Genomic DNA, 118,641 nt, shown 5'->3' with positions numbered 1-118,641 from the left:
AGGGGTGGATGGGGTGGGCGGGGTGAGCTGCTAGTGGGTAGGAGTGACCGGGTGACTGGGGGTGGGGCCAACCATAGGTGGTATTTGTCGGTTTGACAAACCAGTTCAAATTTCCGCTACCGGTTCATCCGAAGCGGTGCAAACCAGCTCTGTCCTGGCTGCTATTAGTCCAGGGAAGCAGCACAGTTCTGAGAGCAGCCACAGTTCAGAAAATTTGGTTCCAAGGAGTCCTTGTCATAGGAAGAGTTCATTGGGACTGCAGCACAACCTGGAGCAGAACTGTGTCACTGCAAACTCGCATATAGCCAGGCCAGGCAAGCAAGGCAAGCAGGGAAGGCAACCAGGGCAAGGCAAACAAAGTCTCCAGACATCAGTAACAGCACATGAGACTGGAAAAAGGCAACGCTTGTTCCTGACAAGCATCCTTCCCAGTGGTGTCTCTTTAAATCTCATTCCCAGGTGAGCCTTGTGAAGAGGCTCCAGCAAAAGTGAGGTGCCGGAGAATCAGCCCCAGCTACTTCTCCATCCCCCGCTGTCGCCCTTACCTTCTCAGGACAAGTGAGTAATGACTGGGAGGGGAAAGCAACGGGTGGGGCCAGTCAGTGATGGGACAGGGAGCCACAGCAGAGAGCCCAAAGAGCTGCATGCAGCTCTAAAGCTGCAGGTTGCCAACACCTGCCCTAGAGGATGGGACCCACAACATTCCCTTCCTCCCCACTCTGATGGGTCAGGTAGATGTGACAGCAAGAGACAGTCCCTCAGATAACCTGGTCCCAAGCCATAAAGGGCTTTAAAGGTGACAAGCAGCACCTTGAATTGCACCCAGAAGCAAATTGGAAGCCAATGCAGCTCCAACAGGAGAGGTGATACCAGGGTCTGCAGAAAATCATGCGGGCCTCTGCATTTTGCACCAACTGGAGCTTCCAGATGTACTTCAAGGGCAGCCCCATATAGAGTGTCCAACCTTGTCACTTTTGCATGATTAGAATGACAAAACTCATGATTAGAGGAGAAGTATAAAGGGCAAGAAAAGATTAAGTGAGGAAGAAACAGGGGTTTGAATATGGTAACAAAATGTAGAAAGGGAACGGACAAAGAATGAATGATTGTAATTTAGTACATTGTTATTTTCATATGCATAAATAAATATTAGAATCACCTGTATAGATAGTAAATAGAAAAAAGGAAGAAAAATGGATATATAAGAAATGAAAACTGATGTGGAAATGTTGAAAAGAAGAAAATTGTAAAAATTTCATTTTTTGTTTTAAAAAAACGGTTCAATAAAATTATTTTTTAAAAAAAAGAATGACAAAACTCAGAACTATAGACTCAGAATTTGAGAAATTAAAATCTGAAAACATTTACAGAATACCTAACTGAAAGACTTTTATGCATGAACACTTCTTTTGTAGCCCCAAGTAATATTCCTCTAATTTCTATGCCTGTTTCTTGAGACAAGTCATTTCAGACCCAATTGTCTTTTATTAGACCTGGAAAGATCCTGTTCATTTGTGATAAACAAATTGAGCATAAGGATTTCCCAAATGTAAAGTGGTTATTATGAGTTAATTACTAATTAATCCTGTTGCTTGTCAAATTCTCCTGTGCAATTTCATTATACCTTTAAAAAAAAGGATCGTGACATTTAGCAGAGCTAAAGATGTGAGACAAACAAAATTACTCTTCTGTGGTCTCAGATTTCCTACTGTATATATTCCAGTTAAATAGCTTGAAAAACTTGAGATGCCTATTCATAAAATTATTTTAATCATGATTTTAATTAAAGCACTGTAGTTTAAATAAGATTTGGATCTGATTTGGATTATTTGTACTCAAAATGACGGCACTATTGATGCTGCTACTTTCTCAAATAGCTTGCCATGCTCATGTATTCAGACATTATGTCCGTGATCCACAACCTCCAGTTCATAAGTATCATAAGCTTGGAGATTTCATCATTGGTGCTGTTGTTTCTCTAACTTTTATTGTTTCTGATCCTCTGACTTTTGATACAGAACCTCCACCAGTGGTATATCAGGATCTTAGGTAAGGAATTTCTCCTTTTCCTCCCTTAAATCTACAGTTTAAGATGGATATTTTCAATAGTCTCCCATCTGCTTACTAAGAAGTAAGTTGCTATGATATTGATTTGGCAATAAATCTATTGCTTGATTTTAAATACCTTTAAATGTTTGTTCCTTAGCAAATGCTCTGTCATTCCATTCCCTCTTCTCCTATGCCCTGACCTGTTTTATTTTCATTGCCATCAAATCACAGGTACATCTGTCCTAGGGATAATTATTTCCATTGCTTATCCCCATCAAACAATGTAGATTTCCATTGTACATGATCAGAAATAGAGATATTTCCAAGCCATCCAATCATTTTGTAATCATAATCAGCTGCTTCCAAGATCTCTTGTAAGGTAAAGGTAAAGGTTCCCCTCACACATATGTGCTAGTCGTTCCCAACTCTAGGGGATGGTGCTCATCTCCGTTTCAAAGCTGAAGAGCCAGCGCTGTCTGAAGACGTCTCCGTGGTCATGTGGCCAGCATGACTAAATGCCCAAAGTGCATGGAACGCTGTTACCTTCCACCAAAGGTGGTCCCTAATTTTTCTACTTGCATTTTTTATGTGCTTTCAAACTGTTAGGTTGGCAGAAGCTGGGACAAATAACAGGAGCTCACCCCATTATGCAGCACTAGGGATTCAAACCGCTGAACTGCCGACCTTTCGATTGACAAGCTCAGTGTCTTAGCCACTGAACCATCACGTCCCATATATCTCTTGTAAAGAAAGCATCAATTAGCAGTAATTTTGGTCTCTCCCTATCTATAACATTTTCCCCCTTCCATTCAATTCTGTCCAATCTTCAGAAACTGACTGGACATGTCCCCACAGTTTTCTTGGTAATTTTTTTCAGAAGTGGTTTGCCATTGTCTCCTTCCTGGGGATGATGACAGGGTATAATCCAAGGTTATCCAGCTGCTTTGTATCCAAGGCAGGACTAGAATTCACACACTAGAATTCATAGTCACTGTTTCTAGCCTGGTTAATCACTATAACAAACTGTCTTTCCAGCCAAAACTTACATGTTCTGGTTTTCCCACCTTTGAACAATACAGAGCAACACTTTAACTTCCTGGGGAGCATGACTTTCTCTGAAATGAATACCTAGATACAATGTGGGTCCTATGAACCTTCCTTTTTTAAAAGTAACGTATGTACAATACAATGCAATGCAATGCAATGCAATGCAATGCAATGCAATGCAATGCAATGCAATGCAATGCAATGCAATGCAATACAATGCAATGCAATGCAATACAATACAATACAATACAATACAATACAATACAATTCTTTATTGGCCAAGTGTGATTGGACACACAAGGAATTTGTCTTTGGTGCATATGCCCTCAGTGTACATAAAAAGAGAAGATACATTCATCAAGAATCATAAGGTACAACACTTAATGATAGTCATAGGGTACAAATAAGCAATCAAATCGTACTAGGAAACAATCAATATAAATTGTTAAGGTTATTGTTAGGCTAGTTAGGCTCAAACCATATCCTAACATAAATCGTAAGGATACAGCAACAAGTTACAGTCATACAGTCATAAGTGGGAGGAGATGGGTGATAGGAACAATGAGAAGATTAATAGTAATGCAGACTTAGTGAATAGTTTGACAGTGTTGAGGGAGTTATTTGTTTAGCAGAGTGATGGTGTTTGGGAAAAAAACTGTTCTTGTGTTTGGTTTTTCTGGTGTGCAGGGCTCTATAGTGTCGTTTTGAAGGTAGGAGTTGAAACAGTTTATGTCCAGGATGTGAGGGGTCTGTAAGTATTTTCACAGCCTTCTTTTTTACTTGTGCAGTATACAGGTCCTCAGTGGAAGGCAGGTTGGTAGTAATTGTTTTTTCTGCAGTTCTAATTATCCTCTGAAGTCTGTGTCTGTCTTGCTGGGTTGCAGAACCAAACCAGACAGTTATAGAGATGCAGATGACAGACTCAATAATTCCTCTATAGAACTGTATCAGCAGCTCCTTGGGCAATTTGAGCTTCCTTTGAGCGCAGAAAGAACATTCTTTGTTGTGCTTTTTTGATGATGTTTTTGATGTTAGCTGTCCATTCTACTATATTACTATTTGGTCAAAATCTGATAAGGCAACTGTATAGTATTTGCATTTCTGTTGAATGAACCCTGTATTTCTGGGCCCAATATCTTGGCCTGATATTATTACTACATAGGTATGTGATTCTCAATATGCATTTGAACTGGATAATTAAATCATTTTTATAAATAACCATCTAGAAAAAAACAATGAGCAATCATAGGAAGTACTTATAAAGTTAATAATTTACATTGGTAAAGTTTATCTTTTATCATTATGTAACTGCCAAAGTAAGGTTTGTTTCAATAATAATAATAACACAAATTTAATGTGAAATATTTAGAAATAAGTGGACTATAATCTATCCTGCTGATTTATAATTCAACTCTTATTCTAGCATCCTGACTAAGCATTATCAGCACATTCTGGCTTTGGCATTTGCGGTAAAGGAAATAAATAAAAATTCCCAGTTGCTACCTAATTTTTCCTTGGGTTTCCACATCTATGACAGCTATTTCAATGCAAAGAGAACATATCGTGCCACAACACAGCTGATATCTACATCAGATAGATTCATGCCCAATTATAAATGTGGTATCCAAAATAACTTAATAGCAGTCATTGGAGGACTTGATGCCCAAACTTCCCTTCATATGGCAAATATTTTGGATATCTATAAAATTCCACAGGTAAGGCAATGGCTTTTCTCTTATACTGTAACATTGGAATTAGGCTTCATTTTTGTTGTTAATTTACTATATTTTTATAGTATAAGGTGCACCGGAGTATAAGGTGCACCGGAGTATAAGACACACCTTAGTTTTTGGAGAGGAAAATAGGAAAAAAAACCCCATTCTGCCTACCAGGTATTCATCTGGCTAGTCCTTAGCCTGGTCAACTTCAGCACATTAGTTCCCTCGCTGGTTTTGAGGTTGGGGCTGGTTGGGGCTAAAAAACAGCTTCTAAAGCACAGCTGATCGTCGGAGGGAGCAGCAATTAGAAAAGCAGGCAAAGCTCGGAAAATATCAGCTTCTAAAGCACAGCTGATCATTGGAGAGAGCTCCAGTGACTAAAGCAGGCAAAGTGCAGAAGGGGTAAGAGAAGGCAGCAGCTGTTCTGGGTAGCCATTTTGGGCACCGTGCACGGGGTTACGTTCAGAGATGCACCAAAATTTTCAGCCTCTTTTAGGAGGGAAAAAAGTGCATCTTATACTCCAGAAAATACGCTTAATTTATATTAAGATTGTTTTTTCCTAAAATAAAAGACAAATCAAATGGAAGGAAGGAAGGAAATTACAATCTTATTGTCCCTCATCCCTCTTATATATTATACAATATCTTTAGCCCTTCATAGGTTTCATTTCATTCTTATCTTTCCTTATTGGATTTTTCTATTCAAGAACCTGAAATAAGTGGATCAGGAATACCATGGCAGGAATAACATAAATACACATTTAAAAATAAAACTACTTAAAGAACTATTCTAGCTTGAAAAAAAACATTGGTTGGAGGAAATTAGTATCAGACAGAAAGTATTTATTCCTCTGGAAATCCACATATCCTACTCAATTACTAGAAGAAAGATAACATCTCTTCCAGATCAACCTCAATTCCTGGTGACCTTATGAAATTTACCTGTGTAATTTTCATGGAAATTCAAATATAGAAATAGTTTGTTTTGCTTCTCTCTAATTGCTGCTCATTTCTCAGTTCTAGCACACAACCCTGGCAATCCTGATAGCTTTCATCACTGTATTAACCCAATTGATCTTTGCTTATGTTTTAGAGAATCCATTGACTTGGTGATCCAACGTACCTGGGCATTAGAGCTAATGATGTTGTTAGTTGCAAAGTCATGTCTGACCCATCGCAACCCCATGGACAATGTTCCTCCAGGCCTTCCTATCCTCTACCATTCTCTGGAATCCATTAAAGCTCATGCCTACTACTTCTGTTACTCCATCCAGCCACCTCATTCTCTGTTGTCCCTTTCTTCTTTTGCCCTCAATCTTTCCCAGCATAAGGCTCTTCTCCAGTGAGTTCTTCTGTCTCATTAGGTGGCCAAAGTATTTGAGTTTCATCTTCAGGATCTGGCTTTCTAAAGAAAGTCAGGGTTGATCTCCTCTAGAACTGACCAGTTTTATCATCTTGCAGTCCAAGGGACTCGCAGGAGTCTTCTCCAGCACCATAATTCAAAGACCTCAATTCTTTGGCGCTCAGCCTTTCTCATGGTCCAATTTTCACAGCCATTCATTGCAACTGGGAACACCATAGCCTTGACTATACGCACTTTTGTTGGCAGGGTGATGTCTCTGCTTTTTAGTATGTTGTCTTGATTTGCCATAGCTTTCCTCCCCAGGAGCAAGCATCTTTTAATTTCTTGGCTGCAGTCCCCATCTGCGGTGATCTTGGAGCCCCAGAAAATAAAATCTGTCACTATCTCCATTTCTTCCCTATCTATTTGCCAGGAATTGAGATGGATGTGATCTTAGTTTTCTTAATGTTGAGTTTCAAGCCAACTTTTGCACTGTCCTTCTTCACCTGCATCAAGAGGCTCTTTAGTTCCTCTTCACTTTCTGCCATTAGAGTGGTATCATCTGCATATCTGAGGTTGTTAATGTTTCTCCTGGCAATCTTAATTCCAACTTTTGATTCATCTAGCCCTGCCTTTCTCATGATGTGCTCTGCATATAAGTTATATAGGGAGGGCGATAGTATATTTATAAATATATAAATGTATATAAAAGTTTTATTTTATTTATAAAAGTATATTTATTAATTTAGATGTGGTGAGCTAACTAAGATTTTATAGTGCCAAATTTCTATCAGAAATTCTTCCAATAGAAAAATGAAAAATTGACAAGAAAGAAATGTGAATCATGTATTCTTCTGAAAATATTCCAATAAAGGCAATGAAACAATATATTAGGCTCATTTATCTTCTTTTTCTTTAGAATCAACATAAAGAGAAACATCTTTACCATCTTTCCTCTTATAAATATTAATTTTTAGGCAATTGCGTGAGTTAGTGTGTAATCACAAGATCTTAAAATCTTGAGATCATGGTCTGGCAGACAATTTAATGTTCACCTATCCTTTCATCATACAGAAATAACATGTTCAGCAAGGTATACTGTACAGATTCGATGGGGAACAATTACTAATTGGGAGAATATTGACGGTTGGTTGCATCTACTAAATTTCATTTTTTTCATGCCTTGATCCAAGATATTACATTTTTCTTTTTTAACAATGCTTCAAATGTCTCTTTCCTCTTAGAATCACTTGCAACCTGAAAATTATCCATTAAACATTATTTTTCTTGGCAGATATAAAAGTTCCCATAATCAATTTGATGGTGATTCAGACTGACATTGTGAGATGGGAGCTCTCTGGTTGGATAAATGAGCTCAAGAAAATTTACTCATGTTTTTAGACTAGGATGAGAAATAACAGAATAACAGAGTTGGAAAGGACCTTGGAGGTCTTCTAGTCCCACCCCCTGCTTAAGTAGAAGACTAATACTACTTCAGATAAGTGGTTGTACAATCTCTTCTTAAAAACCTCCACAGCACCCACAATTTCTAAAGCCAAGCTGTTCCACTGATTAATTGTGGAAAAATTCTCCTTATTTTCCTCAGGAAATTATTATTATTCACAAAAAAATTCTTCTTATTTCTAGGTTGGTTCTCTCCTTGTTTAGTTTCCATTCATTGCTTCTTGTTCTGCCTTCAGGTGCTTTGGAGAGTAGGTTTACCCAGAAGTGGGCTGCTGGGGGTTCGCAGGGGTTCAGGAGAACTTCTAGCTAAGATTCTGTGCAGTTCAGAGAACCCCCAAATCCCACTCCTGGCTGGCCCCACCTCGCCCACCCCTCCCAGGAGTCCCCATGTGGCCTGTTTTGGGTGCAGGTAAGTGCAGGGCGTGCACAGAGACTTGGGGAGGGCGAAAACAGGCTTATTGGAAGTTTGGGGAGGCCAGAGATGGGCCCGTTTCTGCCCTCCAAAGGGCCTCTGGAGCCTGGGGAAGCTATTTTCACCCTCCCAGAGGCTCGAGGAAAGCCTCTGGAGCCTGGGGAGGGCAAAAATGCCCCCCCTTCCATGGTTCATGCCCACCCATCAACTGGGCAGAGAACCCCTTGCTAAAAATTTTGAAGCCCACCCCTGGGTTGACCCCCCTCTTCTTTTGGAAGCCCCTTAGATATTGGAACATTGCTATTCAGAAAATTTCACAAGATCTTACAGTGAGGTGGGAGTTTATGGGATCAAAGAGGCAAACAGGATAAAGTTGACAGAGTGAATTCTGCAGCATATTAAGGAATGCACTCCAAAACAGTCGTTCCAATCTCCCTCCTTATATGCAAAATCAAAATTCTCAGAACTGTATTTTGAAATGTTGGAGATTGTTGAGCCCCAAAGACTTTAGTTTAATATCAGATTGGGACTGACTGCTATCATACACAAGTATATATGCATTTAGGGTTTGTGCCTGCACATGCGAACCAGTATGCCATGGATGTTGTCAAGTAGAGTGAATTATTTCATTTTGTTTCCCTTCTGTTCATTTAAGTATACTTAGGAGTGCAACTAATGTTTTGTAGAATGTTCTTTTACATGTAATCTTTCTGAATGTATATCATAACTTATTTCCTGAAGCTAGCAATACTATTATAAACTTTGTGCTCCTGTTTTAATAGAATCTACAGGATAGAGACAAATCCAGTTATTTTCTTAATTAATTTTTGTAATGCTTACACAGGTTATGGGTTTAAATCCTAGCTTCTATCCACTGCTGTTAAATTTCGGGAGGAGGCATTATTTTGTGAAATAAATGTCTGCCATAAGAATTTGTCTCCAGTAATATAAATTGACTGCTTTCTTTACCATTAAGTAAATTGATGGAAGAGACACTTTGGTGTAGTGGTTAAAGCATTCAGGTAGAAACTGGGAGACTGTGAATTCTAATCCTGCCTTAGGCACAAAGTTAGCTGGGTAACATTGGGCTAGTCACTTTCTCTCAGCCCTAGAAAGGAGGCAGGGGTGGGCTTCAAAAATTTTAGCAAGGGGTTCTCTGCCTGGTTGCTGGGTGGGTGTGGCCATGGTGGGTGTGGCCTAGTCAGGCTCCTGCACCATGGTGGGAGGACAAAAACATGATGTTTTTGTTCTCCCCGGGCTCTGGAGGCTTTCTTCGAGCCTCAGGGAGGGCAAAAACAGTTTCCCCGGGCTCTGGAGGCCCTCTGGAGGCTGGAAACAGGCCCATTTCTGGGCTGTTTCTGGCCTTCCCGAACTTCCAATAGGCCAGTTTTTCACCCACCTCAAGCCTCCGTGCATGCCCTGCACTTACTTGCATCCAAAATGGGCTGTGTGAGGACTCTTGGGAGGGGCGGAGTGGGCAGGGCCAGCAGGAGTAGGATTGTTAGCTAGAGGTTCTCCCGAACCCCTGCAATCCCCCAGCAGCCCACTTCTGGAAGGACGGGATGGCAAACTACTTCTAAAAAAGACACCAAGAAAACTACAGGCACTTGTCCAATCGGTCTCTGAGAATCAGACACAATAAATATAGAAGAAAAAAAAATCTCATAATCATTGCAAGTGTACTTGGAGAATTAATGTTATAATTCAGAGTGAAATGGTCATAGATCATGGACACATTTTTTTAAAAAAACATATCAGTATCTGGGATGATACTGGATCAAATTAATAGTGCCAATGTTGACAAGAAGTGAACTGAACTGTATTTTAAAATTGTCTGAAGACACTGAGGTTCTCCATCATCTTAAACCATCATACGTAGTATTTCTGTAAATCAGTGGTTGGTTGCTACTGGTTTGCCCCAGTTCAGGCGAACCGGTAGCGGCAGTGGCGGGAGGCTCCGTCCACCTGCCCGGATGTCATCAAAAATGCTCTGTGCATGCACAGAAGTGCCGCATACTTGCAAAGCGATCACGTGCACCTGCACGCTCCCAATAGCGAACCGGTAACAAAGAAAATTGAAACCCACTACTGCTGTAAATATGTATAAAGTCTAGTAGTTTTTGAATGTATAGCAATCCAGAATTTGCTATGAAAATGCTATTAGTAATCTGTTTCCTTCAATGAATTATATTCAGATCATTTATGGATCAGCTCCAGAGATAAATGATAAATCCCCAGGTCTCTCGTTCTACCAAATGGCCCCTAACGATGATCTTCAGCATGTTGGAATCCTCTCTCTGCTTGTCTATTTTTCATGGACATGGATTGGGATTCTTGCTATGGATGATGACAGAGGAGAAAGATTTGTGCGTGCTATTATTCCAGCATTTTCCAATCGAGGCATCTGTTTTGCCTTCATAGAAATCTTCCCTAAAATAAATTACTCCGCTGAACATGAAAATCAATTAAATCAAGCAGCAAAAATGTACGAAGTTGTCACAGCCAGCAATGCCAATATAGTGGTGTTCTATGGAGTATCTTATTCTGTTTTGTTTTTGTTATGGTTTCCCCACATTTCTGAATTTGGAGTGCAAAAATCATATATGAATCAATTAAAAGGTAAAGTATGGGTGATGACCACTCAGATGGAGCTCAGTGTTTTGAACTATCAAAGAAATTGGAATTTAACATTACTACATGGTGCTCTGTCCTTTACAACTCACACCCAAGAACTTCATGGGTTTCAAGATTTCATTCAGAGCCAGAAGCCATTAAGTAACCAAGAGGATGGCTTTTTGATGGACTTCTGGCAACACGTCTTTAATTGCGCATTTCCAAATAGAATTCAGGATCAAATTGTAGGAGTCATGTGCACAGGCAAGGAAAAGCTGCAGAATGTTCCTGGCCCCTTTTTTGAAATGAATATGATTGGCCATAGCTACAGTATATACAATGCTGTCTACAGCGTGGCCTATGCCTTACATGCCATGACTGCATCAAATCTCGGTCAAAAAGCAAGAATGGATCGATCCAAAACGATGCTCTCCTTGCAGGTAAAAAGCTTCAAATTCGCAGTACGGGAACTTGATTGAAATGTTATCCCTAGCTTCTCCATCTGTTCTCCATAAATTTGCAGATACATTGAACATGAACATTGAATTTTAGAGAAAGTTCATACTGAACATGAATATTTAATGCACAGCATGATATGGAATAAAATAAAATAAAATGTTGGAAAATTCACCACTATAAGTGCAGTGATGTGGTGGTGCCTTCCTTTGAATATAGGCACAATTTTATATTTTTATTTATTTATTTATTTATTTATTTATTTATTTATTTTATATCAAATTTATATACCGCCCTTCTCCCTAAGGACTCAGGGCGGTGTACAGCCAAAGTAAAAACATAACCTACAAACATTAAAATATAATTAAAAAGATATATATATATATTTGGCCCCATAATTAAAAGCAATGACAAAACAATTAAAAACATTTTTAAAAAGTGTTAGGCCAGCCCGGCTTGCTGAAAAAAGAAAGTTTTAAGGGCACAGCAGAAGGCACCGAGGTCTTCGATTCTCCTCATCTCTGGGGGCAGTTGGTTCCAGAGGGTAGGTGCCCCCACAAAGAAGGCCCTCCCCCTGGAGGTCACCAGCCTACATTGTTTGGCTGAAGGCACCCCAAGTTGGCCCTCTCTGTGGGAGCGCACAGCTTGATGGGAGGTCATTGGTAGCAGCAGGCAGTCTCGATGATATCTAGGTCCTATGCCATGGAGCGCTTTAAAGCTCTCTAAAGGTGATAACCAACACCTTGAAGCACACCTGGAAGACCACTGGGAGCAAGTGCAGCTCACGTGTTATATGGGAGCGCCATGCAGCTCCTGTAACTATCCGCGCGGCCGCATTCTGGACCAGTTGGAGCCTCCGGGTGCCCCTCAAGGGGAGCCCCATGTAGAGAGTGTTGCAGTAGTCCAGGTGAGAGGTGACGAGGGCATGAGTGACTGTGCACAGGGAACGTTCACAGTAGGGACGTGGTGGCTCAGTGGCTAAGACGCTGAGCTTGTCAACCGAAAGGTCGGAAGTTCAGCGGTTCGAATCCCTAGTGCTGCGTAACGGGGTGAGCTGCCTTTATTTGTCCCATCTTCTGCCAACCTATCAGCTCGAAAACATGTAAAAAAATGCAAGTAGAAAAATAGGGACCACCTATTGGTGGGAAGATAACAGCGTTCTGTGCACCTTTGGTGTTTAGTTATGTCAGCCACATGACAATGGAGGCGTCTTCAGACAGCACTGGCTCTTCAGCTTTGATCGGAGATGAGCACCCCCCATAGAGTCGGGAATGACTAGCACATATGTGCGAGGGGAACCTTTACCTTTTAATTTTATATTACAAATGTAGTGGACAGGAAAAATGTTAACCCTGTTTAAGTAAACTTAACACTTGACCAAGATATAAATGATTTCCTTTTTTTAAAAAAAAAAATATTCCCTCTAATCTGTGAGCAGAGAAACTGAGTGGTCAACATTTGCAAATATCTGTAAAGCAGGGGTGGAATCCAGCAGGTTCTGACAGGTTCTGGAGAACCAGTAGTGGAAATTTTGAGTAGTTCGGAGAACTGGTAGCGGAAATTTTGAGTAGTTCGGAGAACTGGCAAATACCACCTCTGGCTGGCCCCAGAGTGGGATGGGAATGGAGATTTTGCAGTATCCTTCCCCTGCTATGCCCACCAAGCCACGCGTATCAAGCCACACCATGCCCACCAAGCCACGCCCACAAAATCAGTATTAAAAAAATTTGGATTTCACCACTGCTGTAAAGCAATGATAAATTATTCAATAGGATTTCCCCTCATTAAGCAACACAAATGAAAAAGCCTGATAGAAAGTGTTCCCTCAGTATGGCTTCCATTAAGCTATAATATCATGGAAAAGGAAAGAAGGGAAAAGGAAGGGAAATCCTCACTTAAAATGAGCCGCGGTGGCACAATGGTTTGAGTGCAATACTGCAGGCTACTTCTGCTGATCACCGGCTGCCAGCAGTTTGGCAGTTCGAATCTCACCAGGCTCAAGGTTGACCCAGCCTTCCATCCTTCCGAAGTGGGTAAAATGAGGACCCAGATTGTTGGGGGCAACATGCTGACTCTGTAAACTGCTTAGAGAAGGCTGGAAAGCACTGTGAAGCAGTATATAAGTCTAAGTGCTAATGCTATTGCTAAATTGAATTTTCCTTTTCAAACCAGCTTCATCGTTTTCTCAGACGTGTCTCATTTAACAACAGTGGTGGAGACTATATCTCCTTTGATGAGAACAGGAGGTTATTAGTTGGAATGGACATTATCAACTGGATTACTTCTTCAAATCTATCTTTTCATAGAAAGAAAATTGGGAGAATGGCTCATGAAACATTTCTAGGAGAAAGATTGACCATCAGTAAAGATGCCATAGTATGGCACAGCTGGTTTAACCAAGTAAGTTTCATTGTCCTTCAGTTTAATGATTATTTCTAATAACATTTGATTGAAAAAAAAAGAATGAAAAAGTGCTACCCTGTTTCCCTGAAAATAAGACCCAACCGGAAAATAAGTCCTAGCCTGATTTTTAAAGGATGCTTGTAATATAAGCCCTACCCCCAAAATAAGCCCCAGTTAAGATTGTCAACCAGATGGGTGCATTTAGTACCATAAATACCCCAAAAATAAAACCTAACCAGAAAATAAGGTCTAATGCATCTTTTGGAGCAAACATTAATACAAGACCCAGTCTTATTTTCTGGAAAACACAGTATAAACTAACTAGTATAACAAATGAAGGTCTACTGAAATAATATCTGGGGCATGTCTTTAAATTGACTGAAAATGTGTTGATGGAAATGTAAATTCAGAATATACATCAAATTATTTTGAGAACGAAGTATTTTGCTCCAATTTTCAACCAAGCTACTAAGAACAATAGGCTCAAAAAGTTACATACAAATTTAGATCTTTCAAGGTGTGCATATTTAGTGAAAATAAACACATATGAATTTACATGTTGCTATATGTATAAGCGAAGGGATGTGGTGGCTCAGTGGCTAAGATGCTGACTTGTCGATCAAAAATGTTGGAAAATTCACCAGTATAAGTGCAGTGATGTGGTGGTGCGTTCCTTTGAATATAGGCACAATTTTATATTAACAGAGACGCAGTGGCTCGAGGCGCTGTGCTTGTCGATCGAAAGGTCGGAAGTTCAGTGGTTCAAATCCCTAGTGCCGTGTAATGGGGTGAGCTCCCATTACTTGTCCCAGCTTCTGCCAACCCCAGCAGTTCAAAAGCACATAAAAAATGCTTGGTGGGAAGGTAACAGCGTTCCGTGCGCCTTTGGCGTTTAGTCATGCTGGCCACATGACCACAGGAGGTGTCTTCGGACAGCGCTGGCTCTTTGGCTTTGAAACAGAGATGAGCTCCACCCCCTAGAGTCAGGAACAACTAGTACATGTGTGCGAGGGTAACCTTTATCTTTATCTTATATGTTTAAGCATGCTTTCCGGTCCTCACAAGCTTATTTGTCTTGAACTGCAGCATCGGACTTATCTTCTAACTTTTAATTTAATGCATTGTCATTCTTATTAAGAGTTTTTAATCAGAAAGGCTAAGAACAAAAATAAATAATTCCAAAGACAACTTATATTAAAATGTCAGGAGTTAGTCCAACAGCAATGGGATTTCTCCAAAGCATGCATCATGTATCCTTCAAGCTTTGCTTGTATTATTACTAAGAACTTATTTCACTCAAGTCTGTTGACTTGGATCTGCTGTTTTTCTTAAAGATTAACCCTAGTCATCCTACTGCATCTGGCTGGTTATTGGTATATCCAAGCACTTCCCTATGATTCTGCCTTCTTGCATGCCCTTAATAAATATAGGGATGTTTGTGGAATAGCTGGGTAAGTTTTAGAGTGGATTTGGTGGTGCTGGTTTCTGCTCTGGCTCCTTACTGGAAACAAAACTTACATTTCTATTTAGGTCCAGCCAATCTCGATATGTACTGAACATTGCCAACCAGGTACTAGCAAGAAAGTGAAGGAAGGGGAGCCATTCTGTTGCTATGATTGCATTCCATGTCCAGATGGAAAGATTTCAGAGAAGGAAGGTAACAATTAAGATAAATAAATGAACTGTTTTGCACAGAAAATGGGACGCAGTGGCTCAGTGGCTAAGATGCTGAGCATGTCAATCAAAAGGTCAGCAGTTCAGCGGTTCGAATCCCTAGTGTCGCATAAAGGGGTTAGCTCCCGTTACTTGTCCCAGCTTCTGCCAACCTAACAGTTTGAAAGCACATAAAAAATGCAAGTAGAAAAATAGGGACCACTTTTGGTGGGAAGGTAACAACATTCCTTGTGCCTTTGACGTTTAATCATGCTGGCCACATGACCACGGAGACCTCTTCGGACAGTGCTGGCTCTTCAATCATCATAAATATGAGTCAGTTGCCAAGTGTCTGAATTTTGATCATGTGATCATCAGGGTCACTGTAATGTAATGCTGTAATGGTCATAAGTGTGAAAAATGGTCATAAGTCACTTTTCAGTGCCATTGTAAATTTGAAAGGTCACTAAATAGACTGTTATAAGTCAAAAATTACTGTAGTCTCTCTCAAATAGACCCATCCATTGGGTCTCCATTGTTATGGAAGTAAAATGAGAGATGTACTGTATATCACCTTTAGCAGTTAAAGGAAAGATAGGATATAGAGAAAATGATAAATCAGTAATTTTCTGCTTTTGTCAGAGCTGAAAAATTCAGAGGAAAGTATAGAATAGAAAGAGGATGCTTAGGAAATGATAAATGATGCATGCATTTAGGTTAATGTTCTCCTTTGAAATGATAGAGAAGAAAAAATAGAGGGGAGAGAAAGTGGGAAAAAAAGATAGCTCTACAGATCCTTAGGCTATCGTCATTGTCATCATCATCATCATCGTTGTTGTCATCATCAGGAGAAGAAGATTCAGGTAGCAGATTTTTCAAAATTAATAATTGAATGGTTCTTCAATCAGAATTAATAACAGAGTCAATTATCACTTTTTGAAATAAAAAAGTGTTGAGAGAGAAAAAAAGGTTGATTGAACATCATCCACTTGGGACTTCCACTTGACATTGCAGCAGAATGGGTCTCCATGTTCTGTGTGCTGAATTTTCCCTATTTGTGGGCTCCAAGAGGAGCCAAAGCCGCCCTGTAGTGGCGATGAAGCAAAGAGGGATGCCCTGTGAGGTCAAGAAGACTAGCAGCTCTCCTGTCTGACCCGGGGGGGGGGTGTCCCCTCTCAGCCATGGCAAGAAGAAGAGGCAGCCTAAAGATGGCTGCCACAAAGCTGGGACAACCAAAGAATAACAACTAAGACTGGTGCTGGAGCGCAGTAGGTGAACAGTGACTGGAATTGGGGGGGAGAGGATTCCTTTTTGCCTTAACTTAACCCAAGGAATAATTTGGAACTATTTGCTCAGAACTATTTTTTTGTTGTTGTTGTTTAAGTGGAAGACACAAGAGAGAAAAATAATAAATTTTGAAAAGTACAAAAAATTGGACTCTTAAATTGGGAAGACGCTGTACTGGGAAGGCATTTTAAAATGTTGAAATTTTACCTATAAAACTTATTCCACTTTTATCATTGATTTATAACTAAAATTATAATTGCCAAGTGGTAATACTGAAATTTAAGTTGAGTGTGCCACCTGCTGACAAAAGGAAAAACTACAAGCCTGGAAATACTTATGAGAAGGACTGTGAAAATATCTATTGGATTATTGGATTATTCCCAACTACCCCAGGATTATTGGAGATTTAAATATGAAAATAAGCAAGCTACTTAATTAAAGGGATCCCTGAAAGACTTCTGATAACCCCTGGAACTATTCAGATGGAATTGAGTGTTTACCTTTGGGATATAAAGAACTGTGATCAGCTTACCTCTTGAAAGGCAACCTAAGGACTGAGTAAATAGTTCTTGGACTGTTGAACAAAAGTGGAATACTTTTTTAACAAACAAAATAAGATGCTTTATAAAGAAGAAACAAGTGAAACACCAAAGGAGATGGTGTTATTTTTTCAAAACACAAATGACATTATGGAGAAAGGATTTAAGGAGATTATGGAAAAAATGGAAAATGCTATACAGGGGATGATGAGCAAAGATCAAGATGCCCAGGAAAGGGAGGAGCTAACAGTAGAAATGGAGGAAAAGACTGAGATGAAGAATCAGAGAATAAAAGAAGAAAACAAAGAGGAGACAACAAAGAAAATAACAGTGATTGATGAATTAAACAAGGGGAAAAATATATTAAGAGAGTTGAAAAGAGAATTGGAGATATAGGAAGGTACCTTTGAAAGGGAGAGAGAAGCATGGGCAGAAATTTTGGAAACTAGGCAGTAGAGGAAGATAGAGGTGGGATTGAACAGCCAAGAAGCAGATGTAGAAAGAGATAAAGATTTTAGAGAGGAATATGGGAGACAAGTCAGAAGGAAAAAAAGCATAGCAACTAAAGTATTGAAGCGGGCAAGAAATGATGGATATATTATTTTTTTGTTTTTGGTGTTGTTTTGATTTGCTTTGCTTTTCCTTTCTCCTTTTGGTAGGTAAGTGACATGATTAGAAGTTAGGTAAGATAGAAAGAAAATGTTTTTTAACAAAGGATGGCATGATTAAAAGTTAGAATAAGAGATAGAAATAAGAGAAAAGGGAAATATTAGTGTATACACCTTTATATAATAAAATAAGAGTAATAATAAGAGAAAACATGGAATAAGTGAATAATGATAGATTGCAATTTTATATAAATATGTATCTCTTTTAAAAATTATTAAACTTTTTTAATATGAACAAACAAACAATAACAAAACACACAAACAACTAAACAAAGATCCATCTTTACATCTTCTTTTTAACATTTCGCATCAGTAATCTATATTTATATTTATACATTTTCTCTTTCTTATTTTAATATATCCCTTATACATATATCCCTAGTATATCATCTATATGTATTCTCTTAATCTAAATATTTAATTTTATATAAATATGTATTAATATTAGACATATATAAATTGGATTGAAAGTAATAATTATGACTAAAGCCATTAATTTTATTTGTATTAGAATGTATGACACCCAGGTGCCCCACTGTCACACTGTTCACACATTGATGTGTTTGTAAAAAATAATTTTAAAAAATAAAAAACTGGGGGGGGGGTGATAAAATGACCCACTTGGATCGTTGATTGGAACAAAGGGTATTTTCAAAAGGCTTCTAGAAGCTATTTGTGGTATCAATTTGGTTCATAGATTTGATTCAGGAATTGAAGCCATGTATTTTTCTTTTTCAGATATGAGAGATTGTTATAACTGCAGAAATGAATTCTATCCAAATAAAAACAAAAATTTCTGTCTGCCTAGATATGTGAGTTTCTTATCTTACGGAGAACCTCTTGGGATTAGTTTTTCTTTCTCTGCCCTTTTTTTTTCTTTGATTACAGCTCTGGTGCTGGGAATATTCCTAAAGCATCACAACAGTCCAATTGTTGTAGCCAATAATCGAAACCTCACTTACACACTTCTGGTGTCCCTCCTGCTCTGCTTCTTCAGTGTGTTCTTGTTCCTTGGCCGTCCTAAGAAGGTGACCTGTCTTATCCGACAGACTGCTTTTGGAATCATCTTCTCAGTGGTAGTTTCTTGTGTGCTGGCAAAGACTATCACAGTAGTTTTGGCATTCTTAGCCACCAAACCTGGATCCAAGATGAGAAGATGGGTGGGGACAAGACTGACCAACTCAGTACTCTTTTTCTGCTCCCTGATTCAGGCATGCATTTGTATTTCATGGATGTGGACTTCTCCCCCTTTTGTAGAGACTGATACTCATTCAGTGAGTGAAGAAATCATACTGCAGTGCAATGAAGGGTCGGTGATTATGTTTTATTCTGTCCTGGGTTACCTGGGCTTTCTGGCTATTATCAGCTTCTCTGTGGCTTTTCTTGCCAGGAAGTTACCTGACACTTTCAATGAAGCCAAATTCATCACATTCAGTATGTTGGTGTTTTGCAGTGTGTGGTTGTCTTTTGTTCCAACCTATTTGAGCACCAAAGGGAAGTACATGGTTGCTGTGGAGATCTTCTCCATCTTTGCTTCCAGTGCTGGTTTGCTGGGATTTATATTTTTCCCCAAAATGTATATTATTCTCTTGAGGCCAGAGCTAAACAAGAGAGAACAACTAATTAGAAGGAAGTGCTGAAGATGAATAGAAGAGAATAGAAGAGAATAGAATAGAGTAGAGTAGAGTAGAGTAGAGTAGAGTAGAGTAGAGTAGAGTAGAGTAGAGTAGAGTAGAATAGAGTAGAATAGAATAGAATAGAATAGAATAGAATAGAATAGAATAGAATAGAATAGAATAGAATAGAGCAGAGCAGAGCAGAGCAGAGCAGAGCAGAACAGAATAGAATTCTTTATTGGCCAAGTGTGATTGGACACATAAGGAATTTGTCTTGGTGCATACACTCTCGTTGTACATAAAAGAAAAGATACAGGCCTATTTTGCTGTTATATAGAACCTAGAGATGACACTTGTTCAGTCTGTCCTCTATAATGATACTACTGTGTTGTGGGCAGCCAGTACCAGTTATCCCATCACACTTCTTTGTATCTCCTTGAGATATATCCCCAGCCCTCAACCTCCCCCCCCCACACAATAATAATACACTCAATAATAACAATAATAATAATAATACAGTCAATAAGGAGCCTGGTTTAGCTCAACAGACAGAAGCATTGTAATTTAACACCAGCTGTCTGCAATTAAAGTAAGATCGAATCTCGCCAGCCTCAAGGTTGACTCAGCCTTCCATCCTTTCTAAGGTAGGTAAATTGAGGACCCAGTTTGTGGGGGCAATAAGATGACTTTGTATAAATATACAAAAGTCTGAAGGCTATTGCTTAATGCATTGTAAGCCACCCTGAGTCTCCGGAGAAGGGTGGCATATAAATCAAATTAAAAAAAAAAAAATACATGGGCAAACAATACATATAAGCTCAAGGTAAACTGCTCCAAACTCGACTGCAGAAAATACGACTTCAGCAACAGAGTGGTCAATACCTGGAATGCTCTACCTGATTTCATTGTTACATCCTCAAACCCTCACAGCTTCAACCTTAAACTGTATACCATGGACCTCACCCCATTCCTAAGAGGTCCGTATAGGGGGCATGCATAAGCACACCAGTGTGCCTACCGTCCCTGTCCTACTTTTATTTGTCCCCATTTATTTGTACTCATTTCCTGTGTTCATGTCCATGTTTATACTTATACCTGTTATCTTGTACATGGTTGACAAACTAAATAAATAAAATACATAAACAAGGGATAGGAAAATACTAGAATTGGTTAGCTTGACTTTTTCCATTTTTTTTTAAAAAAGCAAAATATAAAATTAAACAAATAATCATATTGCCTTTCTGTCAACAAATACATAAGTGATGTATTCTTTAAATTTTGAAACAGTTTATATGAGACTACTTTTCAATGTACTGGTATGGGAATTATATTAGTTATCTATTACTGACAAATTGAATTTACAGTAAAATATATGGTTTATCTTTTGAGTGTTTTCAATAACTATTTGGGTTTACCTGTGTCCCCCATTATGGCTAATTTTTACATAGGAGAGGTAGAAACCAAAGCCCTAAACTCCTTCACAGGAATTCCATCCACTTACTGCAGTGGTGAAATCCAATTTTTTTTACTACCGGTTCTGTGGGCATAGCTTGGTGGGTGTGGTGTTCTTGGTGGCATGGCCTGGTGGGCATAGCAGGGGAAGGATAGTGCAAAATCTCCATTCCCACCTCACTCTGGGGCCAACCAAAGGTGGTATTTGCCAGTTTTCCAAACTGCTCAAAATTTCAGCTACTGGTTCTCCAAAACCTGTCAGAACCTGCTGTGTTTCACCCCTGACTTACTGGTATAGGTATGTGGTTAATACTTGGGTCAAGATTAAAGCACAGGAAGTGAAAGCCTTCACCAAACACATCAAGTCTGTGGACAGATACATTAAGCCTCGGTGACACAGTGGTTAGAGTGCTGTAGTGCAGGCCACTTCTGCTGACTATTGGCTGCCTGTAATTTGGCAGTTCAAATCCCTCCAGGCTCAAGGTTGACTCAGTCTTCCATCCTTCTGAGGTCAGTAAAATGAGGACCCAGATTGTTGGGGGCAATATGCTGACTCTGTTAAACCACTTAGAGAGGGCTGTAAAGCACTATAAAGCAGTATACAAGCCTAAGTGCTATTGCTATTGCTACGTTCACAACAAGGGAAGATGTTAAGGAAAACTTTCTGGCTTTCCTGGACTGTCTTGTGCACCTTAAGGAAGACAGAAGCCTTAACACTGAATTTTACAGAAAACCAACACACACTGTTTAGTATTTGCATTATAATTCTTACCACTCACTAGAATACAAAATGGGAATGCTCAGAACTCTACACCACTGGGCTGATAGTTTGCCTGCCATTCCTGGTGGGAATCTTTCTATTCCCATCACTATGGCAACCAACTAATCTCCAGTATTTGAAGGGCTGCCACAAAGAAGAGGTCAACCTATTTTCCAAAGCACTAGAAGGCAAGTCAAGAAACATGGATAGAAACTAATCAAGGAGCAAAGCAGCCTAGAACTAGAGAGAAGCTTCCTAACAGTGAGAACAATTACCCAGTGGAAAAACTTGCCTCCAGAAGTTGTGGGTACTCCATCACTAGAGGCTTTTAAGAAGAGACTGGACAGCCACTTGTCTGAAATGGTATAGGATGCTTGAGCAGGGGGGTGGACTAGAAGACCTCCAAGGTCCCTTCCAAGTCTGTTACTCTGTTATTCTGGTTATAACTGAGTAATTCAGTTAACATTTGAGAGTTTACTGAAGACTTTGTTGAACTTTGGAGTCATTAGCCCAAGGCCCTATATTTATATTTAAAAAATCAACCTAAATATGAAAAAGGGTGCATTAAATTTACAGACTCCCAATCCAAGTGTCAGTTGTATTTGCGTGTCCAGGATCCACAAGGCAGGGAAGAGGGCAGGGATTCCCACAAAGTGTTCCTCAAAATAATTGCATCTTGGTTTGATGGTAAAACAAAATCAATTTTTGGTTTGGCTACTTTTGTCCATTGCCACTAAAGTCTCGTGTGGATCATGCAGTCTTTTTTAATAATGTGAGCTTGTTCCAAGCCTTACAAAACACTGAAACATTTGATTTGATTGGAAGCATCGCAGTGAGACAGTTGGGGAATTAGCAGGCTCTGATGAGCTCCGCGAAAACCCGGACTGACGAACCGCTGCCGAGGGGTCTTCGAATCAGAACCATCCTGTAGGGATGGGGAAGAAGGAGAGGCACCTCGGAAGATCAAGAGGAACAGGCAAGTTCCTTGAAGGTCAGAGGAAACTCTCTATGACTCAGTGGTGGGGGACGGTAGCCATTGCAGCTGTCACGAAGCTGAGGCAACCAGACTAAGCATTGAGCAGGAATGATGAATGGAACAGAGGTTTTTTGAAGCCGGGTAAGTGACAGCCAACCCATGGTTGAAACAACAATAAGGATTTTTTTTTAACTTTAGTACCCCTAGCGATAAAACAGTTGCTAATGAGCATGGGGGGATGAAAAGAAGATTTTGAAGCGTAATCTTAAAGGGACAAAAACCCAAGGGAAAATTGACTTTTGAACAAAATTATTTGGAAATAATTTGGAAAATTTTAAATAATAAGAGAACTAGCCCACCAATAAGAGTGTATGCAACATTGTGCTTGCGTCAGTTATTTGGTGTTTTCTGTAGCAGCATTTGAATTTGAGTTTCAGTCATTTTGAGCGCAGATCTTTGTTAACGTATTTTTTAAAAATAATGTTGGGGCCAAGTTTTCTGCCAAAAAAAGTGTGATTTGGTGACCCAAACTTCAAAGAAACTGTTCTAAAATGATATGGAGAAGCAGAGAGTGATCTGAGTGAAATGGAATCAGATTATTATGATATTTTTTTTAATGGACGACGAGGAACCTGCCACTGCCACCGTTTCTGATATCAGTGATGATGAAGCTCCCAATGAAATTGATGACCAGGTACAATCTATGTCGTGCAATAATTTATATAGCAAGAACAAATTCAAATGCATCTCTGCATCTTTTGGAAGCAATAGATCCAGAACAGAATAGTCACAACATTGTTGTGGAATTACCTGGACTATGGTCAGCAGCTAGAAATCTTAGAAATTCATCTACTCCCCTAGAGATTTGGAAATTATTATTTTTGTAAAGAAATTATTAGTGCCATCATTCAGTGGACCAATGTAAAAATTAGGGAAGAAAGATTGAAGTTCAAGAATGGAGAAACAAAAAGTGGCCTGTGTGATGGAGATTTGATAGAGATCAATACATTTTTTTTTTAGTTTACTGCTTTATACATCAATTTTTAGATCCAACCATGAAAACATTTAATGTCTTTTTGTTAGTGAGGTCATTATGACCTCATGTCTGTAATAGCGTAGCTGAAAGAGTACGTCTGTGATTTAGGTGGAGCTGATTGTTTGCCTATGCAGTCCCTCCTTGGAGGCAGACTTGACAAAATGCACTTTTATTTTGTTTTGTTACGTTGTTGTTGTTGTTGTTGTTGTTGTTGTTGTTGTTGTTGTTGTTATTTAAAGGACTTAGGCTACCTTAGGTGGCTCAAAACAATCCATAAAAACATGGATAAAAAGAAAAGTACACTTCTCCCCAGGAACCAGACCAATAAACCTTGCAGACCTATCCTACTTAATGCTTTGACATCATTGAATGCTAGATTTGATCACAAATGGTTTGGCCAAATATTTGTTTGTACTAAGACAATCATCTCACATAACATTGCCCAGATTCTAGAATAATTAGACTTTCATTCCATATATGGATTTTGCTGGAAGAGTGTTGAGTAGTGCTATTAGTTATACAATGTTGGCACAAATAACTAGTCAATTAATTTAACAGAATAACAAAGATAAAAGAGATCTTGGAGTCCAACATCCTGCTCAGGCAGGAAACCCTATACCATTTCAGACAAATGGCTGTCCAATTTCTTCTAAAAAACCTCCAGTGTTGGAGAGCACTCACAACTACTGGAGACAAGTCATTTCACTGATTAATTGTTCTAATTGTCAGGAAGTTTCTCTTTAGTTCTAAGTTGGTTCTCTTCTTGATTAGTTTCCATCCCTTGCAGAAGTGGTATTCAGCAGGTTCTGACCCATTCTGGAGAACTGGTAGTGGAAATTTTGAGTAGTTCAGAGAACCGGTAAATACCATCTCTGACTGGCCTCTCCCCCATCTATTCTCTGCCTCCCAAGTCCCAGCTAATCAGGAGGAAATTGGGATTTTGCAGTATCCTTCCCCTGGAGTGGGGTGGGAATGGAGATTTTACAGTATCCTTCCCCTTCCACGCCCACTAAAGCACACCCACCAAGCCATGCCCACAGAACTTGTAGTAAAAATTTTTGAATCCCACCACTGATCCATTGCTTCTTGTTCTGCCTTCAGGTCAGTGGTGGGTTGCTCCCAGTTCTGTCTGGTTCTATAGAACTGGTGGTAAAACCAGTGGGAGGCTCCGCCCACCCACCCAGATGTCATAATTGACAATCTGCACACGCGCAGAAGTGCGTGCGTGTGCTCCCATTGCAAACTGGTAGTAAAGGTAAGTAGAATCCACCCCTGCTTCAGGTGCTTTAGAGAATAGGTTGACCCCCTCTTCTTTGTGGCAGCCCCTCAATATCACCCCAGTCCTTCTTTTCATTAAGCTAGACATACCCAATTTAACCAACTCATCAAACTATCTTCCTACTACAGTATATAATATTCAGTCTTCAATGGGAAAATGCTACATAATCATAAGCATAGAAACAATGAAGGGAAATGAATTTGCCACCTTGGAGTCCATAGGAAAATAAGTGGTTGGGGATATTTTGTTTTATTTTAATAGTGCATTTATTACAGCCATCCAACTCCAGTGCTATGACTCTAGGAAATGTACAGCAGTGTTCTTCTTCTTGAAAACAATAATTATATAATAAAACTACATAAATATATCAAAGGAATTGATCAAAGACATCTTGGGATAGTTATCCACCTAAACTGAAAACCCATAATCTGCTGAAAGATAAAGATAAACTACAATCCAGTTTGCTAATCTGATAAGTAAATACAAGTAAATAAAATAAGATGTCAACTATAACAATAACTACTACAATAATAATAATAATGTTGATCTGACATACTGGTATAATATCTTCTATCCCACGCCAATAAAATGGCCAGCTTAGATAGTTAGCTTAGAACAGAAGATAGTTAGTTAACAGTTTATTAACATAACGTATTTACCCAATCTCACTATACTTCTTGATATAAAAAGGTCTTAAAATAATAATAATAAAAAATAATAACCATAATCCTAATCCAAACTCTAACCAATTGTAAAAAAATTCCATCCTTATTGTCACAATGCAAAACCACAAATATTTTCCCCATAAAATGTGACATCACTTCTTATGCTGGTAGCAGGCAGCTTGGTTCATCTTTTGGGGCTCTAACAGGCTAATACATTCTTTTGGATTAAGAAAATAACCAGGGGTGAAATTCAGCAGGTTCTGACAGGTTCTGAAGAACCAGTAGCGGAAATTTTGAGTAGTTCGGAGAACCGGCAAATACCACCTCTGGCTGACCCCAGAGTGGGATGGGAATAGAAATTTTGCAATATCCTTCCCCCAGGAGTGGGGAGGGAATGGGGATTTTCCAATATCCCTCCCCCAGGAGTGGAGTGGGAATGGAGATTTTTGCAATATCCTTCCCCCAGGAGTGGGGAGGGAATGGGGATTTTGCAATATCCTTCCCCTGCCATGCCCACCAAGCCATGCCCACAGACCCAGGAGCAAAAAAAATTGAATTTCATCCCTGAAAATAACAAATATAACGGTTAATGTTATCTTCTTCTTAGGTGCTTCCTGCTGTTCAGTTCAGGCCTCACTACAATTATATAGCATTTAGGGGAAAAGATGCAGAGCAATAAACCAGCACTGGAGGCCAAGATGGAAAAAATCTCCACAGCCACCATGTATTTGCCCTTTGTGCTTAAATAAGTTGGAACAAAGGACACCCAGACACTGCAGAAGACCAACATGCTGAAGGTGATAAACTTGGCTTCATTGAAACTGTCAGGCAAATTCCTGGCCAAGAAGGCCACTGTGAAGCTAATGATAGCTAGGAAGCCCAGAAAACCCAGGACAATATAAAACATGGTGACAGATCCTACATTACACTCCAGGATAATTTCTTTCATCAAGGAATGCATGTCAACATCTGGAAAGGGGGGTGCACTTACCAACCACCAACTGTAAATCAAGGCTTGAGTAAAACAACAGAAAAGAAGAATGCAGTTGGCCATGTGTTTCCTAGACCACCTTCTCATCCTACCTCCTGGTGTGGTGGCCATGAAAGCGAGAACCACAATGATGGTCTTGGCCAAAATAGAAGAAACCGCTATTGAGAAGATGATGCCAAAAGCTGTTTGTCTAATGAGGCACATTAGCTTCCTGGGTTGTCCAATGAAAAGCAAAGTGCTAAGGAATAAAAGCAAGAGGGAAATGAGGAGAACATAGCTGAGATTCCTGTTATTGGCCTTGACAATGGGAGTCTCCCTGTGCTTAATGAAGAGATGAAGCACCAAAGCTGTGAGAAAACAAAACAAAAGGGAAAGAATAGTGAGTGTAATTCCCAAAGGTTCTTCAAATGAGAGGAAGCTGATATTTTTTGGTAGGCAGAGATTCTGGTCTTTGTTGGGATATTGATCTTCTGGACATGGAAAACAGTCATCCAAGTCTATAAAAACAAACAAAGAAATATCCTATTTAATATATTAGAGTTGCATATATAAAATAATTAAAAAGCATGGAAAAGTATATTTTACGAAGTCTGAAAGGACTTTAAAAGGAGATGTTGGACCATTAGATAACTTTAAGATAAAGGTAAAGGTTCCCCTCACGTATACATGCTAGTCATTCCCGATTTTAGGGGATGGTGCTCATCTCCGTTTCTAAGCCGAAGAACCAGCATTGTCCGAAGAAGTCTCCGTGGTCATGTGGCCGGCATGAGTAAACATCAAAGGTTCACGGAACGCTGTTACCTTCCCACCAAAGGTGGTCCCTATTTTTCTATTTGCATTTTTTATGTGCTTTCGAACTGCTAGGTTGGCAGAAGCTGGGACAAGTAACAGGAGCTCACCCCATTACGCGGCACTAGGGATTCAATCCGCTGAACTGCCAACCTTTTGATTGACAAGCTCAGCATCTTAGCCACTGAACCACCGTGTAAAAATAACTTTAGGGGAACATAAAATGTAATACACAACAGATTAAATTTAATATAATATTCAGTACTCAGGTATGACAACCTAAATGCTCATTAAAACTAGTTTATGGCACAGGTTATCATCTGATGGATTTTAAGTGCTGCTGTGCAGAACCTGGCAATTTTATTTGTTGTAGTAGGGTTAGTATCTAAATGCAGCATGGAGGCATAGGTATTTATGTATCAATGGTGAAATGAGGCTCCTTTGAATGTCTTTATTGTACAAGCACTGAAGAAATACTGTTGTTTTTGTATATACAGAATCACAGGGGCATTGTCTCTTCAACCACTTCTTCTTGCTCGCTTCTTGTATCAGGACAGCATAGGAAATGGTATGACATTGTGCCACAGCAAAGATTTGATACTTTGAGTTTAGTTAAGTATGTTATACAGGAGGCAGACCATGTTTTATTGCCCTCACTGGCAATAAAAGTGGGACCTGAGTAAATCCAATTGGTACACTGTGTCTGTTAAGTAGTTTTTTAATGAGGGCTTTGGCCATACGGTATTGCATGCTGAGGAGAAGACATGGAGAGAAGCCCAAGGATGAGAGGTTTTTCCATTGTGGATTGAAGAATAATCCTTCATAGTTAAAGAGATATGACCAAGGAGAAAAAGGATCATTTGTGCCAGTATTTGAGTCTAGCTTCCTCTTCCATGAAGCCTGTCTCTAGTCAGAGGGTGGCCTTATGAGACATAAGGTTGTGGACACTAGGAGTCCCAAGCCTCCTTTTGTTCTACTGTGTTTTCTCCTGATTCTGCCTCAATTGAGAATGAATGAATGAATGAATGAATGAATGAATGAATGAATGAATGAAATCCATTCAATAAGGGATCATCAGCAGTCTGTTTCCTGGAGGAATATGACATCTGTTTCCTGGAGCAACATGTGAGAGATGAAATCAGTAAAACCAAGGTCTTTGATGGATGCAAACCACTCAGCCATATTCCTGATTAGAAGGTGAGCATACACTGGTAATTTCAATGTCAAGCAGAAGCTCTGTGAAATTGGTTGGTTAATATTTGCAAGGGGAATAACTTCCTTTTACTTTTTGGTTGAGATGGTTGTACTTGTATCTCCCTCTGTAGGGGGAAGGTAGAGTACCATCAAGCTCCTACTTTCCTTTCTCTTACTCTTTACATGAGATATCTTCCCCTCTGGGCATTGATGGCAATTGTGGCAGCAAAATGGTTTCCCTTCAATCTTTGTCCTACTGTATCCAGACTTGCAATGTTCATTACACATAGAAAGAGGTAGCACCTGTCAAGAAACACAAGAGGGGAATGTTTTATCATTCCTAAAACAGATAGGAATGTAAATAGATATTACAAGTATCTATTTCCAGGTTATATCCAGTATATAAGGTTGACTCAGCCTTCCATCCTTCCAAGGTAGGTAAATTGAGGACCCAGATTGTGGGGGCAATAAGCTGATTTTGTAGAAACACCGCTTATGGGGGGCCAAAAGCCCTAATAAGCAGGTATATACAAAAGAATGAAGGCTATTGCTATAAATGCATTGTAAGCCGCCCTGAGTCTTCGGAGGAGGGCGGCATATAAATTGAAGTAATAAATAAATAAATAAATAAATAAATAAATAAATAAATAAATAAATAAATAAATAAATAAATAAAATATTATTACAAACAATTTAATTGATGGTGATCTGGAATACAGCTGTGTAAACAAAGAATTTCAAAAGGGGATGAGCACAGGTGAGGGAACACATCAGAAGTGGGATTTACATACTGTAGCAACTGGTTTGCCCAGCACCGGAAATGTGAGGATGCACTGTCCGTGCATGCATGCAGCATCACAAAATATGGCAATTTGCTCACATGCGCCATGCATGCGACGTCAAACAATACAGCAATTTGCTTGTGCACACCATTCGCACACATGTGCGGCGTGAAAAACACAGCGATATTTTTTTTTATTATTATTATTTTTAACATTTTATATTTTAAATTACTAACATTACAAACAACATATACAATATTTCACCCTGTGCTATACATAAGAAAGGAAGATTCGGTTCTTCGTATATATCCTCATGATCGCCAAAATCCACGTTCTCGGGGTACAGGTACCGAAGCATCCAATTTTCCCAGCGCATAGTCCACAAATGGTTTCCAAATTTTCCAGAAAATGTCTTCTTTATAGTCACCATTTCTAATTTTAATATCACATGTCATTTTATCATTTAAAGCTAATTTCCACATTTCACAATACCATTCTTCTATTCTAAAATTCACATCTAATTTCCAATATCTGGCTATTATAATTCTACCCATTATAATCATAATTCTAATCAATTCTTTCTCATATTTTGTTGGTTCTATTTCCTTAATTATCAACAGTAATATAGTTTCTGGTCTCAATATTATTGCTTTCCCCATCATTTCAAATATCATTTCCTCCAATTGTTGCCAAAACTTTTTAACTTTATCACATTTGTACCACATATGTTCATAAGTCCCTAATTCCATATCACATCTCCAACATTGTTTACTAATTTTTTTATCCATCAATGACAATCTTAATAGAGTCAAATACCATTTCCAAACAACCTTATAATTATGCTCTTTAATCCTTACAAATAAAGTCTTCATAATTCTACTCTTCCAATTCACTTTCCAATCTAAATCTGATATTTTAATATTAAGTTCTTTTTCCCAATTCATCTTCATCACCCTTTGTGGTTTTCCATCAAAATTTATAATCTTATATATCTTACTAACGAGTCCCTTTAGCCCAATTTCATCTTTCATAATTTGGAATACTAAATATTCAAATTCAGTTTTACTTCTACTTATCGAACAATTGTCCCTTACCTTCTTAGTCCATTTTTCTATCTGTATTTTTTCAAACCAGCCTAAACCCAATTTTTCAATGATTTCTTTTTTTCTCCTTTCATTTTCTGAAGTTTTTAACCAATCTATTATAGTTTGTATATTTTCATCTTCCATTACCCTATCACGACTTATATTAGTTTTAATCGGCCAATTTTCAATTGTCTTCCCTAAGAAAATTATATCTGGAATTAAAATTTTAACAAATTTGTTCCAAATTTTACTCAGTCCCTTTAACCAATAGCTATTAATTACACATTTTGATTTTGCTTTATCTAAAAACCATGTTGAGCCAAATCTCTTGATGTCCTTTAATTCTAAATCTCTCCAATGACTATCTTCACCTTTAAATATTTTTACCACAGTCCGAATAGCATAAACCCAATAATAATTGAATAATTTAGGGATTCCTAATCCACCTTCCTTTTGATTTTGATACCACATTTTCTTCACTAATCTAGGTCTTTTCCCACCATTACAAAATTTATCCAATTTCTTCTGATATCCTTCAATATCTTTCTCTGTCAAGTTTAACGGTAACATCTCAAATAAAAAATTAAACTTTGGCAACAACATCATCTTACACATTGCAATTCTACCAAACCAAGACAACTTTATCATTTTATATTTATCTATCTTTTTCTCAATTTCATTCATCACCACATCATAATTTAATTTTTTCATTTCTTTAACTTTGAGTGAAAGTGTTATGCCCAAATATTTCAATGTTTTTTTAATCCTTATCCCAAGTTGTTCTTGCATATTCTCCCACTCCTTACCATTATTATTCATTAATAATTCCGATTTTGACCAATTTATTTTCAAACCTGTCATTTCCTCAAATTCTTCCAAATGCTTATGTATCCTTTTCAAATCTTTCTCACAGCGATATAGGCAGTGGTGAAATCCAAATTTTTTTACTACTACTTCGGTGGGCGTGGCTTGTTGGGCGTGGCTTGTTGGGCATGGCAGGGGAAGAATACTGCAAAATCTCCATTCCCACCCCACTCTGGGGCCAGCCAGAGGTAGTATTTCCCGGTTCTCCGAACTGCTCAAAATTTCCGCTACCGGTTCTCCAGAACCTGTTAGAACCTGCTAGATTTCACTCCTGGATATAGGATTCCGCCAGAGTGGGTGGGCAAGGTGGATCCATCCACAGATTGCCACTACCGGTTCTCTTGAATCAGTCCGAACCGGCTGAATACCACCTCTGGAACACATAACATTTGCCAGAAAAAGCCTTAACGAAACTAAATGTTCTCCAAAAAGAGATTCATTTGATTCAGCCAATTGCACAGAGCTGTGATTCCCTTCCCACATTCAAATCAGTATTTCAGCAGAGAAATGGGCAAATTTAAGTAGGCTGCAGGCAGATTGTGTAATTCAAAAATGAAATCAAGAACATGTAAAGAACATGTAAAAATAATTTTAAAATGGTCGAATGGAAAAAAATGGGAAACACGGGAAAACAATTGACATATCTTAGTATGAGTTTACCTGGTTGAAAGCCTTGGGCCATTGGATTGCATCTTCAGAAATAGTGAATACTTTGTCAGGGGCATTCGGTGGTGCTACTCTTCCAACTTTGACTCTAAGAAAGGACTGATTTGGAAATGTGATCCAATTAATAATATCAAATCCTGCTATTAGTTCCCCCCTGAAATTAAAGGAAAGCATTTCGCCAACACTGTTGTTAAATGAAACACTTCTCAAGTAGTGGTGAAGCTAGAGGGAGAGAGAAAGAGCACCAAATTATTCTCAGCATCATATTATTTGAACACAGTAACAGTCAAATTGAATTCTGTTTGTCAAAAAAAAAAATAGTCTGGTGAATGGATTTGTCCCCGATATTTGGAATAGCAGACTTTCCAGTTTTCTTTTTGGAGATTATATTGCTCTTGACATTAAGAAATCTCAAAATTCTTTGCAGTGCTGGTAATAATGGAACATATCAGAATATTTCTATTCTATGTTTCTTGATTTTAGTGAATGAAATTTACTAATCTGGCTAGAGAGATACCTATCGAATCCTTAAAGTATTTTTCTATTACTTTGTAAAAGAAATTTCTTTACAATAAATTAATTGTGACATAGAAGCCTAACAGTGGTGGGTTTTCAATATTCTTACCACTGGTTCGCTGCACATGTGCACACTCACTTCACATGCTTGCATGCCTTCTCCACATGTGCCCGGCCTTCTGTGCATGTGCTTTGCTCATGTGTGTGTCTTCTATGAATGCGCTCCACCTCAAAAACGTGGCCAAATAGGACGGCATTACACTGGGGCGGGTAGGCAGGGGGCAGGGGCCCACCCACAGTCGCCGCTACCAGTTCGCCTGAACCAGTACGAACCGGCTGAACACCATCTCTGAAGCCCAATTAGATTCACATCAAAGTTGATTACAGTCTTTTCCATCAGTTACATAGCAATAAATATTTCACAAATAAAATGAAAGGTATTAAAATCTAATTCATATCCCACCATTGTCTCAAGAAACCAACACTGTGTACAAGAGGATCCTCCTATATTATTGATCGAAGGAAACTACCTGCCAGGTTTGTTGATTGAGAAGCTGTCTCTGCTTATCTCGTCTGGCTCCTTTCTTTGCTGTAGATGAGAACATAGCATGCAAAGCTTCTGCCACTACATGGACAGCATTATAGATGCTATAGCTGTGACTGGTCATGCTCATTTCAAAAATTGACCCAGGAAGTTGACTCAGGTTCTCTTTTCCAGTGCAGATGTCTTCATTCATTGTTTCTTTGGGAATTCTGGAGAAAGAACACTGAAATGCCTCTTTCCAGAAATCTCTGAAAAAAATATCTTCTTTTTGAGATGCGAATTTCATGTGCCGAAGGAACTCGTGGAATCCCAGCACTTCCTCACTGTGGACTGCGAAAGAGAGTGCACCATGCATGAAGTCAATGGGCCAGCTTCGTTGAAAAGACAACGATGTGAAATCCATCTGGGCTACAAAAATCCATACTTTGGTTTTCATTGGGATCTCCTCAAATTCAGACATATGAAGCATTACTCTTATAACCGCCATTGTTTGTATTTCCCCATGCACAACTACCACATTAGAAGTTGCGCCCATAATGATTCTAGAAGTTTTCTCTCCATCTGAAACCATTTTGGTGATTTCGGTTGAAAACTTGAGTTGTGGAAATTTTTCTATGAAGTCAAAGCAGATACCTTCCTGGATAAACTTGGGCAGCTCATTTTCTATGAATCTCTCCCCATTCTCACCCTCAATGAACATCACCCCAATCCATTTCCACTGGAAATAAAGCAGTAGCTGTATAATCCCCTTATATTGCTGGTAGACATCTGGAAATATCTGGCGAAGGAAAACTCTTTGGGATATGTCATTCATCACTGGCGCGGACCCATATGCCAACTACAAAGTATAGCAAACAATTTAAAAGGAAAAATATCTGAGTTATTTTTCTTATTCCAATAAATTGGAATACTTTCACCATTTTGAAATTGCTTGGACCGAAGCATTAACTGTTTTTCAATATAAACATTATTTTTCTGTCTAGACAACATTCAAATTCCATAATAATTCTAGTTCAGCAAACCCCCAATTCAGAAAAAAAGGGGGGTTTGTGAATGTAATAGACATAGACTTACCTTCTCCAAAACAAATTAAAGAAACTTTTCTCAGTAGATTATCAGTAATAAAAACACCATGTAATCTCTTATTCATCATTAAGTGTAACACTAACATAGTTAAACATAGTTTTTAACCTAGTTAAAGAAGCTTTGGAATTCTCCACCATTCATGGGAGAGAATTGTATGCTAATTGAAAATTTTGAATTAACTTTTTTAGTGATCTCTATATAATCATGTATATATTTTGAAGATTGTACTGTCCGGTTTAGGTCCTTTGTAAATTAACATACCACTGAAGCTACAGTGAAATAAACCAACAGAATCCAGATTCACTACATAGAGCAGTATCAAACACCTATCTTTGGACAGAACCTGCATGCTCCTCTGTGTCAACTTTGGAAGCCATATTAGGCCGGAAGCTTCCATGCTGCCACCTTCTCATGTGTGGGAAAATAGAATGGGGGATTTAGTAGAGGGATTGTCTTTAGACATAATAGCATTCTTCCTGTCAGTCAAGGTTAGGCTGATCCTGCATCTGGAGAAGGAGTGGTCGGAGTGCTGTCTCGAGATGGGATGGATGGTGATTGGAGCATGTGATCGACTGAGGAGTGAGGGGATGGTTTTGAGGGTTTTGATTTACTGAGGGGAAACTTGGACCTCTCAGATCCAGGTTTTCCCAGATGTGCCAGTTTACCTATTCTAGTAAATAGAACTTTGAAAAATGCTTGCTTCAGAGTTTTACTTGGAGTTGGGTTTTTTTCTGGAACGCTGGCATTCTGATTTCTGGAAGGCACAGGGAATATTGCCAGAAATTTCTACTCTGTACTGCCTTGGAATTTTGATTACTGAAACATACTGTACCTAGGGCTACCCTTGAAGTGTATTTGGAAACTACAATTGATCCAGAATGAAGCAGTGCAAACAATTCTAGAAGCCTCTAGGGTACATGTAACACCACTTTTGTAATTGTTAAGCTTTTGTAATTTTAATTGGTTCTTATATTTATATTGGTTTTTACATATCTATTTATTATTACATTATAAGATACCCAGAGTCACCCCAAACAACAATATGGACAGTATGTAGATTTAATAAATAAATAAATGAATAAAATAATAAAATAAAATTGTATAGGTTTCCTTATTTTTTTACAATTGTTTAAAGGTTTGGAGTGTAAAGTCTCCTGTCAGCGTTCCAGAAAAACCTCTGCTCCAATTAAAAACTCTGAGGCAAGCATTTTCTCAAAGTTCCATTTATTAGAGTAGGTATACTGGCACATCTTGGGAAAACCCAAATCTGAGAGTTACAGGTTTTCCCTCAGTAAATCAAAACCCCCAAAACCATCCCCTCACTCATCGCTCCAATCACCATCTGTTCTATCTTTAGACAGTACTCCAACCACTCCTTCTCCAGATGCAGGCTCGTCCTGACCTTGACTGATTGGAAGAATGCTATTTTGTCTAATACAAATCTTCAAATAAATCCTCCCTCCTACTTTCCCAGACATGAGAAGGTGGCAGCTTGGAAGCTTCTGACCTAATATGGCTTCCAAAGCTGACATCTCCATGGCATCACATACTCAATTTGTTCTTCAAGGTAAGTTACATGAATAGGAAATGGGAGTTCTGTGGTATATGAAATATGGATTACTTAGCGCTTTGTCATACATCTATTGTATGAGAAGCATGCCTCATTGAATAATTATTTTGACTCTTAAGTCAATATCAGCAGTAAAGAGAGAGCTTTTCCTGAATAGGAATAGGACCTTTTAGGTCCATTCTACTTAAAGACATCAAGACAATGTCTTGATGAAGAGTATAGCTTGCTTAACTGTACTGAATTAGGGCAACTCACCTGTGGAATCTTATAGATGCACAAGATGGTTGCCATGAAGAGACACACATCAGCATTAGGTCCTCCAATAACCACTGCTATATTAGCCTGCACATCACACTTGTAGTTGGGGATAAACTTGCCTTGTGTAGAAAGAAGTTCCAGTGAGACACGGAAAGTCCAGTTGGGATGGAAATTGCTGTTCAACACATGGAATCCCAGTGTAACATTGTGTAAAATCCTTGGACTTTTATTAATTGTCTCTATAGCAAATTGCAAGGCTAGAATATGCTGGTAGTTCTGAGTTATTACTCTGCAGTGAGAAGATTGCCTTATTAATAATTAGATCTTGCAATCTAAACAAAAAAACTATCTCACCATGGAACATATTTTGGAACCCTAAATATAGACATTTAATAACAATGCAAGAGGGAAGGGATCTAGAAATATTTATTTATTTAAGCCATCTAGAAGATTCACCTCTTGTATAGTTGTAACCATTAATAGAATAACAGAATTGGAAGGGATTTTGGAGGTCTTCTACTCCAACCCTTGCTCAGGCAGAAAACCCTATACCATGTCAGACAAATGGTTGTCGAATCTCTTCTTAAGAATCTCCAGTTGGAGCACCCACAACTTCTGGAAGCAAGTCATGCCACTGGTTAATTTTTCTCACTGTCAGGAAATTTCTCCTTAGTTCTAGGTTGCTTCTTTCCTTGATTAGTTTCCATCCATTGCTCCTTGTCTTGACTTCAGGTGCTTTGGATAATAGCTTGACCCCCTGGAATAGTGCTATCGTATCATCCCTAGTCCTTCTTTTCTTTAGACAAGCCAATCCAAATCCTGCAACTGTTTTGGTCTCCAGGTCTCCCAAGCCTCAGTACTGTTCAATTAGAATTAATATCATCCTTACATTGGGCTTATAATAAAAAAATAATAATGTAATGATACCATAATGTAATGATAGGAGAGAGATGAGTGGAACTTGTGACTGTGTTATTTGTAACTCCTACAAAGAAGATAGGAACTTGCTTCATTAGATCTTTCTATTTTTTCTTCTTCTTTTTTTCCCTAAATCCTTGCAAAATCTTCTATTAATAAAAAAATATTTATTTTTTAAAAAAGAATTAGGGACTTTCCAGGAGATCCAGGAGACTTACATGATATTGTCAAACACATCGAAAGAGGGACTTCTTTCAAAAGTTGTTGGAGTAGAAAATACGTAGATTTGAGAGAGAATGCCGCCGATGATAAAGTCACCCGGATGGTAATGCTTGTGAAGAATAGAAAGCGGGAGGCTTATAGGGCATTTCACAGGAAGGCTGCTAAAGACTCCTTCAAACATTAGAACCACTAGTATTGATAACATACACAGCACCATCTTGAATGAAGACCTTACTTTCCTGTCATGTATTCCTATTTTGTTGAGTAAGATTCGTTGGCTTGAATAAACAGGTATTCAATGTCTGATCTTAATAATAAATATGATCAAACAGTTCAAATATCCTATCTTAGAATGTTTATTCATAGCAAGTAGTAATCTTGATTCAGTGTTTTGCTCTCAATTATTTTGATTCCCTCAGGACCTCTCCACCACCTAAACAGGCAGTTAGCAAGACTACCAAGGAATCTCCACCCTAAACAAGGGACAAATGTGATGGTAGAGTAAATTTATCCACTTTGGTAAACTAATTCCTTTTCCCTTTTGATTGAGTATGTAGCATTACATCATTCTTGACTCCTAGACATCGCAGAGATACTTCCCTTGAGAGATGAGTGACCCAACATATTTATCAGCCTGTGATAGTCCCGCAAAATGTTTTCTGAACAGGTGTTTAAATCTTAATTGTAATTCTTAATTACAAAATTAAAAAATTAATACTTTAATACTTTATTTTTCATTGCTTTACTTATTAATACATTTCTGTTAATAGCTATCTGAATATTCCAAATAGAGCAGCACATGATTTTCACGCTGGGAAGGTGAGTGAAGGGGTCAATGTAAAATAAAATATTCCAGTATTTAAAACAATGGATTTGGAAAAAAATGATAATAAAACTATTTTTAAAAAAGACGGCAAACTTTTGGAGGCTCTCTTTATAGCAGTTGTTGTTGCATCATTGCCATCTTGGTTTCTTCCCCACCTCCACCCGTCAATGTTCTGCAATTGTATCCTATTAACTTCTCAAAAATATTTGGAAGTCAAAGACTTGGCAAAATGGTTGAAGAGATTTGGGCTAAGAAAGACCTTCTTCAGGAGAACGTGTACCCTTCCTCTTTCAAAGCTGATAGGATCTCACTTTTCCTCAAAAGTTATTATCCATTTTCAGATCCACCTGTATAGACATACACCCAGTTCCCCCAAAATGCCAGGTTGGGCGGGAATCCAGAACTCAATCTGCAATGCTCCAAAGAATTTAAGCTCATATTAAAAAAAAAAAAATCTTCCTTGGTCACTATCCATGCCTCTTTGCCCTATTGGTATGTGTGATAGAATACACATATTCTATTACCTGTAGTACAGTGGCCTAAAGCACTGTTATTAACATCTGCTGCTTGCAATTACTGTAAGTTCAAATCTCACCAGGCTCAGACTTCCATCCTTTCAAAGGTAGGTAAAATGAGGACCCAGTTTGTGGGGGCAATAAGCTGACTTTGTATAAATATACAAAAGTATGAAGGCTATTGCTTAACGCATTGTAAGCCGCCCTGAGTCTCCGGAGAAGGGCGGCATATAAATTAAAGCAAAAAAAAATAATAATACATAGAAACAATTGTATATATATTAAGGAATTCACAGAAAACTTGATTTATTTGGTCTTCTCTCTCCCCTAAGACAGGGGTGTCAAACTCAAGACCCAGGGGATGGATCCGGCCCGTGGGGTGCTTAGATCTGGCCCATGGGGCTTCCCTGGAAACAGTGAAGGACTGGCCTGGGGTGCTTTTGCAGTGAAAATGGAGCTGGGGGGGGGCATACGCAGCCCTCCCGAGCTCTGTTTTTCAGTGGCAGAGGGTTATAGGAGGCTGTCACAGCTGAAAACAGAACTCGGGAATCCATTTTCGCTGGCAGAGAGCTCGGGCCACCACCAAAAATGGTTTGCAACCATCAAAAATGCCTTCATCCTAAGGCAGTGATGGCTAACCTTTTTGTCATTGCGTGCTGAAAGCAAGTGCGCGTGCGACAGCTCGCACACGTGTGTGCTGGCACCCAGAATGCAATGTGCACGCAATGCACCCCTGCACGCCTCACCCCACATGCATGCGCATGTGGCCCCCCGCGCCCCATTTTAGGCCTAGTAGGCCTCCTTGCAGCCTACTGGGCCCATAAACAGGCCACGGGGGTGTACTCCACCCCCAGACTCCCCCAACCTCATGCATGCATGCACAACCCCAACGCACATGCAAGCATCTCCCGCATGCGCCCAACCCCCGTGCATGCATGGCAGAGACCCAAAAATCAGTTGGCCAGTGGGAGGCGCATGCACATTTGTGGTGCAGCTGAGCTTGCCGACGGCTTGCATGCCCTTAGAGAGGGCCCTGCATGCCACCTGTGGCACGCATGCCATAGGTTCACCATCATGGTCCTAAGGCAACACAAAGGACTTTTTTCTTGACCTCAGTGGCAGAAGATAGCATGCCTCTTTGACAAATGACTTTTGTGCATCATCCTCTTGATCAAAAGTATCACTCTTTTGCTAGATTTCATAACTACTTGGTTGGATTCCACAATAAGGAAATTGTTGGAAAATTCGTATTTTTTCCACTGTTCCACTGTTTTTGCTACTCTACTGTGCAGCTTTGTTTCTCATTCTCACATCCCAACATGCAATGGAATAACTCATATTATAACAAGACCGAGTGGCTGTGGCTGTGGCTGCCGGCGTCCCGATATAGTCAGCAGGTGCCATCGCTGTGGGGGTGAATCTTTGCCCCCCACAGAGAGGGCTCACAATCTGGGTGTCCTCCTGGACGCACGGCTGTCTTTAGAAGAGCACATGACGGCCGTGGCAGGGGGGCCTTTTATCAGGTTTGCCTGATCCGCCAGTTGCAGCCCTTTCCGGACCGGGACGCCTTGCACACGGTCACTCATGCCCTTGTCACCTCCTGGCTGGACTATTGTAATGCTCTCTACATGGGGCTCCCCTTGAAGAGCACTCAGAGGCTCCAGCTGGTCCAGAATGCGGCCGCGCGGGTGGTTATGGGCGCACCTCGTTGTGCCCGCGTGACACCCCTCCTGCACGAGTTGCACTGGCTCCCAGTGGTCTTCCGGGTGTGATTCAAGGTGTTGGTTACCACCTTTAAAGCGCTCCATGGCATAGGACCCAGGTACCTTTGAGACTGTCTTCTGCCACCAATAGCCTCCCACCGACCAGTCCACTCCCACAGAGAGGGTCTCCTCAGGGTGCCATCAGCCAAGTTATGTCGGCTGGTGACACCCAGGGGCAGGGCCTTCTCTGTGGGAGCCCCAGCCCTGTGGAATGAACTGCCCCTGGAAATACGTAAGATCTCCGACCTCCTGTGTTTCGTTGCACATTGAAGACCCTGTTGTTCCGCCAGGCCGGGCTATCAACATAATAATTTTAATTGGGGTATTTGAAATTTTTTGGGTTTTAATCCGGCCAAATTTATTTAATTATTTTAATTTTTAATCATTGTTGTGTCTTGTGTTTTTAAATTGGCTGTACACCACCCTGAGTCCTTCGGGAGAAGGGCAGTATAGAAATAAAATTATTTATTTATTTATTTATTTATTTATTTATTTATTTATTTATTTATATTGAAATGAATAAAGAATTTACTCTCATAAAAATAGTTATAGTTGGGGAATGTTAATTGTGGTATTGCGCATTTTAGAACTTTGAAATGTTCCTAATGGGCTTTTTGTAGTCTAGTTAAATATTTTAGATTTGATTTGGGTCTCAGGGATATTTTTGAGATTACCATAATTGTAAATTGTTTTGGGTGAATTGTATTTGGGAAGTATAGAAATCATTCCAATAAATAAATAGTCAATGTTTTATTTGGTCCTGAATTTTATGGACTTATGTACACTGACAGTCTCATTGTGATTTCCCCCCCCCCCCGGTCATGATGCATTCAGTTCATGTGTTTATTTTCCTAGTACCATCATCTAGATAGTTATTTCACTGCAAAAGTGTAGCGGACCATGTTTTCACCAGTGATGTTACAAAGAATTCCATTTCCATAGATGATTATTTCCCCTGTAATTATCAAATCAACCATGATTACTTCTAATCTTAAAAAAATGCCACAGATAAATAACAAGGTTAATATATCCCTAGATACAGGAATCCCTTCATCTGTCTATTTCACAATTGTCCAGAGAACTTTTCAAAAATAAGATAACTGAAGTCAATATGTCTGGTTTAAATATCCAAGTAAATTTACATGTTTTGGAATCTAAGTGGATGATGTAAATGCAAGATGATGGTGGTTGTGGCATTGGTTGTAGTAACATTGACATGTCGAATTGTTCAGAACAGGTCTTCTGTGAAATGTCCCATGAGCCATCCTCTTTCTATTCTTCACAAATACTACTATCCTGGTGACTTTACCATTGGTGGCATTCTTTCTCAGATTTATGTATTTTCCAATCTATTAAATTTTAAAGAAGATCCTTCTTCTGAAGTATTTGATTTTACCAAGTAAGGTAGACCACATTTTCTGTTGGTTTAGAACCACATTATATCCTTAGTGAACCAGCCTAATTAACACTGATATGAATTCTTAAGATAATTATTTGCAATTCTGTCTGTCTAAGAAACTCTTCACTTTTCCTTTCCACACTCATTATGTTAATGATACCAAAATGGGGATTTTCATGAAGGCGTCAATACATATAGGCTATTACTGGATATCATGTATGTTAATAATCTCCTATTTCATATAGCTGTTATGTCATTTAAAATGTTGCATTGACCAGCAACAATGGAGTATGTGTCCTTAGACTTCATGTATTGTTGAGAAGACATTCCACTGACTAGAGTGAGATTTAAGTATTTTCCAATCTATTAAACTTTGAAGAAAATCCTTCTTCTGTAGTATTTGATTTCATCAAGTAAGATAGACAAGCTTTTCCTTTGGTTTGAAACTACATTATATCCTTAGCGAGCCAGACTAACTAACATTGATATTAATCCCTCTGAACTCTTAGGAGATTTATTTGCTGCACTGTGTTTCTAAGAAACTCTTTGCTTTTCCTTTCATTATGTTTATGATATCAGAATGGGGATTTTCAAGAAGATATCAATACACATAGACTATTGGAGAAACAATGGAACATGTGCCCTTAGACCTTAATACGTTTTTGGGAAGAGACTCCACTGACAAGAATGAGCTTTCTATTCAGTGATACAAATTATGGAAATACATTACAAAGTTTGTTCAGAATATTTTAGGAAGAATTAAAGTGAATGTTTATAAAAGTATTTTGTCATCAATAATAAGACTTCTCTCCAAGGAAAAATATTGTTCTCATTTCTCATTTGATAATATTTTAGTTGATACTTTAGCTATTAATACAATTGTGTCTGCTTATATAACTTATAGCTTAATTTCCTTTACAAGGTACCCAGAATATTAGTTGGTTTGAATATAAATATGCTCTAGCTACTTAAGAGAACTTTTTAATTAATCCTTCCTTTCTGCTTCAAAATAATTTTCAAAATAGTTTTCCCTCTTCTGGAATCTGTAATTTTCAAGATTTAATTTTGAAGGTTCTGCACAAGCTTTGCTTGCATTCAGTAAAGGGAATTTTCTATCAGAAAACAAGTTTGAAATTTGGAAATCATTCTGGATTTATTGTTTGGCCCACCAAATCCAATTTGATCACTAAATTTATATCTAGAATAACATGAGCAGCAACCCAGACAACCAGCTCTATTGGTAATAGGAACATTAAAAAAATGCCTAGTGTAAACCAAGCGTAGATAACTATTTCTTGGTCTAATTATGCAGACATTGTTTCATTTAATTTGGATTGGTATAATTTTCCTTATATATTGTGCTTCTTTGGCATTAAATAAATGTCAATAAATTTAAAAAATGCTTATAAAAGTCTTTTAGAACAGTCTGCAAGCAAAGAAACTATAGACAGTTGTCTGCAAAATTGAATTTTGCATTAGAAATTATACTAAACTCATCCCTACCGAAAGCATTATCTTTCCATGATTCTCCTCAAAGTCCTTTACTCAAAGTCCTTGTACTGAAGGACAAGTTTTTGTCCTTCTGGAAAACCATAACACTGTGTCCAAACACCTTTTGGGGTCAGCCTATGCTAGCCATGGAGCTAGAGCTAAAGCCACAATTCTGCCACAGGTGTATGATATGGATCTCAAGTATTTCCACCAAAGTCTAGGTATTCGCAGGATAATAAAAGGATGCCTTCATGCCAGAAAATTACCCATCCAATATAACCTGTCCAACAGATTGTAGAAGTCCCTCTTTGATGAGATTTAGTATCTTCCCATTTCAAACATTTCTAAGAAAGTTTAACAATACAGCTTTTCCCGAGCAAACTTGCCCTTGTGATTGAAGGAACCTGATAACACGTCCCATATGTTTCTTCAATATCCTTTCTATAGCAAACTTCATGATTCCAATAACTAACTAACTAACATGAGGATGATCTTTTTTTTCTGTGTAGAACCTTAACTTCATTTAAAAAAAAAACTTGCCAAATTTCTTAAAGTAGTCTTTTTTTTCTTCAAGAAAGCACCAGGTTTTTAGGTTTGTAGCTACAGAAAAAAGTAATAATTTTGTTCTTCCGATACACATGAAGGATCACATTATACACTTCCTCAACAACCATTCAAGACATCTGAAAGTCAACATTCATGCAATTATAAATGTTTAGAATTGATTTGGATACTAACTGGGCCATTGTGCGATGGCCAAGATTTTTTTTTTCCACACAAAATGATAGGGCTGAGATTCAAACATTTAGAAATTCATAACAAGTTTTCTTTTCTCTTTTCCTTGTGGGCAAGGAAGTACAATCTAGCTAATAAAAAAATCATGTATTTTATTCATCTCCAGAGTTGAAATGTGGTTCCTGTGTTATATTTTAAAGAAGATGCATAGAAAGTCTTTTTAAATTTTTATTACAGTGTATTCACTCAGAATTACCAACACATTCTGGCTTTGCAATTTGCAGTCGAAAGAGTTAATGAAAATCCAAGGATTTTGCCTAATGTCACTTTGGGGTTCCATGTGTTGAACAGCAATTTTCGTGCCAGATGGACTTATCGGGCCTCACTGGATCTGCTCTCTACACGGGGCAGGTTTATCCCGAACTATAAGTGTGATGTCCAGACCAGTATAGCTGCTGTTATCTGTGGTCCTAACACTAATGTGTGCCATTTTATGACAAATATTTTATGCACCCACAAAATTCCACAGGTGAGAGTTTCCTTGATTCAAATAAAAATTGAAAAGAGTGGGGGTTCTTGTGCATTTTACACATGCTTTTGCCATTACTTAGAAGTTTTTTTCTGTTTTCTGAAGAAAAAAACATTTACATTTTCTTGTAATTCTGACTAATTACAAAAGTAACAAATGGGGTTTTTTATCTTTGAACTGATCAACAGCCACATGATACATTTTCATATACTGAGGTAAATTTCAGAATCTTAACACACATATTTTAAAACCAAAAACTTCCAATTATCCTCAATGAAAAAAATGGCACTTCTGTCCCTGCTTTCTGTCATTTGTGGCACTCAGAGACCACCTTAATGCTCTTCTAAATAACTGTGACCAGCATTTCTTCTACTCTTTATAAGCATATCCAAAGTTGCCTATTGACGAATGAAGTTAAGCTCTGTCACTTCAAGCAATCCTTTCTGACTGATTGATTGATTCATTGATTAAGTGCTATTAAGTTGGTGATGACTCATTAAGAGCACAAACAGACCTTTTCCAGGTTGATATGTCTCAACTTGGCCTACATGTCTTCCAAAACTGCATTAACCCAGTCTATCCACCTTGCTACTGATTGTTACTTCTTTTCTTTCCCTTACCTTTTCCATCATTATATAATTTATATGACAGTACCCTGTGTCCCAAATAAGATGATTTAATTCTTGAGATAGAAGTGTGATTGTTCAATGTTCTATTTTGGAGTAGGCTGGGGATGTAATCAGTGATATTCTCAGATGTTCTCTAGCACTGATGATGCTACCTAGTTTGAGTAATGAAACATCTGCAAGAAACTAACCAAATTCAGAAAGCATCAAGGACTTCTCATTTCAACCCTGAGCTGCAAATATTCTTCTTTATTGGCTTTTTACAGTACTTCTAAAAGTTAACTGGCTTCTATTTTTTTAATTTATTTTAATCCCCTGCTGCACTTTGTCTCTGTCTCTGTCTCTCTCTCTCTGTCTCTCTGTCTCTGTCTCTGTTTCTCTCTGTGTGTGTGTGTGTGTCTTTCTCTGCCTCTCTCTGCCTCTCCTTTGATCTACTTTGCTGCTTTGAATACATCTTGCTTTTCCTTAAGGAAGTCATGGCATGTTATTGGGCAATGACTTGATTTATATCTATATTGGACTTTCTCTATAGGAATTTTGCATTTTATTAATTTGCAAAAAGTTTGGAGCTTTTAATTTTGTATCAAAATATACCACCAAAAAATCCTTTTGGCTTCTCTATTCATTTTATTACTCTGAAGAATCTCAGTTCAAGATTCTTTGTATTCTGTCCTTGAAGATTTTTCTTATCTCCAATTGCTAAATTACAAGAAAAAAGAATATAATCAGCCCAGAGGAAAGTAACTGCAATTAAACTAGATTTAAAAAAAGGAACTTGGTTTGAAATTGGCAGATTCAGTGGAGAAGACTTAAGGAAATAAGGCCCTTAGAGACTTAGAACGAACTGAATAGATGAGTAATACATTGGTTTCCCTTAAGAAGATTGAAGAAGATTGGGGAACAGATGTATCAAATTCAACTGGAAAACAATTTCATCTGGACGAATTTGCGAAAATAAATTGCTTTTGAAGAATGAATTCAATATATTTAACCAAACAATAATTGATAAAAAATGTTATTAAGAAATTAGGATATTCAATCCAGGACAAATTAGAGTTAACTATTGGGATGATGTGGGATAGATAAGAAACCCTGTAAAATTTCTACAAATTGAATACAATAATAGCTTTTTAATATAAGTTTCTGAAATTTTAATCTTGTCTTTCTTGTTGCTGTTCTACCTGTTAACTGTTTTGTTATAAATATAATAGATAGTTTACCGGTTAATAATTTGTAAATAGAGTTAAAGGTTTAAACATTTTGGGGTGTGTTTCACAAGAAGAGGGAAACTAATAGTGTTGCAATATTTTTATCAGTATTCAACTAGGGAAAATAGTATGCATATATGTGTGTTTGGGTCCTTTTTTTTTTAATGCTGGAAGCATTAAAAAAAGTTTTAATGCTTACTGAAGTCTTGTTGGTTTTGGTTTGTTACTGTAATAATTCTTTTTTGAGGTTTATATCTTAATTTTTTTAAAATAAAAAACACACGTCATATTATTCATTATTATTAATAATATATTTTTAGTTTGCTTATGGTTCAGGTGCAATGATGAATGACAAATCCCAGGGAGTTTTCCTTCATCAGCTATTCCCAAATCTTGACCATCACTATAAGGGGATTCTCCAGTTATTGCTGCATTTCCAGTGGATATGGATTGGTGTTATATATATAGACGATGACATTGGAGAAAGCTATGTGGAAAGCATACTTTCCATTTTTGCTCAGGAAGCTATCTGCTTTGATTTTGTAGAAACATTTCCACAAATAAGTTTTTCTTCAGAAATCAACCCAATAGCATTGGAAGGACTGAAGACAATAAGCATTGTTATGGAAAGAACAGCCAATGTAGTTCTTGTACTGGGAGAAATTCAAAGTATTATGGTTTTAAGAATTATGCTTCAGTTCTCCAAATTTCATGACATACCAATGAAAGCCAAAGTATGGATTTTCACTGCCCAAACGGATTTCACATCCCTTCCGCTGCTACGGAGCTGGGACATGGACTTCATCCATGGGGCTCTATCCTTTGCAGTTCACACCAAAGACGTTTCCAGCTTCCATCAATTCCTTCAATTGAGAAAGCTTCCATCAGAAAAAGAAGATGGCTTCTTCCACAACTTCTGGGAAGAGGCATTCCAGTGCTCTTTCTCCCATTCCAATCTAGAAACAAAGCCAGGAGGACTCTGCACTGGAGAGGAGAAGTTAGAAACCCTTCCTGGCTCTGTTTTTGAAATGAGCATGACCAGCCACAGCTATAGCCTCTATAATGCTGTTCATGTAGTGGCAGAAGCTTTGCATGCCATGCATTCCAGGGCAGTGAACAAAAGAGCAATCCAGAGAAGAGGAAGAAGGGAACTTCTCAATCAACAACCATGGAAGGTAACTTCTTATGAATACTATTTCCTCTCCCACCCTAGCAATATTGCTCAGCTGAACCATAACATTCCAGATTGCTATCACAATGTAAAGCCTAGTAACCTCAGAATATTGATTATATTGCTCTCCACAGTGGTAGACAATATCTTCTAGGAGCTTCATATAAATTAGAAATAATAGGACAAAATGTTGGAGCACTCCACAAAATATGGAAATTAGTGTTCACCCTTTCTCCTTTTCATTAGAAAAGGAATCAATTCTCCATAAAAGAGTTTCTCCAACCTCCAGCTTTCATAGGCAGCTCTCAATGAGAAATGATCATTATTAGCATCAATCATCAAGACATCCATCAGAATCAGGAAGAGCTTGTTTTCTGTCGTGTATCTGGTATGAATTCTAAATATTTCATCAATCTCAGCAAGAATTTTTTCTTTGGTCACCTCTAGAGCCTCCGCCAACAGCTCTGCCAATATCTCTGCTAGATTTTCTCCCTTTTCTCCCTCAATATTCTGAAACCGCAAGTAATAATAAGCCCGGTCCATGTCAAGTGATATTATTGTTCTCTCTTTATTTTTATTTGCCAAAGTAAGTCTGTGATCAACTTCTTTCACTCTTTTTTCTTTTTGTTCAACTTTCTCTTCTACTTTCTGGATGTGTTGTTCACTTTTCGCCATTATTTGTTGAAAATTCTCTATTTTATACTCCACTTTCCCTATTCTTTCCTTCATATCATCATGTAGGGCTTGAATCATAACTTTCTGCCTACATCACATTTGCTTTCTCTTGCTGTAGCATGGCATACAATGACTTCTGGCCTGATGGACTAGATGTTGCTGATGATGGTGCTGAAGATGGTGCAGATGCTGTTTTCCTCATTTTGAAGTGTGTTGGTACTTGTAATCCACAAAACGTAAAGGATAAAGCTATTAGTTGTAATCCAAGGAAAAGGCAAAAGTATAAGTTATAATCCAAAGGTTATCAGACATACTTGTTATTGTTCTTCAGATTCTTCAAACCCTAATCCTTTCTTTTCATGAAAAAAAATATAAATTGGTAAATTGTAATCGGCATAGGCCCACGAAACCCCAAAATTCATCCACCAGTTATTATATCCACAGATAGGGAGGTCACAGAGCAACGTATAAAAAAAGGGAAATGTTTTACTGTTTTCAGCTTCTGCTTCACCTTATCTGTTTAGTTTCTGCTTGAGTTCCGAGACTGCACTGTTTAAAAATAGAAAATCTCAGTGTTTCACTCTCTATCTCAGCTATTCAGCATAAACAACTTATAGTGTGGAAATTATTTGTCTAGTAGTCAGTCTTTATCTTCAGCTTCTCAAGGTTATACTTTTTTCCCTTTTCTCCTTTACACCTCCCAGCTTTCACTTCTGCCTATAGGTGGCACTGTTCCTCTATGTCTCTCTCATTCTTCCTTCTTTTATAAAATATACTCTGATCCAAGTTTTATAAAAAGCAAACGTCTGTACAGTATGTCCAAATTTTATGGTATCCAAAAACTTCTAACTTAATCAATGTTATATTTGAGGTCCCCAGTCCAGCTTCCAAATTGCAAAGTTTATTTTCAACTTTTTTAAAAGTTCTTTGGCTTTACTTCCTGTTCTCAAAAATGGCTCTTATGCTTTACTCACCGCTTTTCTTGGGAGGTGGAGGAAAAACAGTTCCACCTCCTCCTTTTTAGGTCTCACTTTCACCAGCTGTTTCCAGGGGACTCTTTCTTCCATAAAAAAATTAAAAAGTAAGAGTCTCTCACCCAGATCGATCACACTGTTCTTCCATCTTCCGTGCTTTCTTTTCTGGTGGCTGTCACAGTGACTAAAGGCAAATCTCTTCAACAACCAAACTTTAACTCTAAAATAGAATGACAAATTTAGGATTTCAGCTATGACTTGACTGGAGGCATCTTTCATTAGTTCTAGCCTTGGCTTAGGTACAAAGCCAGTCTCTTGTGCCAGACACTCTTCCTCAGCCTTGGAAACCAGGCCTCCTCCTCCACCACCTCCTCCTCCTCCACTTCCTCCTCCACCTCCAATTCCACCTCCACCTCCACCTCCACTTCCACCTCCTCCTCTCTATTGAATTTACACATTGCAAGAACATTCCAAAACCCAACAAAAACCAAAGCAAAATGAATTAATTTAATTATTATTTTTTATCAAATTAATTTCAATTTTTCCCCTAAGTGTATCTTTAAAAAGCTTCAGGCACAAAGGAAAAGAAAAATAGCAATCAAACAAAACATCAATTTTAGGTGCATCAATATTATAAGTATTGTCCTTTGAGTTGATCTAATTTATTATTTTCTGAAGGATAAGATTTTTCCCCCCGGAGGATCTTATTGTGTTCTCAGTTCTTTTATTCTATCTGTGTTAAAAGGTACAGTTTCTCAGAGCCATTTATTTCAGCTAATGAAACAGAAGGTGTTGTATTTCATCCCTTAAAAATTCTCAAGGCACATCAGAGGTTAAAGAGACAGATACAAGAAAGAATAGAATAAATGTCTCTCATGAAAATAAGACCCTGTCTTATATTTTTTTGAACCCCGAAATAAGTGCTTGGCCTTATTGTCGGAGAGGGCTTATTTTGGGATGCGTGAAGAAAGACGGGGCTCCTCTTGCCATCTTACCTAATTTCCAGCTCTGTCTCCCTGACCCTAATCAGACCAGCTGCATATGCATTTAAATATTTTCAGGGAGGGCTTATTTTCGGGGAGGACTTATTTTTGGGGAGGGCTTATTTTCGAGGAAACACGGTATATGTAAAATAGTAGACTATTATTGAATTATTATTCCTGGCGTTCTTGTCCTTCTTGTAATTACTTTTCTTCCCATTCTAATTTAGCTTCACCATTATTTGAAAAGCAACTCATTTAACAATAGTGTTGGAGAAACCTTCACCTTTAGTTCACATGGGGAATTAATAGTTGGATTTGATCTTATAAATTGGGTCACATTTCCCAATCAATCCTTCCAGAGAGTAAAAGTTGGAGGAGTAGCACCACTGGGTTCTCCTGGGAAAGTATTCACCATCTCTGAAAATGCTATTATATGGCACAACAATTTCAAACAGGTGATGTTCAATACATTATTTAAAAAAAAAAAAATTCCTGAGGTTTTAAAATGATGAGAGAAAATTTACTTTAAGGTGAGGGGCGGGGAGGTAAAACAATATATTTTGGAATTTTATTTGTATTTTGGTGTAATTTTTTCAGCCATGTTTATAACTTGTGCCAAGTCCATAGGTGGTATTCAGCCGGTTTGGACCAGTTCACCTGAACCTGTAGTGGAAATTACAGGTGGGCCCGCCCACCTGCCCTGGCTCTATGTCATCCTATTTAGGCACATTTTTGAGGCCAGGCACATGCATAGAAGGAGCGTGCGCCAACAAAGCTCACATTTGCGCATTCACATTTGCAAACCGGTAGGGAAAGTAAGTGAATACCACCCCTGGCCAAGTCATTATCAATGTGTAACCTGTAATATTAGGAACAAGGCTAGAAATCAAGAGACTGTGAGTTCTAGTCCCACTTTAGGCACAAAACCAGCTGGATGACTTTGGACCAGTCCCTCTCTCTCAGCCTTGGGAAGGAAGCAATGGCAAACCACTTCTGAAATCTTGCCAAGAGAAGTGCACGGGAAGTCCAGGAAGTCACTATGTGATAAGACTGACTCAAAGAGACCAAAAACCAAAGCAAATAGGAAAAGAAAAAAGTTAGACACCCCCCCCCCCGAAAAAAATTATTAAATTAATTTTCTGAACAGTGACACATTTTCATCTCTTCCATTTCCACACAGATTCAACCTATTTCTCTGTGTAATGTCAACTGCCATTCTGGTTATAGTAAAACCAAGATTGAGGGGAAGCCATTTTGCTGCTATGATTGTCATTTATGTCCTGAAGGAAAGATTTCAAACCAAAACGGTAAGTGTTCCAATAGGAGAGTATTATTGCAGAACCTATTGCCTGAGAATAAAATATTCAATTCAGGGCTGCACAGGCATTCCATACCATCGATCTTTTTCTTAGCTCTTACCAGGAGTGAAATCCAGCAGGTTCTGAAAGATTCTGGAGAACTGGTAGCGGAAATTTTGAGTAGTTTGGAGAACTGGAAAATATCACCTCTGGCTGGCCCCAGAATGAGGTGGGAATGGAGATTTAGCAATATCCTTCCTCCAGGAGTGAGGAGGGAATGGGGATTTTGCAGTATCCTTTCCCTGGAGTGGAGTGGGAATGGAGATTTTGCAGTAACCTTATCCTGCCACGCCCACCAAGCCACACCATACTCACCAAGCCATGCCTACAGAACCGGTAGTAAAAAAATTGGATTTCACCACTGGCTCTTACTGATGCTAATTTATTTATAGAATATGTAAACTTTTGCAGTCTGATTTGCCACTGTAAAGATTGTTAAAAAAAAAAAAACAACCAACAGATTGTAAAGAAAGTTCAAGAGGTTGGAAATTACTCAATGGAAATGCATTACACAGCGATTAAATCCACATGCTTGGAATACAATTTTTCAGAGGGGAAAAAAAAAACAGATTTCAAAGATGAAATGACTAGAAATAATTTTTAGTGTTTCACATTGAAAATCCAGTACAAATATTGTGGTAATTGTTCGAGCTCTGGGGAAAATGGAGGGCATGGCAAAATTTTGTTGCTAATTTTTTTAAAGAAATAATTTCTTTATTTATGTTTTACTTTCTTTTTGTATCTTAATTTTTGTGTAATTTTTCTTTTTATAACCTGCCTAGTTTAATAGTGCAATACAAGAAAAGGGGTTTTTAGCAAGTATTTTTATCAACTTCTCAGGGACATTTTAATGTTTGCTAAAACTTGTCTGCTTTAACAAATCTATAAATGATGGCTATTCTTTAATGAAATTAGAGGAATGAAGATTGGTTGTGTTTCCTAACGCATGTTTCTTTCATAGATATGGAAGACTGTTTTCAATGTCCAGAAAATCAGTATCCCAATGTGGATCGGAATATGTGCCTTCCGAAAGGTATCAGCTTCCTCTCATTTGAAGAACCTTTGGGAATTACACTCACTCTTTTTGGCCTATTGTTTTCTTTCCTCACAGCTTTGGTGCTTTATATCTTCATTAAGTACCGGGAGACTCCCATTGTCAAAGCCAACAACCGGAACCTCAGCTACGTTCTTCTCATTTCTCTTTTGTTTTGTTTCCTTTGCACTTTGCTCTTCATTGGACAGCCCACAAAGCTTATGTGTCTCCTTCGACAAACAACCTTTGGCATCACCTTCTCAATAGCCATTTCTTCAGTTTTGGCCAAGACCATCATTGTGGTCCTGGCCTTCATGGCAACCACACCAGGTGGTGGGATGAGGAAATGGTCTGGAAAGCAAATGGCCAGCTCCATCGTCCTCTCCTGCTCTTTTATTCAAGCTTTGATTTTCACTGGGTGGTTGGTAACTACTCCTCCCTTTCCAGACATTGACATGCACTCCCTGATTGAAGAAATTATCCTGGAATGTAAAGAAGGCTCTATCACCATGTTTTACATTGTCTTGGGATTTCTGGGGTTCTTGGCTACCATCAGCTTCACGGTGGCCTTCTTGGCCAGGAACTTGCCTGACAGTTTCAATGAAGCCAAGTTTATCACCTTCAGCATGTTGGTCTTCTGCAGTGTCTGGGTGTCCTTTGTTCCAACTTATTTAAGCACAAAGGGCAAATACATGGTGGCCGTGGAGATTTTTTCCATCTTGGCCTCCAGTGCTGGTTTATTGCTCTGCATCTTCTCCCCTAAATGTTATATCATTATTGTGAGGCCTGAACTGAATAACAAGGAACAACTAAGAAGACGAAAGTCATAGTCAAAGAATAGCTTATTTATTATAATCATCAAAATTTTATATCTTGTCGCATGTAAAACTGAATTTATCGGCTCTTTACAGTGAAAAACAAGTTTCAGATTGCTATTAAAACAATTGTACTAAAAAATAAAACAATGAAAAATAAATTATGAACATTTTATAATTAATAATAAAATTTAAGATAGGAAACATTATTAAGGTGCATTGGAAGAGTCTTTTAACAATATAAGGAAAAAATTAACTTTCCAGTGAGTTTTTCAAAAGCTCATAGCAAATATGTATATATTTATCAGGTTATCTCAAAAAATGTTGAGGGACATATTCAAATATACATCCTACCAGCTTCCCTAAAATTTAAATGTGTGGGCTTTTCAGCTAGCATAATGTTTAGCTTAGATGTTATACATCCTCTTTCTATTTATTTATTTTAATACTTCTAAATCACTGAATGGCAATATTTAATATATTAAAGCTAAATAAAACATGAATTAATAAGGAGGACCACCAGAGTCAGAATGAGTCAGAAGGGTATAATCTCCCAAAATGTTCTCTCTCTTGTTACCATCAAAAATGTCTTCATCCTACATTGGTATAGTATTCTTGTTAAATAGCAATGGGAAAGCTTATAACTATTTGTAGGCCTATTATATAAAGGGGAGAATAATTTATGATTTTATTTCCAGCATCCAGCTGAGGTGGATTCTTTATGTTAAATGTTAAAAGTATTTAATATTTGGGTTATTATCATAGGATACTAAATAAGCAATCAATATAAGTCATACTAGGATTCAAAATGAAACAATTAATATAAATCATAAGATATAAGCAACAAAGTTATAGTCATAAAAGGATGAGGAAATAGGTAATAGGAAAGATGAGATGGATAATAGTAACACAGCCCTACTAGGTAGTTTGACAATATGGGGGGTGTTAGTTGTTTATCAGATTTATGGCATGGGGGGAAAAACAGTCCTTGTGTCTAGTTGTACTGGCGTGCATTGCCCTATAGCATGGGTGTCAAACTTGCCATGTCACATTGCTGTCACATGCATTTCACAGCATTTTCCCCATTCACGGAGCAGGGGTGGGCATGGCCTGCATATGATGTAACTGGCCCACAGGCCACCAGTTTGACACCCTTGCCCTATGGCATTGTCTAAAGGGAAGAAGTTGAAAAAGTTTATGTCCAGAATATGAGGGGCTGTAGATATTTTCCAGGTCCTCTTTTTATTGGATATATATTTTTTCTTTTTCTGTTTTGCATTTTATTTTTGTTGATAAAACAAAATAAATATATTTAAAAATTACCTTCATGCTAAACCAAAACAAAGGACTTGACCTCAATAACAGATATTGACCTCAAGTATATATATTATAGGCATTTTGGAAATATCTTGCTCTAAAGTCATTAAGTATAATAAATATCACCATTATTTGTTTGAGGCATGTTGCAAGTAACAGGACAACCCAGAATATGGAATGACTCTTTGACAAATCATTTTTGGACATCATCCTCTTGATCAAAACTATTACTGTTATTTCATTGCAAAAGTATACTGAACATAATTTTCACCAGTGATGTTACAAAGAAGTCAGTTTCACAGGTGATGATTTCCCCTGTAATTATCAAATCAACCATAATTTATTCTACTTAAGAAACACCACAGATAAATAACAAGGTTAATAGGTACCTAGACACAGGCATCACTTCACCTGTCTATTTCACAATTGTCCAGAGAACTCTTCAAAAATAAGTTAACTGAAGTCAGTGAGTCTGATTTAAATATCAAAGTAAATATATAAGTTTTGGAATCTAGATGGACAAATATAAATGCACGATGGTGGAGATAGAAGTATTGATTCTAGTAACATTGACATGTCAAATTGTTCAGATCAGGTCTTGTGTGAAATGTCCCATGAGCCATCCTCTTTCTATTCTTCACAAATACTATTATCCTGGTGACTTTACCATTGGTGGCATTCTTTCTCAGATTTATGTATTTTCCAATCTATTAAACTTTAAAGAAGATCCTTCTTCTGACGTATATGATTTCAACAAGTAAGGTAAACTATGTTCTCCATTGATCTGGAACCACATTATATCCTCAGTGAACCAGCCTAACTAAGACTGATTATTATTTTATTTGAATTCTTAGGATAGTTATTTGCAATTCTGTCTGTCTAAGAAACTCTTCACTTTTCCTTTCCACAGTCATTATATTTATGAAATCAAAATTGAGATTTTCATGAAGATATCAATATAGGCTATTGGTTGTGATCACATATGTTAATTATCTCCTATTTTATATAGCTGCTATGTCATGTAAAACATTGCATTGACCAGCAACAATGGAGCAGGTATCCTTAGGCTTCATGTATTGTGGAAGCGAAGAACTTCCACTGACTAGAGTGTGATTTAAGTATTTTCCAATCTATTAAAACTTTGAAGAAAATCCTTCTTCTGTATTATTTGATTTCATCAAGTAAGGTTTTCTTTGGTTTGAAACCACATTATATCCTTAGCGAGCCAGACTAACTAACACTGATATTAATCTCTCTGAACTCTTAGGAGATTTATTTGCTTCCCTGTTCCTCTAAGAAACTCTTTTCTTTTTGTTATGTTTATGATGTTATAATGGGGATTATCAAGAAGGTATCAGTACATATAGACTATTGGAGAAACAATGGAACATGTGCCCTTAGACCTTCATATGTTTTTGGGAAGAGACTCCACTGATTAGTGTGAGCTTTTCCTTGATACTAATCAAGGAATGGAAATACATTACAAAGTTCATTCAGAATATTTTAGGAAGAATTAGAGATTAATTAATTTGGATTGGTGTAATTTTCCCTATATATTATGCTGGTATTAAACTTCTTTGGCATTATATAAATGTCATTTGATTTTTAAAAATGATCATATAAAATGCTGCAAATAAAGCATCTTGAGGCAGTTCTCTATAGAATTGCTGCATTAAAAAGTGTATTAAAGTCATCCCCATTTAAAGCTTTACATTTCCAGTGATTCTTGTCCAAGTCCTTTCCGGTCAATTTTTTGTCTCTCTGGAAAACCATAACACAGAATTATCTCTATCAAGACAGATTTTGGGGTCAGACTTTCCTAGACATGGAATTAGAGGCAAAGCCACAATTCAGCAATAGGTGTATGATATGAGTCAAAAGTATTTCCCCACAGTCTAGGTGTTGGCAGGATAATAAAAAGATACCTTTATGTTGGAAAATTACCTGTCTAATGTAATCTGTCCAACTTGCCATATTTATTATCATAGTAATTTCTTTCCACAAGAAAGCATCATGCTTTTATATTCATAACTGTGGAAAAGAAATAATTTTGCCTTATATCCTTTTAATACATGTGACTGATCACAATAAAGTTCTAGGAAAAAATATGTACAGATTACACAAACAGCTTCAACAGTGATATTTGAAGATTTTTGAAAGCAACATCCCTACAATTATAAATGTTTAAAGTTGATTTGGATACTCAGCGATGACCAAGAATTCAAATATTTAGAAATTATGTCAAGTTTTTTTTTCTTTTTGCCCTTGTTGCATGGAAATGCAACGTAGCAAATAGCAATTCATGCATTTTATTCATTTCTTGAAATGTGGTTCCTGTGATATATTTTAAAGAAGATCCATGAAAAGATTTTATTTTTATTACAGCATCTTAACTCACAACTACCAACATATTCTGGCTTTGCAATTTGCAGTTGAAACAATTAATGAAAATCCAAGCATCTTGCCTAATGTCTCTTTGGGGTTCCATGTGTTGAACAGCAATTTTCATGCCAGATGGACTTATCGGGCCTCAGTGGAACTTCTCTCTACACGGGGCAGGTTTATCCCGAACTATAAGTGTGATGTCCAGACCAATATAGCCGCCATTATTTGTGGTCCTAACAGTAATGTTTGCCTTTTTATGGCAAGCATTCTATGCATCTACAAAATTCCACAGGTGAGTTGGCCTCATTCAAAGAACAATTGAAAGGAAAGGGGAGGTTGCATTTTATATATGTTTTTGCCATTATTTAGAAAATAAATGGGGTTTTTTTAGTAGAAGAAGAAGAGACGGGAGTGAAAACTTTTAAGCTTTGATACAGTTCTAATTTAATGAATGAAGCAGTGTTCCAATATTTTAGGGGTGTCACAAATTAGAGGGGGTCAGCCTATTTTTGTCAACTTGAAGGCAAGACAGGAATCAATGGATGGAAACTAATCAAGGAGAGAAGTAACCTGGAATTAAGAAGAAATTTCCTGACAATTAGAACAAAAAACCAGTGGAATGGTTTTCTTTTGGAAGTTGTGGGTTGGATTAGAAGACCTCCAAGGTCCCTTTGTTATTCTATATTCTGAATCTGTGATTCACTTACAGATTAAGATATTCATATCACATTAATCATACTAGAATAGAATAGAATTCTTTATTGGCAAAGTGTGATTGGACACACAAGGAATTTGTCTTGGTGCATACGCTCTCAGTGTACATAAAAGAAAAGATACATTCGTCAAGAATCATAAGGTACAAAAATTAATGATAAATTTCTGAGAGATGTAAAAAACCCATAAACTTTCACTGTATAGAGGAAACCGTATGAATACAAGCAATATTAAAAACACTAACTAATGAATGAACATCTTGACTTGTCCTCAAAGTATGACAAAAGTTGAGAAAAGAGGAAGCAAGGGAAGATTCTTCCATAGATTTCAGGGATTACCATGGGGAAATTTCTTCTCCTGTCTGAGATCAGAATATTTGGGGAAGAGAAGAATTTTTTCCCCTTGTAGGGTCAGCCATGATGGTTTATCCTAGTGGAAAAAGCTATCCCAGAGACCAAATCTTATAGGTTTATCCCAAAATATTAATACAACTTAAATGTATTCTACCCTGGAATTCCATAACTATAATTAGTAATATATTTTTTTAGTTTGCCTATGGTTCAGCTGCAATGATAAATGACAAATCCCAGGGAGTTTTCCTTCATCAGCTATTCCCAAATCTTGACCATCACTATAAGGGGATTCTCCAGCTATTGCTGCATTTCCAGTGGACATGGATTGGTTTTATATATATAGATGATGACACTGGGGAGAGTTTTGTGGAAAACACATTGCCCATTTTCACCCAGGAAGGTATTTGCTTTGATTTTGCAAAAACATTTCCACAAGTAAGTTTTTCCTCAGAAATCAACCCAATAGCATTGGAAGGAATGAAGATAATAAGGATTGTTATGGAAAAGACAGCCAATGTAGTTCTTGTACTGGGAGAAAATCAAAGTATTATGGTTTTAAGAATTATGCTTCAGTTCTCCAAATTCCATGACATACCAATGAAAGCCAAAGTATGGATTTTCACTGCCCAAATGGATTTCACATCCCTTCCGCTGCTACGGAGCTGGGACATGGACTTCATCCATGGGGCTCTCTCTTTTGCAGTTCACACCAAAGACGTTTCCAGCTTCCATCAATTCCTTCGACTGAGAAAGCTTCCATCAGAAAAAGAAGATAGTTTCTTCAGGGACTTCTGGGAAGAGGCATTCCAGTGCTCTTTCTCCCATTCCAATGTAGAAACAAAGCCAGGAGGACTCTGCACTGGAGAAGAGAAGTTAGAAACCCTTCCTGGCTCTGTTTTTGAAATGAGCATGACCAGCCACAGCTATAGCCTCTATAATGCTATTCATGCAGTGGCAGAAGCCTTGCATGCCATGCATTCCTGGAAAGGGAACAAAAGAGCAATCCAGAGAAGAGGAAGAAGGGAGCTTCTCAATCAACAGCCATGGAAGGTAACTTCTTATGAATACTAATGCTGGAAGTCCCATTTCATCTCCAGCCCTAGCAATACTGTCTAGGTGAACCATAACTGTCCAGGCTGCTATCACAATGTAAAGGAGTATCCTCAGGGTGTTGATAATATTGCTCTCCACAGTGGCAGACAATATCTTCTTGGAGCTTCATATAAATTTTAAAGACTAGAAATAAGATGACAAAACCTTGGAGCACTCCAAAAATGGGTCCATACACTTCCCCCTCTTCATTATTAAAGGAACCAATTCTCCATAAAAGAGTTCCTCCAATTCCCAGCTTTGATAGGATGATGGGGAAATGATATATGTTAGCATAGGCCACAAGACATCCAACAGAATCAGAAAGAGCTTCTTTCAGATTCAGACAGAACTTATAGACTACAATGGCTAATGCCAAATCTATTTATCATCTAGATTTTAAAATGGAATAATGGATTTGAGACTTCAGCTAATACTTGATGCATCTTTCATTAGTTAGTTAGTTAGTTAGTTAGTTAGTTAGTTAGTTAGTTAGTTTATTAAACTTCTATACTGCCCTTCTCCCGAAGGACTCAGGGCGGTGTACAGACATGTTAAAACACACATAAACTCACAAAATTTAAAAACACTTTAAAATGAATATATAAAATTTGGCCCACAAAGTTAAAAATTGACAAACAACCCAATTTAAAATTCATATTTTAAGCCAGCCCGGCCTGTTGGAACAAAAGGGTTTTAAGGGCACGGCGAAAGGTACGAAGGTCGGGGATCATACAAACCTCCAGGGGCAGGTCATTCCAGAGGGCAGGTGCCCTCACAGAGAAGGCTCTCTCCCTGGATGTCGCCAGTCGGCATTGTTTGGCTGACGGCACCCTGAGGAGTCCCTCTCTGTGGGAGCATATTGGCTGGTGGGAGGCTACCGGTGGCAGAAGGCAATCTCATACATACCCAGGTCCTAAGCCATGGAGCGTTTTAAAGGTGGTAAGCAGCACCTTGAATTGCACCTGGAAGACCACCGGGAGCCAGTGCAGCTCGCGCAGGAGAAGTGTTACATGGGTGCGCCATGTCGCACCCATAATTACCTGCATGGCCGCATTCTGGACCAGTTGGAGCCTCCGGGTGCTCTTCAAGGGGAGCCTCATGTAGAGAGCATTACAGTAGTCCTGACGGGACATGACAAGGGAGTGAGTGACTGTGCATAAGGCATCCCTGTCCAGAAAGGGACGCAACTGGTAAATCAGGTGAACCTGATAGAAAGCTCCCTTGGCCACAGCCGTCATATGGTCTTCTAAAGACAGCCGTGCATCCAGGAGAACACCCAAGTTGCGAGCCCTCTCTGAGGGGGTCAGGATCTCACCCCCAATAGTCAGTGATGGAGCTAGCTGGCTATATCAGGACGCCGGAAACCACAGCCACTCGGTCTTGGAAGGGTTGAGTCTGAGCTTGTTTCTCCCCATCCAGATCCACACGGCCTTCAGGCACCGGGAGATCATGTCAAGGGCATCATTGGGGTGCTCCGGGGTGGAGATGTACAGCTGAGTATCATCCCAAAACCACAGATGATCTCATCCAGCGGCTTCACATAAATGTTGAACAGAAGGGGTGAGAGGACCGACCCTTGCAGCACCCCATAAACAAGGCACCTCAAGGTCGACCTCTGACCCCCTGCCAACACAAACTGTGTACGGTCAGAGAGGAAGGAAGAGAACCACCACAACAGGGTGTCCCCCACTCCCAACCCCTCCAATCGACGCAGCATGATACTATGGACGATGGTATCAAAAGCTGCTGAGAGGTCTAATAGCACCAGGACAGAGGAACAACCCCTGTTCCGGGCCCTCCAGAGATCATCAACCAATGCGACCAATGTACCGTGCTGTACCCCAGCCTGAAGCCTGACTGGTACCGATCTAGATAGACAGCTTCATCCAGGTACTGGAGAAGTTGTTGCGCCACCACACTCTCAACAGCCTTTGCCACGAAGCGAAGGTTGGAGACTGGATGATAGTTCGTTAATACAGCCAGGTCCAAGAAGGCTTCTTGAGGAGGGGCCTCACCACCACCCTCTTTTAGGGAGGGAGGGAAGAACCCCTCACTCAACAAAGTGTTAATAATCCCCTGGAGCCAGCCTTGTGTGACTGCCCGGGAGGCCGGCACCAACCAGGAGGGACATGGGTCCAATAAACATGTGGCAGCGCTAAGCCTACCCAGAATCCTGTCCATGTCCTCAGGGGTCACAAGGTCAAACCCCTCCCAGATAACATTCTCAAGACCCATTCTCCATCACCCCATCTGAATTTACCCAATCGGAGTCCAAGCCTTCCCGAATCTGAGTGACTTTATCATGCAGGAATTGCACAAAATCCTCAGCCCTACCCTGCAAGGGGTCTTCCCTCACTCCCAATTGAAGAAGGGAGCAGGTCATCCTAAACAGGGCTGCTGGGCAGTTCTCTGCAGATGCAATAAGAGCAGAAAAATAATTTGATTTTGCCGCTCTTATTGCCACTAAGTAGGTCTTAATGTGAGACCTCACTAGTGTTCGGTCAGATTCGGAGTGGCTGGACCTCCAATCGCTCTCCAGGCGTCTTTTCTGGCACTTCATCTCCCTCAGCTCCTCGGAAAACCAGGGAGCCAATTGAGATCAGCACCAGGTCAGAGGCCGCAAAGGCATGATGCGGTCCAAAGCTCCAGCGGCCACCCAATCCCAGGCGGCCACCAGTTCTTCAGTCAAGTCATGAGCCAGAGCCTCAGGGAATGGCCCAAGCTCCATCAGGAACCTATCTGGATCCATCAGGTGCCTGGGACGGGACCACCTGGTCGGTTCCGACTCCCTGCAGTGGAGGTTAGCGGCTCGAAAGTCTAGTCAAAGGAGTGAATGATCTGACCATGACAAGGGCTTGGTGACTATAACCGCTATTTCTAGATCATTCAACCAGTGACCAGAGACAAAAATCAGATCCAGAGTGTGTCCCCCCGTGTGAGTAGGGCCTTAAACTAATTGGGTCAGGTCCATGGCCGTCATGGAGGCCATGAACTCCGGGCTGCTTCAGATGTTTCACCGATGGATGGCAGGTTGAAATCCCCCATGACCATAAGTCTGGGGGAATCACCGCCACCCCGACTATTACTTTGAGCAGCTCGGGCAGGGCCGCCACTACGTGGCCGGGAGCAGGTACACAATCAGCAAGCCCATCTGCACCCCACAACCCCACTTCACAAGGAGGGACTCACACCCGGCTATCTGAGGTACAGTGGCCTCCCTCGGACAAAACCTTCATTAATAATAGCCGCCACCCCCCGCCCCTACCCTGGGCCCTCAGCTGATGGAATGCACAGAAACCTGGTGGACACATTTCCACAAGGGGCACACACCTCCTCCAGACCCAACCAGGTCTCCGTAATACCCACCAGGTCCACTCCCCCTTCCTGAATAAGATCGTAAATGAAGGGGGCTTTATTTACCACGGACCTGGCATTGCACAGCAACAGCTGAAGGCCCAGGCCCTGAGGCTCTGTGCAACCCAGGAAACGAGAAGAGCATTGGGGGCCAGAGTGCACAATCACTTGAAGACAGCGAGTGCACACTCCCAGAACATGATATGGCCCCATGCTACCACCATATCTGCCCCTCCCACTCACAGTTCTAATTAAACAACCCTCATTAACTTGGACTCTAGCCCCCTCCCCGATATCTCGCCCCATACCCCCAATGCCGTAGCCCCCCGCTGGACCCGGCCTCGACTCTGGTGGGTTACCCCCCCAAACCCACTCTGGTCGCCCCAGAACCCCTTAAAATTTTAGCTAAAAACATACTTTAAAAATCCCTTAACATTCTCTTTACAACATGCCACCTCTCGGGGTTCCACAACCCGTCATCAAGGAAAGCCCTCGATAGTGTGGAGGGCCAAACCTACAAGAGGGGAGAATCTCGCAGTGCAAGAAGGTCGGCAGTCGTATACATCAGAATAAATAGACAAGGTGGGAGGTGAAGATTGTCCAGGGATGTCCAAAGAGTCTAAAAATGCTGGAACAAGGTATATCTCAATGCCAACAAACGCTGGGCTCTCCTGCCTTCTCACGGCAGTGGAAGGAATCTCATGCCAATTCTAGTTCTGGCTTCAGTACAAAGCCAGCCTCTTGGGCCAGACATTCTCCCTTAGCCCTGGAAACCAGGCAATGGGAAACCATTTCCAAAATCTTGCCAACAAAACTTCAGGGACTTGTCATCAGGAGTCCAGTGACTAGAAGGTTCACATATACACAAATATTTTCTTTCTTTCTTTCTTTCTTTCTTTCTTTCTTTCTTTCTTTCTTTCTTTCTTTCTTTCTTTCTTTCTTTCTTTCTTCCTTCCTTCCTTCCTTCCTTCCTTCCTTCCTTCCTTCCTGCAGCAGATATTTCACATCTTTCTATTGGAATTTGCAGATTGCAAGGGTACATCAAAACCAAACAAAAGCAGACAAAAATAGATGCTAACTAATATTATTTTTTCTCCTTAGTGTATCTTTAAATGAATTCACAATCATAGAGAGAACACAAGGGCAAAAGATGCTACAAAAGATGCAGCAACATGCTAGAAGTGATCCATGCAAGGATCACTTCCATCCATCCAAGGCATGGCAACATCCATGACTGACATATTAATCTTGTTTTAGATGCATCAATAGGTATTGTCCCTTGAGCTGATCCAATTCACTATTTTGAGAAGGGTAAATCTTTCCCTAGGAGTGCATTGTATTCCCACCTCCTTATTTATATCTCTGTTAATAGGTACAGTTTCTCAATTTAATTGAGCTAATGAAATAGAAAGCATTATATTTCACCCCTTATGTACCTCAATGCACATCACATGGTAAAGGGAGAGATCCAAAGTAGAAGAGAACAAGTGTCAATCCTAATAAGTTAACAATATTTAAATTTTATACATGTACAATAATATAACTCTAAAAAGTATTTTTGAATAGTTATTCCTGGAGTTCTTGTCCTTCTCATTTTTCTTCCCATTCCAATTTAGCTTCACCACTATTTAAAAAGCAACTCATTTAACAATAGTGTTGGAGAAACCTTCACCTTTAGTTCACGTGGGGAATTAATAGCTGGATTTGATCTTATAAATTGGGTCACATTTCCCAATCAATCCTTCCAGAGAGTAAAAGTTGGAGAAGTGGATTCCCCTGGAATAGTATCCACCATCTCTGAAGATACCATTGTATGGCCCAATGATTTCAAGCAGGTGATGTTCAACACAGGATTTCTTCCTATTTTCTGAGACTTTAAAACATAGAAGGAATGAGAGAAAGAAATTCCCTCCAAGTGAAGGGATGGGGAGTTAAAACTAATCTTTCTTGTAATGTTATTTTTAATTTTATTGTAATTGTTGAGGCCGCATTTACAACTTGTGCTAATGCACTATCAATGTATAGCCTATAAAATATGATAGAAGAGAGCCATTTTGGTGTAGTGATTAAGGCACCAGTCTAGAAATCAAGAGACTATGAGTTCTAGTTCCACTTTGGCAGAAAGCCAATTGAATGAGCTTGGACAGTCCTTGTCCCTCAGCCCTGGGAAGGAGGCAAGGCGATAACACTGACTCAAGGAGATGAAACAACAAAAGAAAAAGAAAACAGGTTAGACCCCCAAAATTACAAAGTAAATTTTCTGAATATGCTCATCTCTTCCATTTTCACACAGGTTTGTCCCATTTCTCTGTGTAATGGCAGATGCAATTCTGGTTATAGTAAAACCAAGATTGAGGGGAAACCATTTTGCTGTTATGATTGCCATTCATGTCCTGAAGGGAAGATTTCAAACCAAAATGGTAAGCATTCGAATATGCAATTATTATTCAGGTACGTTACATATATAAAGCATTCTTATATAGCAATTACATTAAAAAAAAAACAATTCTAGATAGATAGATAGATAGATAGATAGATAGATAGATAGATAGATAGATAGATAGACAGAATAGAATAGAATAGAATAGAATAGAATAGAATAGAATAGAATAGAATAGAATAGAATAGAATAGACAGGCAGTAGATAGATTTTTTTTTATAAACAATGGACACAAACTTTATACAAATATTTTCAATTGTAGCTTCCAACTATTCTAAGAATGTATGGCTTTGGGCAGCAAGATAGTTGTTGGGAAATGGCAGAATGTAGATTCTGGAGATTCAGCTGTGTGTACAACACATGTAGTATTTTTTTAACAACCATCATTCCTAATCTGAACAATGTCAGCTAATAAGTAAAAATACAGAGAAGCCATTTGTAGGAAAGTTTATTTATTCATTTAGTTATAAAAATATCCTATTTTTCATATTCCCCCACATAGCAAAGAAAATAAAATAAAATATTATTTGCTGTTATTATTGAGAGAGAAGAAAGTTGAGAAAAGCATGTGGCTGCTGTAGTGAAGCCAGCTTCCCTTAAATGCTGTCATTGAAACTGTGGAGTAACTCCTATTTATCTGGCATTTCCTCTCCCATTTCATGATTTAACTCAGTTAAAGAGATCATGCTCGAAGATTGATTGTGTTTCCTAAAGCATCTTTCTTTTACAGATATGGAAGACTGTTTTCAATGTCCAGAAGATCAGTATCCCAATATAGATCGGAATCTGTGCCTTCTGAAAGTTATCAGCTTCCTCTCATTTGAAGAACCTTTAGGATTTACGCTTACCCTTTGCGCTCTTTTGTTTTCTTTCTTCACAGCTTTGGTGCTTTACATCTTCATTAAGCACCGGGAGACTCCCATTGTCAAAGCCAACAACCGGAACCTCAGCTACGTTCTTCTCGTTTCCCTTTTGTTTTGTTTCCTTTGCACTTTGCTCTTCATTGGACAGCCCACAAAGCTTATGTGTCTCCTTCGACAAACAACCTTTGGCATCACCTTCTCAATAGCCATTTCTTCAGTTTTGGCCAAGACCATCATTGTAGTCCTGGCCTTCATGGCAACCACACCAGGTGGTGGGATGAGGAAATGGTTTGGAAAGCAAATGGCCAGCTCCATTGTCCTCTCCTGCTCTTTTATTCAAGCTTTGATTTTCACTGTGTGGTTGGTAACTACTCCTCCCTTTCCAGATGTTGACATGCACTCCCTGATTGAAGAAATTATCCTGGAATGTAAAGAAGGCTCTATCACCATGTTTTACGTTGTCTTGGGATTTCTGGGGTTCCTGGCTACCATCAGTTTCACGGTGGCCTTCCTGGCCAGGAACTTGCCTGACAGTTTCAATGAAGCCAAGTTTATCACCTTCAGCATGTTGGTCTTCTGCAGTGTCTGGGTGTCCTTTGTTCCAACTTATTTAAGCACAAAGGGCAAATACATGGTGGCCGTGGAGATTTTTTCCATCTTGGCCTCCAGTGCTGGTTTATTGCTCTGCATCTTTTCTCCTAAATGTTATATCATTGTTGTGAGGCCTGAACTGAATAATAAGGAACAGCTAAGAAGACGAAAGTGATCGCCAAAAAGAAGTTTGTTTATTATAATCATCAACAATTTTATTTCTTGTCCCATGTAACAATATTAAAACAATTGTACTAAAAAATAAAACAATGAAAAATAAATTATGAACATTTTATAATTAATAATAAAATTTAAGATATGAAATATTATTAAGAGTCTTTTACCAATATAAGGAAAAATGGAACTTTCCAGGGAAGTTTTCAAAAGCTCATAGCAACCAAAAATATGGATGGATGGATGGATGGATGGATAGATAGATAGATAGATAATTATTAGGTTATCTCAAAAAATGTTCAGAGGCATAAAGAAATATACATTCTACCAGCTTCCCTATAATGTGTGGGCTTTGAACTTAAGAACCAAAGCTTAGAATCTCATCTGGAGATTAATTTTCAGCTAGTGTAATGTTTAGCTAAGATGTTATACATCCTCTTTCCATTTATTTATTTTAATACTTCTAACTCACTGAATGGCAACATTTAATATATTAAAGCTAAATAAAACATGTATTAATAAGGAGGACAACCAGAGTCAGATTGATTCAGAATGATATATTATATAAAGGGGACAATAATGTATGATTTTTTCCCAGCATCCAGCTCTGATGGACACTTTATGATAAATGTTAAAAGTATTTAATATTTGGGTTATATTTTTCTTTTTCTACACAATTTTTGTTGTTGTGAATAGAATAGAATAGAATAGAATAGAATAGAATAGAATAGAATAGAATAGAATAGAATAGAGCAGAGCAGAGCAGAGCAGAGCAGAGCAGAGCAGAGCAGAATTCTTTATTGGCCAAGGGTATTGGATACACAAGGAATTTATCTCCGGTGCATAAGCTCTCACTGTACATACAAGCAACAAGTGATAAATCATGATCATAATCATCGTAAGCAGGGGTGGGTTGCTTCCTGTTCTACCCAGTTCAGGGAAACAGGTAGTGGCAGTGGCTGGAGGCTCTGCCCACCCACCCAGAGAGCGTCAAAAATGCTCTGCACATGTGCAAAAGCACCCTGCACTTGCAAAGTGAGTGCCCGCACCCGCACACTACTGATCATAAGATACATTCATCAGAAATCATAACATACAACACCTAGTGATAATCATAGGATACAAAATAAGCAATCAACATAAATCATACTAGGATACTAAATAAAACAATTAATATAAAACGTAAGATACAAGCAACAAAGGTATAGTCATAAGAGGATAAGAAAATGGGTAATAGGAAATCTGAGAACCTTAATATAGCCCTCGTGGATAATTTGACAATGTTGTAGAAATTAATTCTTTATCAGATTTATGTTATGGGGAAAGAAAACTGCCCTTGTTCTAGTTGTACTGGTGTGCAATGGCCTATAGCACGGGTGTCAAACTTGCAGCATCACATTGCTGTCACATGCATTTCGCAGCATTTTTCCCATTCCAGGAGCAGGAGTGGCCATGGCCTGCACATGATGCATCTGGACCACAGGCCACCAGTTTGACACACCTGCCCTATGGCATCGCCTAGAGGGAAGAAGTTGAAACAGTTTATGTCCAGGTTATGAGGGGTATGTAGCAGTGCTAAAATCTAAAATTTATTACTACCGGTTCTGTGGGCGTGGCTTGGTGTGGTGGTGGTAATCTGACTGGGTGGGTGTGGCCAACTTCTTTAAATGCTTTTAAAAGCCTTTGACGATCCCAGCTGAGTTGCCTGATCAGCAGAGGCTTTTTGTCTTTTAAAAGCCTCTGACGATCCCAGCTGAGCTGCCTGATCAGCAGACGCTTTTTTTTTTTTTACTTTTAAAACCATTTTTTCTACAACCTCTTCAGTGAAGAGGTTGTAAAAAAAATGCTTTTAAATAGCTGTGACGATCCCAGCTGAGTTGCCTGATCACCACAGGCTTTTTTTAAAAAAAGACTTTGACGATCCCAGCTGAGTTGTCTGATCAGAAGAGGCTTTTTTTCTTTTAAAAGCCTCTGATGATCCCAGCTGAGCTGCACAATCATCAGATGCTTTTTTTTTTACTTTTAAAAGCATTTTTTTCTGCCAAAGACGTTGTAGAAAAAATGCTTTTAAAAATTTTTAAAAAAAGCCTCTGACGATCGCGCATCTAAGCTGGGCATGGGGTGGGGATGGGGCAGGAAATTTTGCTACCGGTTTTCTGAATCACCTGCCTCCATTGCTACCGGAACCGGTGATCCGGTCCAAACCGGTAGCATTTAACCCCTGGTCTGTAGGTATTTTCCCAGTCCTCTTTTTGTTGTTGTTGTTGGATGAATGTTTTTTCTGTTTTTCCATTTTGCATTTTCTTCTTGTTGATAAAACAAAATAAATATATTTAAAAATTGCCTTCATCCTAAGCTAAAACAAAGAATTTAACCTCAAATATATATACTATTGGCATTTTGGAAATATCTTGCTCTAAAGTCATTAAGTATAATGAATACCATCACTATCTGTTTGATGCATGTTGCAAGTAACAGGAAAACCCAAAATATGGAATGCCTCTTTGACAAATGATTTTTGCACATCATCCTCATGATCAAAAATATTACTGTTATTTCATTGCAAAACTACAATGACCAATGTTTTTACCAGTGATGTAACAAAGAAGTCAGTTTCCACAGGTGATGATTTCCCCTGTAATTATCAAATCAACCATAATTTATTCTACACCTTAAGAAAATCCACAGATAAATAACAAGGTTAATAGGTACCTAGACACAGGCATCACTTCACCTGTCTATTTCACAATTGTCCAGAGAACTCTTCAAAAATAAGTTAAGTGGAGTCAGTGTGTCTGATTTAAACATCAAAGTAAATATATAAATTTTGGAATCTAGATGGACAATATAATGCAAGATGTTGGAGATAGAAGCATTGATTCTAGTAACATTGACATGTCAAATTGTTCAGATCAGGTCTTGTGTGAAATGTCCAATGAGCCATCCTCTTTCTATTCTTCACAAATACTATTATCCTGGTGACTTTACCATTGGTGGCATTCTTTCTCAGATTTATGTATTTTTCAATCTATTAAACTTTAAAGAAGATCCTTCTTCTGACGTATATGATTTCAACAAGTAAGGTAGACCATGTTTTCCATTGATTTGGAACCACATTATATCCTCAGTGAACCAGCCTAACTAAGACTGATTATTATTTTATTTGAATTCTTAGGATAGTTATTTGCAATTCTGTCTTTCTAAGAAACTCTTCACTTTTCCTTTCCACAGTCATTATGTTTATGATATCAAATGGGGATTTTCATGAAGATGTCAATGCATATAGGCTATTGGTGGTGATCACATATGTTAACCATGCCCTTATAAAGCTGTTATTTCATGCAAAAACCTTGCATGGGTCAGTTACAATGGAACATGTGTCTTAAGCTTCATGTATTGTTGAGAAGAGACTCCACTGACTAGAGTTAAATTTATGTATTTTCCTAAAACTTTGAAGAAAATCCTTCTTCGGAAGTTTTTAACTCCATCAAGTAAGATAGACAAGGTTTTCCTTTGCTTTGAAACTATATTATATATTTAGTGAGCCAGACTAACTAACACTGATATTAATCCCTCTGAATTCTTAGGAGATTTATTTGCTGCACCGTGTTTCTAAGAAACTGTTTGCTTTTCCTTCGTTATGTTTATGATATCAGAATGGGGATTATAAAGAAGGTATCAATAAACATAGACTATGGGAGAAACAATGGAATATGTGCCCTTAGACCTTCATATGTTTTTGGGAAGAGACTCCACTGACTAGCGTGAGCTTTTCCATGGAAATACAGTCAAAGTTTGTTCAGAATATTTTAGGAAGAATTAGAGATTAACTAATTTGGATTGGTGTAATTTTCTCTATATATTATGCTGATATTAAACTTCTTCGGCATTATATAAATGTCATTTGATTTTTAAAAATGCTCATATAAAATGCTGCAAATAAATCATCTTGAGACAGTTCTCTATAGAATTGCTGCATTAAAAAAGTTTATTTAAAGCTTTACATTTCCAGGATTTCCTGTCCAAGTCCTTTCCTGTCAATTTTTTTTTGTCTTTCTGGAAAACTATAACACAGAATTATCTCTATCAAGATAGTTCTAGGAAAAAAAATATGTACAGATTACACAAACAGCTTCAACAGTGATATTTGAAGATCTTTGAAAGCAACATCCATACAATTATAAATGTTTAAAGTTGATTTGGATTCTCTACGGTGACCAAGAATTCTTTCACAAAGTGATTGCACTGAGATTCAAATATTTAGAAATTATGCCAAGTTTTCTTTTCTCTTTGGCCTTACGGCATGGAAATGCAACCTAGCGAATAGCAATTCATGCATTTTATTCATTTCTTGAAATGTGGTTCTGGTGGTATATTTTAAAGAAGATCCATGAAAATACGTTATTTTTATTACAGCATCTTAACTCACAACTACCAACATATTCTGGCTTTGCAATTTGCAGTTGAAACAATTAATGAAAATCCAAGCATCTTGCCTAATGTCTCTTTGGGGTTCCATGTGTTGAACAGCAATTTTCATGCCAGATGGACTTATCGGGGCTCAGTGGAACTTCTCTCTACACGGGGCAGGTTTATCCCAAACTATAAGTGTGATGTCCAGACCAATATAGCCACTGTTATTGGTGGTCCTAACAGTAATGTCTGTCTTTTCATGGCAAGCATTCTATGCATCTACAAAATTCCACAAGTGAGTTGGCCTCATTCAAACAACAATTGAAAATAATGGTTTTGTTTTTTGTTTGTTGTTGTTGTTGTTTTTTCGCATTTTTCATATGCTTTTGCCATTATTTACAAAATGAATGGGTTTTTTTAGTAGAAGAAGAAGAGACGGGATGTCTTCTGAAGTGAAAACTTTTAAGCTTTGTTACAGTTCTAATTTAGTGAATGAAGCAGTGTTCCAATATTTTAGGGGTGTCACAAAGCAGGGGGGGGGGGTTCAGCCTATTTTTGTCAACTTGAAGGCAGGACAGGAAGCAATCAAGGAGAGAAGCAACCTGAATTAAGGAGAAATTTCCTGACAATTAGAACAAAAAAACCAGTGGAATGGCTTTCTTTTGGAAGTTGTGGGTGCTTCATCACTAGGGGCTTTTAAAAAGGGACTGGACAACCATTTGTCTGAAATGGTCTACGGTCTCCTGCTTAAACAGGAGGTTGGATTAGAAGACATCCAAGCTCCCTCCTAATTTAGTTATTCTATTTGTTATCTTTGTTATTCACTTACAGATTGAGATATTCATACCACTCTAATTATATGTTTCTGAGAGATGTAAAAAACCCATAAACTTTCACCGTATAGAGGAAACCATATGATTACAAGCAATATTAAAAACACTAACTAATGAATGAACAATTATAAGAAATAAATGATAGCATTTTCTCAGTTAATTAAAGCTTCATCCAGACTTGTCCTCAAAGGGTGACAAAAATTGAGAAAAGAGGAAGCAGAGGAAGACTCTTCCATAGATTCCAGGGATTAACATGGGGAAATTCCTTCTCCTGTCTGAGATCAGAATATTTGAAGAAGAGAAGCATTTTTCCCCCTGGTAGGGTCAGCCATGATGGTTGATCCTAGTGGAAGAAAGCAATTCCTAAGACCAAACTTTATAAGTTTATCCCAAAATATTAATACAACTTAAATGTATTTTATCCTGGAATCTTCTTCCATAATTATAATTAGTTTTTTGTTTTTGTTTTTAGTTTGCCTATGGTTCAGCTGCAATGATGAATGACAAATCCCAGGGAGTTTTCCTTCATCAGCTATTCCCAAATCTTGACCATCAGTATAAGGGGATTCTCCAGGTACTGCTTTATTTCCAGTGGACATGGATTGGTGTTCTATATGTAGACGATGACATCGGGGAGAGTTTTGTGGAAAACACTTTGCCCATTTTCGCCCAGGAAGGTATCTGCTTTGATTTTGCAAAAACATTTCCACAAAGAGTGTTTTCCTCAAAAATGATCACAATAGCATCGGAAGGACTGAAGATAATAAGGATTGTTATGGAAAGGACAGCCAAAGTAATAATTGTACGGGGTGAAATTCAAAGTATAATAGTTTTAAGACTTATGCTTCAGTTCTCCAAATTTCATGAAATACCAATGAAAGCCAAAGTGTGGATTTTCACTGCCCAAATGGATTTCACATCCCATCCACTGGTAAGGAGCTTGGAGATGGACTTCATCCATGGGGCTCTATCCTTTGCAGTTCACACCAAAGACGTTTTCAGCTTCCATCAATTCCTTCGACTGAGAAAGCTTCCCTCAGAAAAAGAAGATGGTTTCTTCAGGGACTTCTGGGAAGACGCATTCCAGTGCTCTTTCTCCCATTCCAATGTAGAAACAAAGCCAGGAGGACTCTGCACTGGAGAGGAGAAGTTAGAAACCCTTCCTGGCTCTGTTTTTGAAATGAGCATGACCAGCCACAGCTATAGCCTCTATAATGCTGCTCATGCAGTAGCAGAAGCGTTGCATGCCATGCATTCCAGGAAAGGGTACAAAAGAGCAATCCAGAGAAGAGGAAGAAGGGAGCTTCTCAATCAACAGCCATGGAAGGTAACTTCTTATGAATACTATTTCCTCTTCCACCCTAGCAATACTGCTCAGCTGAACCATAACATTCCAGATTGCTATCACAATGTAAAGCCAAGTATTCTCAGGGTATTGATTATATTGCAGTGGTAGACAATATCTTCTAGGTGCTTCATATAATTTTAAAGACTAGAAATGAGATGACAAAATCCCAGAGCGCTCCAGAAATTGGTGCATACACTTCTGCCTCTTCATTACTAAAGGAATCAATTCTCCTTAAAGGAGTCAGGAAGAGCTTTTTTTGTTGGTTTGTTTGTTTTTTAATTTATATGCCGCCCTTCTCCGGAAACTCAGGGCGGCTTACAATGTGTTAAGCAATAGCCTTCATACTTTTGTATATTTATACAAAGTCAGCTTATTGCCCCCACAATCTGGGTCCTCATTTCACCTACCTTTGAAAGGATGGAAGACTGAGTCAACTTTGAGCCTGGTGAGATTTGAACTTGCAGTAATTGCAAGCAGCAGTTGTTAATCACAGTGCTTTAGTCCACTGTACTACAGGCTTCATTCAGGTTGAGACAAAATGGCTGAACAATGGCTAATACCAAATCTATTTTATATCCAAATTTTAACATCTATCTTTCTTTCTTTCTTTCTTTCTTTCTTTCTTTCTTTCTTTCTTTCTTTCTTTCTCTTTCTTTTTCTTTCTTTCTTTCTATCTTTCTATCTTTCTTTCTTTTTCTTTCTTTCTTTCTTTCTATCTTTCTTTCCCTCTTCCTTTCTTTCATCTTCCTTCCTTCCTTCCTTCCTTCCTTCCTTCCTTCCTCCCTCCCTCCCTCCCTCCCTCCCTCCCTCCCTCCCTCCCTCCCTTCCTTTCTTGTAGCAGCAGATATTTCACATCTTTCTATTGGAATTTTCAGATTGCAAGGGTACACCAAAACTAAACAAAGGCAAAGAAAAATAGATGCTAAGTAATATTATTTTTTCTCCTTAGCGTATCTTTAAATGATTTCACAATCATAGAGGGAAAATTAGGGCACTCCCACAAAGGATGCAGTAACATGCTGGAATTGATCCAAGGCATGGCAACATCCATAACTGACATATTAATCTTGTTTTAGATGCATCAATAGGTATTGTCCCTTGAGCTGATCCAGTTCACTATTTTGGAAAGGGTAAATCTTTTCCTAGGAGTGCATTGAATTCTCATCTCTTTATTATATCTCTGTTCATACAGTAGGTCCAGTTTCTCAGAGCTATTTAATTGAGCTAATCTAATAGAAAGCATTGTGTTTCACCCCTTACACACCTCAAGGCACATCACATGGTAAAGGGAGAGATCCAAAGTAGAAGAGAACAAGTGTCAATCCTAATAAGTTAACAATATTTAAATTTTATACATGTACAATAATATAACTCTAAAAAGTATTTTTGAATAATTATTCCTGGAGTTCTTGTCCTTCTCATTTTTCTTCCCATTCCAATTTAGCTTCACCACTATTTAAAAAGCAACTCATTTAACAATAGTGTTGGAGAAACCTTCACCTTTAGTTCACGTGGGGAATTAATAGCTGGATTTGATCTTATAAATTGGGTCACATTTCCCAATCAATCCTTCCAGAGAGTAAAAGTTGGAAAAGTGGATTCCCCTGGAATAGTATCCACCATCTCTGAAGATACCATTGTATGGCCCAATGATTTCAAGCAGGTGATGTTCAACACAGGATTTCTTCCTATTTTCTGAGACTTTAAAACATAGAAGGAATGAGAGAAAGAAATTCCCTCCAAGTGAAGGGATGGGGAGTTAAAACTCATCTTTCTTGCAATGTTATTTTTAATTTTGTTGTAATTGTTGAGGCCGCACTTACAACTTGTGCTAATGCACTATCAATGTATAGCCTATAAAATATGATAGAAGAGAGCCATTTTGGTGTAGTGATTAAGGCACCAGTCTAGAAATCAAGAGACTATGAGTTCTAGTCCTACTTTGGCAGAAAGCCAATTGAATGAGCTTGGACAGTCCTTGTCCCTCAGCCCTGGGAAGGAGGCAAGGCGATAACACTGACTCAAGGAGATGAAACAACAAAACAAAAAGAAAACAGGTTAGACCCCCAAAATTACAAAGTAAATTTTCTGAATATGCTCATCTCTTCCATTTTCACACAGGTTTGTCCCATTTCTCTGTGTAATGGCAGATGCAATTCTGGTTATAGTAAAACCAAGATTGAGGGGAAACCATTTTGCTGTTATGATTGCCATTCATGTCCCGAAGGGAAGATTTCAAACCAAAATGGTAAGTATTCCAATATGCAATTATTATTCAGGTACGTTACATATATAAAGCATTCTTATATAGCAATTACATTTAAAAAAAAAAACATTTCTAGATAGATAGATAGATAGATAGATAGATAGATAGATAGATAGATAGATAGATAGATTTCATAGATAGATAGATAGATTGATAGATTGATAGATTGATAGATAGACAGACAGATTAATAGAATAGAATAGAATAGAATAGAATAGAATAGAATAGAATAGAATAGAATAGAATAGAATAGAATAGAATAGAATAGAATAGACAGGCAGTAGATAGATTTTTTTTATAAACAATGGACAGAAACTTTATACAAATATTTTGAATTGTAGCTTCCAACTTTTCTAAGAATGTATGGCCTGGCCAGCAAGATAGTTGTTGGGAAATGGCAGATTCAGCTGTGTGTATAAGACATGTAGTATTTTTTAACAACCATCATTCTTAATCTGAACAATGGCAGCTAATAAGTCAAAATAGAACAATAAAAAGAAGCTATTTGTAGGAAAATTTATTTATTCATTTAGTTACAAAAATATTTTATTTTTCATATTCCCCCACATAGCAAAGAAAAGGAATGCAGTTAAAAATAAAATATTATTTGCTGTTATTATTGGGGGAGAAGAAAGTTGAGAAAAGCACGTAGCTGCTGTAGTGAAGCCAGCTTCCCTTAAATGCTGTCATTGAAACTGTGGAGTAACTCCTATTTATCTGGTACTTCCTCTCCCATTTCATGATTTAACTCAGTTAAAGAGATCATGCTCGAAGATTGATTGTGCTTCCTAAAGCATCTTTCTTTTACAGATACGGAAGACTGTTTTCAATGTCCAGAAAATCAGTATCCCAATATGGATCAGAATCTGTGCCTTCCAAAAGGTATCAGCTTCCTCTCATTTGAAGAATCTTTAGGATTTACGCTTACCCTTTGCGCTCTTTTGTTTTCTTTCCTCACAGCTTTGGTGCTTTACATCTTCATTAAGCACCGGGAGACTCCCATTGTCAAAGCCAACAACCAGAACCTCAGCTACGTTCTTCTCATTTCCCTTTTGTTTTGTTTCCTTTGCACTTTGCTCTTCATTGGACAGCCCACAAAGCTTATGTGTCTCCTTCGACAAACAACCTTTGGCATCACTTTCTCAATAGCCATTTCTTCAGTTTTGGCCAAGACCATCATTGTGGTCCTGGCCTTCATGGCAACCACACCAGGTGGTGGAATGAGGAAATGGTCTGGAAAGCAAATGGCCAGCTCCATCATCTTCTCCTGCTCTTTTATTCAAGCTTTGATTTTCACTGTGTGGTTGGTAACTACTCCTCCCTTTCCAGATGTTGACATGCACTCCCTGATTGAAGAAATTATCCTGGAATGTAAAGAAGGCTCTATCACCATGTTTTACCTTGTCTTGGGATTTCTGGGGTTCTTGGCTACCATCAGTTTCACGGTGGCCTTCCTGGCCAGGAACTTGCCTGACAGTTTCAATGAAGCCAAGTTTATCACCTTCAGCATGTTGGTCTTCTGCAGTGTCTGGGTGTCCTTTGTTCCAACTTATTTAAGCACAAAGGGCAAATACATGGTGGCCGTGGAGATTTTTTCCATCTTGGCCTCCAGTGCTGGTTTATTGCTCTGCATCTTTTCTCCTAAATGTTATATCATTATTGTGAGGCCTGAACTGAATAATAAGGAACAGCTAAGAAGACGAAAGTGATCGCCAAAAAGAAGTTTGTTTATTATAATCATCAACAATTTTATATCTTGTCTCACATGATTAAAACAATTGTACTAAAAAAATAAAACAATGAAAAAGAAATTATGAACATTTTATAATTAATAATACAATTTAAGATATGAAATATTATTAAGAGTCTTTTACCAATATAAGGAAAAATGGAACTTTCTAGGGAATTTTTCAAAAGCTCATAGCAACCCAAAATATGGATGGAAGGATGGATGGATGGATGGATGGATGGATAGATAGATAGATAGATAGATAGATAGATAGATAGATAGATAATTATTAGGTCATCTCAAAAAATGTTCAGGAGCATAAAGAAATATACATTCTACCAGCTTCCCTATAATGTGTGGGCTTTGAACTTAAGAACCAAAGCTTAGAATCTCATCTGGAGATTAATTTTCAGGTAGTGTAATGTTTAGCTAAGATGTTATACATCCTCTTTCCATTTATTTATTTTAATACTTCTAACTCACTGAATGGCAACATTTAATATATTAAAGCTAAACCAAACATGTATTAATAAAGAGGACAACCAGAGTCAGATTGATTCAGAATGATATAATCGCCAAAAAAGTCCTCTCTCTTGCTACCATCAAAGATGCCTTCATCCTACATTAGTGTAGTATTCTTGTTAAATAGGACAGGGAAAGCTTATAACTATTTGTAGACCTATTATATAAAGGGGAGAATAATATATGATTTTTTCTCCAGCATCCAGCTCAGGTGGACACTTTATGTTAAATGTTAAAAGTATTTAATATTTGGCTTATTTTTTTTCTTTTTCTACACAATTTTTGTTGTTGTGAATAGAATAGAATAGAATAGAATAGAATAGAATAGAATAGAATAGAATAGAATAGAATAGAATAGAGCAGAGCAGAGCAGAGCAGAGCAGAGCAGAGCAGAGCAGAATTCTTTATTGGCCAAGGCTATTGGACACACAAGGAATTTATCTCCGGTGCATAAGCTCTCACTTTACGTACAAGCAACAAGTGATAAATCATGATCATAATCTTAGTAAGCAGGGGTGGGTTGCTTCCTGTTCTCCCCAGTTCAGGCAAACAAATAGTGGCAGTGGCGGGAGGCTCTGCCCACCCACCCAGAGAGCCTCAAAAATGCTCTGCACATGTGCAAAAGCACCATGCACTTGCAAAGTGAGCATCCGCACCCGCACACTACTGATCATAAGATACATTCATCAGAAATCATAACATACAACACTTAGTGATAATCATAGGATACTAAATAAGCAATCAACATAAATCATACTAGGATACTAAATAAAACAATTAATATAAAATGTAAGATACAAGCAACAAAGGTATAGTCATAAGAGGATAAGGAAATGGGTAATAGGAAAGCTGAGAACCTTAAAAGAATACAGCCATCGTAGATAATTTGACAATGTTGTGGAAGTTAATTCTTTATCAGATTTATGTTATGGGGAAAGAAAACTGCCCTTGTTCTAGTTGTACTGGTGTGCAATGTCCTATAGCACGGGTGTCAAACTTGCAGCATCACATTGCTGTCACATGCATTTCGCAGCATTTTTCCCATTCCAGGAGCAGGAGTGGCCATGGCCTGCACATGATGCATCTGGACCACAGGCCACCAGTTTGACACACCTGCCCTATGGCATCGTCTCGAGGGAAGAAGTTGAAACAGTTTATATCCAGGTTATGAGGGGTATGTAGCAGTGGTGAAATCTAAAATTTATTACTACCAGTTCTGTGGGCATGGCTTGGTGGTGGTGGGGTAATCTGACTGGGTGGGTGTGGCCAACTTCTTTAAATGCTTTTAAAAGCCTCTGACGATCGCAGCTAAGCCGCGCGATCATCCAAGGCTTTTTTTTTACTTTTAAAACCATTTTTTCTACAACCTCTTCAGTGAAGACGTTGTAAAAAAATGCTTTTAAATGGCTGTGACGATCCCAGCTGAGTCACCTGATCAGCAGAGGCTTTTTTCTTTTAAAAGCCTCTGATGATCCCAGCTGAGCTGCACGATCATCAGATGCTTTTTTTTTTTTTACTTTTAAAAGCATTTTTTCTGCCGAAGAGGTTGTAGAAAAAATGCTTTTAAAAATTAAAAAAAAAAAAAGCCTCTGATGATCACGCGGCTAAGTTGGGCATGGGGTGGGGGTGGGGCAGGGAATTTTGCTACCGGTTTTCTGAAACACCCGCCTCCATCGCTACCGGACACGGTGATCCAGTCCGAACCGGGAGCATTTAACCCCTGGTCTGTAGCTATTTTCCCAGTCCTCTTTGTTGTTGTTGGATGTATGTTTTTTCTGGTTTTCCATTTTGCATTTTCTTCTTGTTGATAAAACAAAATAAATAAATTGCCTTCATCCTAAGCTAAAACAAACAATTTAACCTCAATAACAGGTATTGACCTCAAATATATATACTATTGGCATTTTGGAAATATCTTGTTCTAAAGTCATTAAGTATAATAAATACCATCACTATCTGTTTGATGCATGTTGCAAGTAACAGGAAAACCCAAAATATGGAATGCCTCTTTGACAAATTATTTTTGTACATCATCCTCTTGATCAAAACTATTACTGTTATTTCATTACAAAACTACAATGACCAATGTTTTTACCAGTGATGTAACAAAGAAGTCAGTTTCCACAGGTGATGATTTCCCCTGTAATTATCAAATCAACCATAATTTATTCTACACCTTAAGAAAATCCACAGATAAATAACAAGGTTAATAGGTACCTAGACACAGGCATCACTTCACTTGTCTATTTCACAATTCTCAAGAGAACTCTTCAAAAATAAGTTAAGTGGAGTCAGTGTGTCTGATTTAAACATCAAAGTAAATATATAAATTTTGGAATCTAGGTGGACAATATAATGCAAGATGTTGGAGATAGAAGTATTGATTCTAGTAACATTGACATGTCAAATTGTTCAGATCAGGTCTTGTGTGAAATGTCCCATGAGCAATCCTCTTTCTATTCTTCACAAATACTATTATCCTGGTGACTTTACCATTGGTGGCATTCTTTCTCAGATTTATGTATTTTCCAATCTTTTAAACTTTAAAGAAGATCCTTCTTCTGATGTATATGATTTCAACAAGTAAGGTAGACCAGCTTTTCCATTGATTTGGAACCACATTATATCCACAGCAAGCCAGCTAACTAACACTGATATTAATTTCTCTGAATTCTTAGGTGATATATTTGCAATAATGTCTTTCTAAGAAACTCTTTATTTTTCCTTTCCACAGTTTTTATGTTTATGATATCAAATGAGGATTTTCATGAAGATGTCAATGCATATAGGCTATTGGTGGTGATCACATATGTTAACCATGCCCTTATATAGCTGTTATTTCATACAAAAACCTTGCATGGGTCAGTAACAATGGAACCTGTGTCTTAAGCTTCATGTATTGTTGAGAAGAGACTCCACTGACTAGAGTTAAATTTATGTATTTTCCTAAAACTCTGAAGAAAATCCTTCTTCTGAAGTTTTTAACTCCATCAAGTAAGATAGACAAAGTTTTCCTTTCCTTTGAAACTATATTATATATTTAGTGAGCCAGACTAACACACACTGATATTAATCCCTCTGAATTCTTAGGAGATTTATTTGCTGCACCGTATTTCTAAGAAACTGTTTGCTTTTCCTTCATTATGTTTATGATATCAGAATGGGGATTATAAAGAAGGTATCAATAAACATAGACTATAGGAGAAACAATGGAATATGTGCCCTTAAACCTTCATATGTTTTTGGGAAGAGACTCCACTGACTAGCGTGAGCTTTTCCATGGAAATACAGTCAAAGTTTGTTCAGAATATTTTAGGAAGAATTAGAGATTAACTAATTTGGATTGGTGTAATTTTCCCTATATATTATGCTGATATTAAACTTCTTTGGTATTATATAAATGTCATTTGATTTTTAAAAATGCTCATATAAAATGCTGCAAATAAATCATCTTGAGACAGTTCTCTATAGAATTGCTGGATTAAAAAAGTTTATTTAAAGCTTTATATTTCCAGGGTTTCCTGTCCAAGTCCTTTCCTGTCAATTTTTTTGTCTTTCTGGAAAACTATAACACAGAATTATCTCCATCAAGATAGTTCTAGGAAAAAATATGTACAGATTACACAAACAGCTTCAACAGTGATATTTGAAGATCTTTATATCCATACAATTATAAATGTTTAAAGTTGATTTGAATTCTCTGCGGTGACCAAGAATTCTTTCACAAAGTGATTGCACTGAGATTCAAATATTTAGAAATTATGCCAAGTTTTCTTTTCTCTTTGGCCTTACGGCATGGAAATGCAACCTAGCTAATAGCAATTCATGCATTTTATTTATTTCTTGAAATGTGGTTCCAGTGGTATATTTTAAAGAAGATCCATGAAAAGCTTTTATTTTTATTACAGTGTATTAACTCACAACTACCAACATATTCTGGCTTTGCAATTTGCAGTTGAAACAATTAATGAAAATCCAAGCATCTTGCCTAATGTCTCTTTGGGGTTCCATGTGTTGAACAGCAATTTTCGTGCCAGATGGACTTATCGGGCATCAGTGGAACTTCTCTCTACACGGGGCAGGTTTATCCCGAACTATAAGTGTGATGTCCAGACCAATATAGCCACTGTTATTGGTGGTCCTAACAGTAATGTCTGTCTTTTTATGGAAAGCATTCTATGCATCTACAAAATTCCACAAGTGAGTTGGCCTCATTCAAACAACAATTGAAAATAATGGTTTTGTTTTTTGTTTGTTTTGTTTTTGTTTGTTTGTGGTTGGTTTTTTTTTTTAATTTTTCATATGCTTTTTCCATTATTTAGAAAATAAATGTTTTTTAATACAAAAAGATGAGACTCGGATGTCTTCTGAAGTGAAACTTTCAAGCTTTGTTACATTTATAATTTAGTGAATGAAACAGTGTTCCAATATTTTAGGGGTATGACAAAGTAGCGGGTGTCAGAATCAGACTATTTTTGCCAATCAGAAGTCGAGAAAAGAAGCAATTGATGGAAACTAATCAAGGAGAGAAGCAACCTGGAATTAAGGAGAAATTTCTTGACAGAAGAGTGAAAAATGGGAATGGCTTTCTTTTGGAAGTTGTGGGTGCTTTATCACTAGAGGCTTTTAAAAAGGGACTGGGCAGCCATTTGTCTGAAATGGTCTATGGTCTCCTGCTTAAGCAGGGGGTTGGATTAGAAGACCTCCACTTACAGATTGAGATATTCATACCACTCTAATTATATGTTTCTGAGAGATGTAAAAAACCCATAAACTTTCACCCTATAGAGGAAACCATATGATTACAAGCAATACTAAAAACACTAACTAATGAATGAACAATTATAAGAAATAAATGATATCATTTTCTCAGTTAATTAAAGCTTCATCCAGACTTATCCTCAAAGGGTGACAAAAATTGAGAAAAGAGGAAGCAGAGGAAGACTCTTCCATAGATTCCAGGGATTAACATGGGAAGATTCCTTCTCCTGTCTGAGATCAGAATATTTGAAGAAGAGAAGCATTTTTCCCCCTGGTAGGGTCAGCCATGATGGTTGATCCTAGTGGAAGAAAGCAATTCCTAAAACCAAATTTTATAAGTTTATCCCAAAATATTAATACAACTTGAATGTATTTTATCGTGGAATCTTCTTCCATAATTATAATTAGTTTTTTTTTTTTGTTGTTTTTAGTTTGCCTATGGTTCAGCTGCAATGATGAATGACAAATCCCAGGGAGTTTTCCTTCATCAGCTATTCCCAAATCTTGACCATCAGTATAAGGGGATTCTCCAGCTATTGCTGCATTTCCATTGGACATGGATTGGTGTTATATATATAGACGATGACATCGGGGAGAGTTTTGTGGAAAACACTTTGCCCATTTTCGCCCAGGAAGGTATCTGTTTTGATTTTGCAAAAACATTTCCACAAACAGGGTTTTCCTCAGAAATGAATACAATAGCATTGGAAGGATTGAAGATAATAAGCATTGTTATGGAAAGGACAGCCAAAGTAATAATTGTACTGGGTGAAATTCAAAGTATAATGGTTTTAAGACTTATGCTTCAGTTCTCCAAATTTCATGAAATACCAATGAAAGCCAAAGTATGGATTTTCACTGCCCAAATGGATTTCACTTCCCTTCCGTTGCTACGGAGCTTGGAAGTGGACTTCATCCATGGGGCTCTATCCTTTGCAGTTCACACCAAAGACGTTTTCAGCTTCTATCAATTCCTTCGACTGAGAAAGCTTCCCTCAGAAAAAGAAGATGGTTTCTTCAGGGACTTCTGGGAAGAGGCATTCCAGTGCTCTTTCTCCCATTCCAATGTAGAAACAAAGCCAGGAGGACTCTGCACTGGAGAAGAGAAGTTAGAAACCCTTCCTGGCTCTGTTTTTGAAATGAGCATGACCAGCCACAGCTATAGCCTCTATAATGCTGTTCATGCAGTGGCAGAAGCCTTGCATGCCATGCATTCCAGGAAAGGGAACAAAAGAGCAATCCAGAGAAGAGGAAGAAGGGAGCTTCTCAATCAACAGCCATGGAAGGTAACTTCTTATGAATACTATTTCCTCTTCCACCCTAGCAATACTGCTCAGCTGAACCATAACATTCCAGATTGCTATCACAATGTAAAGGCACGTATCCTCAGGGTATTGATTATATTGCAGTGGTAGGTGCTTCATATAATTTTAAAGACTAGAAATGAGATGACAAAATCCCAGAGCGTTCCAGAAATTGGTCCATACACTTCCTCCTCTTCATTATTAAAGGCATCAATTCTCCATAAAGGAGTCGGAAAGAGCTGCATTCAGGTTCAGACAAAATGGCTGAATAATGGCCAATTCCAAATCTATTTAACATCCAAATTTTAACATCCATCTTTCTTTCTTTCTTTCTTTCTTTCTTACTTTCTTTCTTTCTTTCTTTCTTTCTTTCTTTCTTTCTTTCTCTTTCTTTCTCTTTCTTTCTTTCTTTCTATCTTTGTTTACCTCTTTCTTTCATTCTTTCATCTTCCTTCCTTCCTTCCTTCCTTCCTTCCTTCCTTCCTTCCTTCCTTCCTTCCTTCCTTCCTTGTACTGTAGCAGCAGATGTTTCACATCTTTCTATTGGAATTTTCAGGTTGCAAGGGTACACCAAAACCAAACAAAGGCAAACAAAAATAGATGCTAACTAATATCATTTTTTCTCCTTAGCATATTTTTAAATGATTTCACAATCATAGAGGGAAAACAAGGGCGATCCTACAAAGGATGCAGTAACATCCTGGAAGTGATCCAAGGCATGGCAACATCCATGACTGACATATTAATCTTGTTTTAGACGCTTCAATAGGTATTGTCCCTTGAGCTGATCCAATTCACTATTTTGGGAAGGAGAAATCTTTCCCTAGGAGTGCATTGTATTCTCATCTCTTTATTTATCTCTTTTAATAGTACAGTTTCTCAGAGCTATTTAATTGAGCTAATGAAATAGAAAGCATTGTATTTCACCCCTTACACACCTCAAGGCACAGAGAGATCCAAAGAGTAAGAGAACAAATGTCCATCATAATAGGTTAACAATATTTAAATTTTATACATATACAATAATATAACTCTAAAAAATATTTTTGAATAGTTATTCCTGGAGTTCTTGTCCTTCTCATTTTTCTTCCCATTCCAATTTAGCTTCACCACTATTTGAAAAGCAACTCATTTAACAATAGTGTTGGAGAAACCTTCACCTTTAGTTCACGTGGGGAATTAATAGCTGGATTTGATCTTATAAATTGGGTCACATTTCCCAATCAATCCTTCCAGAGAGTTAAAGTTGGAGAAGTGGATTCTCCTGGAAAAGTATTCACCATCTCTGAAGATATCATTGTATGGCCCAATGATTTCAAACAGGTGATGTTCAACACAGGATTTTTTCAACTATTTTCTGAGACTTTAAAACATAGAAGGAATGAGAAAGAGAAATTCACTCCAAGTGAAGGGGTGGGGAGTTAAAACTAATCTTTCTTGCAATGTTATTTTTATTTTATTGTAATTGTTGTAGCCGCACTTACAACTTGTGCTAATGCATCATCAATGTATAACCTATAAAACATGATTGAAGAGAGCCATTTTGGTGTAGTGATTAAGGCACCAATCTAGAAATCAAGAGACTATGAGTTCTAGTCCCACTTTAGGCAGAAAGCCAACTGAATGAGCTTGGAACAGTCCCTGTCTCTCAGCCCTGGGAAGGAGGCAAGGTGATAACACTGATTTAAGGAGATGAAACAACAAAACAGAAAGAAAAAGAAAATAGGTTAGACCCCCAAAATTACAAAGTAAACTTTCTGAATATGCTCATCTCTTCAATTTTCACACAGGTTTGTCCCATGTCTCTGTGTAATGGCAGATGCAATTCTGGTTATAGTAAAACCAAGATTGAGGGGAAACCATTTTGCTGTTATGATTGCCATTCATGTCCCGAAGGGAAGATTTCAAACCAAAATGGTAAGCAGTCCAATATGCAATTATTATTCAGATATTGTGCATATATATAGCTGTAACATTTAAAAAACAATTCTAGATAGATAAATAGATATAGATGATACATAGATAGATACAGTAGATAGATAGATAGATAGATAGATAGATAGATAGATAGATAGATAGATGCCAGAGAGACAGACAGACAGACAGATAGATATAGATGATAGAATAAACAGACAGACAGAATGTTGAGCAATGTGTCTACATTGGGGGGGGGCACCTACTACACATGTCATTGAACCAGTGCAGTTGAGCATAGGGGAGCATAAGGAGTGTCTTAGGTTTGTAGTAGTAGATGTCATGATTGAACCCATTATCCTGGGGCTGGCATGGCTGGATAAGTGGAAGCCTACCATCTGGTGGGAAGGGGGTTATCATAAACTCTGCCTTGAACTCGGTGCTGAACCAAGTGCCCTAGAGCCAATGGGCCGGGTAGAAGGTAGTCCAAAGGGGATTGAGAAACCCCTGTAGCCTGGGGTGCCCAAGGTGTATACCGATTTGGCAGCTGTATTTGACAAGGAGGAATGTGACGTGTTACCAGCCCACCGTATGACAGATTGTGCTATAGAACTCATACCAGGGGCAAAATTGCCAAAACCGCGTATGTATGCAATGACACCAAGAGAATGGAAGAACTGCGTAAATACATAGATAAGAACTTAGCCCAGGGATTTATCCAACCCAGCCGAGCAAATATGGCTGCCCCAGTCTTTTTTCGGGAGAAAAAGGATGGGGGTCTTCGCTTATGTGTTGATTTTTGCGGTTAAAATGCCGTAAGCGTAGAACCGTTCTATCCTCTCCCATTGATAAAAGATCTCTTGGCCACATTGGCAACGGGCCAGTACTTTACTAAATTGCATCTGCAGGAGGCGTATTACCGGGTTCGGATTAGACAGGGGGATGAATGGAAAACCATCTTCAATTGTCCTCTTGGAAGTTATAAATTCCGGGTTATGCCTTTCGGACTGCAAGGAGCCCTGGTGGTATTTATGCAGTTAATTAACGAGGTTCTCCACAAATACTTATATTGTGGTGTATTGGTATACCTGGACGATATCCTGATTTACAGCAGGACAACGGAAGAACATCGCCAGGTGTTAAGGAAATTTTTGGAGGCGAAATTATATGTTAAGGTGTCGAAATGTGAATTTTACCGCATCAAATTGGATTACCTTGGCTACAGGATATCTAGAGAAGGCTGAGAAATGGATCCAAAAAAGGTCAGTACCGTTTTGGAGTGGCAAAGTCCGGGGACTAGGAAGAAGCTACAAAGCTTCCTCGGCTTCGCTAACTTTTATCGACAATTCATCCCCTCATTTGCCCAGATAGCATTGCCACTCACCAACCTCCTACAGACTCAGGGACAGGAAGGAAAGCCACAGCCAGGTCAAAAGTTAAATTGGTCATCGGAGTGTTAAACAGCTTTCAAAACATTGAAAGCTCGGTTTGCGCAGGCTCCCGTACTTCGACATCCTGATCAGGAAACCCCTTTTGTAGTGCAGGCGGATGCGAGTGATGTGGCCGTGGGGGCCGTATTGTTACAAGCCAACAGCCAGGACCACTTGCAGCCATGTGCATACACTTCCAAGAAATTCACCCCGATGGAACATGGATGGGCTATATGGGAGAAAGAGGCCTTCGCTGTCCAATGGGTGCTCCTCAGCTGGCGGCACATATTGGAGGGGGCATGTACACCATTTGAGGTCTGGACAGACCACAAGAACTTAATAGCCCTACAGACCCCCAGGAAGTTATCACCCAAACAGGTGCATTGGGCCCAATACTTCCAGCAATTCAATTTCATTTTAAAGTATTTACCAGCAGAGAGGAATTTCCTAGCTGATGCTTTATCTCGGTTGCAGTTCCAAAGCAAATGGGATGATGTCATCCAGGCCATAGTACCTGACGGCATGCATGGCAGGAGGGCGGCTACTGGTACAGACACACAACGTAGTTGGGAGAAGTCGCTACGGGAGGCTGTAGTAAATGACAAGTGGATACAGGACAATAAGCACCTACTTACCCACAGGGAAGGGTTGGCTTGGAAGGGGGATAAGGTATATATCCCTAGCAAACTGCGACAGGCTGTTTTGCATAAATTCCATGATGTCAAAACTGCTGGCCACTTTGGATTTCTTAAAACACTACATCTTGCACGACACCAAGTTTGGTGGCCACATATGCGGGCTGATGTGGAAGCATATGTTATGAGTTGCAACATTTGTGCCAAATCTAAACCCTGGTCAGGGAAACCCCTTGGTCTACTACAGCCAGTGGCAACCCCAAATAGACCCTGGGATGAGATTGCAATGGATTTCATAATGGAGCTTCCAGAGAGCAAAGGAAACACAGTTATACGGACTGTCATAGACCTGTTTTCTAAACAGGCTCATTTCGTCCCCTGCAGCAGGCTGCCGTCGGCCCGGAAGCTAGCAAAACTCTTCATCCAACATATTTATCGGTTACACGGTGTACCCCATCATATCATTTCGGATAAGGGTGTGCAATTCACGGCTAAGTTCTGGAGAGGCTTTATGCAAGCCATAGGCTCAACGCAGGGACTTAGTTCTGCCTTTCATCCCAGAAACAATGGCGCAGCTGAAAGGGCAAATGCTATGGTGGAATGATACCTATGGTGTTATGTATCATATCAACAAACCGATTGGTCATGTCTCTTGCCTTTCGCCGAGGTTGCCTACAACAATGCAGTGCATAGCAGCACTGGCTTCACACCCTTTCGTATCGTTTCTGGCCGTGATTTCATTGCTATACCCGAGTTAGAGGGCCTACCGGATGGTGGGCCGGAACCACAGGAATGGACGGATAGGATACGTACCTTATGGCCACAAATTAGAGAAGCGTTAGATGAAGCAGCAACCATGTATAAATCTCAGGTGGACAAAAAACAAAAACATGTGGAACCATTCAAGGTGGGGGATTTAGTATATCTCTCCACCAAATATATCAAATTGAGAATACCGAACTGAAAGCTAGGGCCGAAATACCTAGGACCCTTTTCTATACTTCGTGTAATAAACCCTGTCACTGTGGTTCTGAAACTCCCACCCTTATTAGGTCAAATACATCCTGTGTTTCACAGCAGCCTATTAAAACCTGTAACAATGGTTAGAGAAAAGCCACAGTGTCCCGGACCAGTAAGGGATGATCATTATGAAATTGATGAGATATTAGATTCTAAACTTAGCAGGGGACAACTTAAATATTTGGTTTGATGGAAAGGATATCCGTATGAGGAGGCATCATGGGTATCCGAGGTGGACGTTTGTGCTAAAAAACTACGTAGGAAGTTTCACCTAAAATACCTGATGAAACTGGGGTCTCTGGGGTTAACCGGTGTTAATGAGTCTGTCTTGTGTGTTGCAGAGAACTCCTTGGTGAAGGGGAGCTGCCTGTCGAGCCCACCATCACACTTGACACCATAGCACTGGGGTGTGCACAGGCTCACCATCCCTGCTCGGCATTCTTCCTCTGACGGTGTCCCGTTCTTCCTCTGATGGCATCCTGTTCTGCAGTTGCTGTTGGAGGAGTGCTCAGTGGACGGCTGCGTCATGCCGGCCAATACACACACAAGGGGGGTGGGGGTAGTCACACTGGGGTAGACGGTCGGGTGTGGGAGTGGGGAGCGTCGGGACTAGGGTTTCACGGTTCCTTCACACTGTCTCCGTGACTGAGGTGGCATTTCCACTCGCAGATAATCAGTGTTCTAATGACGAGACTTTCGAGAAGGGCGCTGATCCTTCGCCTGCTGTTTCCTCGCTTTGCTGATTCGCTGTTTGAAGGGCGTTGTCGGGGTGGGGTGTGGGCTATGCCCCACAGCTGATAGGCAGGGGCTGGATAAATGCGAAGCCGGCCACACGCTCGTAGCGCCAATTTTACATCGCTACAACTGCAGCGTTTTTGGAGCTAACAAGATTAAATCAGCATTTAAACCATTTAAGCATCGTCTTTTGTAGTTTGTTGAGTTTGTCTTCATGTTGCCCGATGATCCTGAGAGAGGCATAGACAGGCAGTAAATAGAGTTCTTTATAAATAAGTAGCTGATAACCCGACATTGCCGGGGTATTTATAGATGTCAAAGTGTTTGTCAGACCGGAAGCCATTGGGAGTGGCCTTTCTTCCCCTACTCCCATGCCCATCATCCCTGCCCTCTCTCTTCTCCCTCCCATGCACTCCTCTTTCCCACCCTATATGATCCTGGTACTTTGCCCCAAATCCATCAAGCACTTCCCCATTGGTCCACTGGAGGTTGAACGTCATGGCTGGCGTTCCAGAGGAAGCTGCGAAGGAACTGACATCACAAACAATTGCCGCTCTAGGACACTGCACTCGCTCTCCTTAATGGCCCAGGCATAACAGAGTTATGCTGGAACACAGACACATAGGCACACACATGCACCAGGGGTGCCTTATCCCCACAGTATTTGATTCCAGATAGTAAGTCATCTGTGTACCAAGTTTGGTTGAAATTGCTCGAACCTTTCCAGAGTTATGCTGGAACAAATACATATATACATCCTTTTATATATGGCCTGGCCAGCCAGATAGTTGTTGGGATATGGCAGAATGTAGATTCTGTAGATTCAGCTTTGTGTATAAGGCATGTAGTATTTTGTAACCACCATCATACCTAATCTGAACAATGGCAGCTAATAAGTCAAAATAGAACAATAAAAAAAAGCCATTTGTAGGAAAGTTTATTTATTCATTAGTTAGTTATAAAAATATCCTATTTTTCATATTCCCCCACATAGCAAAGAAAAGGAATGCAGTTAAAAATAAAATATTATTTGCTGTTATTATTGGGAGGGAAGGAAGTTGAGATAAGCACATGGCTGCTGTAGTGAAGCCAGCTTCCCTTAAATGCTGCCATTGAAACTGTGGAGTAACTCCTATTTATTTGGCACTTCCTTTCCCATTTCATGATTTAACTCAGTTAAAGAGATCATGCTCGAAGATTGATTTTGTTTCCTAAAGCATCTTTCTTTCACAGATATGGAAGACTGTTTTCAATGTCCAGAAGATCAGTATCCCAATATGGATCGGAATCTGTGCCTTCTGAAAGTTATCAGCTTCCTCTCATTTGAAGAACCTTTAGGAATTACGCTTACCCTTTGCGCTCTTTTGTTTTCTTTCCTCACAGCTTTGGTGCTTTACATCTTCATTAAGCACCGGGAGACTCCCATTGTCAAAGCCAACAACCGGAACCTCAGCTACGTTCTTCTCATTTCCCTTTTGTTTTGTTTCCTTTGCACTTTGCTCTTCATTGGACAGCCCACAAAGCTTATGTGTCTTCTTCGACAAACAACCTTTGGCATTACTTTCTCAATAGCCATTTCTTCAGTTTTGGCCAAGACCATCATTGTGGTCCTGGCTTTCATGGCAACCACACCAGGTGGTGGAATGAGGAAATGGTCTGGAAAGCAAATGGCCAGCTCCATCGTCCTCTCCTGCTCTTTTATTCAAGCTTTGATTTTCACTGTGTGGTTGGTAACTACTCCTCCCTTTCCAGATGTTGACATGCACTCCCTGATTGAAGAAATTATCCTGGAATGTAAAGAAGGCTCTATCACCTTGTTTTACATTGTCTTGGGATTTCTGGGGTTCCTGGCTACCATCAGTTTCACGGTGGCCTTCCTGGCCAGGAACTTGCCTGACAGTTTCAATGAAGCCAAGTTTATCACCTTCAGCATGTTGGTCTTCTGCAGTGTCTGGGTGTCCTTTGTTCCAACTTATTTAAGCACAAAGGGCAAATACATGGTGGCCGTGGAGATTTTTTCCATCTTGGCCTCCAGTGCTGGTTTATTGCTCTGCATCTTTTCTCCTAAATGTTATATCATTGTTGTGAGGCCTGAACTGAATAATAAGGAACAGCTAAGAAGACAAAAGGGATAGCCAAAGAGAAGCTTATTTGTGGAGTCTCCAGCCCCCAGGCTGTGGCCTACAACTGGGCAATCAGCTATTCCAAACTGGAGTGCAGAAGCGGTGTGTGCATTCATGTGTGCAAATGCCCAATTGCACAATAAGTGGGTGAGCGGCTATGTGCACGCTCCATTCGACCTGCATATCTGTGTGCACTTGGGAGTTGCTCACATGGAACCATCCTTTCTCCCTCCTGCTCAAAGCCGGAAAGCTTGGGGAGCTCTTGTTTATTTTATTATAATCATTAGCATCTTGTCCTACTAAGCATTGAAGTTTATTAGCTGTTTCCAGTAAAAAAAAAACAAAAAAAACAAGTTTCAGATTGCTATTAAAACAATTGTATGAGTAAATAAAATAATGAAAACTAAAGTATGTGTGTTTTATAATTTATAATTAAATTTAAGACTTAAAACATGTTAGAAAGACCAATTGGAAAAGTCTTTTTACAAACTAAGGCAGGGGTGTCAAACTTGCGGCCTGTGAGCTGGATGGGTCACATGCTGGCCACACCCATGCACGGTTTAACGAAGGGGAAAAAAGTCACGATATGTCACATGATGACGCTGTGACTATGCGAGTTTGACACCCCTGATCTAAGAAAAACCCTAACTCTCCAGGGAATTTTTGAAAAGAACTCATGGCAACCATAGATATATGTAGATGCCTTGGTAAGGCCACACTTGGAATACTGCATTCAGTTTTGGTCGCAGGAAATGGGCAGGGCTAGTTTAATGAAAAGAAGGACTAGGGGAAACATTATAGCAGTCTTCCAATATCTCAGAGGCTGCCACAAAGAAGAGGGAGTCAAGCTATTCTCCAAAGCACCTCATGTAGGACAAGAAGCAATGGATGGAAACTAATCAAGGAGAGAAGCAACTTAGAACTAAGGAGAAATTTCCTGACAGTTAGAATTAATCAGTGGAACAACTTGCCTGCAGAAGTTGTGAATGCTCCAACACTGGAAATTTTTAAGAAGATGTTGGATAACCATTTGTCTGAAGTGGTGTAAGGTTTCCTGCCCAAGCAGGGGATTGGACTAGAAGACCTCCAAGGTCTCTTCCAGCTCTGTTATTCTAATTCTAGATAAGAAGTGTTGAGGTGGAATTTCTTTTTGTGTTGATAAACATATTATATTATCTTGAATCACAAGGCAAGAGAATTATGCTGGGGCATGCAGAAGATCGGGTTGTTACCCACTACGATGATGGGAATCAATAATCCTGATGAAACCCACAATTATTACTATATGGAATATAATTATAATGTCACTCGGGTGGTTGTTTTTACTTTTATACATATAAGAAGATATTTACTACTGATGGGGGCAGATATGATTGAAGATCCTGAATAAACTGTTGCACCAGCAAACTATGTTACCCGATTATGGATGTTGGTACCAATCCAGTGGAAAGACCTCAAAGAAGATACTATATGGATTATAAATTTAAAGTCATTTTTTTTTATTTAGATATAATGGAAAATATAGACATATATTTTTAAGTAGTGTGGGCAGTGAATCAAAGATATTAAGAAATATTGTGTATGGTAATTTTGCATGATAGTGGGTAAATAAGCTAGTTAGTAGATTGATTAGTCTAAGAAAAGGGATTTTTAAGTGATATATTTAGGGGAGTGGAGGAAATGGATAGAGTGGAATAAATGTTAAACTAGATTTTATGGGGAAGGCCGCTTTGAAATGTTATAGTAATATATATAGAAGATTAAATGTTAAAGTAGGACTTATCGTATAGTTTTAAAGTGGAGAAGTTATTCTATAAAGTCATAGTATAATGTCTTTTTTTTTTTCCTTTCTTTTCTCTTTTCTGAAATGTATGGATAAAGGGGGATGTTATAATTATAATATTAATAATATTTTTAGTAAGTAAAGGTCAATATCTAGAGGAGGGAGTAAGTAAGCTGTTATGAATTAGGTTTTTTTTTGTTATGAAGAAGTCACAGGGGGGATGGGTGGGGAGGGGGGTTAGGGAGGGGGAGGGAGAGGGGAAAAAAAGGGGGGGGGGAATTTGTATTTGAAAACTTTTTCAATAAAAAAAAAAGTGTTGAGGTGCTATACAAAGATACATTCTACCAGCTTCCCTGAAATTTAAATGGGTTGACTTCGAATTTAAGATGTCAGCTGGAAATTAATTTTCAGCTAGCATAATATTTCACTCAGATATTATACAGTTCATCCTTTTTCAATTTATTTATTTTAATAATTCTAACCTAGTAAATGGTTTGTACTTCACATATAATAATAATAAAATACATACTGTAGGTGTAAGTATAACTCTAATTTCATTTATAATAATAATCTAAAATATACACTATAAAGGTAAAAGTTCCACTCGCACATATGTACTAGTTGTTCACGATTCTAGGGGGCAGTGCCCATCTCCGTTTCAAAGCCAAAGAGCCAGCACTGTCCAAAGACGTCTCCGTGGTCATGTGGCCGGCATGACTCAATGCCGAAGGCGGATGGAACGCTGTTAGCTTCCCACCAAAGGTGGTCCCTATTTTTCTACTTGCCTTTTTTACGTGCTTTCAAACTGCTAGGTTGGCAGAAGCTGAGACAAGTAATGGGAGGTCACTCCGTTACACGGCACTAGGAATTCGAACCGCTGAACTGCCGACCTTTCGATCGACAAGCTCAGCATCTTAGCCACTGAGCCACTGTGTCCCTTTTTATAAACCACATAAAAATCCCAACAATCAAAAAAGTGAAGAAAAGAAGTCTACTGTTGTGGCCCATCAGCCACCGGCCCCTCCAGCAGCCAAATCAGAGGAGGAGGAGGAGGCGTGGGAGTCAGGGTCAGTATCAAGGCAACCTGAGAGCTCCGAGGGGGAAGAGGGAAAGTAGCTGGCAGAGAGAGAGAGAGGCAGAGCTTGGGCCACCCATCAGCCCTCAGATGGAGAGTCAACAGCTCCCAGGTTTGGAGATGATTCATGGATCTAGTGCCTGACATGTGGATGCACAGAAGGAGGCCCACTCTGTGCGAGCGTACTGGCCGGTGGGAGGCTATTGGTGGCAGAAGGTGGTCTCGTAAGTACCCCGGCCCTAAGCCATGGAGCGCTTTAAAGGTGGTCACCAACACCTTGAAGCGCACCCGGAAGACCACCGGGAGCCAGTGCAGCTCGCGCAGGAGAGGTGTCACATGGGAGCGCCTCGTCGCCCCCATAATCCCCCGCATGGCCGCATTCTGGACCAGCTGGAGCCTCCGGGTGCACCCCAGGGGGAGCCCCATGTAGAGAGCGTTGCAGTAGTCCAGGCGGGAAGTGACTAGGGCCTGAGTGACTGTGCGTAGAGAATCCCGATCTAGAAAGGGACGCAACTGGCGTATCAGGCGAACCTGATAAAAAGCCCCCCTGGCCACGGCCGTCAAATGGTCTTCTAAAGACAGCCATGCGTCCAGGAGGATGCCCAAGTTACGAGCCCTCTCCGTGGGGGCGAGTGATTCGCCCCCAATAGCCAGCGATGGCGTCAGCTGGCTATATTGGGACGCTGGAAGCCACAGCCACTCGGTCTTGGAGGGTTGAGTCGGAGCCTGTTTCTCCCCATCCAGACCCGCACGGCCTCCAGGCACTGGGACATCACTTCAAGGGCATCGTTGGGGTGGCCTGGGGTGGAGATGTACAGCTGGGTGTCATCAGCGTACTGATGGAACTCCACCCCGAAGCCACGGATGATCTCACCCAGCGGCTTTACATAAATGTTGAACAGAAGGGGCGAGAGGACCGACCCTTGTGGCACCCCACAAGCAAGGTGCCTCGGGGTCGACCGCTGCCCCCCCGTCAACACAGATTGCGACCGGTCAGAGAGGTAGGAGGAGAACCACCGCAGAACAGTGCCCCCTACCCCCAACCCCGCCAACCGTACAATCAGTGGTGGAATTCAAATTTTTTTTACTACCTGTGGGCATGGCTTGGTGGGCGTGATGTAGCTTGGTAGACGTGGCTTGATGGGCGCAGCAGGGGAAGGATACTGCAAAATCTCCATTCCCGCCCCACTCCAGGGGAAGGATACTGCAAAATCCATATTCCCTCCCCACTCCTGGGGGAAGGATATTGCAAAATCTCCATTCCCAACCCACTCTGGGGCCAGCCAGAGGTGGTATCCAAACTACTCAAAATTTCCGCTACTGATTCGCCAGAACCTGTCAGAACCTGCTGAATTTCACCCCTGTATATAATCCAGTGCTATAATGACTATTTTTAAAAAATAATATTATTTAGGTCAACAGCAGTTGAATCACCAAAAGAAACCTGGCTAAAATGAATTGAAATTGACTTTTTAAAATTTGTACAGAAGATTTTTTTTTAACATAAGGAATGCCTTTAAGATTCAATTTGATTATTACTGTATTTATTTAATATAATGCTAAGGAAGAGGTTGATGATTTGTTGCTGTCATTTTCATCTAGCTTCATCATTTCTTGAGAAGTGTTTCATTTAACAACACTGTTGGCGAAATGCTTTCCTTTAGCTCTAAAGACGAATTAATAGCAGGATTTGATATTATCAACTGGATCACATTTCCAAATAAATCGTTTGTTAGAGTCAAAGTTGGGAGAGTGACACCACAGAATGTCCCTGGTAAAGTATTCACCATTTCTGAAGATGTGATCCAGTGGCCTAAGGCATTTAACCAGGTAGAGCTCATACTAAATTATCTAAATCATTTTCCCACCATGAATTTATGGATGTTACATGATTCGTTGCTTTCCATTCCACCATTAAAAAAAGTCCTTTTCACGTTCTTCATTCAATTTGTGGATTACACAACTTGCCTACAACATACAGTAGAGAGAGTGCAGAGAAGAGCAACACAGATGACTAGGGAACTGGAGACAGAACAGAATTACTATATTTTTCAGAGTATAAGACGCACCGGAGTATAAGATGCACACTAGTTTTGGGGGAGGAAAACAGGGGAAAAAATTATCAAAGAGCCATTCAAGACTGTGGGGATTGCTAAAGCACATCGCCGCTGATCACCGCCTGAAAACACGCTGCACAGAGGCCAAAAATGGAGCATGCAGAGGCCTAAATAGTGATGCGCAGAGGCTGAAAACATGATGTGCAGAGGCAGTGATTGGCAGTGATGTGCTTTGGAGATCCTTTCAACCTTGAACAGCTCTCAAATGGAGTGTTTTGAGGCTTAAAACATAAGACGCAGACCCCAAAAATGCAAGCCATATTCTGTGGCAATCTCTGCAGCCAGGAAGAGGATGTGTGGAGGCCGAAGGATGGGGGCCGGTGGCTGGGCAGGGCTACATTCGGAATATAAAACACACCCAATTTTTCAGCTTCTTTTAGGGGGGAAAAAGGTGTGTGTTATACTCCGAAAAATACAGTAATAGCTAGATGCAACTCCCTGCTAAATCTGTCAAATCACTTTAGTGTATTATTGCACAATTCAGTGAAATGTCAACCAAAAGCAGTCTTTATTTTCTATTTAACTGAGGTTTCTGCTAATATATTGATATAAAGGAAAACAAAGTGTCACATTTCTGGGTACTTCTTTGAAGCAAATGAATTTCTTCTGGGAAAATATCTAGCTTCCTTTTGGGTTTTAAACAAGTGTGATGTTTGAATTTCTTTAATTGTACAACTCTTTTCAAGAACACCATCTAAAATCTACCTGGGAATAACCTAGAGGTAAACATGTCTTAGAAGTAATTTCTTGTTTCCTGATAGGAACTTCCCATTTCTCTGTGTAATTCCCATTGCAATTCTGGATACAGCAGGAAAAGGATTGAAGGGAAACCATTTTGCTGCTACAAATGCCATCGATGCCCAGAAGGAAAGATTTCTCATCCAAAGAGTAAGATTTACTGTAGAAAAATGTATTAATACCCTGCTTGTGAGCTTAATCTTATCCCAAATTTATTGAAGAGTCATTAAAAAGGATGATTTAAGACTGCTTTGGAAGAATTAGTTCGAAAAACAATATATAGGTTGGTTGGTTTGTTTGTTTGTTTGTTTGTTTGTTTGTTTGTTTGTTTGATTGATTGATTGATTGATTTGTATACCGCCCTACACCCGAAGGACTCAGGGCAGTGAACAGCCACAAGATAAAAACACATAAATACAAAATTTAAAAACAGAATAAAACCGAATTAAACAATTTGGCTAAAGACAGATTAAAAACACCCCAATAAATTAAAAACAAATTAAAATTTGTGTTTTAAAAGGGAAAAGGGAAAAAATTAGGCCAGGCCCGCCTGATGGAATAAAAAGGTTTTAAGAGCGCGGCGGAAGGTGCGTAGATCTGGGATCCTCTGTATCTCCGGGGAAGCTCATTCCAGATAGTAGGTGCCCCCACAGAGAAGGCTCTCCCCCTGGGGGCCACCAGTCAACATTGTTTGGCCGACGGCACCCAGAGGAGCCCCTCTCTATGACAGCGTACCGGCTGGTGGGAGGCTACTGGTGGCAGCAGGCGGTCTCGTAGATAACCAGGTCCTAAGCCATGGAGCGCTCTAAAGGTGGTAAGCAAGACCTTGAAGCGCACACGGAAGACCACCAGGAGCCAGTGCAGCTTGCGCAGGAGAGGTGTTACATGGGAATGCCATGTCGCTCCCATAACCACCTGCGTGGCCGCACTCTGCGCAGTTGGAGCCTCCGGGTGCTCCTCAAGGGGAGCCCCATGTAGAGAGCATTGCAGTAGTCCAGGTGGGAAGTGACGAGGGCATGAGTGACCATGCGTAACAAGTCCCGATCCAGAAAGGGATGCAACTGGCGAATCAGGCGAACCTGATGTAAAATCCTCCCGGTCACGGCCGTCAGATGGTCTTCTAAAGACAGCTGTGAATCCAGGAGGACGCCCAAGTTGCGAGCCCTCTCTGTGGGGGCCAGCGATTCGCCCCCAATAGTCAGTGATGGCACCAACTGACTATATCGGGACGTCGTAAACCACAGCCACTCGGTCTTCGATGGGTTGAGCCTGAGCCTGTTTCTTCCTATCCAGATCCGCACGGCCTCCAGGCACCGGGACATCACTTCAAGGGCATCGTTGGGGTGGTCCGGGGTGGAGATGTACAGCTGAGTATAGGTCTTGCATTCTTTTCACTTTTTCCATATTAATATTTTTCTCATACTATTTTTATCCGTTTAGGTACGGATAAGGGTAAAAGGGTAAAAAGGACATGGTGGCTCAGTGGCTAAGACGCCAAGCTTGTTAATCGAAAGGTCAGCAGTTCAGTGGTTCGAATCCCTAGTGCCACGTAACAGGGTGAGCTCCCGTTACTTGTCCCAGGTTCTGCCAACCTAGCAGTTTGAAAACACATAAAAAATTCAAGTAGAAAAATAAGGACCACCTCTGGTGGGAAGGTAACAACGTTCTGTGCACCTTTGGCATTTAGTCATACCGGCCACAGGACCACAAAGATGTTTTCGGACAGTGCTGGCTCTTCGGCTTTGAAACGGAGATGAGCACCACCCCCTAGAGTCGGGAATGACTAGGACATATGTGAAAAGGGAACCTTTACCTTAAGGGTAAAAGACAAAAACCCACACAAAACAGTAATGTTATGACCCAAAATTGGATTCTTTTAGTAGATGTCCCAAAGGCATTTTTTCGAAAAGACACCAGCACTTTCTTGGATTTTCTTTTCCTTTTGAAAAACTTTCATTTTGCATCCTGAAGTTAGAACTGAAACAGTTTCTTGGATGAGAAGTGAAATATTTCAAAAGAAAAAACAAACAAACAAACAAGAAAGTCCAGTTGCCTCTTAGAAGCAGTTTGGGGACAACGATGATCTGGATGATTGAGAATCTCCATAGACATACTTGCATCAGAGATCTGAAACAAAGAAGTAAGGTATCTTTGATATCTTAAGTACCAAACCTGAGGTGTCTCTCAGTAGGTGGTACCTGGCTCAAGAATAGGTAGTATCTGGCTCAATAGTAGTAACTGTGAGAGGGATCTTGGAGTATTAGTGGACAATCATTTAAATATGAGCCACCAGTGTGCTGCAGCTGCCAAAAAAGCCAATGCAGTCCTAGGCTACAATTACAGAGGGACAGAATCAAGGTCACATGAAGTGTTAATACCACTTTATGATGCTTTGGTAACTCCACACTTGGAATACTGCATCCAGTTTTGGTCACCATATTATAAAAAAAGATGATTCTAGAAAGACTGCAAAGATCAGCAAAGATTATTAGGGGACTGGAGGCTAAAACATATGAAGTACAGTTGCAGGAATTCTGTATGTCTAGTTTAATGAAAAGAAGGGCTAGGAGTGATATGATAGTAGTGTTCCAATGCCTAAAGGGCTGCCACAAAAAAAGAGGGATCAGCCTATTCTCCAAAGCACCTGAAGATAGGATAAGAAGCAATGGATGGAAACTAATCAAGGAGAGAAACAACCTAGAACTAAGGAGGAATTTCTTGATAATTAGAACAATTTCTTGATAATTAGAACAATTAATCAATAAAACAACTTGCCTCCAGAAATTGTGGATGCTCCAACACTGGATTTAAAAAAAAGAAAGAGAGAGGGGGGAGGGGGAGAGGGAGAGGGAGAGGGAGAGGGAGAGGGAGAGGGAGAGGGAGAGAGGGAGAGGGAGAGGGAGAGAGAGAGATTGGAGAAACATTTGTCTGAAATAATATAAGGTTTTCTGCTTGAGCAGGAGATTAGACTAGACGTCCTCCAAGGTCCCTTCCATCTCTTTTATTCTGTTATTCTGTTAGGTCACAGTTTCAGAAAAGTGCCTATTGTCATTATTCTAAGTAAAGGGCACCTGCATTTTCTATACATCTTGGCAGTTAAAACCTGCAATATTTGCAGCACAAAACAAAAATATTAGATAAAGTACTATGAAATGTGTAAAATGGATTGGCTGTATCTTTTTGGAATGAGATGAAAAAACAAAACAAAAGCAAAGTTTTTAGGTACTTGATTGAAAAAAGAAAGAACTTCAGCATTTGGTGACAACCAACATGATTAGATGTTCTGTTCTGTTCTGTTCTGTTCTGTTCTGTGTTATTGCTCTTTATTGACACTTTTTCTTTTCACACCTGAGATTCCTTGTGTGTCCAATCACACTTTTTTTTTAAATTTGATTTATATGCCGCCCTTCTCCGGAGACTCAGGGCGGCTTACAATGCGTTAAGCAATAGCCTTCATACTTTTGTATATTTTATACAAAGTCAGCTTATTGCCTCCACAAACTGGGTCCTCATTTCACCTACCTTAGAAAGGATGGAAGGCTGAGTCAACCTTGAGCCTTGGAGAGATTCGAACCAGCAGAAATTGCAGGCAGCTGTGTTAATAACAGGGTGCGTATACCACTGTACTATCAAGGCTCTTTGACACTTGACCAATAAAGAATTCTATTCTATTCTATTCTATTCTATTCTATTCTATTCTATTCTATTCTATTCTATTCTATTCTATTCTATTCTATTCTATTCTATTCTATTCTATTCTATTCTATTCTATATATGTAATACATTGATTATGCACTTCTAATACATATAGTTCTAATGCATTAAATAGTACACTTGTTTGTTTCAACAGACTTGGATGACTGTTTTCAGTGTCCAGAAGATCAGTATCCCAACAAAGGCCAGAATAGGTGCCTTCCAAAAGATACCAGCTTCCTCTCATTTGAAGAACCTTTGGGAATCACTCTCACCCTTTTTGCCCTTTTCTTTTCTTTCCTCACAGCTTTGGTGCTTTATATCTTCATTAAGCACCGGGAGACTCCCATTGTCAAAGCCAACAACCGGAACCTCAGCTACGTTCTTCTTATTTCCCTTTTATTTTGTTTCCTTTGCACTTTGCTCTTCATTGGACAGCCCACAAAGCTTATGTGTCTCCTTCGACAAACAGCTTTTGGAATAATCTTCTCAATAGCCATTTCTTCTGTTTTGGCCAAGACCATCATTGTGGTCCTGGCCTTCATGGCAACCACACCAGGTGGTGGGATGAGGAAATGGTCTAGCAAACACCTGGCCAGCTCCATTGTTCTTTCTTGCTCCTTTAGTCAAGCCTTGATTTATAGTGTGTGGTTGGTCACTGCTCCTCCCTTTCCTGATGTTGACAAGCACTCCCTGATGGAAGAAATTATCCTGGAATGTAATGAAGGATCTGACACTATGTTTTATATCGTCCTGGGCTTTCTGGGCTTCTTGGCTATTATCAGCTTCACAGTGGCCTTCCTGGCCAGGAATCTGCCTGACAGTTTCAATGAAGCCAAATTTATCACCTTCAGCATGTTGGTCTTCTGCAGTGTCTGGGTATCCTTTGTTCCAACTTATCTAAGCACAAAGGGCAAATATATGGTGGCCGTGGAGATTTTTTCCATCTTGGCCTCCAGTGCTGGCTTATTGCTCTGCATCTTTTCCCCTAAAATTTATATTCTTGTACTGAAACCTGAGCTAAACTCCAGGAAGCATTTAAGGAGAAAATAACAGTAAAAATTATCTTATAATCCTACCCCTTCTAACCATCTTGTTAGAATCTGAAGCAACTACTGTGCCAGGTGCTATCAGGACAAAAAGTAGGGTCATGTATCAGGAGAAACTCATTGGATGCTTTTGTGGCTTTGCAATGTGTTTTTGTTATAGATGTTTTATTATTTTTGTTAGTCATGCTTATTGCAAGATTCCATTAGAAATGTTTTAAACCAAAAAAGAGTGGTGAGATTGGGTCGAATTTGAAATTACAATAATAAATAAATATTAAGAAATACTACAGGGTATCTAAGGAACCATCTTACCTCATCCTTACATCCTGGACATAAACTGTTTCAACTCCTACCCTCAAAATGACGCTATAGAGCACTGCACACCAGAACAACTAGACACAAGAACAGTTTTTTCCCAAACACCATCACTCTGCTAAATAAATATTTCCCTCAACACTGTCAAACTATTCATTAAGTCTGTACTACTATTAATCTTCTCATCGTTCCCATACACTTATGACTGTATGACTGTAATTTTGCTGTTTGTATCCTTACGATTTATATTGACTGTTTCCTAATATGATTTGATTGCTTATTTGTACCCTATGACTATCATTGAGTCTTGAACCTTATGACTCTTGATGAATGTATCTTTTTTTTATGTACACTGAGAGCATGTGGACCAAGACAAATTCCATGTCTTGGAATTTGGCCAATAAAAATTCTATTCTATTCTATTCATTGGAATTAATATATTCCAACAGAAAGGGCCTACTTCAGATCCTACTGGCCAAAGAATTTCAGCTAATGTGGTTAAGGGGAGGAATATTTTCTGCCTATGGCCCCTGCCCTATGGATTAGTTTTCCATCAGTGGTGAGATCTTCCCCCCATGCTCCTGATCTTCTGGAGGAATCTGAAAACCTGGGTCTGCTGCATGGCCTGGGGCACTGACAGTGGTCTGCTACACTGGGGATAGAAAGAATAGAATAGAATAGAATAGAATAGAATAGAATAGAATAGAATAGAATAGAATAGAATAGAATAGAATTCTTTATTGGCCAAGTGTGATTGGACACACAAGGAATTTGTCTTGGTGCATACTCTCTCAGTGTACATAAAAGATACATTCGTCAAGAATCATTTATTTATTTTATTTATTTTATTAGATTTATATACCACCCTACTCCCGAAGGACTGAGGGCAGTGAACAGCCAAAAAGATAAAATACACAGATTATAAAATTTAAAACAGTATAAAAACGTATTAAACAATTTGGCCCAAGACGAATTAAAAAACATCCCCATATTTAAAAACAAATTTAAAATTTCTCATATACCGTTTAAAAGGGAAAGTTAGGCCAGGCCAGCCTGATGGAATAAAAAGGTCTTGAGGGTGCGGCGGAAGGCGCGTAAATCTGGGATCCTCCATATCTCCGGCGGGAGCTCATTCCAAATAACAGGTGCCCCCACAGAGAAGGCACCAGCCCAGAAGGCACCCTGGGGGCCACCAGCCGATACTGTTTGCCCGACGGCACCCTGAGGAGCCCCTCTCTATGAGAGTGTACTGGCCGGTGAGAGGCTATCAGTGGCAGCAGGCGGTCCTATAAGTATCCAGGTCCTAAGCCATGGAGTGCTCTAAAGGTGGTAACCAAAACCTTGAAGTGCACCCGGAAGACCACCGGGAGCCAGTGCAGCTCGCGCAGGAGAGGTGTTACATGGGAACGCCATGTCGCTCCCATAAGCACCCGCATGGCTGCACTCTACACCAGTTGGAGCCTCCGGGTGCTCCTCAAGGGGAGCCCCATGTAGAGAGCATTGCAGTAGTCCAGGCGGGAAGTGACGAAGGCTTGAGTGACCGTGCGTAAGGAGTCCCAATCCAGAAAGGGACGCAACTGGCAAATCAGGCGGACCTGACGAAAAGTCCTCCTGGCCACAGCCGTCAGGTGTTCTTCTAAAGACAGCTGTGAGTCCAGGAGGACATCCAAGTTGCGAGCCCTCTCCATGGGGGCCAACGACTCGCCCCCAATAGTCAGTGATGGTGCCAACTGACTATATCAGGACGCCGGAAACCACAGCCACTCGGTCTTGAATGGGTTGAGCCTGAGCCTGTTTCTCCCCATCCAGATCCGCACGGCCTCCAGGCACTGGGACATCACTTCAAGGGCATCATTGGGGTGGTCCGGGGTGGAGATGTACAGCTGAGTATCATCAGCGTACTGATGGTACTTCACCCCGAAACCATGGATGATCTCACCCAGCGGCTTCACATAAATGTTGAACAGAAGGGGCGAGAGGACCAACCCCTGTGGCACCCCACATATAAGGCACCTCGGGGTCAACCTCTGCTCCCCCACCAACACAGACTGTGACCGGTCAGAGAGAAAGGAGGAGAACCACCGTAACATGGTGCCCCCCCACCCCCAACTCCTCCAACAGGTGCAGCAAGATACCATGGTCGATGGTATCAAAAGCCGCTGAGAGATCTAACAGGACCAGGACAGAGGAGCAACCCCTGTCCTGAGCCCTTCAGAGATCATCAACCAATGCGACCAATGCCGTTTCCATGCTGTGCCCAGGCCTGAAGCCCAACTGGAACGGATCCAGGTAAACCATTTCATCCAGGTACTGTCGCTCCCCCAGTACCTGGATACAGGTTTATCCTGTATCCAGGTACTGGGTTGTACAGGATAAGGTACAACACTTAATGATAGTCATAGGGAACAAATAAGCAATCAAATCATATTCGGAAACAGTCAATATAAATCATAAGGATACCAGCAACAAGGTTACAGTCATACAGTCATAAGTGGGAGGAGATGGGTAATAGGAATGATGAGAAGTTTAATAGTAGTGCAGACTTAGTAAATAGTTTGACAGTGTTGAGGGAATTATTTCTTTAGCAGAGTAATGGCGTTCAGGAAAAAAACTGTTCTTGTGTCTAGTTGTTCTGGTGTGGTGTGCTCTATACCATTGTTTTGCGAGTTGGAGTTGAAACAGTTTATGTCCAAGATGCAAGGGGTCTGTAGATATTTACACAGCCCTCTTTTTGACTGGCTGATACGATAGAGAAGATTTTCTCCTCCAGGCTGCCCAACATCTTATTTTGTAATTTTAATTTTTTTAAACTCTATTTTAATTGATTTTGCACTTTTAAATTTTTATTCCATTGTAAAATGCCCAGAGTCTGTGTGTCAAGTTTCCAAGTAATAGAGAAAGAAAGAGAGAGATGGGGGAGAGAGATGAGAGAGAGAGAAAGAGAAAGAGGAAGAGGAAGAAAGAGAGAGAAAGAGAGAGAGAGAGAGACATAGAAAGAGAAAGAGAGAGATGAGGGAAAGAGATGAGAGAGAGAGAGAGAGAGAGAGAGAGAGAGAGAGAGAGAGAGAGAGAGAGAGAGAGATGGAGAAGGTGAAAGAGAGAGATGGGAGAGAGAGAGACAGAGGAGGGGAAGAGAGAAAGAGAGAGAGATGAGAGAGAGAGACAGAGAAACAGAGAGACAGAGAGACAGATAGAGAGAGACATACACACACACATAGATAGAGATACCTGTTTCCCAGAGAAAAGAAAATACCGGCAGCCACAAACCCTGGATAGGCATGGCTGGGTGGGAGTGAGTGATGTCGAGTTGGCCATGCCCACCCAGGTTTTGTGGCTCCTGGTGTTTTGTTTTCTGTGGGAAATGGGTCCAAATGTCTCTTTGAGTGTTTAAGGTTGCAGACCCCTGAAGTCGGTGAACGACAGACTCTTCAGGCACTCCCCTCCTCTCTTGCTCAGCAACGGTTGAGATGACCTTGGCTCTGGCAGCCTCTGCTTGTGTTATGACTAGCATATTATTATTATTATTATTATTATTATTATTATTATTATTATTAAAAAAAATTATACCGCCCTTCTCCCGAAGGACTCAGGGCGGTGAACAGCCAAAATTAAAATACATACAGTATGAAAATTAAAATAATTTAAAACATGATTAAATTAATTTGGCTTCCCCAATTTAAAACCCCTTACCCATAAAATTAACCAGTTAAAATTTTTAAGCCAGCCCGGCTTGATGAAATAGAAAAGTGTTCAGAGCCCGGCGGAAAGTACGGAGGTCCGGGATCAGTCGTATCCCTGGGGGTAGCTCATTCCAGAGGGCGAGTGCCCCCACAGATCATATAATAGCATTGCAAACCTCCCTTCCTCCCCCCATCTGTGGGGCAACTGAGAAATGGGGAAAATGCCTCAGCCAGAGTCGTTTTGAAAGTTGACACTGTGTATTAGTGAGATGGCTGGCACAGAAATCAAAGGGCCTGATGTTTTTCTTCAGATATCATTTGACAACTAGGAGGAGAATTAGCCTGTTCAACAGACTCTGATAGGGATAATATCAGGATAATGTGAAGGTTTCACTTAGTGTTTCTTCCTTGAAACATTTTGTTGTCCCTGACATTGCAAATCTTGAGAAAGGCAGTTTCAGGCTAACATTTTTCTCAGATGTTTGGGCCAGGAGGAGAAGGAGAAAAAGAATTTTCAAGAGTTTATCTACTAGGAGCCATTTAATTTATTTTGTTTTAGTTGTTTTCTTCTCTCTCCCTCTCTCTTTCTCTCTCTCTCACACACACTCACTCTCTCTTTCTTTCTTTTCACTGATTTCTGTACACTTCCAGTGTTATATGTAATAAAGAAATAATTAAATACAATTAAAATAAGGCAAATTATCTTCCAAACCCACGTATTTTTTTTTTTAACTCTGAAGTGGCCACTTCATCTGCCTTCTTTATTTCTATCTTACAGAATAGGTAGCATTTCACAAAGGAAAGTGTATACATATTATTAATTATATATTATAAATATTAAGTATTATAAATAATTGAATGTATTTGAAACTGTTCCCTACTTCTTGCTTCATTGAATCAACTAGTCAGGAGATATTTCTTTTCTTCAAAAGTACCCGAATGCTACATTTACACAGAAGTCATAACAATATAATTATTAGTATATATAAGCTTTATTTAAATTTTATCTACATTTGCCATATATTTGCTTAAAATAAATATTGGAGCAGCAACAGAGCTAGATATCAATTTCAGGTTTGTTGTTTTTTTTAAAAAAAATAAAAATAAAAAATGGAACTCAGTAAAAAAAAAACTGTAGTAGTTGTTGGGTATGTAAACTGGGAAGTAACCTTGAAAATTCAGGACAGATTACTTATCAGTAAGTAGTATGTGACTTCATTGGAAGAAAAAAAAACCTGATGTTGGGAAAGATGGAAGGCAAAAGGAGAAGGCAATGAACATGAATTTGGGCAAACTCTGGGAGACAGTGGAGGAACAGGGGGGCAGTCTGGAATGCTATCATCAATGGGGACTAGAGGTTAAAACATATGAAGGACAGTTGCAGAAATTGGGTCTAGTCTAGTAAAAAGAAGGAGTAGGGATGACATGATGGAAGTTTCAATATTCAATATATCTTTTCTTTTTGTTACACTGAGAGCATATGTACCAAAGACAAATTCCTTGTGTGTCCAATCACACTTGGCCAATAAATCTTTCTTTCTTTCTTTCTTTCTTTCTTTCTTTCTTTCTTTCTTTCTTTCTTTCTTTCTTTCTTTCCTTCTTTCTTTCTTTCTGGGACTGTCACAAAGAAGAGGGAGTCAGCTTATTCTCCAAAGCACCAGAAGACAGAACAAGAAGCAATGGTAGGAAACTAATCAACAAGAGATCCAATCCAGAACTAAGGAGGAACTTCCTGACAGTAAAAAAATTAACCAGTGGGTCACAAAGATGTATGTGACATAGATTTGAGTACTGCTGCTTTCTCATATTCAACAAAAAATAAAATAATAGAGTATCATTTATATTTTTCTGTTGTTTGGTCTTCTTAGCTGGTCCTTTCTGTTCAAATCAGGCCTCAACAAAATGATGTAAAATTTGGGGGCAAAGATGCAAATCAATAGCCCAGCACTAGAGGCTATGATGGAGAAGATCTCCACAGCAACCATATATTTTCCCTTTGAACTCAGATATGTTGGAACAAAGGATAGCCAAACACTGCAGAAGACCAACATGCTGAAGGTTATGAACTTGGCTTCATTGAAAGTATCTGGCAATTTCCTTGCTAGGAAAGCTACCATGAAGCTGACAATGGCAAGGAAGCCCAAAAAACCCAAGACACAGTAGAAAATAGAATTGGATCCTTCATTACAGACCAGAACTATTTCTTCTGCCACTGAATTCATGTCAGTATCTGGGAATGGGGGTGAAGTCGTTAGCCATATAGTGCAAATAATTCCTTGAATAAATGAGCAATACAATACAATGAATATGGATAGTCTTTTCCCCACCCATTTGGTCATTTTGGACCCTGGCTTGGTAGCCATGAAAGCCAGAACCACAGTAATTGTTTTGGCCAATACACAAGAAATGGCTACTGAAAAAATGATATCAAAGGCAGTTTGGCGAAGGACACATGTCATCTTGTTGGGTTGCCCAATGAATAGCAAAATGCAAAGAAATGATAACAGAAGAGCAACAAGGAGCGTGTATGTGAGGTTCTGATTGTTGGCTTTGACAATGGGTGTGCCCTGATGCTTAATAAAGATCCAAAGGATTCCAATTGTGACCCAAGAAAAGAAAAGAGCTGAACTGGCTAAAATAGCCCCCAAGGTTTCTTCATAGGTTAAAAATGTTATAACTTTGGAGAGACAGTAGTCCTGATTTTCATTTGGATATTGATCTTCTGGACAATCAAAACAGTCATCCATGTCTAGAAATTGCAATGAAAATTGTTTTCATATGTTTCAATATTCAAGTACAGAATTTCTATTTAATATCTGGAGATCAAATATATTAATAGAGTTGCTGTCAACTTGGATGTTCAAAATTATTTGAACTGAGCTTTAGATGTTTGAAATGTTTACAATCAATAAAATTATAAAATCTCCATTTCCTTACCTCAGTTTGCCAATGCAGCTGTTCAAAATGTTTCAATGATACTGTTAGATTTATCTAATTTGTTTTAAGAGAAATAATGGAAAACTTATCTTGCCCTCCAGTGGAATGACAAACTGCTTGAGCAGATCAAAAGGCTTTGTTCTCCTTCCTTCCTCCCCCTTCCTTCTTGACCCACCTTCATCATTAAGTCAACCCAGTTGCCAAACAACAGCAACTGCCAATCTAACAGCACTATCGGGAAGGAGACTGGAAGGAGGAGGGAATGCAAGATGGCAGCCTAGTGACTTTAGAGCCATAGGCCTTTTGAAGAATAAACAGAGCCAAAGCCCAGGAGTCCAAGAAAAAAAGGCAAGATAGATAGCCCTTTTGAGGAGAAGCAATTGGAAAGGTGGTGTCAGGGTGATGATTTAATATCTGACCAGACTACAATGATGTAATACTGGGAATGAGTCAGCAAGGTTTTTGGGCTGATATCACTTTAAGAACCTCTAATAAGAAGAGGCCCTGTTGGGGCGTATCTATCTCTCCATGTGTGCTTCCGTGCTGTAATTGCTGATTGCTGTTTGTTGAGGTCTGACTAAAGTATGTGTTTGTATATATTCTTTGTAGATAAAACCACTATTTAATTACAAACATTTGTTTACTGTATTTGCTCCTGGGTTGTCTCACATAGTCACATTGTGCGCACTCCGACAGGTGGCAGCAGCTGAGAAACCTGGGAGAGGGGGACATTTGTTTTCTCAGACTGGCACAAGGGAGAAGATTCAGAAGAGGAGAAGGGTCAAGAAGCTCAAAGAGAAATACACAAGCAGAAACAAATGAAGAAAAGGAAAAGACTTTGACAGAACAGGTATTAAGCACCCAACTAACTTTCCATTTGTGTCTATGGAGTCTGGATCAATCTGCTTAAAGGTAAAGGTTCTCCTTGCACATATGTGCTAGTCGTTCCTGACTCTAGGGGCAGTGCTCATCTCCGTTTCAAAGCTGAAGAGTCAGCGCTGTCCGAAGACGTCTCCGTGGTCATGTGGCTGGCATGACTAAATGCCAAAGGCACACAGAACGCTGTTACCTTCCCACCAAAGGTGGTCCCTATTTTTCTACTTGAATTTTTTACGTGCTTTCAAACTGCTAGGTTGGCAGAAGCTGGGACAAGTAACGGGAGATCACCCCATTACATGGCACTAGGGATTCGAACCACTGAACAGCCAACCTTTCAATTAATAAGCTCAGCACCTTAGCTATTGAGCCACCACATCCCTCCTTCAATCTGCTTATTGATGGTCAAAAAAGAACCTGCAAAAGACAAATGGTAGGAAACAGCTCTTACCCTCCTTGTTGGAGATCTTTCCCTGTGGACACTGATGGCACTGATAACAGCAAAAGGGCTTATCTTCTATCTTCCATTTACTAAAACCAGAAGGGCAGTTTTTATTGCATAATGATAAAGGACGGGTCTGTTCATAAATGAAAGAAGAGAATGTTTGGTCTTGGACAAATTGATATTCAGAATCCTTAGGAGAGTCATTCTGTTTTGCTTCCCGATCATTACTTGTGGGTTGTCTTCTCTTTTGCTAGAATCATATAGCAGAACTGAAGCACTTCTTGGTTGAGAGATTAGCCAGTGACATCACTGTCCTCTGGGGAATGCCTAATTGGAGGCTCCTTTCATGTCTCTGTTAAGTTGCCCCATCTATCTACTCGCAGTTGCTCACTTTCAAACTGCTGGATCGACAGGAGCTGGAGCGAATGATGGGAGGTCACCCCATCACATGGCAAATGGGGTTTTGAACATGAGCTTATTGTTCATCAGCCCAATGTCCTAACCATAGGAGTCACTCCCAAAGGTGCTTTTTCAAGAGGCAACTGGACTTTCTGGTTTTTCCTTGACGATGTTTCACTTCTCATCCAAGAAACTTCTTCAGCTCTTGGATGAAAAGCGAAATGTCTTCAAAGAAAAAATCAGAAAGTCCAGTTGCCTCTTGGAAAAGCATCTTTGGGACAACCATGATCAGGATGACTGAGAATCTCCACAGACACATGAATCACTGTGCTCCACTTTTTGCTTTAATAACAAGAGAGAAGAATGCATTCAGTGGCTCTGGTATATATTTCATTTTAGTTTTGCTCGGCTATAACAGTATTTACTCTCTGTAGTGTACTTTTTCTTGTACTACCATCTAGCATAATTTTCCCTTTACGGAGCATTGATTTGGATCTTTCAGTTGTACAACTTCTTTGTTATTGTTATGGCACATTGGAGAATATGAAGAGCTTTGGATCTGAAACTAATTGCTGTGTGGCATTTTGGATTTGAATGGTGAAAAGAGGATTATCCACAAACCAGAATATAACTAGACCATACCTGATTAAATCTCCTAGGCCACACAATATCATCCTCATCAATGGTAAATGCTTTTTCTTGGGGAGCCATTGGATCTATCCTGCCCACTCTGACTCTATGAAAAGACAGATTAGGAAATGTGATCCAATTCATTATATCAAAGCCAGTCTCTAATTCTCCATTTGGATTGAAGGAAATCTTCTGCCCAACAGTATTGTTAAAGGAAACATTTCTCACAAAAAAGTTGAGCTGAATTGGAAAGAGGAAACAAATTGAAATAATAAATATAAAACACCTTTCTAAATATCAGAAAGTTAAAAATGAAAATGAATTCACATAGCCTGAAAAATGTAAAGATGACAGAGGGCATAAATTATTATTAACATCAAAATTGTGAGGAGATGCTACACAATTTCTCAAAACAAAACAAAGCAAACGAAGGTAAAAATATGTACTTAAATACCTCATTGTTCAACTAACTTCATGAATGTTCACTCAAACAATTTTAAAATAATGGGGACTGAGAAATCTCTGGCAATATGGAGCTGCAGTGAACACCGAACAGAACAATGTAAGGCTCCAAGAATAATCAAGTAGTATCAAAGCAACACCATTATATATTTGTAGACATTTTTCCTAAGCATTTTTGAGAAAGCTAATTTTAAATGGAAATTATAGTATATGGGCTACCACAGGGGTCAGCAACCTTAAACACTCAAAGAGCCACAAAGGTCCTAACCAGAAGCCCCCCATTCAATTCTGGAACTGACCGGAAGTCCCACAACATAGAGTCTCCTCCTAGCACAGGATCCTTTTTCCTCTACCTGTCCTAACCAAAAGCCTTATCAATTGTGGAACTGACCGGAAAACCTGTCCCTTGCCATAGAGTCTCCTCCTGGTGTGCTGTGCTTCCCCCCACAACCAGAAGCTCCTCTCAAAATTGTGGCTCTGACTGGCAACATGGAGCTTCAGCAGAGGGATGAAAGAGCCACATGCAGCTTCAGAGCTGGGGGTTGCCAACCCCTGGGCTACCAGAAAAGAATGAAAGAGAAAATAAAGTTTAACAAAACCACACCATATGACTTTTAGAACCTACTCAGGGTTTGGCTTTTTTGTCAATCTAGATATGTTATTCCTTCTGTAATTGTTTGCTTGGCACCTTACCTTCCACAGCTGTTGACTCAGAAAGTTCTCATGGTCTTTATTTTGTCCTGCTTTGTACTTCATTTTGGATGCATGGAACTCATGCAAAGCATGTGCCACCACATGGACTGCATTATAGATGCTATAGCTTTGACCAGTCATGTCCAATTCTAATATAGATGTAGGAAGAGTCTCCAGTTTCTCCTCTCCGGTGCAGGGAATCCCACCATATTCATCAATTATGGAGTTTGAGAAAGAACACTGAAAGGCATTTCTCCAGAAGAGCCTCATCAAGCTACTTTCTTTTTCCAAAATAGGATTTCTTGTATTGATATAATTGTGGAATCCCAACACCTCTTTTTTGTGAATTACAAAAGACAGAGCACCATGGAGGAAGTCTATGTTCTCCTTTCTCTGAAAGGGAAGTGATGTGAATTCTATCTGCGCAGTCATAATCCAGACTTTACTTTGTGTCTGTAAAGGGACCTCTTCAGAGTTCAGACCGTTGGATAGAAGTCTCAGAGTAATCATGTTATCAATTTCACCATGAATTATCACTGCATTTGCAGTACTTCTCATCATCACTTTGTACATTTTAAAGCCCATTTCCACCAAGTCAAAAACATTATTTGTATAAGTCATTGTGGGAAATCTTTCAATGAAGGCTGAGCAGATGCTTCTCTGAGCAAACATGGAAACCATGTGCTGAACAAATTTTTCACCATTGTCATTATTCACAGTCAATATTCCAATCCATATCCATCTGAAATACAGCAGTAATTGAAAAATGCCATTGTATTGATAGACACTATCTGGAAACATCTGATGGTACAAAGCAACCTGTTCCTTTGAACTGATTTCTGGAGGAGAGCCATATATTAGCTATAAAAAAAGACAAATCATGAGAACTATATTTATATTTAGTAAAATAATTTGGTGTGTGTTGAGGTTCTTTCATGTTTTCAATCTTCAACAAGAATTTAAGATCCAATCTGTATGACAAATTTTGAATTATCTTATATTTCATTCATATTCCGGTTCTGTTCACAGTCAAGAAAGGCTCAATACTTCCCCAAAATGTTATGAATTACATGGAACTTAATGGGAAAAAATGCATGAGCAAATTTCTATTCCAATTATTAGGGATGACCTTTATTTATTCCCAATCCTGAGCTGTATCAGAATGGCAGAATATAGAATCAAGATCATAGAATCAAGATCACATGAAGTGTTAATACCACTTTATAATGCCTTGTAAGGCCACACTTGGAATACTGCATTCAGTTTTGGTCGCCACAATGTAAAAGAGATGTGGAGACTCTAGAAAGAGTGCAGAGAAGAGCAACAAAGATGATTAGTGGACTGGAGGCTAAAACATATGAAGAACGGTTGCAAAATCTGGATATGACTAAGGACTAAGGGTGACATGATAGCCGTCTTCCAATAGCTCAGGGGCTGCCACAAAGAAGAGGGAGTCAAGCTATTCTCCAAAGCAGCTGAGGGTAGGACAAGAAGCAATGGGTGGAGAGAAGCAACTTAGAACTAAGGAGAAATGTCCTGACAGAACAATTAATCAGTGGAACAACTTGCCTCCAGAAGTTGTGAATGCTCCAACACTGGAAGTTTTAAAGAAGATGTTGGATAACCATTTGTCTGAAGCAGGGGGTTGGACTAGAAGACCTCCAAGGTCCCTTCCAACTCTGATATTCTATAATTCTATAATTCAATATGGGAATATGGAAAACCATATTTTCCAAACAGTTACATTTGTCTCTAGTCCATGGAAATTATAAACATGATGCTGTCTTGTAACAAATTGCCTGACTCTTAGTTTTTCAATCCAAGATTAATTGCATCACTAAAGCTCTGAATTTTTAGTTCTAGCTTAACCTTTTTATATGCTGACTTCCCCCTATACATTTATAACTATTTTTATGCCCATTTAATATGCATAAAATTAAAGGAAGTTTGGAAAATAAAAAAGGAGTAAATGAAGAAAAAATATATAAAGAAAGATACAGAAAAGACAAAGGAAGGAAGGAAGGAAGGAAGGAAGGAAGGAAGGAAGGAAGGAAGGAAGGAAGGAAGGAAGGAAGACAAAGAAAAAATTATAAAGAAGCAGCTTCCAGTCTTCTTAAAATCAGTTATAAATACATTGTACATGAATCACAAATCACCATTTCTTTTTCTTCTTTTTTTCAGCAAAAAGTCCATAAGTATTTCCAGTTACTAATAAATGTTGTTATTATCCTTTCTCTACTGCAATATTTTTCATTCCTGTGGGAATAATCCCAGAAAGAATGGACAACACCATAGTTGCCAGGCTGTCTTATGCTTTATGGAACTTGTCCTACCTGTGGCATCTTGTACAGGGAAAGAATGGTAGCCAAGTGCAGGCATACTTCAGAAGTAGATCCTCCGATGACTGCTATGGGTTTGTTCTGCATATCACAGTTGTAGTTAGGGATGAATTGATTCTTTGTGGTGAAGAGTTCCAAGGAAGCGCGGTAGGTCCAGCTTGGATTAAAGTAGCTATTAAAGATATGGAAGCCCAGGGTATGGTTGGGTAAAATCTGGGGATTGCTGTTGATTTGATTGATTGCAAATTCAAAGGCTAGGATATGCTGATACGTTGGAGTCATCACCCTAAAATGAGCATTATATATTTTATTGCTATGCAAACTATGAGAGCATATTACTGCAGGGTTCGAATCTCGCCAAGGCTCAAGGTTGACTCAGCCTTCCATCCTTTCTAAGGTAGGTAAATTGAGGACCCAGTTTATGGGGGCAATAAGCTGACTTTGTATAAATATACAAAAAGGATGAAGGCTATTGCTGAGCACATTGTAAGCCGCCCTGAGTCTTCGGAGAAGGGCGGCATATAAATCAAATTAAAAAAAAAAAATTACAGGATTTATACAAATGCACAAATATAAGATAAACTATTGTCACTATTTAATTTCATTATCAGTATGCCACTAAATTCACTAAAACTCATTGATTTGTGGGGGGGGGAGGGAAGTAGCTTAGTTTTATTATTTTTGTTCCAATAGATGGATAACTTTTCTCCTCCTGTTCTGGAATTTCAATTTATTTACAGGTGGCTTCCAAAAAGATGCAAGAATAACATTTGTGTATTGCATTTCAAAATAATTGCTTCTACAAACTAATATGCATGCACAAAATATCAATATTTCCCATTGTTTCTTTTCTTCTTCTATTCTGTTCCTTTTCAGCATCATAGAACAGGCATTTCCTCTTATTGAAAATGTATAGAGGCAGATTCATAAATATTGCTGTTGTTTAGGTAAACCAGACATTAATTATGTCTCTTTGAGAAGTTACTTTGCTGTCTCTTTGAGACGTTACTTGTGAACACTTTACTCTTCTACTTAATGATATTTTTTTTTATTTTATTGAACATATAATTTGTACATATAAGAAGTACATAGTACATATACTGCCCAAGGAGCTGCTGATACAGTTCTATAGACTAATTATTGAGTCTGTCATCTGCACCACTATGACTGTCTGGTTTGGTTCTACAACCCAACAAGACAGACACAGACTTCAGAGGATAATTAGAACTGCAGAAAAAACAATTACTACCAACCTGCCTTCCATTGAGGACGTGTATACTGCACGAGTCAAAAAGAGGGCTGTGAAAATATCTACAGACCCCTCACATCCTGGACATAAACTGTTTCAACTCCTACCCTCAAAACGACACCATAGAGCACTGCACACCAGAACAACTAGACACAAGAACATTTTTTTCCCGAATGCCATCACTCTGCTAAACAAATAATTTCCTTAACACTGTCAAACTATTTACTAAGTCTGCATTACTATTACTATTAATCTTCTCATTGTTCCTATCACCCATCTCCTCCCATTTATGACTGTATGACTGTAACTTGTTGCTGTATCTTTATGATTTATATTGATTGTTTCCTAGTATGATTCGATTGCTTATTTGTACCCTATGACTATCATTAAGAGTTGTACCTTATGATTCTTGACTAATGTATCTTTTCTTTTTATGTACAATGAGAGCATATGCACCAAAAACAAATTCCTTGTGTGTCCAATCACATTGGCCAATAAAGAATTCTATTCTATTCTATTCTATTCTATTCTATTCTATTCTATTCTATTCTATTCTATTCTATTCTATTCTATTCTATTCTATTCTTCATGCAAAACAGAAGTAATTGCGAATTTCTACTTCACTTTCTTACTGTTTGCCAAACTATCCAATTTGCAAAACCCAAATTATTCTTGCATATACCTGAAAAATCACAATACATTCATTCCCAGAGAAAGCTTTTCCAGGGCTACGCTGAACAAGACAGCGAATTGTCACAATAAGCAGAATGTGGAAACTCAATCATTAGAGCCCCTCCAACTTTACATTGTACAAATTCCTCATAGAGGAATTCCAATTTAGGTTAAGAATATTTTATTATTAATTTCTCAGTTTCCTCTTAACCTTTCCACATTTTTCATCAAGTATGTCAGGGTTCCAAGTAACACCCCCCAACTAAAGAAGATTCCGAGAGAACTCTTGGTGCTTTTTCAAGGCACCAAGCTGCGTTTGTTTTGGTGTTCTTCTAACTATTTTGACAACGTAATGTGGGGGGGGGGAAATATCTGTTCAGCTGACTTTTTCTATCAACCCAGCAAAGTGTAACCATCACATTGGATGACGATGATGAGATAAGCAAGAGGAGAAGGTTACAACAAAAGAAGAGGAAGATGATGATGATGGAGATAGAGGAAGAGGAAGAAAAGTTTCATTCACCAACAAGGGAATTGTGAGTTATATGTCATTCAATCAATGGACCTAAACTAATGTGAATGTATAAACAGACCTGCCAGTTAAATTAGCCTTCCCTTCCCTTCCCTTCCCTTCCCTTCCCTTCCCTTCCCTTCCCTTCCCTTCCTTCCTTCCTTCCTTCCTTCCTTCCTTCCTTCCTTCCATCCATCCATCCATCCATCCCTCTCTCTTTAAAAACCTTACACAATGTCTTCAAAAAGATCCTTCCCAGGACGTTTTCTGAAGTTTATCATCATATAGAAAATGTAGATCTGAGAGAGAATGTCTACAATAATAAGATCACCTGACTGATATTGTTTATGGAGAAAAGGCAGAGGATCACTGATGCTGCATTTAATTTTGGGAACTGTGAATATTGTTTGAGAAAAAAACAATAAAAGCAATGTTAAAAAAACCACCATTTTAAAGAAAAGCATTTTTTGGGGTGTGTGTGTGTGTAAGGATTTCAATTAAGCCAGGGTGATCCTTTCTTAAGTTGCCTGGCCTAGAAAGTTGGTAGCGTAGCTTTTATTATACAATAAAATGATTGGTCCAAATCCAAAATATCAATCCATGCAGTTAATAATAAATGTAAGCTATCATATTTCTACTGTATCTGATGACTCTGGAGCTTCTTTAGGACTGTTAGGTGAAGTTGAAATAATGGAATTGAGACTGATATTTCCTGTTAGGAAATGATTAGCTTAGTGTCGATTGTCCTTGGAGATCTGAAACAAGGAAACATCTTTTTCAACATCTCAGTAGGCATAATTTGAGACTTTTGGAAGTCTATAATTATTGGAGGAAGAGAAAAATCCTCCATTGAGATAACAGAATCACAAAATCACAGAGTTGGAAGGGAGCTTGGAGGTCTTCTAGTCCAATCCCCAACTCAAGCAGGAGACCTTATATCATGTCATTAGCTGACCTAATGCTAAAAACAAGTGATGTTCCACCTCAATAAAGAGTGAACTATTAAATGTTTAAGTATTAAATATTCATTAAATATGTCAGCTTTAGGTTTTGAAATTTCCAATCCACATTGAAAAGTTGGATATCAGACTATGGCTCAATGCAAACAAAATGGAGCAGGGATGAAACATGAATACTCAAGACTATAGTTCAGGTTTTGGTGTAATTGAGGTTGTTAATTAAGTCCCCTTTTTATGAATAAAATGCATCAATAGAATACTACTTTATATTTTCTCTTGACAGTTCTCTGAGGTCTTTTCCCCTGCATAAGAAGGATTATATTTTAACAGTGGTGTTTTCATTAGTCTTCCTACTGTCCTTCTTTCCTCCATTTGATTTATGTAGCCACTGTCAGGGTTCTGACCAATGCTCTAATTAAATCATGAGCCAAGCTTCAAAAGAAATCCAGTTATTTATTAGGAGCTTCATGTTGGCATGTTCCAAATGAAGTCAACTCTGACCTCACTTAATTCATGCCCCGGTTCTGTTCCCTCCTCCCCCCAAGATGTGTCATCAGTCACATTCTCCAACAAAGCAATTCATAGGTGGTAGAAGTGCCTCCCTCCAGCCACTGTGGGTATCCATGGAGATGGCCTTGACATAGAGATGGCTGGAATGTGCTTTTGTTTTCACTGAAGTGCA

The 118,641-nt window shown here is 39.1% G+C and overlaps 9 protein-coding genes across 9 annotated transcripts; 8 read left to right on the top strand and 1 right to left on the bottom strand.

Annotated features, from left to right (window-relative positions):
- Positions 1 to 10,212: 10,212 nt before the first annotated feature.
- LOC148113818 (vomeronasal type-2 receptor 26-like) lies at positions 10,213 to 11,268 on the top strand. The gene has a single exon (XM_087893412.1). It carries the CDS (start codon positions 10,213 to 10,215, stop codon positions 11,122 to 11,124), a length of 912 nt encoding a protein of 303 aa, XP_087749538.1. The 3' UTR covers positions 11,125 to 11,268.
- Positions 11,269 to 15,112: 3,844 nt separating this feature from the next.
- On the top strand, positions 15,113 to 19,291 carry LOC117673048 (vomeronasal type-2 receptor 26-like). Its single transcript, XM_087893411.1, has 2 exons — positions 15,113 to 15,161; positions 18,390 to 19,291. Exon 2 carries the CDS (start codon positions 18,392 to 18,394, stop codon positions 19,289 to 19,291), a length of 900 nt encoding a protein of 299 aa, XP_087749537.1. The 5' UTR covers positions 15,113 to 15,161; positions 18,390 to 18,391.
- Positions 19,292 to 35,464: 16,173 nt separating this feature from the next.
- LOC148113817 (vomeronasal type-2 receptor 26-like) lies at positions 35,465 to 47,337 on the top strand. The gene is made up of 3 exons (XM_087893410.1): positions 35,465 to 35,519; positions 43,934 to 44,178; positions 46,333 to 47,337. The coding sequence occupies exons 1-3, from the start codon at positions 35,465 to 35,467 to the stop codon at positions 47,335 to 47,337; spliced, it is 1,305 nt and encodes a 434-aa protein (XP_087749536.1).
- A 4,749-nt stretch (positions 47,338 to 52,086) lies between these two features.
- LOC132710341 (vomeronasal type-2 receptor 26-like) lies at positions 52,087 to 53,036 on the top strand. The gene has a single exon (XM_060686352.2). It carries the CDS (start codon positions 52,137 to 52,139, stop codon positions 53,034 to 53,036), a length of 900 nt encoding a protein of 299 aa, XP_060542335.2. The 5' UTR covers positions 52,087 to 52,136.
- A 1,838-nt stretch (positions 53,037 to 54,874) lies between these two features.
- On the top strand, positions 54,875 to 66,448 carry LOC132710340 (vomeronasal type-2 receptor 26-like). The gene is made up of 6 exons (XM_060686343.2): positions 54,875 to 55,095; positions 56,724 to 57,015; positions 57,986 to 58,840; positions 63,853 to 64,071; positions 64,530 to 64,656; positions 65,407 to 66,448. Exons 1-6 carry the CDS (start codon positions 54,875 to 54,877, stop codon positions 66,303 to 66,305), a joined length of 2,613 nt encoding a protein of 870 aa, XP_060542326.2. The 3' UTR covers positions 66,306 to 66,448.
- Positions 66,449 to 70,694: 4,246 nt separating this feature from the next.
- Positions 70,695 to 76,969, top strand: LOC117659840 (vomeronasal type-2 receptor 26-like). Its single transcript, XM_087893409.1, has 4 exons — positions 70,695 to 71,012; positions 72,023 to 72,877; positions 75,020 to 75,146; positions 75,975 to 76,969. The coding sequence occupies exons 1-4, from the start codon at positions 70,695 to 70,697 to the stop codon at positions 76,871 to 76,873; spliced, it is 2,199 nt and encodes a 732-aa protein (XP_087749535.1). The 3' UTR covers positions 76,874 to 76,969.
- A 13,209-nt stretch (positions 76,970 to 90,178) lies between these two features.
- Positions 90,179 to 91,862, top strand: LOC132710354 (vomeronasal type-2 receptor 26-like). The gene has a single exon (XM_087891758.1). The coding sequence runs from the start codon at positions 90,450 to 90,452 to the stop codon at positions 91,347 to 91,349; it is 900 nt and encodes a 299-aa protein (XP_087747884.1). The 5' UTR covers positions 90,179 to 90,449; the 3' UTR covers positions 91,350 to 91,862.
- Positions 91,863 to 95,845: 3,983 nt separating this feature from the next.
- Positions 95,846 to 101,796, top strand: LOC132710338 (vomeronasal type-2 receptor 26-like). The gene is made up of 3 exons (XM_060686333.2): positions 95,846 to 96,025; positions 97,074 to 97,200; positions 100,901 to 101,796. The coding sequence occupies exons 1-3, from the start codon at positions 95,846 to 95,848 to the stop codon at positions 101,794 to 101,796; spliced, it is 1,203 nt and encodes a 400-aa protein (XP_060542316.2).
- Positions 101,797 to 112,033: 10,237 nt separating this feature from the next.
- Positions 112,034 to 114,850, bottom strand: LOC148113816 (vomeronasal type-2 receptor 26-like). Its single transcript, XM_087893408.1, has 3 exons — positions 114,563 to 114,850; positions 112,230 to 113,090; positions 112,034 to 112,093 (listed from the first exon to the last, which is right to left on the bottom strand). The coding sequence occupies exons 1-3, from the start codon at positions 114,848 to 114,850 to the stop codon at positions 112,034 to 112,036; spliced, it is 1,209 nt and encodes a 402-aa protein (XP_087749534.1).
- Between the last annotated feature and the right edge of the window lie 3,791 nt (positions 114,851 to 118,641).

The sequence above is a fragment of the Pantherophis guttatus genome, chromosome 4 (genome assembly GCF_059756535.1).
Source record: "Pantherophis guttatus breed Tessera chromosome 4, ASM5975653v1, whole genome shotgun sequence".
NCBI lineage: Eukaryota > Metazoa > Chordata > Lepidosauria > Squamata > Colubridae > Pantherophis > Pantherophis guttatus.
This window is presented reverse-complemented; position numbering and strand designations above follow the sequence as displayed.

Bases quoted from the DNA above. Each gene is read 5' to 3' on its own strand.
- LOC132710341 (XM_060686352.2), top strand. From the start codon at position 52,137: ATGGAAGACTGTTTTCAATGTCCAGAAAATCAGTATCCCAATGTGGAT.
- LOC148113816 (XM_087893408.1), bottom strand. From the start codon at position 114,850: ATGACTCCAACGTATCAGCATATCCTAGCCTTTGAATTTGCAATCAAT. The intron at 113,091-114,562 runs GTAGGACAAGTT...CTTTTTTTATAG, and splicing joins CCCTGTACAAGATGCCACAG to CTAATATATGGCTCTCCTCC. The intron at 112,094-112,229 runs GTAAGGTGCCAA...CTTTTCTGGTAG, and splicing joins TGAGTCAACAGCTGTGGAAG to CCCAGGGGTTGGCAACCCCC.
- LOC132710340 (XM_060686343.2), top strand. From the start codon at position 54,875: ATGGTGGAGATAGAAGTATTGATTCTAGTAACATTGACATGTCAAATT. The intron at 57,016-57,985 runs GTGAGTTGGCCT...ATATTTTTTTAG, and splicing joins GCATCTACAAAATTCCACAG to TTTGCCTATGGTTCAGCTGC. The intron at 58,841-63,852 runs GTAACTTCTTAT...ATTCCAATTTAG, and splicing joins TCAATCAACAGCCATGGAAG to CTTCACCACTATTTAAAAAG.
- LOC132710354 (XM_087891758.1), top strand. From the start codon at position 90,450: ATGGAAGACTGTTTTCAATGTCCAGAAGATCAGTATCCCAATATGGAT.
- LOC117673048 (XM_087893411.1), top strand. From the start codon at position 18,392: ATGAGAGATTGTTATAACTGCAGAAATGAATTCTATCCAAATAAAAAC.
- LOC148113818 (XM_087893412.1), top strand. From the start codon at position 10,213: ATGAATTATATTCAGATCATTTATGGATCAGCTCCAGAGATAAATGAT.
- LOC148113817 (XM_087893410.1), top strand. From the start codon at position 35,465: ATGGCTTCCAAAGCTGACATCTCCATGGCATCACATACTCAATTTGTT. The intron at 35,520-43,933 runs GTAAGTTACATG...TGCAATTTGCAG, and splicing joins TACTCAATTTGTTCTTCAAG to TCGAAAGAGTTAATGAAAAT. The intron at 44,179-46,332 runs GTGAGAGTTTCC...ATATATTTTTAG, and splicing joins GCACCCACAAAATTCCACAG to TTTGCTTATGGTTCAGGTGC.
- LOC117659840 (XM_087893409.1), top strand. From the start codon at position 70,695: ATGAAAATACGTTATTTTTATTACAGCATCTTAACTCACAACTACCAA. The intron at 71,013-72,022 runs GTGAGTTGGCCT...TTTTGTTTTTAG, and splicing joins GCATCTACAAAATTCCACAA to TTTGCCTATGGTTCAGCTGC. The intron at 75,147-75,974 runs GTAAGTATTCCA...TTTCTTTTACAG, and splicing joins GAAGATTTCAAACCAAAATG to ATACGGAAGACTGTTTTCAA.
- LOC132710338 (XM_060686333.2), top strand. From the start codon at position 95,846: ATGCTTTCCTTTAGCTCTAAAGACGAATTAATAGCAGGATTTGATATT. The intron at 96,026-97,073 runs GTAGAGCTCATA...GTTTCCTGATAG, and splicing joins GGCCTAAGGCATTTAACCAG to GAACTTCCCATTTCTCTGTG. The intron at 97,201-100,900 runs GTAAGATTTACT...TTGTTTCAACAG, and splicing joins AAAGATTTCTCATCCAAAGA to ACTTGGATGACTGTTTTCAG.